General features: G+C 43.1%; 4 protein-coding genes and 1 pseudogene across 8 annotated transcripts; 4 read left to right on the forward strand and 1 right to left on the reverse strand.

The window, feature by feature from the left end:
• Positions 1-8,576: 8,576 nt before the first annotated feature.
• LOC133764185 (rRNA-processing protein FCF1 homolog) lies at positions 8,577-9,145 on the forward strand (annotated as a pseudogene).
• Positions 9,146-13,455: 4,310 nt separating this feature from the next.
• On the forward strand, positions 13,456-26,573 carry TCN1 (transcobalamin 1). 3 transcript variants are annotated; one of them, XM_062197862.1, is made up of 9 exons: positions 13,456-13,616; positions 16,230-16,409; positions 17,590-17,730; positions 19,363-19,515; positions 20,306-20,496; positions 22,710-22,899; positions 24,214-24,397; positions 25,763-25,881; positions 26,052-26,572. In XM_062197862.1, the coding sequence occupies exons 1-9, from the start codon at positions 13,538-13,540 to the stop codon at positions 26,111-26,113; spliced, it is 1,299 nt and encodes a 432-aa protein (XP_062053846.1). In that variant the 5' UTR covers positions 13,456-13,537; the 3' UTR covers positions 26,114-26,572. The 3 variants fall into 3 exon arrangements, with proteins under 3 accessions (XP_062053846.1, XP_062053845.1, XP_062053847.1); XM_062197861.1 differs by having other exon boundaries at positions 19,360-19,515; positions 26,052-26,571; XM_062197863.1 differs by lacking the exon at positions 25,763-25,881 and having other exon boundaries at positions 19,360-19,515; positions 26,052-26,573.
• A 9,394-nt stretch (positions 26,574-35,967) lies between these two features.
• On the forward strand, positions 35,968-52,041 carry CBLIF (cobalamin binding intrinsic factor). The gene is made up of 9 exons (XM_062197864.1): positions 35,968-36,046; positions 37,061-37,237; positions 37,854-37,967; positions 38,376-38,516; positions 40,163-40,344; positions 43,776-43,953; positions 46,338-46,539; positions 48,783-48,901; positions 51,980-52,041. Exons 1-9 carry the CDS (start codon positions 35,968-35,970, stop codon positions 52,039-52,041), a joined length of 1,254 nt encoding a protein of 417 aa, XP_062053848.1.
• Positions 52,042-60,685: 8,644 nt separating this feature from the next.
• MRPL16 (mitochondrial ribosomal protein L16) lies at positions 60,686-64,986 on the forward strand. Its single transcript, XM_062196076.1, has 4 exons — positions 60,686-60,831; positions 61,144-61,209; positions 63,127-63,275; positions 64,297-64,986. Exons 1-4 carry the CDS (start codon positions 60,777-60,779, stop codon positions 64,780-64,782), a joined length of 756 nt encoding a protein of 251 aa, XP_062052060.1. The 5' UTR covers positions 60,686-60,776; the 3' UTR covers positions 64,783-64,986.
• A 2,563-nt stretch (positions 64,987-67,549) lies between these two features.
• STX3 (syntaxin 3) lies at positions 67,550-113,172 on the reverse strand. Of its 3 annotated transcripts, none has more exons than XM_062196075.1 (11): positions 113,059-113,172; positions 94,713-94,796; positions 85,297-85,396; positions 83,361-83,435; positions 81,608-81,675; positions 80,465-80,573; positions 78,862-78,935; positions 78,558-78,692; positions 76,388-76,498; positions 74,803-74,916; positions 70,235-70,325 (listed from the first exon to the last, which is right to left on the reverse strand). In XM_062196075.1, the coding sequence occupies exons 1-10, from the start codon at positions 113,086-113,088 to the stop codon at positions 74,836-74,838; spliced, it is 867 nt and encodes a 288-aa protein (XP_062052059.1). In that variant the 5' UTR covers positions 113,089-113,172; the 3' UTR covers positions 70,235-70,325; positions 74,803-74,835. The 3 variants fall into 3 exon arrangements, with proteins under 3 accessions (XP_062052057.1, XP_062052059.1, XP_062052058.1); XM_062196074.1 differs by having other exon boundaries at positions 70,282-70,343; XM_062196073.1 differs by lacking the exon at positions 74,803-74,916 and having other exon boundaries at positions 67,550-70,325.
• Between the last annotated feature and the right edge of the window lie 12,613 nt (positions 113,173-125,785).

A 125,785-nucleotide genomic window follows, 5' to 3' on the forward strand; every position in this document is an offset into this window, starting at 1 on the left:
AAGGTAGCTCAAAGGAATTCAGGAATGTGTTAACAAAAAAAAAAAAAAAGAAGAAGAAGAAGATGAGGCATGAAACAGTCATAAACCGGAAAATGCACTATTTCCTAAGACATTTTTAAAATGAGTTAGCTAGTCAGGTTGAGATCCATTGGCCTTTGATAAGAGCAGGAGCTAGTCTTGTTGTAACCACCAGACTTAATCATTCAACCCACCAACAACCCGAGACTTCTTGCCTATCTGACAATAGCTCAGAACTGGTAAAAATCAAGGAAACAAGAGAAGCAGCCCTCTTCCCCACACAGAAACCTTCTGCTAAAGCTCATGGCAAAGACTGGCCAAGAAAGAGCAGGGGGCCGGCACCATGGCTCACTTGGTTAATCCTCTGCCTGCGGCACCGGCATCCCCTATGGGTGCCGAGTTCTAGTCCCAGTTGCTCCTCTTCCAGTCCAGCTCTCTGCTGTGGTCAGGGAAGGCAGTGGAGGATGGCCCAAGTGCTTGGGCGCCTGCACCTGCATGGGAGACCAGGAGGAAGCACCTGGCTCCTGGCTTCGGATTGGCGTAGCTCTGGCCGTGGCGGCCATTTGGGGGTGAACCAATGGAAGGAAGACCTTTCTCTCTGTCTCTCTCTCTCTCTCTCTCTCACTGTCTAACTCTATCTGTCAAATAAATTTAAAAAAAAAAAAAACTTAAAAAAAGAAAGAGCAGGAGTTGAAGGTTTGGGAAGCCTCACTGATGTGCGGCCAATGGCTGTGTTCATGTGTAAGCGACTTCACGCGGCAGCACACCTGAAGAAAACGTGCACCACTACCACTGAGCCTCCGGAAAACATCTTCATAACAACTCTGGAACCACAAAGTCCACGTGTCCCATACAATCAAAGAGCTGTTTTCAGTGTCCATGGACCCAAGTCTTCTTGGGGACCTTTAAAGTTCTGGAGGATAGCATTTACAGGTCACCAGACATGAAAAGGTCCCACCTACCAAAATGAGAAAGTATGTGAGTAAACCACACAGTTTAGATAAATTCCTGCAGATTGGACAACTGGGGAGAAAATCTTTTTTTTTTCCTCTCTCTCTTCAGAACTTTAATTCTCTTCAAGAATGAAGTTTCTTGGCTCTGGGACACTGACTGGGCCACCGCTGTCAGCCTTTATCAGCCCCTTGTTCCTGTTCCAGAGTTGATGAACCTTTAACAGAAGATATAAACAATAAGAAATAGTTTTGAATGAAAGTAAATTCAGGGGCAGGCATGGTGGTATAGTGGATACAACCACCACCTGCAGTGCCAGGATCCGGTATGGGTGCCAGTTCATGTCCCAGCTGCTCCACTTTCAATCCAGGTCCCTGCTAATGGCCTGGGAAGGCAGTAGAAGATGGCCCAAGGGTTTGGGCCCCTATACCCAGATAGGAGACCTGGAAAATGCTCTTGGCTCCTGCCCTTCTCCTCTCTCTACTGTTGGAGCCAGGAGCTTAATAATTAGCTATTTAAACCTTTTAGATTCTGCTAGCAGTAGACACTGGCAGAGATTGGAAGTCCTCTGTCTCACCCTGTTATGTAGAAATGATATGTGCATCCATCCAGATTCTCCCTGTTGACTAAAGTTTGCTAATATCAGTAGAGGCATAGAAATTCACATATAGGCTTGAGCTCTAAAGAAAATCCTTATACACATCTTCAGAATTATGCTGTTACTAACAGGACAGTGGTAATTGAAATAAAGTACTGGGGAAGAGATACTAAGATCCAATTGGTCCAGTTGCATCCCATATTGGGGTGCCTTGGTTTGTATCCTAGCTCTGCTTCCAGTTCTACCTTCCTAATAATGCACAACCTGAAAAGCACAGGTGATGGTTCAAGAAATTGGGTCCCAGGGCTGGTGCTGTGTTGCACCGGGTTAAAGCCCTTGCCTGAAGCACCAGCATCCCCTATGGGTGCCGGTTCTAGTCCCGGCTGCTCCTCTTCCTCCAGCTTTCTGCTATGGCCTGGGATAGCAGTAGAAGATGAAGATGGCCTACGTCCTTGGACTCCTGCACCCACATGCAAGACCTGGATGAAGCACCTGGCTCCTGGCTTCGGATCGGCGCAGCTCCAGCCATTGTGGCAATCTGGGGAGTGAACCAGTGGATGGAAGACCTTTCTCTGTGTCTCTACCTCTCTCTGTAATTCTGTCTGGCCCTGCCCAGACTATTGCAGGCATATGGGGAATGAAGAAATAGAAGGAACTTTCATTCTCTGTCTCTCAAATATATAAACATTTTAAAAGAAATAAATAAGTATGATCTACTTATACTTATGCCTCTCATAATCAGAAAAAATAATTGCTAATTTTATATCTGATAAGGAGTTTATATTCAGGGCCAGCACTGTGGCACAGTGGGTTAAAGCCCTGACCTGCAGCACCAGCGTCCCCTTTGGGTGCTGGTTTGAGTCCTAGCTGCTCCACTTCTGATCCAGCTCCCTGCTAATGTGTCTGGGAAATTAATGGAAGATGGCCCACGTCCTTGGACCCCTGTACCCACATGAAAGACCCAAAGGAAGCTCCTGGCTCCTGGCATCGGATCAGCTCAGCTCCACCATTGCGCCCATTTGGAGTATGAATGAACAGATGGAAGACCTGTCTCTCTCTCTCTCTCTCTCTCTCTCTCTCTCTCTCTCTCTGTCTCTACCTCTCCCTGTAACTCTTTTAAATAAATAAAAAACTTTAAAAAAGAAAAGACAAATAGCCTGAAACTGGAACCCTCAAACATTGCATGAAAAATTTAAAAATCACTTTAAGAATCTCTGGCAATTCTTCAAAATGTAATATTGAGTTAGCATGTGATCCAGAAATTTTACTTCTCAGTATTTATCCAAATACAATTAAAAGTACATGTTTACACAAAAACTTGTACACAAATGTTTGTAGCAGCACTATTCATATGCAAAAACTGAAAATAACCAAAATGTAGTATATTTATAGGATGAAATGCTATCTGGCCATAAAAACTTGGCCGTTGCAGCCAAGTAGGGAGTGAACCATCAGACAGAAGATACCTCTCTCTCTCTCACTCTGCCTCTCCTCTCTCTGTGTTACTCTGACTTTCAAATAAATAAATAAATCGGAAAAAAAAGGAAAGCCATCACAAAAGGCCCCATATTATATGAAACAATTTATATGAAACATCCAGAAAATGCAGATTTATAGAAAGAGAGATTAGTGTTTGCCAAGGACTAGGAGGAAAGGACATTGTGGAGAGATTGCTAGTGGGTTCAGAGTGGCTTTCTGGGGTAATTAAAATATCCTGGAATTAGTGGCAATGGTTATGCAACTTTGTAAATATCCTAGAAATCACTGCTTTGTACCTTTAAAAATGTTTAGATGAACTATGCTTCTCTATTCCATGGCTGTTAGATAATGGAGTGCTACAGGCTTGCCTTTTGTTTCAGTACTAGCTAAGGAAATTCTAGATCCTCCCCTTTAAAGTCTTCATAATAAATGTAAAAACTAATAAGGAAATAAAGCTACAAGGGAGCTATTCATTCTGTGACAAAAATCATTCAACAAATCTGATTTGATAAAGTGTAGAAGCAAAATACTGATAAGAATATCAGTGTTACTTTTTGTGTATTGTGGAAAATTGAGAATTTTTTAAACTGTCAACCAAACTATTCCATATACAACATGTCCTTGGAAGCATAATTTCCAAGGGATCTTGTAAGCCTTTATACTGTAATGTAAATTTAATATGGTATCTCAAAAACTAAAAAAAAAAAAAGAAAGAAAAGGAGAAGGAGGGTGGGAAGGTAGCAGGGAGAAGGTGAAGGATGGGAGGAAGAGAGGGGAGGAGGATGGGAGTAACTTGTCTTGGAAGTCAGAGTAACTTGTCTTGGAAGTCGGAGTAACTTGTCTTGGAAGATATCTCCTGAACCCCTTGGGAGGTCTTAGAGTCTAGCCTTGCTCTGCCACTAAGCCTTGAATGACTTTTCCAGACATCTAGGTGCTTGGGTAACTCCTCAATTTTCACCTTCAGTAAGTCAAGCAAATAACCAGAATTACATAACTCTTACTTATCAGCAGGGAGAGAGGTAAAACAAAAGAAATAAAGATATCTCAAAGTGGATCTGCTCGATTAAATAAAGAAATGTTGCATAGAGGACTATATTTTACCTAACACTTGGACCACCTTAACTCCAACTCCAGGTGCCTAAATCACCAATTCTCTCTCAGTCCTACACTTGATCTTAGCCAAAAGGCCGAGAAGCGATCCCTCTCAATCCTGATGGAAGCCACCTCAATCATTTATTCCTACATAAACAGCTATTATTTAGCTAATAAAATTATCTACCAATATGTATTATTCATTTATCATTTGGCTTAAGGATCTGAGGTTCCTTTCAGCAAATATTTGGCAACTCCTTATGTAGTAGGCATTTTGCATGGTGCAGAGAGGGACACAATAGTGAACAAGGGCTTACATTTGTCTTTGAGGAACTCAGTCTTGCAGTGAAATAAATATTAAACAAACAGTTAAGAAATGATTCTGCAAATAATTGCAATTCCCATATGTGCTACAAAGGAAAGTATAGATCATTAAGAAAGTGGCAAACACAGGGCCAGTGCTGTGATGTAGTAGGCTCCAGCCATTGTTGTAGGCTCTGGCCATTGCAGCCATCTAGGGAGTGAACCAGTGGGTGGAAGATATCTCATATCTCTCTATCTCTCATATATATATATATATATATACACACATATATATATAAACATATACACACATATACATGTATATATACATATATATACACCTATATATACACACATATATATAGACATATATACACACACACATACATATATATAAAACTCTGCCTTTCAAATAAATAAATAAATAAATCTTTTTTAAAAAAAAGTCATGAACAGTGTGTTTCAAACTGTGCTCCTTAAGAGGTTTTTGGTTTTTTGTTTTTGTTTTTTTTTTTTTTTTCAAAAATGATCTGCTTACTAACCAAATTTGGAGGATGCTATTTGATGAATTAGGTAGACAATGGCTAGGAGAAGGTATAACTGAATGCTAAGACAAAACTTTAGAAGTTATTTCAATAGTGCAGGAAATTCTGACAGTTTCATAAAGACAGTAGTGGCAGTTAAGGCATAGAGAAACAGAATGTTTCCACAAAGTAGAATATGTGAAATTGGTTATTGCTTATATAACAACCAGTCTTTAGGCAGATATAACTGAGTTGGTGGTTATTAGTGAAATAATAATAATAGCTATCAATTATATATTGCTCAGAAGTAAGCTTATAAAGAGCTCTGGCAGCTCTGCCAGCCAAGAGTTGGGTCACTGGAAACAAAACTGTCCTGGAGTCAGAGGACTCCAGGTCAGAGCCATAGGCCTTGTTCGTTCTAAGCTGAAAAACCCTTCATTCGGTCCAGCTTCCAAAGTAGCCAGTGCTGTTGAGGGGATGGCCAAACAGGGTCAGCAACATTGCAGGCAGAATTGTAACTTAACTAAAAATATTTTCCTTTTTTAGATGCCGCCTACCTTCTTTTCAAGCCAGCTCTCCTCCCACATTATCTGGGTAATGGAAGTCAACAGTATGCCTTCCCTAACAAGGTTCACACCTCCCTTATGATGTACCCCAGTGAAGAGATAGATAGGTCTGGGCCTTAAAACTGGCAAGGCCTTAAAGCCCACCTGATTTTTGTCAGGCCCCTTCTGTCAGTTCTATTTACCTCTCAATGGGGAAACTTGGTGGTGGTTTAAACAGCACCTTTCTTAGGTCCTTCCTGTCCTTTATTTTAGAAGCTGTGAGTTAAAACTGCTTATTAGATTTGTTTTCTCCAGACCTGAAACAGTGAAATTCTAGGTTTCTGCAAACTGGCACTGCCATCCTCTCAAGAACCGAGCGGTCACCTCCAGCTGGAACCCTGTCTTGACTCCCATTCTCAACGATGCCCTTTGTCAGCGTGAAGCAGCCACAGGCATCATCCCCGGTTCCCCTAACAGAAGTTAGGGTCCATTCTTGTTGAAGGGGAAATGTGAGGAATCAAATGGGTTAATAGACAGTCTGGAAATTGAGGGTGGAAAATGTTCCTCCATAAAAATGTATCTTTTGTGAGATCAAAAGTGTCAGTCCTGGCCGGCGCCGTGGCTTAACAGGCTAATCCTCCGCCTTGCGGCGCCGGCACACCGGGTTCTAGTCCCGGTCGGGGCACCGATCCTGTCCCGGTTGCCCCTCTTCCAGGCCAGCTCTCTGCTATGGCCTGGGAAGGCAGTGGAGGATGGCCCAAGTGCTTGGGCCCTGCACCCGCATGGGAGACCAGGAGAAGCACCTGGCTCCTGGCTTCAGATCAGCGAGATGCACCGGCCGCAGCGGCCATTGGAGGGTGAAGCAACGGCAAAAAGGAAGACCTTTCTCTCTGTCTCTCTCTCTATCCACTCTGCCTGTAAAAATAAATAAATAAATAAATAAATAAATAAACCTTAAAAAAAAAAAAGTGTCAGTCCTCCTTCCTTAGGAATCTCCAAATTTGCCATGAGAATAGCAAGGGAGTGGTGATCCCATCCTCCTGAGCTCCCAGTCCATTGTGAAAACAAGTTACCTATCCCACTTCTGGATGGTTTTTTGTTTTATCATGAGCAAGCAAGATAGGATAAAAGATTGTAAATCAGATCTTTCGATGGGTTTTGTCCCCACATTATAACTGAATGTCAATCAAAATTGTTCTTAAAAACTCTACTGCCATGGACCACTTTGGATTTTTTCCTCTCTTGGAAGCCCCCTTTCATGCCACTCTGGCTGGAGGTCTTTGACTCTAATAAATCTTGCTTTTAAATCTCAAAAAAAGTCATTTATTCTTTATTTGCACCGATTACTATTCTAAGCACCCTCCATATATCAACTCACTGAATCCCTATGAAAGCCTAGTAGATAAGAACAATTATTTTACTGATAAAAATACAGATTCCAGGAAACTGAAACTTGGAGAAGTTAAGTAGCTTACGTAAGGTCACATAGTTATTACAATGTCAAAGACATCAGCACTGACAACAAAAGAAGTCTTCAATAGAAACTAAAGATTTGGTTTTGGATATGCCAATTTTGAAACTGCTATGAGATATCCAGGTAGAAGTGCAGAAAAGAAATTTAGCCATAGGTTAGGACTCAAAGGGGTACCTAAAGTAGAAGTAAAATTTTGGAAATATTCACATATTTGAAGGCATGGACATAGAAGAGAAAATTTGGAGAGACTATATAGCATGAGAAATAATATCTAAGAAAATATCCCTGTTTCCCAAATATTTTCCAAACTTATATATGTGTATGTGTCTGTATTTACAGAATTTAAACAAAGAATCACATGACATTAGACAACTAAATTCACATTCTACAGTTTAAAAATGCAATGACTGAGTTTGAGTTCATTTGACCTCTGAAGCATAGGGAGAAGAAAGAAAGAATGAAACAGAACAGAGTATAGGAGACAGATGAGCCACCAATGTTTAAGTACAAACAATGGGAGTCCCAGAAATAGGGAGAGAGAGAATGAGGTAGAAGAAATAATTCAAGAGATAATGGTGGATTATGAGCTGAATAATCCCCACACCCTAAATTCATCTGTTGAAGTCTCCAGTACCTCAACATATGACTATCTTGGGAGACATAATCTTTTTTTTTTTTTATTTTTGAGATATAGTCTTCAAAGAAGTAATTAAGGGACTAGCGCTGCAGCGTAATAGGCTAAGCCTCCACTTGTGGTGCCAGCACCCCGTATGGGTGTCTGTTTATGTCCCGCCTACTCCTCTTCCAATCCAGCTCCCTGCTTATGGCCTGAGAATGCAGTAGAAGATGGCCCAAGTGCTTGGTCCCCTGCACTCTCATGGGAGACCTGGAGGAAGCTCCTGGCTCCTCCTGGTTTCAGATTGGCTCAGCTCTGGCAACTGTGGCCATTTGGGGATAAACCAGCAGATGGAAGACCTTTCTGTCTATAACTCTCTCTCAAATAAGTAAATAAAAGAAGTAATTAAGTTAAAATGAGATTCTTAATTTGGGCCCTAATACCAAAAGATTATTGTCTGTATAAAAAGAGAAAACTGGTACACAAACATATATAAAGGAAAATTCATCAGAAGACAAGAAAGAAGATAGCCATCTGCAAGCCAAGGAGAAAGACATCAGAAGAAACCAACATTGTCAAAACCTTTGTATGTAGCTTCTAGCTTCCAGACATTGTGAGGAAAACAAAATCTGTTATTTCAGGCACTCTGTCTGTGGTGCTTTGTTATGGCAGCCCTATGAAACTAATACACAATGAGAATAAGGCAAAGGTCAGGAGAGGACCTTCCCTTTGCATAACAGAAGGCAGAATAGAGCATACGGACATAGATTTCCATATAGTAGCGGTGAGATCTTATAAAAATATCTTTTCTCATTTGTTTCAGTCCTCTCAGAAAAATAGACAACAAGGGCATCAAATAAAAGAAAGGATGAGATAGCAGGCATTATTTGAGAAGAGAGTATATGGTACAATATCACTATATAAGTTAATAAGACTGGAGGAAACAAGAGTGCAGTGAAAGCATGGTTAGAAAAAGAAAGCAAAGAAGTATGTGACCATGAAAAGAATGCTTTGTCTAAGAGATAAGATGCTTAAAGGAAAGGATAGATTAAAACCCACAAAGAGGAAAAGAAAGATCCCAGTGCACTGAAGGACACAGAAGTCCCCAACACCCTTCCTGCTTATTCTTCCAATATAACACACAGCTGGGTATACTTACAACATCCTGGTTGACACCAACTTTCTCAACTTTTTCATTAATGCCAAACTGGACTTAGAACAATCAATGATGGACTTTCTGTATTCCAGGTGCGTCCCTTGTAATTGTGTAATGGCAGAAATTGAGAAACTGGGGCAGAAATATTGAGTGGCACTAGGAATGCCAGGAATCCAAGATTTGAATGATTACCATAAACATACAAAGAACCTATGCAGATGATAGCTTAGTACAGAGACTGACTCAGTATAAATCTTAAATCATGGTCACAGTTGATAACCACCTTAAAGAAGAATCCCAAGATCCCTAGGATTCCTATCATGTACATTTTTAACCATAGATGCAACAATGAGCAGATGCCAGGTGTTTATGGAGCTCTTTCATTCTAATTCTTCCAAGACAAAGTCTCCCTGACTTCTTCCAATAAACTTTATCTGTTGCCAATTCATTAAACATGCTATAATATGGGTTATCACTCTCTTCACACATTGACTCTATTTTGAATTCTGTATGATTAAATACACTCACTTTTGATGTTTATTTGAAAATTATATTCTGTCTTATTTAAGAGAAACAGACACTCCAATCATTGTTTACATTAAAGAAAAAAAATATAATAGGGGCTAGTGCTGTGGCAAAGTGGTTAAAGCTACTCCCTGCAGGGCTGGTGTCCCATATGGGTATACCAACTTGAGTCCAGTTGCTCCACTTCTGATCCAGCTACCTGTTGATGTGCCTGGGAAAGCAATGGAAGATGGCCCAAGACCTTGGGCCCCTGCACCCATGTGGGAGACCCAGAAGTTCCAGGCTGCTGGCTTTGGATAGGCCAAGCTCTGACCGATGTGGCCATTTGAGGAGTGGATAGAAGATCTCTCTCTCTCTCTCTCTCTCTCTCTCTTTCTCCCTCTCTCTCTTTCTCTCTCTCTCTCTTCCTCTCTCTCTCTGTCTCTCCCCCTCTCTCTTTGCCTCTGCATCTCTGTAAATATGTTTTTCAAATAAATAAATCAATATTTTTTAAAAAGATCATAGGAAAGTTAATTGTGTTGGGAATAGTTTAATTATCAGTCACCAGTTCAGGTCCAATAGAGCTTAGTAAATATTAATTGAGGAGAGTAAGCCAAATTAACACAATTGTTTATTTTTGTTTAGCTTATATCTTAGTCTGTTTGGGCTTCTGTAACAAAATACCGTAAATTACTTTGTGTGTCTGTGTGGGTGCCGTCTGTTGAAATCTTTCCTTAGTATATACTAAGTTGATCTTCTGTATATAAAGATAATTTAAAATGAATCTTAATGAAGAATGGGATGAGAGAGGTAGTAGAAGATGGGATGATTTGGGGGTTGGAGGGTGGTTATGGGGGGAAAAACCGCTATAATCCAAAAGTTGTACTTTATTCATATTTAGTAAATAAAAGTTTTCTAAAAAATACCATAAATTAGATAGCTTTTAAATAATAAACATTTATTGCTCACAGTTCTGGAGGCAGGGAAGTCCAAGATGAAGGTGCAAGCAGGTTTGGATCTGGTGAGGATCTGCTTCCTTATAGGTGAGGCTTTCTCACTGAGACCTCACATGGTAGAAGAGCAAAGGGTTTCACTAGAGCCATTTTTGTAAGGGCACTAAATCCATTCATGAGGGCTCCACTTCCATGACCCGATCAGCTCCCAAAGACCGCACTTCCTAATACTGTAGGGAACAAAGTTTTTGCAACAGCGTTCTCAGGTTAGGACACACTCTTCCTGAACAGAGGGTGTGGCCACAGGAACTGATTAGAAATAAGAAATGACCATTATCAAGAAGAGCATTGAGTTCTCATAGGAATGTTGGCTCCCATGAGGACATGCAGCTACTTTCCCAGACTTACTTATCCAGTAAACCAAGTCACACGGTGCCCATCAGTGTCTTGGCAATCATGTTCTGAAAATGATCATGCAATGTTACAAGTAATGTCAGAGCACGCACATGTGCTGTGCATGGCTGATGCAATCCCTGTCAATAAAAGAGGCGCTCTGGGGTGGCTCTATGCATCCCAGCAGCATTCTTCAGAGGAAGAGTTCCCGTGCCCTATCTCTCCATGCACTTGCAATAAACACCCACCAACAAATACCATCACAGTTGGGATTAGGATATCAACATGTGACTTTGAGGGTAAGAGGGGGACACAAACATTAAGACTATAGCAGCCTCAATTAATTATGTAGGTTCAGAGAGAATAGACGAGCTTGATTTAACCGGAGTTAGTCCAAAAAAGTATTTGAAAGAAAATAGAGACCAAGGAATTCAGAGTATATGTGAAGTAGCAATATAATGACAAATCCTGGAAAGTCATCTAAATATAGGCAACGTGAGGACATGAGTGGGACAAAAGTCAGTACAAAAGAGGTAATAGCATTGATTATACAGTTGCTGGGGGTTAACTTAGATTGATTAATTTTGATATGTATGAGATAGGCGCTGTGATGTAGTGGGTAAAGCCACCACCTGCAGTGCTGGCATCCCATATGAGCACAGGTTCAAGTCCTGGATGCTCTACTTCCATTCCAGCTCTCTGCTATGGCCTGGGAAATCAGTAGGAGATGGCCCAAGTCCTTAGGTGCCTGAACCCACGTAGGAGACCCAGAGGAAGCTCCTGGCTCCTGGCTTCAGCCTGGCCAAGCTTTGGCTGTTGTGGCCAATTGGGGAGTGAACCAACAGATAGAAGGCCTCTCTCTCTCTCTCTCTCTCTCTCTCTCTCTCTGTCTCTCCTTCTTTCTCTGTGTAATTCTGATTTTCAAATAAATAAATAAATCTTTAAAAAAAATTTTTGATATGTATGAGATTATTCCTACAAAAAACTACTTAAAGACTAAAAAAGTGGTTCCAAACTGAGTTTGGGGCAATTTTATTCACAGGGAACTTGTGGGACCACCTAGAGTTTTTTTATTGTTGTAACTATTAGAAGGGTAGTGGACAACAACATCGCTTAACAGCATATAATGCATAAGACACCTGCCCCTCCCCCATTCACACACACACACACACATCCTAAAATCTGCCACAACAAGGAGTTGTCTGGTTCAAAATATTAGTAGTGTCACTTTTAAGAAACCTAGACTGGGGCCCACTGTGCCAGCTCTGTGGTATAGCAGGTGAAACTGCAGCCTGCAGTGCCGGTGTCCTACAGAGGCGCCGATTTAAATCCAAGCTGCTTTGCTTCTGATCCAGCTCCCTGCTATTGTGCCTGGGAAGGCAGCAGAGGATGACCCAAACTCTTGGGCCCCTGCACCAATGACAAGGGGGACCTGGATTGGGCTCCTGCCTCCTGGCTTCAGCCTGGCCCAGGTCCAACCGTTGTGGCCATTTGGAGTGAATCAGCAGATGGAAGATTCTCTTTCTGCCTCTTCCTCGGCCTCTCCTTCTCTGTAACTCTTTGAAATAAATGAATCAATACATCTTTAAGAAAGAAAAAGAGAAGAAATAAAGGAAGGAAAGAAGGAAGGAAGGAAAGAAAGAAAGAGAAAGCCTTTACCTAGAACCTTCACTGAATTTATCCTATCTTAATATCCCCTGGCTTCTATTATGATACTCTATGTTGAATATGTATTTCCTAAATGCCTTCTATGGACTGGATAGGGTGCATGTAAGGAAGCTGTATTATGGTTCTCCAGAGAAACAGAATCAGAAACAGTGTGGGAGAGACCAAGAAAGACAGATTCAGAGCGAGACACGTAGTTTTATTATGAGTAATTGATCCATACAATTATGCAGGCTGTGAAGTTCCAGTCAGCTGTCTGCAAACCAGAAACATAGGTCAGTGGTGTGATTCAGTCTAAGTCTGAGGGCCTGAGAACCAGAGCAGCTGACTATTATATATACATGATCATTATTATCAATAATTATACATTATCATATACATAATATATAAATCCCAACCCAAGGGCTCAGGAATGAGATGCCCCAGCTCAAGCAAGCTGGCAGGAAGCAAAAAGAGGTGAATTCCTCAATCCTCTACCTTTTGTTCTATTCAGACCCCCAGTAGATTGGTTGGTGCTGGATTTACCTATTCAAATGTTAATCTCATCTGGGCACTTTATGGCCAGGCAAGCTGTCACCAAAAAGTAGCCATCACAGAGGTACAGTGCAGCACTAAGCCACGCTGAAGTCCTCAGCTAGGCTGCCAGGATTCTCTAACTGTTCTTGGAAGAAACATGATAGCAACACCTCACATGCAGCATATTCTGGCAAGGCAAAAATGTGTATCTCTCTGGTTTTCCTCCTGGTCTAAGAAACTTTCAGGGCATCTCAGGAGAAAGAGCCTCCCAAGTGCCAGGCTTCCCAACTGTGCCTGCTCCTTTTTCAGACTTAAAACTTCCCCCTCCCTTGTATATGTTGAATGCCTTTGTCCCATCAAATCTAACCTCTCATTAGACATAAATAAGACATATCCAAACTGGGATGAAAAAGAAGAAAACACCACCAAAAGCAGCCATTCAACTAATTTATGTCTATTGAACAGAAGGCAAATAATTAATATGAACTCTGAAGGTTTAGAACAGGAAACGAAGAAAACAGGTTTCCTCATTCTGCCTAATACCTTTCAAGTCTTCTTCCTGATTCATCATATTACTTGAACAAATACACTTGACCACACCTCCTGACATTACTCAATATTTACTTGAGTGAAAGAAGTTGCAGCAACCTGAAAGAGAAGCTCTCATTACCCACTTCCCATCATCCAAGTAAAACCCTCAACACTGTTGAAACTGCAAAGCCCTCAACACTCCAGGGCACTGTTGGAGAGATGAGACAATACCACCAGCTACCCTTAGTGGGGTTCCTATTGTTTTCTCTCATTCCAAGCCAACTTTGCAAGACTTGTGGTAAGTACACTTTGAACTAAAGTTACTTTAGTGTGAAAGTCCCTTGAAGGTTTCTGACAGGAGAATTACCTGGAAAAAAAAAATCTGATTTCAGCCCTCTCTGTGGTTGGATTGCATGAGTGATTGAAATAATGTCAGTAAATTGTGAGGAAGGTCCCACCGTGCGTATTGATTTAGAGTGGTCATAAATTCTCTGTTAACCTGCATAACTGTTCTTCCGCTGATCATATCCTCTCTACCACAGCAGCCTCCCTACCAATTATCTCTCCATTCATTCAGTTCCAATTTCAGAAAACTCATAACCCTAGAGACTTTTTAAGATAATGCAATTTTTTTTCCAAAATTCAACCCATGGTTCTTGGGTTAGCCTCTTGTAACCATATGGTGAGGCGGGGGTGATAATAATCCCTTCCAATTAATAAGACTGCTCTCTTGTCATTAAGTTTAGAAGTTTCAAGCTACATATTTCCCTACCTTCAACTCTTCCCCATAGGCTGTGGCTAAAAGTCCCAATGTCTCTCCTCTCCTCTGAGTGCTGGCTCCAGAGGTTGTGTGATCTGATTAAACAATACTAAAGTAAGAGAAAGAAAATCTAGGATTGGGTTCAGGTTTATTCCTGAGTAGCTGAAAGCCCAATGTTCCTGCATCCTTTATCCCCAACCAGGAATGGATGATCTGGAGGGGAGGATTTTGAAACAATTGATCTCCTGAAGTCTACTGTAGCTTTCAGCTGCATGATTTCTCTTTCGTGAGTCTATACCCTGGAACTGAGTTTCAAACCAGTTCAGCGATGATAATATGGTGCCTTCTGTGGATACATCTTCCTGGCACTCTGTAACCAAGAAGAGATCAAACCTACAAAAAGCAGACTTGCATTTTTAAAAAAGCTTAAAGCACAGACTCTGCCAATCCAAACATTTCTTCCTGGGTTGTCATTTCTCATTAGAGCCTAAGAATAGGTGACCTCTATGGGGTCTTGGAAGTTCATTTAATAGTACAAAATAATTGATTGACCAAGGAACTAAAAAGTCTGCTTCAGTGCCAGAAAATCTGATGAACCGGATGCCTCCACAACATCTCAGAGAAACAACTCACAATTGTCCTATTGTGCCTGTTCCAAACCACGACCTTTCTAGGACCACTGCTCTTTGATTTTCTTGACTCTTCCTTTTAACGTGAAGAAGAGTGGCAAGGGAAACCTTTCTTGGAATCTCTTAGTGACAGAAAGTTCATCTGGAAGCTATACTGTGTATAGAATTTTACAGTTAAGTGATTTATTGTCCAGTACCTGTGAGGTAGGTACTATTATCTATATTTTTAATGAGGAAACTGAGGGCCAGAAAGTTACATAATTTTTCCATGATTATAAGGTAAAGACAGTGAGTCCAGCCAAGGTCTGGCTTAGTCAGAGCTCATGTTCTTCTCATTCTCCCAATAACCCATGAATCCATGAATCATCTGGAGATGGGTAGGATTTGGGTGATTTCTCAAGATTATGGTCAAAGTATATGGAAAATTTTTCCTGTTTTATGTAGTTGCTGACTCTTTTTATTCACCTCTATTTCTTTGAAGGCTCTGAATTCGCTTTTTACTTCCACCATGTAATGTGACCTGGCTACATCCTCTGCTCTGGGATTTTAGAATGTTACAGGTTAAAGCTTGGTAGTTGGGGCTGGCACCGTGGTGTAGCAGGTAAAGCCGCCACCGCTAGTGCTGGCATCCCATATGGCCACTGGTTTGAGTCCCGGTTGCTCTACTTCTGATCCACCTCTCTGCTATGGCCTGGAAAAGCAGAAGAAGATGGTCCATGTCCTTGAGCCTCTGCACCCGCGTTGGAGACCCGGAAGAAACTCCTGGCTCCTGGCTTTGAATCAGCATAGCTCCGGCCATTGAGGCCAATTGGAGAGTGAACCAGTGGCTGGAAGACCTCTCTCTCTCTCTCTCTTTCTCTCTCTCTGCCTCTCCTTCTCTCTCTGTGTAATCTGACTTTCAAATAAATAAACGAATCTTAAAAAAAAAAAAAAGCTAGGGAGTTTCCAAGGGAAGGGGGATAATATTGCTTAAAAATGATCTTGATGCTTGACTAGTTGGACAATCAGATAATGTGGTTGAAGTGTTAATCACTACTGTAACATAGAATTTTGCCTGTATTTCCTCTGTATTGACCCAATTGATTTAGAAGAAGATGGATAAGGTAAGAATTGAATCCAGGAAGTAGAAAGGTCTATGAGAGAGTCAGAAGATGTGTGTTCTTGCTCTAAATAAGACCCAAATACTGATGTCTCTTGAAGGATATTATCTCTAGGTTTCACATACAAAATTACTGAATAACACTAGATATACCAGTCAACACTGATATTCTGACAGTACATGATGAAAAGACTATACCAGTTGTTCAAATATTGAAATGTTTCCATTGGTTATTAAAGGAGGAATAGATGGCATAAAGGGGACTCCAGACTCACATTTTTATTATTCCACCAGTGCAGCTGGTGGCTGCTATATTGGTCTAGGTCTGTGCTGTAGTGGTTACTAAATATTTTAATGTAACCCTTGATCCTCATCTTAGTATTTTCTGAGTGTGTGTTTCTTATTTCCTCCCTTTTGCCACAGAAGTAAGTGAAGAAAATGATGTCCATCTAAACTCTCTGTTGAGCACAATGACCACTTCAAAATACACAAGTGGAACCCAATCTGCCAACGTTCTGTTGTCCCTCAGACTTGTCGGGATCCAGAACCAAACCCTAAAACAAGAGCTGTCCCAACAAGTCAGATCCAGTGTGGAGACGAGAGGTGAGTGCCTGTGTTCTCTGGGAGGTTTAGCAAAACCTGTTATAAATGATGGCCTCCAACTAACTCTAACAATTGTGTGTCCAGAGTAGCCCTACTATATCTTAGCTGTGTGAAATTTAACTTCACAGAAAGGTGTCTTGAAATACCAAGCCTTGCCACTTGTTTCAGAGCTGGATCTTGTGTCTTTTAGTCCTGTAATACATTTTACTTCAAGGGGACACAAGAAAAAGCAAAAGAAAATGTAGGATCTTAACCATTAGTACTGATACATAATCTTGCTGTGCTCACAAACACATAAGGGTACAAACCACAACTATGAAACCTTAATCATATAACAATAATACTGTACTCAGTGTGAGTCAAGTTGACTTTGAGCCAGTCAGGTCAGTACTGAGCCCTAATTTTCTAATAGGTACAAGGGGACAATGAGGCCACCTTTACCTGTCTCCTAATATCATTGTAAGACTTATGAGGATGCCAGCACTGTGGCATGGTGGGATAAGCCTCCACCTGCAGCACTGGCATCCCATATGAGCACTTGTTCAAGTTCCAGCTGCTCCTCTTCTGATCCAGCTTTCTACTATGGCCTGGGAAAGCAGTGGAAGAGAGCCCAAGTCCTTGGGCCCCTACACCCAATGGGAGACCCAGAAAATGATCCTGGCTCCTAGCTTCAAATTGGCTTAACTCCAGCTATTGCGGCCATTTTGGGGGGTGAACCAACAGTTGGAAGACCTTATTCTCTGTCTCTTCCTCTCTCTGTCTGTAACTCTGTGTCTCAAATAAAATAAATTTTTTAAAAAATCTTTAAGACTTATGAGAAGTTGAGAATCTTGATAAACTATAAGGCAGAATATAAAAATCAAATACTACTGTCCTAGCAAACTGGCATCACAAAGAGAGAAAATCCCAAGGTTTGTTATTTATCTGTTTTTCTTCTTTTTTTTTTTTGTTTTTATAAGGATTTGTTATTGCTAAAAGATCTTATAATTTCATGAGAAAGACTAAAATTTGGCTTGCATTTATATCATACTACCATAATAAGCCCTAATTTGGGGATTAAAAAAAAGAGAACAAAATATTACTGTAGAGTGGCACAGAGGAATGAAATGATAAGCAACATGAGTCACAAGGAAGATAGGAAGTCACAAGCATGTACCTTGTTAAATATTTTTATTTTCAGAGTCAAATTTAAGCTCAGGACAGCTTGCCATGATAATACTTGCTTTGGGAGCATGCCATTCCCCTGATGAAACCTTTATATATGATCATCACCTCATCAGTCATCTAGAAAATAAATTCCAAGCAGAAATTGAAAATATGGGTAAGCATAAAACGATCAGACCCATGATAGCCTTGACCTCTCCTCTATTGTTTAAGAACTGTATGACGTTTCCCTGCACCCCTTCCTTCCATTTATCCTGTTCACCTCACCATATCTTTGTGGGTCACTTTTTCTTCTTTCCCCTTTTATTGTGCTTCCCGAACTTTATTTTTAAATGTGTTCAACTGAACATTGATCCTACATCAAGCACTATGTATGATGGCAGATTCATACAGACACATAAGACACAGATCTCTAATCCTCCAGGAACTTGGCTTTTAGAAAAAAGAAAATGCACACTGTATTCTTTATTATGCCTGTGTCATGAGTACTGAAGCGTCCAATGCTAGTGAAATAGCCAGAGAGGACCAAAGTACTTTAACACTGGGAAAAATGTGTCGACCATGTTGGCTGTTAGTGAGGTATATTATTTTTTATTCCAACTCCCATCCAATATTTACCTTATTGATTAATTTTTAATTTCAAAAGTTTTTATTAGCATTTAATGCATATGCATTTTTATGGGCTGGAGTTCAAGTTTTCAACACGTGTTTGTAGCATAAACTGATCAAATCAAGGAATTAGCTCTTCCACCTCCTTTTCTTTTCTTTGTGTTGGGGTCTAGTACCTCCTCTCTTCCAGTTCTTTATATGGTATATAATACATTATTGTGAACTATAGTCATCCCATTGTACTGTGCAACACTACAATGTAATACTTTCTCTCTAACTGTGTTTTGGTACCTGTCATGTAATCTCCCTCCATCCTACCCCTTTCCATCCTCCCCAGCCTCTAGCCATCACTATTCTAAGACCAGCTTTTATTTAACTTATACATATTAGAAAAAACACATAATATTCATCTTTCTGTATCTGGCTTATTTTGCTTATGTTCCTCCAATCCCACATCCGTTGAGATTGCCCCTAATGCATGATTCCGCTTAGTTTCCACCAATACCTTACTATTGAAAGTGCAAGAGACTTGAGCATGGGAAACCTACATTCTAGTCCTAGCCTTGTAACTCCCCAAATATCTGTATAGCATTTTAATAGCTTTAATTCTGGATCTCCTCAATAATAAAAGGAAAAAGATTCAATTGAATTTGGTAACCCTTAAGAGTTTTTAAATTTCTCAGGTTTGCGGGGCCGGTGCTGTGGCACGGTAGGTTAATCCTCCACCTGCGGTGCCAGCATCTCATATGGGCATGGGTTCTAGTCCCAGCTGCTCCTCTTCTGATCCAGCTCTCTGCTGTGGCCTGGGAAAGCAGTAGAAGATGGCCCAAGCACTTGGGCCCCTGCACCTGTGCAGGAGACCAGGAAGCTCCTGACTCCTGGCTTCAGATTGGCTCAGCTTTGTCCTTTGCAGCCAACTGGGGAGTGTGCCAGAGGATGGAAGACCTTTCTCTCTCTCCCTCTCACTGTCTGTAACTCTACCTCTCAGGTAAATAAATAAAATCTTTTAAAAATTTTTCTTAGGTTTACTAATCCATTAGACGATTTCCCCCCTTTTATTGTCTGTATCTTCTGTAAAAATAAAGAAAGGAGGATAAAGTACATTGGAATACATTGAAAATGTATTATCCCAGTATGAGCTCCATGAATAAGGCACTTCTTTTCTTCTCTCTGCCAGTAGCACATGATGGCAATCTACTGACTAATTACTACCAGGTCAGCCTGGATGTCTTGGTCTTGTGTCTATTTAATGGGAACTACTCAGTCACCAAAGTTGCTGACCTTTTCTCTCCTGAAAATAAAAACTATTATCTTCGTGGCCACTTCTCAGTAGGTAAGTCATTAGCCCCATTCCCTTGAAATAAGGGGCATTGGGACATGTAGGTCTTGCCCTTTGAGTTTTTCTGTCTTTTTTACCCTAATCCTCTCAAAAAAGAATGCTTTGTTTTTGGAAATAATGGATAATGGTTGGCATTTAATCCTATTTCTAGATGTCTGGTGTAAAAGAAAGACCTGGTTCCTACCTCAGTTCTTCTTTGAGTCATATAACTAATGTTCACTCTTGAACTTAATTTTGTCATCCATAAAATGAGGTTGGAGCATGAGAATATTTGTACAAAATGCTTTAGGAAGTACAATGTTAGAGAAAGAAAACACAATTTAATTCATTGATCTTATCATTGCCTCTTTCTCTAATTTATTGAAACAACTTAGATACCTGGGTTGACTTGAACAGCATAACCTTCTAGGAACAAGGTTCATTCAATATTTTGACAATAAAGTGTGCATTCATAATGGAGAAGGCTCTGCTAGACAGCTAGTATTGACACTCACCCCCTGTGGAGCCTGATACCTACTCTCATATTTCTTTAAGGACTTCAAAGCAAATTGTCCTTCAGTATTTCTGGAAAGTAAGGAGAATGTGCTAGCTCTATCCTATTTTTCCAATAAGAGAGGGAAGGCATCATACTAAAAGACACCCAAAAATGAAAGTTCTTATCCTTCCTTCTTCCAATCCCTTCCCTCATCTTCCACCTTAAGGGGAAGATGAAAGGTAAACATCTCAGTATAGGACAAACTAAGACAGTTGGTTGTCTTATCACCAATATTTTGTTTCCTGAAAGATACCGGAGCGATGGCAGTCTTGGCTCTGACCTGTATGAAGAGGAGTCTAATGAACGGAAATATCAAAGCAGGTGAAGAGGACTTAAAGGAGATCAATAATCACATAGCATCACTGGTAAAAAAAATTCTATCTCAGAAGAAAGAAAATGGTCTCATTGGAAACATATTTAGTACAGGAGAAGCTATGCAGGTAAGTCAGAAGCTAGAATAGGAGACAGGGAAGGGAGCTGTGGAGGAAAGAAGTATCATTATCCTTTCTTACTGATTTCCTAAGATCATATTATCTATTCTGCAGTTCCTATTCTAACTTTGATTTGGTTTATATGATTTCCCACCCCTGCTTTTTTCAACTTCAACTTTTAACTCCCTAGAACAAATAGTCCAATGAAGGTCTTCCTAACTACAATTTCTTTAAAGAATTTTAGAAATACTACAACCTATCTTGTTGTTCTGTCATGTGCAATTTCATACTTAATCATGTAACAATATTTTGTGCTTTCATTTTACCTCCCAAACTAAATTATTGCAATATAAGTAATAAGTGATAATGATAGTAACAAGAGCTAATATCTATTGAATACTATTAACTCATTAATGACCACAGCAACTCAGTGAGTAACTATTACCTCCATTGTTTAGGGTAAGTCATAAAGTTTAAGTCACTTACCTCATATTACAAAACCAGAAAATGGTGAAAAAAGACAAAACTCACACTCAGTACCTATAGTGTCATATATTTATTTTGAATTCTTCTACATTATCCTTGCATTAATTACTGATTTACTCAACTTGAAGGGGTAGATACAAGGAGATAGCAAGGAAAGTTCATATTAAAAATTTTCACTAAGGGGCCGGCTTTGCAGCATAGGGGTAAAGCCACAGCCTGTGATGCCGGCATCGTATGTGGGTGCCAGTTTGAGTCTCAGCTTCTCCACTTATGATTCAGCTCCCTGCTGATAGCCTGGGAAAGGGAGCAGAAGATTACCCAAGTGCCTGGGCTCCTGCCACCTACCTGGGAGGCCCAGACGAAGGTTCTTGCTACTGGCTCCTGGCTTCTGCCTGGCTCTGCCTTGGCTGTTGTAGCTATCTGGAAAGTGAACCAGGGGATGGGAGATTCTCTGTCTCCCTGTGTCTCTCCCTCCTCTCAGTAGCTCTGACTTTCAAATAAATAAATTGTTAAAAAAAATTTTTTTCAGTAAGTCAAGCTGCCTTGGAATGAGAGGATTCTCAAGGGAGAAAGGACAGAAAGGCAAAAACCCAAGGCATGAAAGACCATTAGGCATTTTAGGAAGACCAAGGTGTTCAGCATGACCAGTATAGGGCCCTGGGGAAACAGTACATACTAAAAACTGGTGCTATAAGCAAGAGTCCAGGGTTGACTTTATTGCTGGTGTTGTCTGTCTTGCTAAATGCCTTCCCATTTTGGCTATATTTTGAATCCCCTGAAAGAACTAACACTAACAACTAGACCCCACATTAGACAGTTAATACAGAAGTTTAGTATGAAACGAGGCTTTGGTCTTGTTTAAAATCACTGCATGTGATGTTAACACACAGCGATGGTTTTTAAGAGAAGACAGAGTTTAATTGGAACTCAACCACTTTCACTTTGATCTTAATATCCCACAACTGCTTGTTGATTACTTGATTAGCTTTGAGCGTGTCCCAAAAGAAAGATGATGAGGAGTGTAGTTTCCATGTAGTAGAACAACATCTTCAAGTCCAGGCCTCCTAACTTTTAATAATAACTCACAGTTCTGCTCCTTCAGCTGAGCTTACATTTTGCTGCTTGGATAGTTTCTGTTCAACAAACTACCAGACTTTCCATTGTCAATCAAAGTTTATCACATACCTCACCCTGCATTTCGTGTTCTTCCCTCTGAGCACAAATCTCCCCTTCTCATTTCACCTACCAAAAGGCCATCACGACACCAAAGCCTACTGTGAGTGCCCCTCTGTCCAGTGAAGTCTATCCTCACCCTCATAGACATCTGTGAGCTCGTTTCCTCTTTTGAAAGGCCATGCAACTGGGTGCTTCTCTTAGAACATTCACCTTAAGACCCCTTTCACATCAGTGTGTTTATTACAAATATTTATTGAGTGCTTTCTACATGCAGCAAGAATTTTTCTAGTGTTGGGATGCAGGAGTGAATTTCAGCAAAGAAAGTCTGTTTCATTGAAGGTGTTGTAGCTTGTGTTAAGCAATTCCTCACCTCTCCTGCTCAAACAAGTTTACAAGCATGTTGTTGGCATGAAAGATGTCTTATTTAACTAATATACCTCCTAAAAAGTCAATGTCTAATAAATACTCACTAAATTAGTTGTATGTAGGTTTCCCCCTTATTTGAAGTGTCTCTCATTCTCTCTCCATCTCCATCTCTCTCTCTCTCTCTCTCTCTCTAGGCACTTTTTGTCTCATCAGATTACTACAAAGAAAGTGAATGGAATTGCCAACAAACTCTGGACACAGTACTTACAGAAATTTCTCAGGGAGCATTCAATATTCCAATTGCTGCAGCCCAGATCTTACCTGCCCTGATGGGAAAGACGTACTTGAATGTTAGCAAAGATTCCTCTTGTGTCAGTGGTTCAGGTACAAGCACTAACGAATGTGAATATCTCACCTTTCAGAATAACAGTCAAACCATGTGAAATGTGGGGGTTCTCAGGAATCAAAAATGACCAGAGAAGTCCCTAAAGCTGCTAAATAGAATTCAGTTCCCATGACTTCATCAGGGACAACAGCCACCTAAGGACTTGTTCCTAATGGGTTGATAGAAATTGCTATTTATTGGTTCCAGTGTTGATATGCAAGGTAGACTTGATTAAATGAAATCTATCTCCAAAGGAATGTTTTCCAATTTTTTGATATAAGAAAGATCTGAAAATCACTCCTATCCTAAACAAAGTATAGAGAATCTGTATTGTGTCTCTGACTTTCCACTATCCACATTGAGTGATCCCTTAGGGAAATAAGACATTTGTTTGGAAGGAATATGGCAATGTTCTAAAAAAAATCATAGCATGAATTTATTTAAATAAATCATTTTGCAACAAAACAGAAATAAAGGAGACATTTCCTTCTACCTCTGTTAAGCCACTTACAGATTTAGAGGTTTTGAACATATTATTTAACCTCAAAATTTCAGTTTTCTAATGTAAAAATTGGGAATATTAAGAATATTGAACATAGGTTTTTGTAAGAATTGAATGAGAAAATTGATATAAATTAATTAATGTGGTGTCTAGCACTTAATGTATTTCTAGTAAATGTTAAGGAATAAGAGGAGAGGAGTGAAGACAAAAGTGATTAGATTCTATACCAAAAGGAAAAAAAATCAGGATCCGGAATTAGGGGCGAACATTGTGGTGGGTGTAGTGAGTAGATATACTATCTATGAAGCCAGCATCCCATATTGGTGCTGGTTTGAGTCCCAGTTGTTCCTCTTTTGATCTAGCTCTCTGCTAATGAGCTTAGGAGAGTAGTAGAAGATGGTTCAAGTCCTTGGGCCCCTGCCAACCATGTGGGAGACCTGTAAGAAGCTCCTAGCTTCAGCCTGGTCTGGCCCTGGCTGTTGCAGCCATTTGGGGAATGAACCAGCAGATGGAATATTTCTCTCTGCGTGTAACTCTACCCTTCAAATTAATAAATAAAATCTTTAAAGAATAAAAAAGAAATTGCTTAAGTGACTGGAAATTGAGTCAACTGCCAGCATTCACAAGCCAGTAAGTTTGTGGTTTTAGTTTCTGCTTTAGTTATATTCTAGATCTGCCCCTTGATTTCCTTGGAGCAAATCCACCTCTGCATTAAGAAAGTAGTCCTTGGATAAGGATGGGAGAGATGACCACATCCTAACATGATTTTAATTATCCTGAATCTTGCTGACTGCCTTTCTGTCTCTCCCAGGTAACTTCAACATTTCCAGTCATGTGCCTAAATCTGTGACAACTCCTAACCCACCCTCAACTATATCGGTCAATTACTCTGTGGTAATCACCAAAACATATTTCACCACCGTCACTGTGCCCAGTGGTTCTGTCTTCCTAGATGTGATGGAGGAAGCTCAGAAAATAAATAAGACTGTATTTGGGTATGTCTGTCCATAACCTAAGGTCAAAGTGCTCACTGTGATTTCAAAAGACTTAGTAAGGAGACATCTAGACCTGAATAAAAAACGCATTTAAATCCCTTCCAATCAGTACCTTTGCTCTCCACATACATTTCACAGTAGGTGTTAAGGTGAAATATTTCAACTTCCAGGTATTCTGGGTGTTAAATTAATGTTCATTTAATGAATAAGTGAATTCCAGATTCATTATCTCTCTCTTTTCAGGAAAACTTCAATAAATAAAATCTCTTGCTTCAGACATTTGGGGTCTAAAACAGTGGTTCTTAACTTTTTGAACCACTGATTCCTTTGAAAAATCAGATGAATGCAATAAACGTTCACTCCAGAAAATGAATATACAAAGTTTGACATTTACATTAGGAAATTTACAAATGCCTCTGAGATCAAATATTAAAATTAAGATATTGACTCTGCCTCTGAAAAGTATGACTTTTTTGTTTCCTTAAATCTAGTTTACAATTATTTATTGTGTCCAACAATATGATGTAGGATTCTATAGAAAAATCTGAATAATTTTACACATATACATATATATATAATTTATTATAAAAGCTTTCAAAGGTGCCAGAAAGGTAGAGAAATATGTGTAAGGAATGAGAAATAAACATTGACAATATTACTTTTATTTGTCCATTAGAGTTTTAAATCATTTTTAAAGAAAAATTTAACAAATAAATTAAAATTGTAATATTTATGGGATATCACCTGATATTTTAATACATATATCAAACCAATGTCTCTTCTTACCCCTATCCAGATATAATTCAGCACCTATTAAGTAACCTTTCTCCATTCCTTCCTCCCTTCCTCCCAGCCCAGATTCTGGTAACCACCACTAAACCTTTTTAACTTCAAAGAGATCGTCCTTTTTTAAGACTTCACTTTCTAATAAACACATCATGAAATACCAAATTATTCTCTCCTGTTACTCTTTCCTAAGAGAAAATCCACTAACTTACGATGCCTCCAGGACCCAAAGTTAACACTGTCCTCTTCTGACTCAGTTTCTTCAACAGTTACTTTCTTGGGTGAAAAGTTGAAGCTATTAACTTCCAAGTGTCCACTATGACAGGAGAGGATTCAGGCAGAAACCATGGGCATGGAGTGGGGAAAGCCTGCATCAGAAACATCTAGAATTAATAAAACATGCATATTCCTGGTCCCTAGCCCACACTTAAGAATCAAAGTATATAAGGCAAGGTCAAGGAAATCTGTATTCTTGCAGTATCGCCAAGTGGGTTTGAGGCATAGTAAAGTTTGAGAGATGCCTGTGTAGGGTTTCTCCTGAAAATCTAAGCTCTGTGACTTGTTCACCATCCCTTACAGTTTCACAGCGGAGAAGAGCTCATGGGGCCCCTACATCACCTCTGTTCAGGGCCTAAAGGCCAACAATAATGAGAGAACCTTTTGGGAAATTCTGAGTGGAGGCAAACCACTGAGCCAAGGTAAGGGAGCGATGTGCCCAAAAGACCCAGAGTGAAAATGCCCAAAGCATTCTCATGTGAGGATGTGAGCGTTCGTAGGAAATGAATGGACGTATTGGAAGAGGTGGTGTGGTATTCATTATTCAGTGATCAAATCATTTGACTCAATTCTCTTTCTTCTTCCTTTGCAGGAGTTGGTAATTATGTTGTCCACGATGGAGAAAGCTTAGAAATTCACTGGAGCAAATACTAACAAGTCCAAACTTGCTCAGCTGGATAGACTTAATGCAATGGGATTCCATGCAGAAAAATTGTCTTAATACTTTCCTTTTCATTTATTCCATTCCCAAGAGGAGATTCACTAACCTTCCCTTCTTTTATGCATTTTCAATAAAAGATTAATATAATAACCAGACCAAAAGTACATTTGAATCACTTTTAAAGGATCTTATAGTTCACAATAACCTATTATGAATTTTATGAGCAAATATAAGAAATATCTCCAAGGATGCAAAAACAAGGTAATGTCAAAGAAAGTGTCAGCTTGTTTACCTTCATTTGGTCAGTACACATTGTGTACATGTATTGTAATGTCACCATGTGCTCCATAAGTAGGTACAACTATTTTTAACTTTAAACTGTTTTAAGTTGTTAGAGGGGCGATCACCTTAGAAAGGAATGAAGTTCACTTTACGTTGCTATGTGGGCAAAATGTTGAAATCTTTACCTAATATATACTAAACTGATCTTCTGTATACAAAGAGAATTGAAAATGAATCTTTACATGAATGGAAGGGGAGAGGGAGTGGGAAAGGGGAGGGTTGCGGGTGGGAGGGAAGTTATGGGAGGGGGGAAGCCATTGTAACCCATAAGCTATACTTTGGAAATTTATATTCATTAAATAAAAGTTTAAAAAAAAAAAAGAAAGGAATGAAGTGAAAAGAGATTACACTACATTGCCTAATAAGCTAATTTCTACTCAAAGTGTCCACACCATTTGCATACCATGGGGTAACTTGGGAAAATGGACATTTAGCTCTAGATATAATTTTGCAGCAGTGGCTAAGGATATCAACAGAAATTTTGTAGGAAAACTAAGCTCTCTAAGGCTCAGGTGCAAAGAAGAAACTCAATGGCCATACAGACTTCATACAGATAGTGTAGGATAGAGGGGAAGATGTTGCTTAGAAAAAAGGAGAAGTGTGAAGCTTACACATTAAAATACTAGTCCACAGTTTAAGGAATACCATTCCCTCCTTGAGCTGTCTCCCTTGGGTCCCACTTGTTCTTATCCCACATTTATTTTTCATTTACTTCCCCATAAAATCACTCTGATATTCACATCATCAAAATATGCATGCAAAAAAATCACCATCATTATTCATTTCTGCAGAATTCACTTTGTAGAATGTTGAATCATGTCTAAGCAGCATAAGTTGGAATCCACTCCATACACTGGTAAGTCCCTGTGCTACAAGCAAATACAGTCAGGAATAGAAGTATTTTTAAGGTGCCAAAGAGCTAAATATGCCTCACTTAAAGCTTATAGTAACCCATTTAAAGTAGCCCCACTCCCCCCCCAAAAAAAAAAAAAAACACAATCAGGAGGAATTGTGCTTTCTTCATGATAAACTTAACTTTCTCCCCTCTGCCTGTAACCACACTTCATGGTCAGAAATTGATTCTTCTTTCTAATGCTTCTAATGTACTTCTTTCTAATGCTGATCCTTGATTCTCAAGTTCAGCTCATCCCAGGCTCTCATTAACTGGATGTGACAGATACTCTCATTTCTAGCCAGTGATGGGCTGTACCCTCTGAGGTCTTTGCTCATCTTCAAAGCTAAATTAGAGACATAGGGAAGCGTGTAAACTTTCTGGACCCCCAGGGTCCTGCTAGCACAGGGAAAAAGTTGGTAGATCTTTCAGTAAAAGATACAATTTATGTGAAATTGAAGATATTGAGTTGAGGTAATAAATACACAAAATAGTAAAACAGTTTTTACTGGCCCTTGTGAGCCGCGTGACCTCTCATCATCCAATCAGGACACTGTTAAGAATGATGTGAGGGTATGTGGTGTAGTGGGTAAAGCCGCCACCTGCAGTGCCGGTGACTCACATGGACCCCAGTTGGAGTCCCGGTTGCTCCACTTCTGATCCAGCTCTCTGCTATGGCCTGGGAAAGCAGTAGAAGATGGCCCAGGTCCTTGGGCCTCTGCACCCGCGTGGGAGACCCGGAAGAAACTCCTGGCTCCTGGCTTCGGATCTGCACAGCTCTAGCCGTTGCGGCCAACTGGGGAGTGAACCATCGAATGGAAGACCTCTCTCTCTCTCTCTCTCTACCTCTCCTTCTCTCTCTGTGTAACTCTTTCAAGTAAATAAATAAAACTTTTAAAAAATAATGTGAGCACTGTTAATAATTACGTGAACAATGGGTTGCTTTCATGCAGCTGACAATGTGGAATGATTAAATCAAGCTAGTTCGCATACTCTTCACTCATTTATATTTTTTTAATTTTTATTTAATAAATATAAATTTCCAAAGTACAGCTTTTGGATTACAGTGGCTTCCCCCCCCCAATAACTTCCCTCCCAACTGCAACCCTCCCATCTCCCTCTCCCTCTCCCATTCCATTCACATCAAGATCCATTTTCAATTATCTTTATATACAGAAAATCAATTTAGCATATATTAAGTAAAGTTTTCAACAGTTTGCACCCACATAGAAACACAGAGTGTAAAGTACTGTTTGAGTACTAGTTATAGCATTAATTCACATTGTACAACACATTAAAGACAGAGATCCTACATGGGGAGTGAGTGCACAGTGACTCCTGTTGTTGACTTAACAAATTGACACTCTTGTTTTTGGTGTCAGTAATCACCCTAGGCTCTTGTCATGAGTTGCCAAGGCTATGGAAGCCTTTTGAATTCGCCAACTCCAATCTTATTTAGATAAGGCCATAATCAAGTGGAAGTTCTCTCCTCCCTTCAGAGAAAGGTACCTCCTTCTTCGATGACCTGTTCTTTCCACTGGGATCTCACTGGCAGAGATCTTTCATTTCGGTTTTTGGGTTTTTTTGTTGTTGTTGTTTGTTGTTTGTTTGTTTGTTTTTGCCAGAGGGTCTTGGCTTTCCATGCATAAAATACTCTCATGGGCTCTTCAGCCAGATCCGAATGCTTTAAGGGCTGATCCTGAGGCCAGAGTGCTGTTTAGGACATCTGCCATTCTGTATCATTTATATTTTTGATAAATTTTTTTGCAGACACATAAAAATTTTTCATTTCTGCAGGATACCCATGATTCTTTGGTACATGAATACACAGTAAATGTGGAATAAAATTAAACATTTATATCTCCTCAAGCATGTATCATTTCTTTGTGGTGAAAATATCCAAAAACTCTTCTAGGTTTTTTGGAAAAATATATTATATCATCATCATCTGTAGTCATCTTACTGTTCTAGTGCACCAGAGCTTCTTACTTCTATCTAGCTATATCTCAGTACCCACTAAATACCCTTTCCTTATTCTTCCCTCTCCCCTACTCTCCCTAGCCTCTGACTACAACTGTTATACTCTAAACTTCTATGAGAGCACCTTTTTTCAATACCATGAGTGAAATCATACAGGACTTTTCTGTCTGTGCTGGGCTTATTCCATTTATCATAATAACCTTAAATTCCATCAATGTTAGTGAAAATGACAAAATTTCAGCATTTTTTTGCTGAATAGTATTTCACTGTGTTCTTTATTTATTCATCAGTGGATGGACACTTAAGCTGTCTCTATTTCTTGGCTATTGTGAATGGGGTTGCAACAAACACATGAGTGCAGATGTCTCTTCAACAGACTGATTGCAACTCCCTTGGATACATACGCCCAGGAGTGGGGATGCTGGATCATATAGTATTTGTAATTTTACTTTTTTTTTTTTGACAGGCAGAGTGGACAGTGAGAGAGAGAGACAGAGAGAAAGGTCTTCCTTTTCCATTGGTTCACCCCCCAATGGCCCCTGCGGCCAGTGCACCACGCTGATCCGAAGCCAGGAGCCAGGTGCTTCCTCCTGGTCTCCCATGGGGTACAGAGCCCAAGCACTTGGGCCATCCTCCATTGCACTCCCGGGCCACAGCAGAGAGCTGGACTGGAAGAGGAGCAACCAGGACAGAATCGGTTGCCCCAACCAGGACTAGAACCCGGTATGCTGGCGCCACAGGCGGAGGATTAGTCTATTGAGCCGTGGCGCCAGCCTGTAATTTTACTTTTTGAAGAATTTCTTATTTTTTGTGATGAGATATTAGAAATTTACTCTTAGCAATTTTGAAATTCACATTATTATTAACAGTCACCCCACTATGCAAATTATGTCATGAAGTCATTCCTCCTAACTGAAACTGTGTACACTTTGACCAAATCTCCCTATCCCCCTCACCAACACCACATTGTACCCCATAAATATATACATTTATTATCTGCAAATTAAAATAACAATAATTTAAAAAACACTTAAAACTTATACGATCCTTGGAAAACTAGTGCATATGACAGGTTTTAGCTGAAAGGGAAAATAGGTGGGTTGTTGTGGTGCAGCAGATTAAGCAGCCACTTGGGGCACCCACGTTCCATAGTGGAGTGCCTCCACTTTGAATTCAGCTTCCTGCTGGTGACCACTTCGGGAGGCAACAGGTGATGGCTCAAGTACTTGGGTCTCTGCCATCTACAAAGAGGACTCAGATGGATTTCCTGGCTCTCAGCTGTTGTGGGCATTTGTGAAATTAACTAGTAAATGAAAGATATATCTCTCTCTCTCTCCCTCCCTCCTGCCCTCCCTCCTCTCCTTCCATTCTCCCTCCCCTACTCCCTCCTTTTCAAATCAATAAAATGAATAAATATTAATTTCTTTTTTAAAATATGGAACCCAATGATAAATCATAAACACAAATAAATCCAAACAACAGAAATAACTGACCCTGCAAATGACCAATGATATTGAGTCTCAAAATTACACAGTTAGATAGGTTTCTTGAAGAGCTGTGACACTCTCAATGATTTTAGCTCACTTTTGATAACATTGATTAAACACCAGTAAAGAACTAAATTTGTTTTAGATCTATTTTCTCAAGTGTATCTGAGATATTATTCGAACTGGCATATGGACATGGAATAAAATAACATTAAATCACAACATTAAAAAATAATTTCCTCTGCAGTTATTATTTAATCTATCAATGTCAGTCTATCAATTATTAACAAACGTATCTCTCTAGCAAGGCCTTTGATAATAGGGGAAGCTGTGCACACGTGAGGACAATGCACATATGGAAAATCTCTGTACCCTACTCCCAATTTTGCTGTGAAGGTAAAACTGCTCTAACAAAAATAAAACCTTTTTTTAAAGTGATATGAAACAGGCCGGCATTGTGGAGTAGCAGGTAAAGCCACCTCCTGCAGTGCTGGCATCCCGTATGGGTACCAGTTCAAGTCAACTGCTCCACTTCTGATCCAGCTCTCTGCTATGGCCTGGAAAATCAGTAGTAAATGCCCAAGTTCTTGGGCCCCTGAACCTGCATGGAAGACTCGGAAGAAGCTCCTGGCTCCTGGCTTTGGATCTGCACAGCTCCAGCCATTGCAGCCAATTGGGGAGTGAACCAGCGGATGGAAGACCTCTCTCTCTCTCTGCCTCTCTGTGTAACTCTGACTTTCAAATAAATAAATAAATCTTTTTTTTTTAGAAAGTTACATGAGTTATCTGTACCCCTTGTTTATCAGCTCAATTCACAATAAATAAGATGGAATCAACCCAGGTGTCCATAAACTGAAGACTGGATAAGGAAATTGTGATATATACTCCATGGTATGGAATACTACTAAGAGCTGTAAAAAAAAAAAAAATAGGAATGAAATCCTGTCTTTTGCAATAAAATTATACTTAATGAAATAAGCTAGTCCCAAAAAGGCAAATACCATGTTTTTCCTGATCTGTGGTAACTAATAGATTACCAAAAAATGTAATGTATAGCAGTGAAATTGACATTTTTTGAGATTTGATGATTGTTTACAGACCTGTCTCTACTGTTGAATAACAGTGTTTTTTTTTTCTTCTTACTATTTGTTGAACTCTTTACTTACTGTAGGGTTAACCTTGTGAGTATAAAGTAAACTGAAAGTGTGTCATTGTAAAAATTAAGAGGGGGATTAAAAGAAGAAGCAGGAGGAAAGGTAGGGTGGGAAGTATCACTATGTTCCAAAATCTGTATTTATGAAAACATGAAATTTGTTTCTCTTAAAAATTTTTAAGTAAAAAAAAATGTAAAATAAATAAATAAATAAAATTTTTAAATAAATAAATTTTAAAGTGATTTTGTTTGATGTTCCCATTTAATTCTTCTGATTGGCTTCAACAACCACTCTCATTTTGCATGTTTTTTAATGCCTTCTAGCACTTCTAACCTCCTTTTTTTTTCCCCCTAACCTCCATTTTTAACTGAAACAACTGAGTTTCTTCCAGGCGGAAGTCTCTTGCTAGAACACAGAACACTGCAGGCTGACACAAACACCTTTTATATGAGAGATGTTGTGAAGATCAATGATATCACATTCCCTTAGCAACCCACCAACACTGGCTCGTGAAAACCTACTTCTGGCCACACCTTCCGAAAAGCTGCTAAGGCTTGAAACCAATACAGAACCTAGACCGAGTCCAAAGGGGAAAACTTCCATCTGCTACCACAGCAAAAATAGTCACCATAAATAAACTCTAGAGTTGTCCAGAGAGCATCAGGACAGTGAAATAAGAAAATAGGCACAGGATAAGTCAATGAATAGTTCATCAAATATTGTCAAAATGCATTACTTAAGAAAAGCATAGACTGTGTGGGTTTTGTTCTGGAGGTTACGTGCTAACTGCAACAACTGTGTCACAATCAGTCTTGCAGCAATTCTGGCTCTAAGTGATTTCTTAAAGGAAGGGCATGTGAAGGAGGTGGCCCACAAAGGGTGTGCAATCATCTCTGGATGGTCCTGAGTTGGCGCTGGAACCCAAGATCAGTACCTGCCGAGTTCCTAATCCATATTAGATTCTTTCTGTTGCTATAACAGGTTATCACAATTTAGTAAGCATGGGCCGGCGCCATGGCTTAACAGGCTAATCCTCCGCCTTGCGGCTCCGGCACACTGGGTTCTAGTCCCAGTCGGGGTGCCAGATTCTGTCCCGGTTGCCCCTCTTCCAGGCCAGCTCTCTGCACCCGCATGTGAGACCAGGAGAAGTGCCTGGCTCCTGGCTTCAGATCAGCAGAAATCGCCGGCCACAGTGGCCATTGGAGGATGAACCAACGGCAAAAAGGAAGACCTTTCTCTCTATCTCTCTCCCTCACTATCCACTCTGCCTGTCAAAAAAAAAAAATTAGTAAGCATGAATTTATTATATTACAATTCTGAGATTGGAAGTCCAAAATTGGTCTCACTGGGCTAAAACCAAGGAGTATAAAGGGTTGTGTTCTCTTCGGGTTCCAGGGGAGAGTCCACATCCTAACCTTTCCAGCTTCTGGAGGAGCCTCCAATCCGTGACTCATGGCCCTTTCCATGCTTAGACCCAGCAACTGTGTCAGCCTGACCTCTGCTTGTGTCCTCACATCTGCTTTTCTGACTCGGGCTCCTGCCTCCGTTTCCACTTATAAGGACCCTTGTGATTATACTGGTCCCACTCAGGTACTCCAAGCTAACATTTCCTTCTTTAGTTCAGCTCATTAGCAGCCTCAATTCTATGTGTGACTTTAATTCCCCTTTGCTATATAACCCAAATAACATGTGGCAGATCCAAGTAATTAGGAATTAGACACCTGGTAGGGGAGTCAAAGTGGTATTGCTCTGCCTACTACTTCATGTACCATCCAAGGCCCTCTGCTGCATAGACTTAAACTATCTTTCTGGTCTTCTCTCCTACCATAACCATTTATTGGATATATATTGCTGCATACCAGATTACCCCACAAATTAGCCCAAAATAAAACATCTCAAAGTTCAGCTGCGGAAGGAGCTGCTTTCCACCTTGCTCGTATGGTTGTTGTTAGGATCACTCTTTCCCTGGCTGCATGTTGGCTGAAGGGTACTCTCAGTTCTTTAGGACTTCTCCAGTAGGCAGCTCACACTTGGCAGCCAATTTCATCAAACCAAGGAGCAAAAATCATCAGAGGAGAAAAGCAAGCAAGAAGGGAGTCAGTCTTACTTCATCCCACCACTATTTTTTTATGGGAGCATGTTGTTCCAAGTGCCATATTTTTTAAAAGGTTTATTTATTTATTTAAAAGGAAGACTGATAAAGATAGAGAAGGAGACAGGGAGAGAGTGTGTGTGTTGTGTAAAGTGTGTGGAGGGTTAGAGAGAGAAAATCTTCTATCCACTGGCTTACTCCCCAAATGGTCACCACAGCTCCAGATCTGGACCACACTGAAGCCAGGAGCCAGGAACTCTATCCTGGTCTCCCACTCAGGTGGCAGAGGCCCAAGTACTTGGACCATCTTCTCAGGGAACTGGATGGGAAGCCATGTAGCCACTGATAGGGGATGCCAGCATTGGAAGCAGCAGCTTAACCCACTGTGCCACAATGCCAGCCCCCTATACCACTTTTGTTGCATTCTACTCATTAGAAGTGAGGTTGCTTCTAGGGGACTTGGTGGGGCCACCAAGAAAGAAAAGAATACCTTCTAATCCATGTCTTATATCTGTCTATTAATGCAGTCATTCAAAAAAATTATGAGAGACCTTCTGTGAGTTAGGCAATGTTCTAACTGCTGGGGATAGAGCGTGAGCAAAACAGAGTCTCTTTCTCCTTGGAGCAGACATTCCTGTGGGAAGAGAGACAAACAATAACCAACCACACACCTGGTATGACAGAAGATGACGGGTTGTTACAGGTAAGGGTCAGGGTCAGGATGGGTGTCAGTGGTGGGCAGACTCCCTTATATTATATGGTCCAGCAAGGTCTGTCTACGCACTTACCTCGGAGCAGGGATATGAAGGAAGTGAGGAGCCACTGTGAAGATCTATGGAAAAAGACTGCCCTGGGTCTCTTGACATAGAATGCAAAGGCGACTGACACACTCAAGGAACACCAAGCGGTCCTGTGTGGCTGGATCAGAGTGAGCAAGGGGAACACTGGTTGGAGGTGGGGTCAGAAAAGCCAAATCTTATAAAGCCTTGTCGGTCATTAAAAAGACTTGGACTTTCATTCCTAAATGGAAGCCATGGAAGGATTTCTTCCTGAAAAAGAACTGAAAATGCAGAAAAATAATCAGCCCTCTCTTCATAATTTCAGATATTATTTCTAGTTCTCTGCTATAGAGATGTATTTGGCTTTAGGGGATAGCTACGTTTTTGAAAAAAAAAATGTACTTAATATAAGTTGATGCCACATTTTCCAGTTACTTTAAAGATTTTATTATTTAAAAGTGCTGGGAGTTGGAAACTGCTTTTACCCCCAGATAAGGAAAGAAAAGTCAAAAAACAATTTTGGAGCCATGGGATCCATTTCTTACCTAAAGCCAAACAATTTCAAAAAGTGTAGGCTAGAACCCAGGTCCATGTCAGCTTCATTGATTGCATGAATTCCAACTACACCTGGAAGATCCCCACCTGAGACTTTAAAAGGGTGTATTGTAAAGTAGGTGAAATGAGCTGACACCTATGAATTGCCCAAACCTCAATGAAGTGGTTGCTAATAAAAAGCCAAGAGATTTTTCTGGCCAGCTATCCTGAGGCCTAGAAGAAGTCTTGTTTATATTTGCACATTAGCCAAACTTCCTGATGGAATGACCTAGGATTTTGGCAAAGGACAATTTCTTGTCACCGCATATCCAGCCCTAAGTTTTCCACATGACTGTGCTGCCTAAGAGTCACCTTTAGACACACTGGAGTGTCTATAGTAGGTAATCTTAGGTAAGCAAATGGAACTTAGGTATATAAGAAAAGGAGAGGTGAAGGTAGGTAGAAGTGGCTGGGTCAGGAACCGACCATTTTACAAAGAGAAGCGCATGTAAGAGAAAGTAGAGAAAGACTCTACTTGCAAATACTGGTATTTGACAGGAGTGCTGGTACAGGACGGAATGAGTAAGATGGCCTGGTTCTCCCTCCACCTCCTGAACCTTCTCTGGGCTTTGGCTGGGACCAGTACTCAGACCCAAAGTTCATGCTGTGAGTATGGTATTTTCTCTGGGGAAGTCAGGGAAGCAGTCACCCTAGGGAGAGGCAGAGACCTCAGATACTGAGCTCTCCTGGTGAGAAAGTGGTTGAAAATCATGATCACAGCTGGAGATCCAATAAGGGTAAGTCAGGTGTATGTGTTTTTCATCTTTCCTGACTTGATGGCACAAGCTCTTTGAAAGGCAAGTCTACACTTTGTGTTGCTATATGGGGCAAACTGTTGAAATCTTTACCTAATATATACTAAACTGATCTTCTGTATATAAAGAGAATTGAAAATGAATCTTTATGTGAATGGAAGGGAAGAGGGAGCGGGAAAGGGGAGGGTTGCGGGTGGGAGGAAAGTTATGGGAGGGGGGAAGCCATTGTAACCCATAAGCTGTACTTTGGAAATTTATATTCATTAAATAAAAGTTTAATAAATGAAAAAAAAAGAATGATCTGTAACCAAAAAAAAAAAAAAAAAAAAGAAAAGAAAGGTAAGTCTACTCATTTTTTAATTGAGAGGTTGAAGTACTTTTGTGTGATCAATGATTGATGATTCAAAGATAAATAATGGCAATGTTGACCAAGTCCTAGTGGGAAATGTTGATACCTGCTGAGAATAGGTCGTATCCAAAATACTTAATATTCTTCATGGAACAGTTGGGAAAAAGGGATGCAAAGAAATCACTGATTCCTAGGAGGTACTAGAAACCATGTGAAATGTGCATGTGCCATAGTCCTTGAAGTTATTCCATAAAAAACATATTTTCTATCTTAAAGATATGGATGGAGAAGTTGTAGGGACTAATAATTATCTTCCAAAGAAAAATCTCAATGTTTTTTCCATCTCTCCCAAGTCACTTAAAATACCAATGTTAATTGAGTCTTCTCCTAAAAGAAACAAAAGACACAGGAATCCTGCTTCTAAGGACAAAGCATAAGGGTTAGGGGTTTTCTCTTCCCAGCGGTTCCCGCCTCAGAGCAGTCACTGGTTAAGGGTTAGGGGTTTTCTCTTCCCAGCGGTTCCCGCCTCAGAGCAGTCACTGGTTAATGGCATCCAAGTGCTCATGGAGGATTCGGTGACCTCATCAGCCCTCCCAAACCCCAGCATCCTTATTGCCATGAACCTGGCTGGAGCCTATGGCTTGGAGGCCCAGAAGCTCCTGACTTATGAGCTCATGGCCAGCGACCCTGCAGGTAAGATCTCCACGCCCCTCTCATGCTCCCTGAATTTTGGATTAGTCCCATGAACACCTCTCTCTACCTGCTAAATACCTGGAGAGAAGTGTGTGTGAGCACTCATGGAAGAGGGCAGAAAAGCACAAAGAGCTCTAGATCAGGTGTTAAAAGATCCGGCTTCCAGGCTGGCTTTGCCTTTTATTAACTCTGGGACTTTGCACAGATCACTAATCCTACTCAGCCTCTCCCCAACTCTAATAACAATATCAATGATAATAACAGTAAAATCTCTGTTTGCTACCTCCCAAGAATTGCCTTGAGGCTCAAGTTAGATAAAAGTTTTAAATTATTTTGTAACTGTGAATTGTCCTATGGAAATTTTCTCTGTCGCTTTTCTAACCAGATACCAGGGATTCTTGATGGAGTTCTCAAGTCACACAGAAACCAATTAATTAAATTAATTGAGGAGATTAAATATATCATCAAGGTTTTTTTTCCATATTTCTTTCTTTATAAAGACAAAACCTATTACTCACATTATTAAAAAGTCAACATGGTCTGGGTCAGCCCTGGTTGCTAGTGGTCTCTTCCCTGAGAATATCTTTGTGTAACTGTTTTGTTCTCTCCTCTGCAGACCTAACCACTGGGCAGCTTGCCCTCACCGTTATGGCCCTCACCTCTTCCTGCCGAGACCCTGGGAATAAAGTATCCATTCTGCAAAGCCAGATGCAGAAGTGGGCACCTTCAAGTGAGACATCAATGGGAAAGATGGCAGAGGGAGGTGCGGGTCCTTCCTGGGCGTTTAAAACCCAAGGAGGTTACAGGTGGTGAAAATGGAAAATTAGGGAAGAGACGCTCTGATCCCTCTAATAATCCCACAAGTGAGAGATTCACTTCCAATCCATTACCTCCAGGAACACGGCCTTGTCAGTGCATCACCTGTCTGATGAAATCATCATTCATTTTATTCTATTCAAATGTCAGATGGCATTCCCATTCTAGGAACCATTGAAGCTATCCTTTGCCCATACTGTGTCTTTCTTTGGGGGCAGGTTTTCTAGCAATTCTTATTTAAAAGTTTTGATTTTTCATTCTGCACAAATTTCTCCATAATAGTGAATGTTCACCTAATAATGACTCTCTGTCCCCTTCTGAGGCCCCAACGCTGACGCATCAGCCTTCTACAGCCCCAGTCTGGCCATCTTGGCCCTGTGCCAGAAGAACTCAGAGGCAACCTTACCAATAGCTGTACGTTTTGCCAAGACCCTGCTGGCCAATTCTTCTCCCTTCAGTGTGGGTGAGTAGATCACCACTGTTTAAAACTGTGCTGAACTGGGAGCATTCCAGCTGAGGCACAGTGCACAGAATGGTAGAGCAGGAGAGGGGAATGAGAGAGGAGAGCTTTCCATAGGGAAAGAACCAAGGACGATGGAAAAGTGTGTCGATGGAAGATACTTAACAAAACTTGTTGAATATGTGAATTAGGCATAAACAAATAAAGGGGAAATAGTGAGACACAGAAACCAAGGTAATACTTCATATATTCTAACAGTTACAGAACCTCCACTGGGAACAATAAACATGTCACCTAGTCAGAAGTCGATCCTAAGTTAAATATTGAGGTCTTGTCTGCATCCAACCCTGTTCCCTCTCTCTAGTGAATATTGATGCTTCCATACTCTATTCTTCTCAATGATTATCATTGTTACATCCAAATAGTCTCTTTCAATTAAACAGCTACTACCTGAACCTTTAAACCAATGATTTCCTCATTCAAAGCAAAGCTGGGGCCATCTGATTCCTTTGTTCTGAAAACACGGTTGCTTACTAATGGCCTTCTTTTGGCCACCCTTTTGTGTTAATTATCCCATCTCTCTGGGAGCCACTGTCATATTGCATGGTCACTTTTGCCCTCTGTCATTCTCTAAATGCTATCTCAGGTTTTCACCTCCTTCCACATGCCTCATTAGCGACTTCTCATGTTTCTGTTTCTATCAGACAAGCTGGTACACATTTGCTCTAGTAGCCCGTAGGTGGGTCAAACAACAGACAGGTGTCCCTTTTCTATCCGGGACCTCTCACGTTGCTGAGATATCTCTGCCAGTTTTAGAGAGTTTGGACGTCTTTGCTCTGGGATTCAGTAACACAGTCACCCTCGGTGACATTATGCAACTCTCAGAGAATAGTGTGGAGAGCAAAGATCAGTGAAATAAAAGATGCTACCTGGCGAGCTTTTCATTTGGTCTGGTCTTTTCATCCCAGAACTGTTCATTCAGTCTACAAGTATCTCACTCACAAATAATGAAAAAGTCCCTGTGCTGGGTGCTATGGGAGGATGCAAAGTTCACACCATCCAAGCATTCACTGAGCACAATTAACAACAACACATGAGGACATTTCAAAAAGTTCATGGAAAACTGAATTAAAAGATACATGTATTTTAGTGAAAAAAAAAAAACTTTTAAGTCCATGCATAGTATTTTCACAATACACAATGTTTATGAACTTTTTGAAGACTCCTTGAATTTCAGAGAGTGTCAAAATTGAAAACAGGTATAAACAACAAATGCTAAAGGAGAGAGACTCTATCTGTTGGGCTGGGATGACCAAGAAGGCTTCATTGAGAGAACATGAAGACTGGCCTTCAAAACCTGGTGACATTTTGAAAGATACACATTAGAACAAGAGAAGTACGATTCAACATACTGCCAGTCTATATAAACACAAATCATGAGCCATTGAATGACACAGATCTGGGTTCAGGTCTGGTGTTTCTACTTACTGGTTGTGTGACCTAGGGAACTTGTACATGAAATAATTACAGATCCTAATTCACAGATTTCTCAGAGGATTACATGAGATCATGTAACTAGAAGTAGCGGACAACTAATGCGAGATGTTTATATTGTGGCGATGGTGATCTATCCCCCCTGTGATTCACAGACACGGGAGCAGTGGCGACCTTGGCTCTGACCTGTATGTACAACAAGATCCCCGTGGGGTCAGAAGAAAGTTACAGAGACCTGTTTGGTCAGGTACTAAAGAATATTGTAGAGAATATCAGTGCAAGGATCAAAGACAATGGCATCATAGGAGATATCTACAGTACTGGCCTTGCTATGCAGGTAAACACACCCTGGATACTTTTGACTGGGTCCATACCAATAAGATAAAATTGTAGGATCAAGAAACCAGGCCTCTGCTGACATCTCTGGGTAAATCCTACTGGTGTACCTTGAGGTATATTTTTTGTAGTGACTGCATTAGTTTATCCATTGGTACAATGCAGGCTAAGTGTTATTTGCTCCTTACCCCATAGGTAAAATGTGACAACAAACCTATATGAATCTGTTTACCTTCTTTGGAAAATGAAGCAAACTAAATAAATCCAAGAACTTTATTGGTTTCTTATTGAAAATAATCAGTTTATTAATAATAGTTACAGACTATTGAAAGTTTGATGTATAAATAATAAAGATTATAAGGTAGGTCCTCTAAATATATTAAATTTAAAAAAAAAAAACTTTATTTATCTGAGAGGTAGAGTTATGGACAGTGAGAGGGAGAGACAGAGAGAAAGGTCTTCCATCCGCTGGTTCACTCCCCAAATGGCTGTAACGGCTGGAGCTGGGCCAATCCAAAGCCAGAAGCCAGGAGCTTCTTGGTCTCCCACATGGGTGTAGGGGCCCAGGCACTTAGACCATCTTCCACTGCTTTCCCAGGCCATAGCAAAGAGCTGGATTGAAAGTGGAGCAGCCAGGACTAGAACCAGTGCATCTATAGGATGCCAGCACCACAGGCAGAGGCTTAGCCCACTACACCACAGCTCTGATCCAAAATATTAAATTTTAAGAATCAATCTTTTGAGCCAATTTTTTTTTTTGACAGGCAGAGTGGACAGTGAGAGACAGAGAGAAAGGTCTTCCTTCTGTTGGTTCACCCCCCAGTGGCCACTGCAGCCAGCGCACTGTGGCCGGCGCACCACGCTGATCTGAAGCTAGGAGCCAGGTGCTTCTCCTGGTCTCCCATGCAGGTGCAGGGCCCAAGGACTTGGGCCATCCTCCACTGCCTTCCCGGGCCATAGCAGAGAGCTGGCCTGGAAGAGGGGCAACCGGGATAGAATCTGGCGCCCCAACCGGGACTAGAACCCGGGGTGCCGGCGCCGCAGGCGAAGGATTAGCCTAGTGAGCCGCGGCGCCGGCCAATTGTTTTTTTCTAAGTCCTTTATCTTAATCTCAAAAAGGCAGATTTGTGTTCAAAATGATTAGCAAAAATCATCTAAAGTTGACTAAACTTTTCTAAAAGCCCCTGGTAGATGATAGAGCCAGATCTGCCTAGAACCAAGTCCATACTCAGTCCTATGCTTCCCTAGTGTAACGTTGAAGTTTGAAGTCCGTAAGATGCTTCTTATAGCTCCAAGTCCAACTTCCTGTCCTGATCCAGTTAACTAGTGCAGCATCCCACATAGAAAGCAGAGGCACCGATAATAGTGGAAAGATTTAACCAAACAGTCAGAAATTTAAGTCACTCGTGTCCAAATCCTCTAGTCCATACTAAGAAGTTTGTGCTCTACTTTCTCAAAATATCCCAGAGAATTAATAGAAAAACTGTACCAATGGCTCCCCACTCAGAAAGCCCAGGAAAAGGAGAATTAAAGAGTTACAAAGCCACCCCTCAAACTAATATAGCTGTGGACTACTGTTAGAAGGAAAGTATCTTCCGGGTCAGGTTGGAATAAAAGTCAGGAATGGTATTTCACACATTAAAGATTTTAACAGATGTCCAGAAATTATTTCATTTTTCAAAATTAAAATTTATTAACATATGGTTTTAAAATTTCATGCACTGAATATTAAGAAAGTACTAAACAGCTAGGAATTAGTTCATTTTAAGCAAGAGAATAAAAATAAAACCCCTGGAGCAGGCACTTGGTCTAGCAGTTGTAATGCTGATTAAGATGCCACATCCCATATCTGAGTGCCTGGGTTTGAGTCCTAATTCCTTTCCATATTCCAGCTTCCTGCTGATGGACACTTGTGGAAGTAGCAAATTATTTCTCAAATGTATGAGACCTGTGTTGAGTTCTCAGCTCTGGGCTCCAGCCTCAGGCCCAATCTTGGCCATTGCAGGCATCTGGGGAGTAGAGCAGCAGATGGGAGCATCACACTTCCTCCCTCCCTCCCTCTCTCCCTCCCTCCCTCTCTCTCTCTCTCTCTCTCTCTCTCTCTCTCTTTCTTTCTTTCTTTTTCTCTCTCTCCCTCTCCCTCTCTCCCTCTCCCTCTCCCTCTCCCTCTCTCCCTCCTTGCTCCCACTCAATCTCTTGCATAAAAAGTTCCCACTCTAACATACCATGCTTAAAAGTGATTAAATAAAAAAGATAGCTTGTATGTCACAGTCATTGACATCATTGACATTTTGTCATAGAACAAAAGCCTAGTTTTGATCCACATCTGGATCTAAAGAGTATTTTCAAGGGCCTACAAAGATTTGTAGAAGACAAAGAAAGTCTGTAACGGATTATAAGATAATTTGAGGAGTTGTGTGTGTGTGTGTACCTCACATAAAATAACCTTGCTTCAACTTAGTGCCCCACAGAGAAACATTTACTTTAACTGATTTGATTTGTGGATTCTATTTGAAATTTTATCACCTGCTGCATACACTCTGATAAGCTGTACCTGGGAATGAAAGCTTTTCCTATCAAGGGCAAGACCTCAGCCATATCCAGATGCCATAGCCCAGAGGGATTTCTTAGATTACTCAGGCAACCTGAAAACTGGAGTCACCAGGTCTCTAATATGTAAACTTTTCCATCTAAAATGTCCTTGCCTTGTCTCAGATCTGCCACCATCTCAAGCAAATATTGAATTTCTCTAGATTTCATCTCCCCCACAATAACAAGGCTGCTGTTAGGTTAAGTGAAATGTAGTCTGAAAAAAAAAAATTCACAGTTCCAGCATTGTTTGTGTTTTCTCCCAGCAGAACAGTAGTGCTTCTAACCCTTCTTTGCAGGCTTTGCTCAACCTCTTCCAGGAGGTCAGTGCCCTTCCAGTGGCCTGGGAGATGCATATCGCTTGCTAACAGCATTCATAAGGCATTTCCTCTGTCACAGAACTTCACCTCTTTCTTCCATCAATATTCTCAGATAGAAACTTACCTGGAAAATAGATCTAACACATGTCTTAATATGGAGTTAGTAATGACTTCTGACAGCTTAATGTGTTACTCTTCTCAAGACTGTTGGCAAGCAAAATTGTTGCCCTAGAAGTGTTCCCCAAATCTGATTGTAACACAGATATTTGTTCTGTGACTACTATGTGACAGACACCATGCTAAGTAATGACATCACATTAAAGAAGAAAGATGTAGTTTAAACCTTTGGTAGCTTAAGTTTTAGATTCTAGGTGATCAAAAAGATTAGTGATCAAGTCTATTCCTTACAGGAACCACTCCATATATGCTTAGTTCCTTACTCTCACTCTCTCTCCCCCATCTCTCCCTCCCTCTCTCTCTCTCTCTCTCTCTCTCTCTCACTCTCTCACCCTATCTCTCCCAGGCTCTCTCCGTCACACCTGAGAAACCGAGGAAGGAGTGGAACTGCGAGACGACCATGAACACGATATTTGATGAGATTAAGCAGGGGAAATTCCAGAACCCCATGTCCATTGCTCAAATCCTCCCTTCTCTAAGAGGCAAGACGTATCTAGATGTGCCCCACGTGACTTGTAGCCCTGGTAAGAACTCTTTTAACACCTAACTCTCAATTCTTACATCACACACAGAAACTTATGCCAGTAATGATGTGTCCATTACTCCCCTGTGGATGAAGCCCTGTCTGACTTTCAGTTCCCAAGAGTGTGTGCTACTGCATAAACACCTGCCCCCAAAATTCAGACCCGTGTTTACTTCCTTCAGCATGCATTCACTGAGCACCTGGTATGTACAAAACATTTTGTAGGAGGGAAAATTCCATAATTCCATGTAAAACAACTTCATTCATTCACTTGAAAATGTACTACCAAGCATTATGTATATCTTACGATGTCTGCTCTTCCAAAGTCATGAGACAGCTATGTAGACAAAAACTAGAATATTTGGAACACTAGAATAAGTATTAAATAGAAAGCCAAGACACTCTGTCAAAAAAAAATGACCTAAATGAAAGATCTCCACGAGTGAGATCCCAGTGGAAAGAACAGGTCATCGAAGAAGGAGGTACCTTTCTCTGAAGGGAGGAGAGAACCTCCACTTTGACTATGACCTTGTCTAAATATGATCAGAGTCGGTGAACTCAAAAGGCTTCCATAGCCTTGGCAACTCATGACAAGAGCCTAGGGTGATTACTGATGCCATAAACAAGAGTTTCAATGTATTAAGTCAACAACAGGAGTCATTGTGCACTTTCTCCTCATGTAGGATCTCTGTCCTTAATGTGCTGTACATTGTGATTTAATGCTATAACTAGTACTGAAACAATATTTTTCACTTTGTGTTTCTATGTGGGTGCAAACTGTTGAAATCTTTACTTAATATATACTGAACTTATATTCTGTATATAAAGATAATTGAAAAATGAATCTTGATGTGAATGGAAGGGGAGAGAGAGCAGGAAAGGGGAGGGTTGTGGGTGGGAGGGAAGTTATGGGGGGGGAGCCATTGTAATTCATAAGCTGTACATTGGAAATTTATATTCATTAAGTAAAAGTTAAAAAAAGGAGAAATTGAACCATATACAATGAAAATGCAAAAAAGAAGTAATGATTGATCCTTGATTTTGTTTAGGAGACTTAGGAGGAGAACAGAGTTGATATTTCAGTCAAGTTTTCAAAGTCCCAAATATGAAAGCTTGATGCTAACAGCACACTGAAGGAATGGGGTGAAAACCTGCAATGCTGCTTTTTAATTTGAAATATTCTTTACTTTATTCAATTACAAATATGATGCTGAGATACTTAAAATCCAAACATTGAGGAAATATGGATTTAAAAAGTAGAAATGTTTTGCAGAAATTTATCACCCCAGAACTAATCTTTGTTTGATATGGATTCTTCTAATTCTCTTTTTAATCAAATATTAATATAAAGTATTGTTCCATTTAAATTGCATGCACTTCATTTTTTAATTTTTTTAGATTTATTTTATTTATTTGAAAGATAGAGTTACACAGAAAGAGAGGGAGAGACAGAGAGACCTTCCATCTACTGGTTCACCCCCCACATGGCTGCAACAGTCAGGGCCAGGCCTTGCCAAAGCCAGGAGCTGGGAGCTTCATCCAAGTCTCCCACGTACTTGGGTCATTTTCCTCTGCTTTCCTAAGTGCATTAGCAGGAGCTGAATCAGAAGTGGAGCAGCCAGGACTCGAACTGGCACCTATATGTAATGCATTGCAGGCAGCAGCTTAACCCATTATGCGACAATGCCAGCATGCATGTATTTCCTAGAACAACAAGAGATCAGATTTCTTTGTCTCAAATGCAGATTCAGAGAACAAAATCAAGCAAGTTGCCGGCGCCGTGGCTCAACAGGCTAATCCTCCGCCTTGCGGTGCCGGCACACCGGGTTCTAGTCCCGGTCGGGGCACCGATCCTGTCCTGGTTGCCCCTCTTCCAGGCCAGCTCTCTGCTGTGGCCAGGGAGTGCAGTGGAGGATGGCCCAAGTGTTTGGGCTCTGCACCCCATGGGAGACCAGGATAAGCACCTGGCTCCTGCCATCGGAACAGCGCGGTGCGCCGGCCGCAGCGCGCTACCGCGGCGGCCATTAGAGGGTGAACCAACGGCAAAGGAAGACCTTTCTCTCTGTCTCTCTCTCTCTCTCTCACTGTCCACTCTGCCTGTCAAAAAAAAAAAAAAATCAAGCAAGTTGATCCCAGTTGTACCAAATACTGCCACGTTTACCTGACTCCTAAGACTCCTGCTTCCCAATGATTTTCCAAGTTTAACAAATTGTCTATGGGGTCCTTGCCAGGATTCTACACTTGCTATCCAAGCACTTTGTTAAACTCTGTGAAATGTATTACTTTTTTAAAATATTTTCTTGAATGAGTTGCTAGTGACAGATTTTGTACCTATAAAACAAATGCCAGAATCTTTGACAAATTTGGCCTCTTTGCTCTTCACAGGAGTTGAGGCACAACCAACTCTACCCAGCCAACTTATCCCTACCCCCACTTCAGCATCCAACATCACTGTCACATACACAATAAACAACCAGCTGAGGGGGGTGGATCTGCTCTTCAATGTGACCATCAACATCAGTGTGAAAAGTGGATCAGTACTACTCGTAGTCTTAGAAGAAGCAGAGCGCAAAAATCCTATGTTCAAGTAAGTGACATTTGCCATTCTCCCCAGGCCTAACCCGAATTCCTATCTCTCTCTCTCTCTCTCTCTCTCTCTCTCTCTCTCTCTCTCATTTTCTATTTCCTTCTGATAATTTATGGATTTTTAAATCTAATAACTCCATGAGGAGTTTGCAATGGAGTAATTAAGCAAGGATCTCATGAAAAATGAAATCCTACAGGTCAATACATCACAGAAATTTAAAAACAAGAATGCAGAGGAGAGAGAATCCATTGTGCATTAGAAAAGTCAAAGAAGGCTCTGTGGAATTGCAACAAGTAGAATAAATAATTTCTACTTAGGAAAATATGAGAAAGGGTCATTCTAGAGAGAAAGAATGTCTACAGCAAAACATCTTCAGTAGGTATGAGCAAGGAATGGGGGTAACTGAGTAGGCCCAGCTTGGCTAGAGAGAATAAGGACTGAACTGAGTGAAGTCTGAAATGATAGTTTGTGTGATATTGTAAAAAGCCTTAAATGCAAGGTTAAGGAGATTAGTCTTCATGTTTCAGAGAAGCATTGCAAATTTTTAAGAAAATCCGTGATGTGAATGTTCCTTGGGTTACAAGAGTAGGAGACAAGGGGAGAATGAGGCCATGACTTAATAATGAAGCTGTGACATGACAGAGATATCATCTAGCATAAAGGACTCACCCAAGCAAGACTCTCTGGGGCTCTGTGGATGATTAAATGTGAAGGTCAAGAGAAAGGATCTACAAAATTATTGACAAAAATGTCAAGAAGGAAGAATATCTCTCAGAGAAACTTAATTCCTTAGAATTGCTTAATTTGGGGTGTTCAAAATAGAAAATTCAGAAGTATTTTGAAGGTATATAGAGGGAGTCCTAGAAAAAAGAAGCCAATGGGCTGGCACCATGGCTCACTTGGTTAATCTTCCACCCTGCGGCGCCGGCATCCCATGTGGGCGCCAGGTTCTAGTCCTGGCTGCTCCTCTTCCAGCCCAGCTCTCTGATGTGGCCCAGGAGGGCAGTGGAGGATGGCCCAGGTGCTTTGGCCCTGCACCCACATGGGAGACCTGAAAGAAGCACCTGGCTCCTGGCTTTGGATTGGTGCAGCTCCAGCCATAGCGGCCATTGAGAGGGTAAACCAATGGAAAGATCTTTCTCTCTGTCTCTCCCTCTCACTGTCTATAACTCTACCTGTCAAATAAGAAATTAAAAATAAATAAATAAAAAAGAAAAGAAAAAAGATGCCAGCACAGGCAAAAAAAAAAAAAAAAAAAAAGGATAGTCATCTGATGGAGCTGATGACTGTGCAGTAGGTAGCATGTATGTGCACCCAACAAACTGTGAGACCCATTTACTTTTAATCCCATTTATAAGAACAAGGGTACTTCAAAATGTTCATGGAAATTGAATTCAAAGATCAGTTTATTTCAGAGCAAAAACATGTTGAACTCCATGCATACAAGGGGTCTTCACATTGTGAGGAATATGGACAAAGGTCAAGTAGTCAACAATTGAGTGAGACTGCATGGGGATCTATCCACAGGGTGATATTAAGCACATGATATCTATTGCCCACTGCATGGCTCCTCACTGCACTGACTTCTATAGGCAGGTTTCATGAGGAATATTTAATTTACAAACCCCCAGAATATACTTTCCTTCACTGAGATCTGCTTTTATTTTGCCTGATTTTTTCTTTTTCTGTTTGTAAATACAATAAATACATATAGTAAAAATTTTGAGAGAAAAAGCATAAAGAAGACAACAAATCGGCTCCATCCATCAAAAAAATGTATCCAGTATTACTATCGTTCATGATTCTGTAGGTGATTTTTCACATGCATATTACAAACAGTGTGATCCATCATTTACCTGGGGCAAATATTTTATGTAAAATTTGTATTCCACAATTTTAGTTAACATTTTTGCATAAGCATTTTCCCATGTTACTAAAACTTATTGAAAAATATAATTATTTTCACAACCTTCAATTTTAGGCATTCATTCCATCATTCACTGAATTATTCACCCTTTTTGGGGCATTCACATTTTTAAAAATTTTCTTATTTAAAGCTTTTTTTTGAAAATCCGCTCATTTTTATTTCATTTCAAGTGGGATAATTTCATATTAACCACTGCATTTCTCTTTGGGGCATGATTTTATCTGGTCCTTATGCATTTAGAATGTCTTTGTTACTTCTTTTCTTCATATTGCCTGATCTCAAATGAGGTCTTAATCATATACCATTTTATCCTTAGATTTGAAACCACAATGACATCTTGGGGTCCTATCGTCTCTTCTATCAACAATATTGCTGAAAATGTTAATCACAAGACATACTGGGAGTTCCTCAGTGGCAGTACACCTTTGAATCAAGGTGAGGAAAGAAAAGGAATGGGCACTTCTTCCATAATTTGAAGGCTACACTCCTTAATTATTTATTTAATTTTTTCCATATAATCAAAAAATGATTGTGAGGTCACATGTGTATATTCAATGATTATACATACATATGCATATATTGTTGTATACATACATTCAATAGAGATAGATGATAGATAGATAGTTCTTTAGTTATTTGTGACTCTCTCTACAGAGAAGAAAATTAAGTTTTAGAGACATTGAAGGTATTTCCACAAGACATGCCTCTAGCATGTGATAGAGTGAACAATCAAACTCAAATTTCCAAACTCTAGGGTGAATGCGCTTTTTTTCCATAGCTACATTCAAAACTTCATTCTTTGCCCTTTTTTTCTGTCATGGCTTTCTTTAAATCTCCAAACAAACGAATGTCTGTGCATGCATGTTTCTGTGGAGAAAGTGGGAAGAATAAGTCAGACTTTAGCAAAAACTTAGCATTCATTCAATGTTTTTCACAAATACTAAAATATCCTCCAATTGGGAGTCCACTGGTATATGGTTTTGACTAAAGATGATGTCACCTATTGAATCTGTTGTTAATTGTCTTCAGACAGAGATGTAAAGCCAAATGAACTCACAGCATTGCCAAAGAGGCTTCATTACCTCTATATATATTACATTATAATGGCAGTGATTTTTTTCTTAAAGTCTATCATGTATTTAACAAAATCTGGTTGTCAGAATGTGTGGCGTTGCAACAAAGCATGCAATAAAGACTGGAGACACACAGGCCTTTTTTTAATTTTTTTTTTTTTTACTTTCAAGTTAATTTTTTTTAAAAAAATATTTAATTTATTTGAAAGTCAGAGTTACACAGAGAGAGGAGAGGCAGAGAGAGAAGTCTTCCATCCGATGGTTCAATCCCCAATTGACTGCAACAGCCGTAACTGCGCCGATCCGAAGCCAGGAGCCATGAGCTTCTTCCAGGTCTCCCACATGGGAGCAGGGGCCCAAGTTCTTGGGCCATCTTCTACTGTTTTCCCAGACCGTAGCGGAGAGCTGGGTGGGAAGTGGAGCAGCCAGGTCTCGTTAACCCTCTGTGTCACAGCGCTGGGCCCCCCACACAGGCCTTGAATAGAAGTTCCTCTCTTAACTTACTTACATGGCTTCACTAAGCAAGTCACAGAGCTTTCATGAGACACAGTTTCCACAACAATAAAATGGTAGTAGCATTAACCTTTTCTTGGGTATTTTGAGGATTAACAATGATGTGTTTAAAATTATTACAAAGGGGGCCCGGCGCTGTGGCTCAATAGGCTAATCCTCTGCCTGTGGCGCGGGCACACAAAGTTCTAGTCCCGGTCGGGGCGCCAGGATTCTGTCCTGGTTTCTCCTCTTCCAGTCCAGCTCTCTGCTGTGGCCCGGGAGTGCAGTGGAGGACGGCCCAGGTCCTTGGGCCCTGCACCCGCATGGGAGACCAGGAGAAGCACCTGGATCCTAGCTTCGGATCAGTGCGATGCGTCCGCTGCAGTGGCCATTGGGGGGTGAACCAACGGAAAGGGAAGACCTTTCTCTCTGTCTCTCTCTCTCACTGTCCACTCTGCCTGTCAAAAAAATAAATAAATAAAATTAATTGATTAATTAAATAAATAAATGATTACAGAGGGGCAGACATCTTGCACAGTGGTGAAGATGTCACTTAAGATGCCCACACCCCATCCTGGAGTGCCTGAGATCCAGTCCCGAGTCTGCTCCTAATTCCAGCTTCCTGTCAACGCACACCCTGGAAAGCAGCAGGTGATAGCTCGAGTACTTGGGTATCTGCCACCCATGTGGGATACCCGGATTGAGTACCAGGCTCCAGGTATCAGCCTGGTGCAGTCTAGGCTTTTGAGGACATTTGGGGACTGAACCAGCAGATGGAAGATTTTTCTGTGTCTGTCTCTTTCCTTCTCTCTGTTTCAAATAAAATGAAAATAAATAATAAACAAAATTTTAAATAAAATTAAATAAATAAATAACTACAGGGCTTTCTGCATGGTCTGTAATCAAAAATGCTAATCATCGTCAATATCATTCCTTCTACCACCTTCATCTCGAGAAATTGCCCTGGGAACTTATAGCAGGCTTATTCGCATGTCTCCTAGTTACTATTCTTTTCTAGGAGAACTGATGGTCAAGAAAAACTCTCTGAGAACCAAAAAGGTTTGGGCCTGGAATTGCCATTCTTTTTGTTGCCTGATCACCTGAAAGATAACAGATATTGTCATTGTCTGTCTTTCCAGTCCCAAAAGACAAGAATTCGCAATCTGTTACTCTTGTTTATTTCATACAAAATTGTCAAAAATGAATATGAGATCCTCTCTAGAATACTTTAATCTTGGCCTAAATAACCTGTTTTAATAATAACCACCATTTATTCCACAATTATTGCATGTCAGGTACTGTATTTGGCACCCAGCAATTATTGTTTCTAATCCTAAAAATAGCTCTTTGCAGTAAACATTAACAAAATTTTCCACGAAGAAAAGAAGCTCCCAGTTCTAAACCACTTATTGGGGACTGGTGCTGTGGTACAATGGGTTAAGCTACCCCCCGCAACTCCAGCATCCCATATCAGAACACTGGTCCGGTTCAAATCCCAAGTGTTCCACTGCCAAGCCAGCTCCCTGCTACTGTGGCTAGGAACGCAGCAGAAGGGACCCAAGTACTTGGACCCCTGCACCCTCGTGAGAGACTTGGATGAAGCTCTGGCTCCTGACTTCAGCCTGGCGCCAGCCTGGCCCAACACCATCTGTTGTCACAATCTGGGAAGTTAACCAGCAGGTGGAAAAATCTCTGTGTGTCTGTCTCCTCCTCTCTATCTCTCTGTCACTCTGCCTTTCAAATAAATACAATAAACTTAAAACAAAAAAGGCAGAAGAAAAACAGCTTATGGTGAGTTGGAGACTGGAATCACAAACTCTGTTGTTTCTGCTGTAATAATCAGCTGTCCAGTTCTCTCCAGGATGATTTTACCTTGGTTTATGGCCTGATCCTTTGGGGTGGTTCCATGCACCATGGTGACCTCTTGCTGTTCTCTGCTTCTTTCCAGGGGTTGCTTACTATGTACCCTTCAACAAGGAGCACATCACAGCCAACTTCACACAGTACTAAGCAGGAGGTGGATTCAGCTTCTACTGAGCATCTACAAACTTGGGTGGAATAGGTTTTGCTTCATTTAAAATCAATACCAAAAAAATTAGATATCTATAATGCTAACATGTTCCTGGTAAAAACAGAAAGCTGCTATGTAAAACAGATAATTCAGAGCTCTCTGGAGTCTCAAAATCTATGACCTATGAAAATAAAATGTCCAGTTTCTCAGCACAATAGCTGTCATTCTTTACTTACAGCTACAGAGAGAGAACCCAGTTGGTATGTTGGGGTGACATAAAAAGATTTCAAAAAAAGATCATTTTGATCTTCTTTATTAATTAAACAATACACTCCTTATTTCTATAAACTAAATTATATTTTTGGTTTTTACAAAGTAGTCCTTTTTAAATCACCTAATGTAAACATATGTACATATGTCTGTACATATATATACATGAAATGACCAAAATCTTTTCTTACGAAATTCCCAGATGGTTCAGACTGAGAAAGTGACATAATATCATAACACTCTCCTTTTTTCCCTCAATATTTGTACTAGTTAAAATCAACTTTAGGGGCCAACACTGTGGCATAGTAGGTTAAACCTCTACCTGCGGTGCCGGCATGCTATATGGGCTCTGGTTCATGTCCCAGCTGCTCCTCTTCCAATCCAGCTCCCTGCTAATGTGCCTAGGAAAGCAGTGGAAGATGACGCAAGTGCTTGGGACCCTACATCTGCATTGGAGACCCAAAAGAAGCTCCTGACTCCTGGCTTTGAATCGGCCAGTTTCAGCTGTTGAGGCCATCTGCGGCGTGAACCAGAGGATGGGATCCTCTGTCTCTCCCTCTTTCTGTCTGTAACTCAACTGTCAAATAACTAAATAAAATCTTTTTAAAAATCAAATTTAAAACATATTTTATATACTGTATATATAAAAAAATCAACATAATCTATATTCAATATAGAATTTTATATATTTATATATGAGACAAATATAGATTTTTTAAAAATTTAAACTTTCAAAGAAATGTTTTTTCAATTTTTAAGAAAATTTTAAATAGTTTTTACAAATTTTTTAAAATACATACTTATTTATTTGAAACACAGAGTCACAGAGAAGGAGAGAGAGAGAATCTTCCATCCACTGCTTTACTCTCCAAATGGCTGCAATGGCCAGGGCTGGACCAGGCTGAAGCCAGGAGCCTCAAGCTTCTTCCAAGTCTCCTATGTGGGTGCAGGGGCCCAAACACTTGGGCCATCCTCTGCTGCTTTTCCAGGCACACTAGCAACGAGCTGGGTAGGAAGTGGAGCAGCCAGGACTTGAACCAGAATCCATATGGAATGCTGGCATCACAGGTGGCAACTTCACCGACTATGCCACAATGTCAGCCCCTACAAATGTTTCTAATTTAAGTTTTCATAACTTTTTGCCATTAGTGGGAGTCAACACTGGTGCAAACTTTCTAGAGGATAATATAAAAAATATGCAATAAAAGCCTTTTACCCCCAAAATATCTCAATTATGAAATTTATATAAAGGAAAGAATGGTCAGAGGACACAGATACACAAGAATCAAAATGTCAGCTGTGACTATCAGAGAACAGAGCTTAGGTGAACAGTATACTTCCTAACGCTGAGTCCCAGAATTACAGCAGCCTCCCATCCTAGCACCTCGGAGCAAGTGCCTGCTCTCTGATAACTCTGACTGCCGGAAGAAAAAGCTTTGAGCCACACAGGCCCCAGTTCTCATCCCAAACACACCTGTTAGGGGAGTCACTATGTCCCAGAAAAGCGGCAGGAATGCCACTGTAATGGAAGGAAACCTAGGAGTGAAGAATAAAATGCTCTCTCCTAACATATAATGTTTATGGCATGGAAAAAGTAGAAACAACATATTTATCCAACAATAGGGCAATGGAAAGACAAACTCACGCATCCAGGTGATGGGATAGTTAAAAGCGCCTAAACTTCATGTGGAAGACAAAAACTTGTATTCGTGAAGACATGTTCATGAGGGACAGCCAAGTGAATGAAGCAGCTTACACAGCGTTGTAATAGCACCTGTTCTGATGGAGTGTTTTAGGGGCTGTGTCTAGCACAGCACCTGGCATAAAATATACATTGAATTAATGAATTCCATTCAGAAAAGACTATATCCAGTTGGAAAACACAATTTACAAATACAGTGTGAGAAAAAAAAAAAGATTTTGGGTAGGGGTCGGTGTCATGGTGCAGCAGGTTAAGCTACAGCCTTAGATGTTGGTATCCCATATGAACACCAGTTTGAATCCTAGCTGCTCCGCTTCCAACCCAGCTCCTGTTAATGTGCCTGGGAAAGCAATGGAAGATGGTCCAAGTACTTGGGTCCCTGACACCCATGTGGGAGACCTGGATGAAGTCCTGGATCCTGGATTCAGGCTGGATCAGCCCTAGCCATTGCATTTAAGGAGTGAACCAGTAGATGGAAGATCTCGCTCGCTCTCGCTCTCTCTCTCTCAACTCTGCTTTTTAGATAAATAAAAAATAAATCTCTAAAAAATATTTTGGGTACTTATTCTGTATTTGTTCATAAGTTAGTTGAGTAACCCGAACAGGCAATCCTCCAGTTAACTCAAACATTAGTTTCCTCCTCTATAAATGAGGAGTTTGGCAGAGTCATCTCTAAAATTCTCTTCGATCTGGAAACGTCTTAAGAATTATATTCTTTGAGATTTGTACATTGCTTATGATCAGATGCCTCTTGTAATGTACTGACTGTGATGGAGAAGAATGAATTAAGATGCAACTGTTCCCAGCAATCATAACCAAATGTGTATGTTCCTTGTCACATGATACTCAACGCTTTTGGTTCAGATTGCAGTGACTAGCACTTTGGTGACCTCTAGTGGCCACAGATGGTAAAGCCTAAACTTTCTTTAGGAGAGTAGTCAATTACACATAACTTTTGCAGAAATGCAGGAGAAAAGGAAGGCAAATTGCTATCAAACACTTTTTTTCTCCATTTAAGAATTGTATGAAATTGTACTTGCCCTTGGAAGCTACATGACTGGCCCATAAGAAGACCCGCATGATTGTAGACAACACAGAACTGGAACTAAGTGGATGACACTTTCAGTTCCTTCCAACTATTTTTTAAAAGATTTATTTTTATTTATTTGAAAGAGTTACAAAGAGAGGTAGAGACAGACAGAGAGAAAGGTCTTCCAACTGCTGGTTCACTCCCCAAATGGCAGCAAAGAAGAGCTGATCTGAAGCCAGGAACCAGGAGCGTCTTCCAGGTCTCCCACTTGGGTGCAGGGGCCCAGGGACTGAGCCATCCTCTGCTGTTTCCCAGGCATATTAGTAGGGATCTGGATGGGAAGTAGAGCAACCGTAGAACAGGGGCCCATAGGGGATGCTGGTGCTGCAGGCTGGGGCTTTAATCCACTACTCCACAGCACCAGTCCCTCAGCAAACACTTTAAAATAGCAAAGGCCTCAACTCTCACTCAGACGTATGAATGGCTCTGAGATTAAAACAAAAGATAAGAAGAATTGTATCCAAGAAAACAAAAATAGAGAATAGGAACTTAACAAAACAGTTCTAAATTTTATCTCAAAGATCAAATATACAGACCATAGCCAGGCTGGGGGCATTGTTGGAGCAGTGGGTTAAGCACTGCTCAGGATGCCTGCATCCCATATCAGAGTGCCAGCTGAATCCCAGCTCCTCCTCACCTGACTCAGCTTCCTGCTAGTGTATCCCGAGAGGCAGCAGATAACCATTCGAGTACTTGGGAATATGGGAGACCTGAATGGCACAGCTCCTGGCTCATAGCTTCAGCTTGGCTCAGCCCCGACCATTACAGCCATTAGGGGAATTGAGGAATGAATCAGAAAATGGAAGATCTCTCTCTCTCTCTCTCTCTCTCTCTAAGAAGAGGAATATGAATATTTTAAAATTACTTAGCATTTTGTTTGAAAAGTGGAGTGTAAAAATGATGAACTTGACCAAATGGTTGTAAAAATGTGTAATAAAGTGACAAAAATTAAAAATTGGGAGCACTGGTATTAGAAAATAAGAATGGAATAAAATATCACAGGGAATCAAAAAAGTCGTGATAATTTTGTACATCATAAAGTCACATACTAAATCAGAAATTTTTAGATTTATTTACATATTTGAAAGACAGAATTATGTTAGATTTCTACCTCTGACCCTAATAAGCTTATTATAAGTCAAAATTGTTACACAAACATGGCAAGCAATTTTGGATGGATATGAAAGAATTTAATAGTACATTGAAAATACACAGAAAAGATATACAAGCAAGCAAAGCACACATCTAGAAAACAGATGAACAAAAATATCTAAAATCATAGAGATGAGAAAAAGTTCAATGTTACTCATCACTAAAGAAATGCAAACTAACCATAATTTGTATGTAAGAGCTTTTACACATTTTCTCATTACTCTTGATTTTAAAAAATTCGAAGTTGTATTATCACTTCTAGTGACCAAAAGCATTCTGATTTCAGTACCTAAAATGCCCAGTGCTAAGAATTAGTCACAACTCTGAGTTCTGTTTAAAAGTTTTAAAGCTACTCATCTCCTGCAGCTTAGTCCCCCTCCAGGTAGAAAACGAGTAGTGAAAACAAAATGCGGGAGAGACACAAGATGTGCCTCTGTTTACTCACTTTCATTTTTTCCAATCGATTAAGATCTTCCCTGCCCCTGATCTCTCACCACTCCTGAACCTCCCTGGGATAGCACCTGTTGAGGATTGAACTGGGTCTCACCAATGATTCATGTTTCAGTCCTAACCCCTGCTCAGAATAAGACCCTATTTGGAATTAGGGTCTCTATAAAGGTAATCAGGTTCAAATGAAGTCATTATGGTGGGCCCTAATCAAATATGGCTGGGGTCTTTTTAGAAAGGGGGACTTTTCACCCACAGAAATAGATGGGCATAGAGGGCAGAGAATGAAAAAAGACAGAGAGAGAAGATGGCCATCTACAAGCCGAAGAGTGAGCCCTCAAGCAGATCCTCCAGCCCAACCCTCAGAAGGAACCAAGCTTGCAGAAGGAACAGGCTTGCAGGTTTGTGCCCCCCAGGGTGGTGAGGCAATAAACTTCTGTGGTTTAAGCTGCCAGTTTGTAGTACTTTGTGGTGGAAGTTCTAGCAAACTAACACAGCACCCAAGAGTAGTTTCCATAGACTTGGGCATAAGTTAAAATAAAGTCTTTCTCAGCACCGACGCTGCAGTGTAGCAGGTAAAACCGCCGCTTGCAGTGCCAGCATCCCATGTGGACCCGGTTAGAGTCCCCGCTGCTCCTCTTCCTATCCAGCTCTCTGCTATGGCCTGGGAAAACAGTAGAGGATGGCCCAAGTACTTGAGCCACCTGCACCCATGTGGGAGACCCAGAAAAAAGCTCCTGGCTTAAGATCAGCTCGGTTCCCGCCGTTGTAGCCATCTGAGGAGTGAACCAGCAGATGGAAGATCTCTGTCTCTCTTTCTCTACCTCTGCCTCTCTGTAGCTCTGCCTTTCAAATAAATAAATTATATATATATATATATATAGTTGTTCTCTTATGAATTTTTTTAAATTTATTTTTGACAGGTAGAGTGGACAGTGAGAGAGAGACAGAGAGAAAGGTCTTCCTTTTCCGTTGGTTTACCCCCACAATGGCTATTGCGGACAGCACGCTGCGGCCAGTGCACACACAGCACTGATCCGAAGCCAGGAGCCAGGTGTTTCTCCTGGTCTCCCATATGGGTGCAGGGCCCAAGCACTTGGGCCATCCTCCACTGCACTCCCGGGCCACAGCAGAGAGCTGGACTGGAAGAGGGGCAACCGGGACAGAACCGGTGCCCCGACCAGGACTAGAACCCGATGTGCCGGCGCCGCAAGGCGGAGGATTAGCCTGTTAAGTCACGGCGCCAGCCAACTTTATATTATCTTTTATTTCATTATCTTTTATTTACAAAGCTAATTATATACATTTGTGGGTACAATGTAATGTTTTGATATGTGTATTCAACACAGAATAATTAAATCAAGCTAACATATCCATTACCTCTGTTATCTAACATTTTTGAGACCTTTGACATTTATTTAGCTATTTTGAAAAATACATTATTATTGATTATAGTCAATAGTAGATCTCTTGTCTATCTGAAATCATGTACCCTTTGACAAACAACTCCCCATTCCTTTCCCCCACCACCCCTACTCCTACCACTACCCTGCCTCTGGCAACCATCTTCCAACTCTCTGCTTTTATGAGCACAATTTTCTTACACTATGCAGACTTATTTCACTTAACTTAATGTCCTTGAGATTCATCCATGTTGCCTCAAATGACAAGATTCCTCTGTCTCTTTAAAGCTTAGTAGTTGGGGCTGGTACTGGGGCATAGTGGGCTAAACCTCAGTATGACATCCCTTATGAGTGCCGATTCATATCCTGGCTCCTCTTCCTCCTCTTCCAATCCGGCTCTCTGCTATGGCCTAGGAAAGCAGTGGAGAATGGCCCAGAGAAAGCTCCTGGCTCCTGGCTTCTGGCTTCCTATTGGCTCAGCTCTGGCAGTTATAGCCATTTGGGGAGTGAACCAGTGGATGGAGGACCTTTCTCTCTGTTTCTCCCTCTCTGTAACTCTCTCTCTCAAACAAATAATAGAAAGCTTTAAAAATAAACTTAATAGTATTAAATTTTTAAATAAAGCTTAATAATATTCCATTTTGTGTATACAAAGGAGAATCAAAAAGTTTATGAAAAATGTTCACTCCGCAAATTCCCAAAACAGACAGAGCTGGGTCAGGCTGAAGCCAGAAGCCAGGAACTCTGTCCAGGTCTCCAACATGGGTGGTAGGAACCAATATACTTGAGCCATCTTTTACTGCCTCCCAGGATGCACACTAGCAGGAAGTGGATCAGAAGCAGTGTAGACTGAATTCAAACCAAGCACTTCTATATGGGATGTAGGAATCTCAAGCAGTGACTTAAGCACTGCACCAAATATCTGCCCCTCCTTGTGGTTTTAATTTACATTTCCCTAACGATTGGCAGTGCTGAGCATTTTTTTCATGTACCTGTTGACTACTTATGTCTTCTTTTGGGAAATGGTTATTTCATTTCTTTGCCTACTTTTTAACTGGCTATTTGTTTTCTCGCTACTGAGTTGTTTGAATTCTTCATATATTTTGACTAGTAATACTTTATCAGATGTTATGATTTGCAAATATTTTCTCCTATCCTGTGGATTGTCTATTCGCTTTGTTAACTGTTTCCTTTGTTAGGCAGAAGCTCTTTCTTTTTTAAGATTTATTTTATATATTTGAAAGGCAGAGTTACAGAGTGAGAGGGAGAGATACAGAGAGATCTTCCACTTGCTGGTTCATTCCCAGATGGCTACAACTGCCTGTGCTTGGGCCACTGCCACTCACGTGGGAGACTCAGATGGAATTTTAGACTTCTGGCTTCAACCTGGCCCAGACTTGGCTGTAATGGCCATTTGGGAAATGAATCAGTGGATGGAACATCTTTTTCTATGTTTCTCCATCTCTCTGTGTCATTCTGCCTTTCAAATAAATAACTCTTTTTAAAGAAATAAAAATAAACAATGAAATGGAAACTTTAGGGCACCAAAAGACTCAGAAACCAAAGAATGATTTTGCTACCACTCTATTTTTCACCCAAAACATTTCTAGATGCCTGAGCACATTTAGAGGATAATATAGGAGGTGCCTGGAATCTTAGACTAGCCCTAGGGGAAGGTCAGGGTTGTGGAGATTTATCATTTGGCCTTTTAAGAACTCCTCTTGGGGCACAAACGATTGGCTATAATAAAGTCCAGTCATCCTTTTGAAGTAGATTCAGTGTGCAAATTAAACAGTGCATACAATTGTGGTCAGAGTTCTCCAGGCAGCTTTGTAAGCATTACAGGTTTCATTTGTTGACGTTTGTGAAGTTAATTGTGGGGGAAATTCATACAGAGATTTGGTATAATTTAACTACAACAGACATTAGCCTCAATTTGCTAATCCCATTTGTGTCCTAGAAGCTTGGGGGGGGGGTCACAATTATAAGAAGCTTGAGGTTCATAAAAATGGCTTTTTCAATATTCTACCAGAATAATTATACATCATTTCAACTTAATAGCAACTTATGCTATTGTCCATTCACTGGAGTGTGAGAGTATGTGCCCAAATTCTGACTGCACTGTTTTGCTATTCTGTGACACTGAGAAAGTCAATCCTTTGACCCTCAGGATGGAATCTGCAACAGATAACTTACAATGACTTAACGTTCAAGAGGGATTTGTTCAAAGGGCTACAACGGGGTATTCAACGTCTGATATACGGCAAGTGCTCAGTAAACGTTCACAAGTCAGAGACATTTTGCAAATCTGAGAGGGTCCCGCAGAAAAGGGCGGTAATGCATTTGCCCGGAATGTCAAATATCAGCTTGCGCTGACGGCGGGACGGAGGAACCTCCCCGCCCTGCTTCCCTGCTTTGGGGAAAAATATTGGATACGGTTGACAGCCTCCAGGAGCGCCCGTAGGAGCGCCCGTGCTTTGTCGACTAGCAGACATCAGCCCCGGAACCCAAACTGCGAGCCTCGGATGTTTTCCGCTTCCGTCGGAATTCTCGGCGGGGTGGACCAGTGTGCACACAACTTCCGGCTCGGCTGAGCTGCGTCCTGATCCGACTCCAGCGTGGTTGTCCAGCACAGCTACAAAGCGGGGTGGCGGCCGCTCGCGTGCGACCATGTGGAGGCTGCTGGCCCGCGCCAGTGCGCCGCTCCTGCGGGTGCCCTTGTCAGGTCAGAAGTCCCTGCTGATCCCGGAAGAAGGCGTTCCCGGTGCCCTCCCCCCGTTTCCCATGCTGTCTCCCATGCCCAGAGGCTCCGCATGTACTTGGTGCAGCACTGGTTAGGGGCTCCGCCTTCCCGCCGCCGCCTCCACCCTGGGGATTTGCGCAGCAAGGTCACAGCCGAGTCTGGGAACCGCTCCCCAGAGACCCCATCCGGCTTCTTTGAGCCCACGTAATGGACCTCGCGTCCCATGCCTCCGTACACCCCCGTCGGGAGTTCAGTACCTTTGGCCAACGTTGTACGTGTAATTTGTCGTTTTAGATTCTTGGGCAGCCCCACCTGCCGGTGCTGGCCTGAAGACGCTGCTCCCGGTGCCATCGTTAGGAGGTGAGCACCTGTCCGTCGTTTCCTGTGTGTCCGTCTTTGATGGGAGGGAACCCAGGAGAGGCAAGCAGACGTAGGAGAGGTCTGGTGTTTCCTGTGCTCCCTCACCGAGTATGTGAGGCATTTGTATCGCCACACATGTTCCAGGCACCAGAGATGAGCTGAAGGATAAAAGCCCCAAATGTTCCTGTACTTAAGGAGCACATGTCCAACGTGCTAGCTGCTCTGCACCCTCCTCCGGCGTGGGCCACTCAGCCAGGGCTAACTGGCCTCAACTGTGGTCACATATATGCAGTCACTTAATATCATCACAGGAAAAGCACCAGTTTGTTACATGTAAACACTGAGGTAAGACACAGTCTTGTAAATCAACTTTTTGTTTTTCCCAATGTACTAGGAATTTCAAAAAAAATCACAGGGGACATGTGAGGGTCTTACCTTCTACAAACAATTACTAAACCGCTGTGCACTCTAGAAATACTGACTTGTGGCCGGCGCCGTGGCTTAACAGGCTAATCCTCCACCTTGCGGCGCCGGCACACCAGGTTCTAGTCCCGGTTGGGGTGCCGGATTCTATCCCGGTTGCCCCTCTTCCAGGCCAGCTCTCTGCTATGGCCCGGGAAGGCAGTGGAGGATGGCCCAAGTGCTTGGGCCCTGCACCCGCATGGGAGACCAGGAGAAGCACCTGGCTCCTGGCTTCGGATCAGCAAGATGCGCCGGCCGCAGCGGCCATTGGAGGGTGAACCAACGGCAAAGGAAGACCTTTCTCTCTGTCTCTCTCTCTCACTATCCACTCTGCCTGTCAAAAAAAAAAAAAAAAAAAAAAAATTAAAAAAAACAGAAATACTGACTTGTAGCAAGAGAAAACATTGCTAAATTGCTCTGTAGTTGCACATAATGTTGGGAGGGAGGGGCAGTTCCTCTAACTCTGAATAGTAATAACGTGCCAGTTCCCTTAAGTCTGTGTGATACAAGCCTCCATGCTTGACTGACTACAGAAAAAGATTAGATGAATTATAAGGTTTTTTTTTTTTTTTCCAAATTTGAGTAAGATGATAGCTGTCACATGTCTGGCCTACTGTTGTGTTCACCTGGCCACAGCCAGCACAGGATTGTACACTGAAGGAACTGCAGCATAGAAAGCCTCTGTATATGCGTTTTAAAGAGTCATGCATGGCTGGCGCCACGGCTCACTAGGCTAATCCTCCGCCTGTGGCGCCGGCACCACGGGTTCTAGTCCCGGTCGGAGTGCCGGGATTCTGTCCCAGTTGCCCCTCTTCCAGGCCAGCTCTCTGCTGTGGCCAGGGAGTGCAGTGGAGGGTGGCCCAAGTGCTTGGGCCCTGCACCCCATGGGAGACCAGGAGAAGCACCTGGCTCCTGGCTTTGGATCAGCGCGGTGCGCCGGCCGCAGCAGCCATTGGAGGGTGAACCAACAGTAAAGGAAGACCTTTCTCTCTCTCTCTCACTGTCCACTCTGCCTGTCAAAAAAAATAAAATAAAAATGTCATGCTTCCCAGCTTAGCTGTTTTAACTAGCTGGCCTAGACCAAATTAAAAAATTTCGCTAGGCCTCAAGTTCCTTTTCTATCAAATTGAGATTAAAAACACTACCTAGTGTTGTTTCTTTACCTGGGTGATAGTGGTGTGTGTGTGTGTGTGTGTTCATGTATTAACTTACCTGGTAATTCCCTTAGCTGTGTATTTTTTAATTTGGCCCTTTTATGTGTGTGAAACTTTGAAAAGTTAAGTTTAAAAAAGGAAACTCTAAAAGCATCCACAAGAAGATAATGATATACCTTTGAAATTACTGTTCAGTGGTAACCTTTAGATTTTGACGTAATTGTTATAAATCTGACTAGGAAAAACAGAGGATCCTGTAAGATATGTAGCTTTACTTATTCTTGGTTGTGTGTGCTTTCAGATGTTTCCATTCCTGAAAAGCCCAAACTGAGATTTGTTGAAAGGGTACCGCTTGTGCCAAAAGTCAGAAGAGAACCTAAAAACTTGAGTGACATACGCGGACCTTCCACTGAAGCTACTGAATTCACAGAAGGCAATTTTGCAATCTTGGTGAGTGAGTTCAGCATCAGCCAACTATAGGATGGAAGTCAGTAACATCTCACATACTCTTTAATCTCTTCCATCACAGATTTTATGAGAACTGCCACCAGTTGCTCTTTAATATGTGTAGAGGCTACTGGGTACCAAGTAAACATCTGAGTTATAGTTTTTTTTAATGTAAAATGAAAATAATGTAAAGGTGGGAGAAAGAAGTGGCTCCCTAATTTGCCCCATAATCAGACCATAAGATCTTTCCAAGCCTCTGGTAAAAATAGAAGTGTGACGCAGGATGCGGGATGGTGTTTCTTTTCTTGTTGAGTAGTTCTTACTTATGTCAGTCCCTACACCATGGGCGTGCACCAGGATTTATTGTCCATCTGGCAGCCAGACAACCCGAGTGTCCACTCTCCCCCTTCCTCACTCCACTCCAGACACACTGGCTTCTACCTAAACGCGCCCCTTGCAGGGTTAGGTCCTTTACATAAGCCATTCTTCTGACTGCAGCACTCCTCTCTTCCTTCAGCTATTTTCATTCTGGCCTCAACTTTAAATGTCACTTCCTGGGGTGGGCCTTGTGGTTAAGCTACTGCTTAGGATGCCCACATCCTATATAAGAGTAATTTGAGTCCCAACTACTCTACCTCTGATCCAGCTTCCCGCTAATGCACCTGGGAGGCAGCTGTTGATGACCCAAGCACTTGGGAACCAGCCATCCACATGGGAGACCTGGATGGAGTTCCTGGATCCTGGCTTCAACTTGGCCTAGCCCTGGCAGTTGTAGCCTTTTAGGGAATGAACCTGCAGATGGAAGAGATTGAGGTCTGTCTCTCCCTCTCCCCCTGTGTATGATTCACTTTGCCTTTTCTCCTTTATTACTGTACTGTACCCAAGGTTTGGATTCCATGGCACTTAGAGAACGCATATTTTAACTTTTGTTTCTATCATTGAATCCATGCTTATAAAAGAAGAGACATAATAATGGAGTCTATCTAAGTCCTCTTGTGTTTCTAATTCTGCCATTCATTTTTAGGCACTGGGTGGAGGTTACCTCCACTGGGGACATTTTGAAATGATGCGCCTAACAATCAACCGCTCTATGGACCCCAAGAACATGTTTGCCATCTGGCGGGTACCAGCCCCTTTCAAGCCCATCACCCGCAAGGGTATCGGGCAGCGCATGGGGGGTGGCAAAGGTGCCATTGATCACTATGTGACCCCTGTGAAGGCTGGCCGCCTCGTGGTAGAGATGGGTGGACGGTGTGAATTCAAAGAGGTAGAAGGTTTCCTGAACCAGGCTGCCCACAAGTTGCCCTTCCCAGCGAAGGCAGTGAGCCGTGAAACCCTAGAGAAGATGCGGAAAGATCAAGAGGAAAGAGAACAAAACAATCAAAACCCCTGGACCTTTGAACGCATAGCCACTGCCAACATGCTGGGGATACGCAAATACCTGAGTCCTTATGACTTGACCCAGAAAGGGCGCTACTGGGGCAAGTTCTACCTGCCTGATCGTGTGTAATAAGAGCAAGAATAAATGTACATAAGCTACTAAGAGAAAGAAGCTATATTTTTATTCCCCTCGGCCTTCCCTTAAAGTCTTTGGGTAGCTCTTCTGTCATAACTAAGTAGTGGCATGTAAACAGATGACTTCTGAAAAAGTTACCGTTTTTTAAAGTACATTCTATTAAATAAAGTTTGAGCATCACCTCAATTCTCACTGGAATCTCTTAATCCCTTAAAAGATTAAGATATAGCCGGCACCGCGGCTCACTAGGCTAATCCTCCGCCTTGCGGCGCCGGCACACCGGGTTCTAGTCCTGGTTGGGGCACCGATCCTGTCCCGGTTGCCCCTCTTCCAGGCCAGCTCTCTGCTGTGGCCAGGGAGTGCAGTGGAGGATGGCCCAAGTGCTTGGGCCCTGCACCCCATGGGAGACCAGGATAAGTACCTGGCTCCTGCCATTGGATCAGCGCGGTGCGCCGGCCGCAGCGCGCTGACCGCGGCGGCCATTGGAGAGTGAACCAACGGCAAAAGGAAGACCTTTCTCTCTGTCTCTCTCTCTCTCACTGTCCACTCTGCCTCTCAAAAAAAAAAAAAAAAAAAAAAAGATTAAGATATAGGTCTGACTGGCTGGTTCCATCTCCACTCCCTCTTTGCCTTTAACAAGATTAATCTTTTTCACAGCTAGCCAGCAGCAGTCTTCTCTCCCCTCTTCAGACTAAAGAGCTCTTGGGTCTCCTGAACTGTAAGATGAGTGTCATCAGGACTCCAGCAAATGCTTGCGTCCCACAGCTCTGATGCAATGCTGACTTGGTATCTGTGCTGCCTTTTGTGTGCACATGCTTCAGGAAGAGCTGGGTTCTTTCACATTTTCCTAGTTACAAATATAAACCTTTTTGGAGTAACAAAAAAATGACAGTACATCAATGAACTGATTGAACAGGTATTTATTGATGCCAAGGTACCCATCTTCTCTCAGCCTTGGAAAAAGAGGGATGTTGACAATATGACAAGGATAATACCTTTTAGCGAAAGGAACTGATAACAAAAGTTGAAACTGGGTGGTGCTTGTTAGGTCTGAAATTCTCCACGAGGGAAAGTGTTTGGCTCTATCTTTGTGCCCCTGCAAGATCTAGAACAGTGCCATCCAGCACACAATTGCTCACTTCTGGATAAATGGGGATGCCCTGTGATTCAGATCCCCATGGTACCAGCTCCCTGTGTTTAACAAGATTAATCTTTTTCAGATGCAGCCAGCAGCAGTCTTCTGTACCCTACTCAAACTAAACCTAAACTGATAGAAATAGTAAAACCAGTTTCTTTTCAAAGTAGGTAGGAAATGGCACACTGAGGAAACATGTAATTATTTAATCCTACTTAAAAAAGAGATCTCCAGCAAAGAAAATAAGAATTTAATTTACTTTGAAAAACATTTATCTAAAAATTTGGGTGGTCCTCAAGAATTGTATATTATAATTTTTAATGTATTTTTAGTGACCCTCATTTAATTACTAAGTAATTTATGTTCAGAGTTGTATTCACAGAGCTGGTTTAAAGCTGAATACAGTTGAACCTTGAATTGGGACAGTGTTTGGAACAGTTTCTTGCACATACATCACTGGCCAACAGTTTCAGCTGACAACACAAATCAGGTGAGAAGTGAAGTGATAGCCGCATTTCACCTTTCTCACATGACATCTGCACCTCTCCTTTGCTGTGGTTCACAGAGTGTGATGGCTGCTGGGAGTTCAATCATGGTGTAGTATAAACCAGTTTCTTCTGAGTGGTGTCTGTATTTAGTTACTGAATGCAGTTCTGGGGCTGGCCCTCTCTACAGGATGAGCAGCTGTTAATAGAACCCCTCCATCATCACACACCCACAGTGTATGCTATGGAAAAGGGGGAGCCTGTTGTAGCATGTTTGCATGAATGGCTCAGCCCGTTCCCAGGCAGCTTCACACAGCCTCTGGTAGTAGCAAACTGTATGCCCTTAAAGGACTTGTCCGTGAATGAAACCAGAGCTTACTTACAGGTAATTAAATCAGACATTTGAGCACCTCTGAGTGGCAGGCACTGTGCTAAGCAGTGGGCAATACAGGTGCAGTGCCCATCCTTAGATTACCTTTGCATTTAAGACTACTTTTGGGCCTGGGAGAGGGAAGCGTGTGGACTGGTCAAAGAACCTCAAGAGCAGAAATAAGAAACACCCCGATCTTCTCAAACAACTCACAGCAGTTCAAATAAGAGCCTGTTGAACATGGTGTGCTACAGTAGCTTCCTCTTCTCCGCCAGATGGTGATGCAGGCTGTAAGTTCTGTTTACAAACAAGTACCCATTATGCTTTGCTCTCTACCCTGCAGTCCCTCTATCTGCCTAACAGCTGTATGTTGCTATGCTCCCTGTTCCTTCAACCCTTCCCCCCACCCAATTCCAGTTTTCATGTTCTCCTTTTGCACAACTTTTAATAAGTAGTTGAGTGGTGCCCTGTGTCACAAGAAGTCTCGTAATGGAAGGAGGAGTAGTGGGTGAGGAGTCTGCGGTGGAGAAGTCATGGCACCACCAAGGTGGAGGGATTAGAAATGGCCAGCCAGGGGTCCAGCTGTGAGGGCTGAAGGAGATAAGAATGGAGGAAGAAAATCATAGATTACATAACACAGTGTTCATGGTCAGGATCACCAAGTTTCTCTCCCACCAGGGGTAAGGGACTACGCACAAGGCTGCATTAACTTGTCCTAACCTTGGGAGGGAAGAAATATTCTGAATTTAGGTTTATGTGTGGCCCTCTTCCAGAGCTCAGGTACATCTCATACAAAAACTGAATCCTTTCACCATTCCCAACACCAAGGCTCAAATTTTGCCACAGGAATCAACATCTTTAATGTATGCGAAGCACTCTGTGGGTCAGACTTCTGCCTTCCATCTCCTTTACTCCTCCCCCCACATCCCACTACCTGCTACCAACTCATTCTTCACTCATTTTCCTATGAGATGTACACCTTTTTTTTTTTTAGTTTTCTAAGGTCCTAACCTGTGTCAGTCCTACCACCTGGTGACAAAAAAATGCATGCTCCCAGACACAAGAGTTCAAGGAACGGCAGGCCTGACCCTCCCTCCAGATGGCTCACCTTGTTCAGGCAAATATGCCCCCAATGGTAGAAGCTAAGATGATCGCAAGGATAATACAGCAGATCATGATCATGATCTTCTTCTGCTCATCCCAACAAGGAAAGAAAAAGCACATGAGAACCATTCCTGTGTAAGCACTGAGTTCTGGGAAGGGAGTCCAGGACGTGGACTAGGGTATGAAGGGAAAGGGAGTACCAGAGGAGGGAGGTGATGGATCTGGCTTCTTGAACCCAGAATGTGAACAGAAATGTTATTTCCTGGTGAAACATCCAAGCCTCGATCAGAGGATGTTTAGTGTAAGGTGGTTCTGCCTTTTAGATAATATAGGAGAGATCTCCCCCACTTCCCCCTAAAGCTAGATGCTCTCAATAAAGAACGTGATTCTTTTGGAGGCAGCACTTTAAGTCTGAAGCTCAGATACAGTCACATCACATGCTTTGGGAGTTAAATCTTTTGCAAAAATCTGATCTTTTGAAACAGTGTGATTGAATAAAAAGATTTTAGCCCCATTCCAAAACCTGGACAAAAATCTACCACATGGTGGCACCAAGTCACCTTGTCTTGCAGGAAGGTAGAGCCAGACTATTTCACAATCAATACAAAGTCATTTATTTTTAAGTTAGCAATAAAATAATCATTTACATTTTTAAAAATTATAAACCAAAAAAAAAAAAAAAAAACCACCTTCACATGCTGTATCCCAGTCTGTGAGCCCGAGGCCTCACTCTCAGTGGTCAGTAAAGGCCTATGATTAAAGTCTGTTCCCCTGTTGCTGGAGTCAGTCCACTATTTGACATCATAACCACGGGCAAAGGGGCAATCCGTTGGTTCTGTCTGATTGCTAGGTGATGACTAGGAGTGAGTAGCCTTTGCAAAGCAAGCTAATGAGCAGCATCTGGATTAGGGTGCCGCTCACCCTACCCTGAAAAGCTTTAACGTCAAAGCTGAAATATAGCCGGTACCCCAAATCAGGGAGACTGGCCAAGACCAGCAGGGAATCTGAGGCACTTGCCACTGAGTTAACACAGACATTAGAAGATATCCTAGCTGTTGCTTCCTGCATATTAAGAATTAGGGGACACAAGCAGTCTAGTTCATTAACCCAACAGGAAGATCTACTCTGTAGTCGCTGGTCTCTCCCAACTGACTCAGTCCTGGAGACACAATATCCCATAGGTCATGTGATAACATCAAGTTGCTGTGGGATATTCTTGGGATGAGCCTATCATAGGCAGCAGATAGGGAAGATGTCAAAACACTACACTTCTCTGCTATGCAGAAAAACTGAGTAGGGATCAACTAGATAGATCTTCACTCCAAAAATCTCATTTGATCATTGGATTCTCCCATTCCTCGACTAGAAAACAAGTTTCTTGTTGACATGGGAAGATCATATTCCTATAGTGATTCATTTGCAAGTAGGCAAGTGTCTGCAATTTTTAGCCTAACCTTTTTTTTTTTTTTGAGGTCATTCACTTCTAGTTTCTTACTTCTTGAGACACACACACATACATGCACATACATCTCACACACACAGTTATAAATATATTTATATAAATATATATATAAAATTTATATAAATATATTTATATCTGGAACACATGTGTGACCAAATACTCAAACTGATATAATACCAGTCTCAAATATTTCTGGAGTCTGAGACTCTAGCACCTTGTCCCTGGCCCAGTTTGAAATCCCTGGTTATTTTTGACCTCAAAGCAATGGCTTCACAAAGAATCACTCTCTAATAGCAAAGTTTCCAAACCTCAGACATGGGAACAAATATGCAATACTCCCAGCCTTTGCAAATGATAGCCTCAGATGACCATATCATCCTGGTCCCTCCTTAGTAAACATGAGAGAATACGACATAGATAAAGAGTAAATTGGCCCCAAGCTGAACATATGAAATTAAGAATTTCAAACAAGTCAGCCTCTCAGACCAAAATGGCATCTGCCAGTCTGTGTGTTTTTAGAACATGGGGACAACAAACCGAGCATTGGCATCAGGTAGAAGACTCAGATCCAAGCCTTATTGTTGCCAAACTAAGAATCCCTCTGCTTTGTTAAAGATACTCTCCTAAAAAAGTACACTGAAGTTGCCAGGAGAATACCCCATGAGGTAGAACATACAGCACCTTTGGGAGGGTCTCACGTGGGCTCTCCAAGGTACAAGGCATAATTTGGCACACCCCAGGAGGAAAAAGAAGCCCACTGGTTCCTATGGTCCAGGAGAATGGTACGTCAGCTGGTGGGGCAGCAGGTGGTTCTGAGAACTCAGGGTTGCTTCAGGTAGATTAGATTCCTCCAGGGGTAGACTGTTTGCTGAGTCAGGTCCAAGGATGGTTCACAAGGAAACAAAGGAACAGGTCCCACGCACTCTCAGGAAGGCCATTCAAACTCCGTTCCCATCTGCAGACAAGGGTGGCCACGCCAGGCTGGAATGAAATCAGGTTCTAAGAGAGGCGGGGAAGGGAGTTGCTGATGGGTGTAGAGGATGATGATGAAGAGCAACAGGAGGAATCAGCCTCAAGCCCAGGAGGTGGAGAGGAAAGATCAGAAATAACTGCAAATAGAGAACAATGGAGCAGGCAGTACAACCTGAAAATCCAACAAACCCAAGACAGGAGCTGTAACTAAATATTCCACTGCACAAAGAACAAAAAGCCCTATTATGAAGTTTAAAAAAAAAAAACCAGAAAAATCTCTAGACCGTTTATAAGCCTTCCCACAGGCTGTCAGGCTGTCCCCCTCCCCTGGAAGGACTTTCAGGGGAAGCACAATCACTGGTTGGAAGTGCCTGTCTTCTGCGGCTTCAGAAGCTTTCTGGTGCGCGAGTCTCTTCCATGAGCGCCCAGAACTCCTTCTTTTAGAGGCAGAAGGACACAAAAGAATACTGCGGCCACCCCAACTCAGAAGGCATATAGATAGGCTTGGGCAAGTTTCTTAACTTCAGAGATTCAAAGAGCTTCCTAGTCTGTAAACTCAGGATAATGATTAAGGAATTTTAGCTTCCAGATGTGAGGGAGAACGTGTGGGTTTTGTCTTTGTGCCTAGTTTATTTTACTTAACATAATGTCTGCCAGTTCCATGTATTGAAGTGTCACACTGTAACCCATCAGTATGTACAATTTTTAATAATAATTTCTTAGGGGTGCTGTGGCGTAGTGGGTAAAATCGCCTCCTACAGCACTGGCATCCCATATGGATGTTGATTCAAGTCCTAGCTGCTCCACTTCTGATCCAGCTCCCTGCTAATGCTCCTGGGAAAGCAGCAGAGGATGGCCCAAGTCTATGGGCCCCTGCACCCATGAAGGAGACCAGAGGAAGCTCCTGGCTCCTGGCTTTGGACCAGACCATTTCTGGCCATTGTGGCCGTTTGAGGAGTGAACTAGCAGATGGAAGATCTCAAGATCTCTGGATCTCGATATCTCTCTCTCTCTCTCCCTCCCTCCCTACTTCTTTTTCTCTCTTTCAAATAAATTTTTAAAAGTCAATAATAATAATTTTTTAAAGTAGAGATAATGATACTATCCTAAAGCGTAGCCACATACAACTGAGGAGTGTAAACACCGGTTGCCTGCCTTCCCTCCTGCTCAGAGACCACTCTCTCCCTAAGGTACACAGAGAGAGGGTTGTCTGGACCTAGGTGACAAACAGTCTTGACTTTATTAGGGATTTGTAATATATCATGATGAGCATCTTAGTCACTCAGGAACTTTACTTCCTCAGAAATCATTAATTTACATCCTGAATTCTTGAAACTAGGAATGGTAAAGGACACCATGAATTTCCGAGACATCTTTCACGCGAGAGTATGGAAAGATAACTTACTGTATCTTTTTAAAATGTTAATATCCTGTGTCAGAACAAGACTGAAATTTTACAAACAAGAATCCAAATGCCAGAAAAAAAGGGAACTAATTAACTGCCTAAAAGGGTCACCTCATTGCCACTTATCTCTGAAGATTAAGCTGAATGCTTAATACTAAAATATCCTGATTTTCAGACCCTCTGTCATGTGGAAGGAAGAAGAAACACTAAATCAGATTAAATGAAGGGTCAGCTCTGGATATCCACATGGTAGTATGCATCAGGTATTTAAAATATGCATATCTTTTACCTCAGTAATTCAACTTCTAGTTTCTCTTATAATGACAAGAAAATTAACATGGAAAATATGTAAGATTAGACACAGAGCAAAATAAAAACAGACACCTTCAACAATAGGGAACTATTAAGTACTTGAGAGTATATCCACAATCTCATGTTGAAAATTAGTTTTACATGGGGCCAGCGTTGTGCACAACAAGTTAAGCCACCAACTGTGACACTGGCATCCCATATTGGAGCACAGGTTCGAGTTCTGGATGCTTCACTTCCCATCCAGCTCCCTGCTAATATGCATGGAAAAGCAGTTGTCTATACTCTTAAGGAACAGTGGTTTTTGTACTTACTACTTGTTGAATTCTTATTTAGTGGAGGGTCAAGCTTGTGATTATAAAATAAACTGAAAGTATGTCACTGTAAAAATTAAAATTAAAAAAAAAAAGAAATGAAGGAAGGGGGGAGGAGGGATGGAGAGTATCATTATGCCCTTTTACCTATATATATGAAATTGATTCACCCTATTAAGTAATTTAAAAAAGAAAGAAAAGCAGTAAAAGATAGCCCAAGTACTTGGACTCCTGCCACTCATGCGGCAAATCTGGATGGAGTTCCTGGCTTTGGCCTGGTCCAGACCTGGCCATTGCGGCTATCTGAGGAGTGAGCCAGCAGTTGGTAGCTCACTCACTCTCTCCACCCCTACCCCTAGACCACCTTTCAAATAAATAAACAACCTTTAAAAACGTGAAAATTAATTTTACAAGGAGCTTAATGACACAGGCAGATGTTTATGATTTTGTACCTGGATACAAAATCATGAATATAGTCTGTACCATGTAAAACTATGAGTATGTAACATGTCACAGGGTTATCGGCAATGATATTAAGTTAATTTTCAGGGGCCATGTGGCATACTGGGTAAAACCGCTGCCTGCAGTGCCGGCATCCAACATGGGTGCCCGTTCGTGTCGCGGCTGTTGTACTTCCAATCCAGCTCTCTGCTATGGCTGGGAAAGCAGCAGAAAATGACCCAAGTCCTTGGGCCACTGCACCTGCATAGGAGACCCAGAAGAAGCTCCTGGCTCCTGGCTTTGGATCAGCGCAGCTTCAGCCGCTGCGGCCAACTGGGGAGTGAACCAGCGGATGGGAGATCGCTCTTTCTCTCTCTCTCTGCCTCTCCTTCTTTCTCTGTGTAACTCTGACTTTCAAATAAATAAATAAATCTTTTAAAAAACGTTAATTTTCATTCTTGCTGTATGTTTTTTATTAATAATACATGCTATATTACATTAATAAAAGTATTTTCAAAAATCACAAGTCACTCTTGTCATACTAACTGCTATTTAACTTGATTCAGCAGACCTATCCTTTTAAACAAAGTTTTAAAAAGACAATCAGTAGCCTAACTTTTAAAGCCACTATTCTCTAAGACTGTCTGCACTTTGTAGACAATGATAAATGGCTACTTTGTTTAACGAACAGAAGCTAAGATGCAGTAAAAACCCTCCTGGATCTACTATCAGCTGAGTGAACTTGTCCCTGTTACTTCTCTTTAAGACTGAATTTCTGGCCGGCGCCGCGGCTCACTAGGCTAATCCTCCGCCTGTGGCGCCGGCACACCGGGTTCTAGTCCCAGTCGGGGTGCCGGATTCTGTCCCGGTTGCCCCTCTTCCAGGCCAGCTCTCTGCTGTGGCCCGGGAGTGCAGAGGAGGTTGGACCACCTGCATGGGAGACCAGGAGAAGCACCTGGCTCCTGGCTTTGGATCAGCCGGCCGCAGTGGCCATTGGAGGGTGAACCAACGGTAAAGGAAGACCTTTCTCTCTGTCTCTCTCTCTTTCACTGTCCACTCTGCCTGTCAAAAAAAAAAAAAAAAAAAAAAGATTGAATTTCTTTATCCATAAAGTGTATAATACTACTACTTATCACATAAGGCTGTTGTAAGGATTCAATAACAAGTGTATAACGTGTTTAATACACTGTTTGGCACAACTCAGCACTCAGAATGTTCCCTATTACATCATTCAGGATCCAGCCAGCCATAAACAAAACTATACTCCCAAATCCCTATTCAAAGCTTCATTTACATTGAAAAGGATACAGAAAGCAAAGCTCAACACCCATGACAGCCAGTAAGAATCCAAAAGACAGACCACATTGAAACATAGATTGTACCTAATTATCTACCCATACTTCCTGACTAAGTGCACTTAAAATGGGTGCTCAGGTATGCTAGGAGAGGTGGTAAAAATACAGGCCATGGCAGCAAGGACAGATTTTAAATAGGAAGAAACAACAGACACAGTACTGCAGCCAGAGTCAAGAACAGAATTTTGGGGCTTAGCACTGTGGAAGAGCAGGTTAAGATGCCATCTGCAACACTGGTGTCTTTTTGGGTGCCATTCATGTTGGCTGCTCCAATTCCAATTCAGCTCCCTGTTAATGCTCCTGGGAAAGCGGTGGAAGATGCCCCAAGTCCTTGAGCCCCTGTTACCCACAAGGGAGATCCCAGTGGAGCTCCAGGGTCCCAGCTTCAGCCTGACTGAGCCGCAGCCGTTGCAGCCATTTAGGGAATGAACCAGCAGATGAAAGATTCTCTCTCTCTGCTTTTCAAATAAATAAATCTTTCAAAAAAATAAAAAGAACAGAATGTTAAGGAGATGAAAGAATCTACAAGCTACTGAAAGTTTTGAAAAAGTTTAGCATGTCCAAAGACAATCGTAAGTGGAAAGAAACAGAATTTGAAATACGAGGCTAATTTCCTCCAAAAGGTGACCCAGAGTCCCCGAGAGAATCATTCATTTACTTACATTTCACTGCAGCCGCCTTTTGGGGCACTCTTATTACAGTGCAACAGAAAGTCCAATAATCAATGCTAAAATGCCCAGCAACACAACTACTATCACAATGATAATTATCAATTTCTGGAGAGAAGAACAAAACAAACAAAACCATATCATTAGTATCAAAAACAACACATCCAAAACTCAACCTCTCCCAGCTCTACTAGAAAGCATCTTTTAGATCCAAATAAGCCTAACATCTCTCCATAAAGACATTCTTTTAGGACATTTTACATTTCTTAAGTTACTTCTTGGCTAGCAATGCCAGCAGATACAAATATGGAGCTTCCACACACTGTACTCTTGCGTATACCACTGAAACAGTAAGAGCCACTATTATGGCACCTCTAAGCAGCAACAGGCCAAGATAAAGTAACTAACTTTCCCTTTTCAAAAGGAAAAGTTAAAGACATTTTTATATAGTCCTAATTTCCAGCTTCTGTCCATCTGTCTCCTAAAGTACATTTCTGTCTTTCAGATCCTGTATACTGAATATCAGAAAGTTATGATCCAGCCTAGATTCCTAATATACAACAACTTTCCAGCTCCCTAAATCCCTGCATAAGCCATAAGTAAAGTTGGAAAAGAAAGAAAAAAGAAACAAAGAACTGAAGAACAAAAATATCACAGCCCAAGAGAAACAATCAAAGAAGAGCAATTTAAAAAGCAGAAGCCTCTAGAGCTGGATATCCAGAGACCACTGGCAAAGAAGCTTAGAAGTCCTCAAGCAACAGGAGCTCCAAGAAGGGCGGGCAAATGCAACAGTGTAACAGAAAGAGCATGACTGGGATCTGATTTAGAATCTCAGCTCCTCTACTTACTGGATGCCTTGAACTCAGTTACTTAACCTTTGACCCTCAATTGTATCATTTATAAGACAGAAAAAAATAGGTGCTCCATAAATATGAGCTAATGTTTACACAGCAGTTAGCACAGTGCTGGGTTACGAGGTGGAGAAAAAGAGAGGTGGAGGGAGGGCTTGGGCTACTGCAGTGAAAAACCATGACGTAAAGGTGTTTGATGAAGAGTCTAGTGTAATATCTGAAAGCTCCATTAGCTACATCCTGAAGATGAGCAGCAACACTTGGGCCATGCAACCATCCTACAGAACTGCCTTTCAAGTGTGGGTTCTCGGGTGAAGTACACATGAGCCAGATCCATGCAAGGCACACCTAGGAAGGAAGAGTAGGCAGCTAGTCTCTAGGAAAGACTAGGTAGAGGGTTGGAGAAGGCCAGGACAGAGAGAGAGGATATGGGCTCAAGGACACAGGTAGGAATGACCACAGAGAGGAGAAACAAGACCAGGCTGAGAGGAAAGGGCTCACCCTCCGGGCTTCACTCTGATACTTGACAGCCTTTTTGGTATCTGCCACGGCCCGCTCCACAAAGCCCACTGATTGGTCCATGTTGTTCTCAATTCGGTCAATCATGGCTCCCTTTCCCAGGATGCAAGAAGCAGCAGTGCGAACAGAGATAGCGAAAGGGAAGAGAAACAGCAAGAGACGGCAAACCAAATGGACTCTCTTCCCTGGAAGCAGCAGGTGTATCTCACCTTCCGGGCCTGACTCTGGTATTTCACAGCTTTTTTAGTCTCATCTCGTGCCTTCTCCACATGGTCCACTGTGTGCATGACATTCAGCTCTATGTTATCTAACATCTCACCCTGCAAAGAACCAACATTAGTCACATTCAATAAACCCACCCAGAATACAGACCTACCTCCTGTGGGGAAGGGTACTCCTATAATCTTCAGTGCTAACAGGAGCTAACCATGAGGCACAGCCTCCTGCAGGGCACATTTCAAATTTCCCATGTGATTATCTGTGGCTTCCTAGTCCTTCGAGGTGGTCATTCATCCAAGAAACATTTACTGAATTACTTCTCTGTGAAGTACTGTGCAGGGACCAGGCACATACTACAGATGCTTGGTAAGTACACACACACACACACACACGGAACCCCTCCCACTTTTTTTTTTTTTTTTTAACTTAAGCACATGGAGAGGAGCTCAAATAAGAATATCTCATGTTCTTAGGATATAATCAGCATGCTGGCCTCTTCTGGTCACCGGGAACTAAATCAAGCTTATGCAGGCTGAACTGAGTTTGTTTACTACTGAAAGCTAATACCTTGCATGCAGTGGGTGCTCTATAAATATATGAGGTTGGTAACTACTTCCTCTAAGAGATATTCCCAGCCTCCTTAAGTGGTAGTCACTGGGTTCACCCAAGCTCCTGGGTTTTATCTGCCCCTCCAGACAGCGGTCTCAGAATAAGATGCCCACCCACTCCTAGTTGTTACTTCCTGACAGGGAAATTTGGTCCCTCCACTTAGTTCCTGGGCATCTTAGGACAGAAACTGCTCCCACCTACCCATACCTTCCCAACCAACCCCATGGCTTTGTAGCAATCTGTAAAGAGAGCAAGGCACTTACCAGCACTTGAATCTCAAACCAGTTCCTCGGCAAGGCAGTGTGGGGGGAAAAAGAAGAGTGGGGACCAAGGGACTTTAGGAGTGGGTTCAAAGGCCTTAAGGGGGATGGGGGGAGGCACTCAGGCTCTGTACTGATAACAAACCAGTAGAGCAATGTGTAGATTTCAACTAGGTTTTTACAACCTGTTTGCTAAGGAGAGTCCTCAATCCCAGGCAGAACGCACAGTGCTGAAGTTAATAGTGATCATCACACAGCACTATGACCCTGTGACCTAATAACTGGAAGCCATCTGACTGTGTGAAACTAAACCCCCCACACAGGCAATGAGAATTCCATCCCTGAGCAAGCATGCCTGGGACAAAGCAAGCTGTCGAACTATGCACCATGAGTGTTTCAAGTATTTCTGTCAATATTTCACTATTCCTCCACTTATGTTGTTGACTGCTCTTGTTCCTTAGCAAAAAGTGCCAAAATTCTTAGAGAAACACATATAAGTGAAAAATATAAAAACAGAAAACAGATAAAATCTGTTAGGTGGGGCCGGTGCTGTGGCATAGCAGGCTAAGCCTCCGCCTGTGGTACCGGCAACCCATATGGGCACCAGCTGCTCCTCTTCTAATCCAGCTCTTTGCTATGGCGTGGGAAAGCAGTAGAAGATGCCCAACTGCTTGGGCCCCTGCATCCACATAGGAGACCTGGAAAAAGCTCTTGGCTCCTGGCTTCAGATCAACCCAGCTCCAGGGGTTGCAGCCACTAGGGGAGTGAACCAGTGGATGGAAGACCTTTCTCTCTGTCTGTCCTTCTCTCTTTCTGTAACTCTACCTCTCAAATAAAAAAAATAAAAAATATTTTTAAAAAACCTGTTAGGTGTTCACAGTGAACTGGAGAAAAGATCCCAGGTTCTCAGTGTCATCAGTGAAACAGGTCATATCAAGAGACTGCTTTAAGGCATCTTTATTAAGGACCTGTATCTCAAAGTTTAAAAAAAAAGGATCCCAAGTCTGGGGCAACTAGGTACTTGGCAGAGCACATTAAACCCCGTACTGCCTAGACATGACTGAGGCCAAAGCAACAGACAAGAAAGACGAGGCTGAGAGCCCCTGAAGGTGAGCATTTGATAAGCATTCCCTCACCTCCCCGGAATACTGGAATTCTATTACTCCGTTACACAAATCCCCAGAGAGTCTCCTCCCACACCTCACCAGCTTCCAGCATGCCCTTCCTCGCTGTTCTCAGGAGGGCCTGAGCTCTCCTCTCTGCCCTCCCACACTGGCCTCACTGCGGTTACCTGATTCTCCACCAGCATGGCGATGTCCATAAACATGTCGTGAAGCTCCTTGATGCTGCTCTCCAGCCTCACGATGTCCTTGTGCCGACCCTCGATCTCACTGAGCGCTTGTTTGGAAATCTGGGAGTCGATGATCTGCAACAGGCCACACACACCCCCACAACACACACTTCAGATGAGCCTCTCACCTCCCCTAGCTGCCTGCAGCTGCCACTCACCCTTAACCTGCTAGACTGCGTGAAGCTCCACAGAGGCCGCTCAGGTCACAAGAAGGGTGTGCCATCCCCATACCCAAGGCACTCACCCCAGAGGTGAAGATGGCTGGGTTGCCACTCTCTAACATCTCCTCCAGTTCCTCATCTGTTGTCTTTTTGCCAGCTTTATAACAAAAGAGGTAGAGCATCAAATATAAGATTGAAGCACTGAATACCATTTGTAAAGTTCCCTGAAGACTAGGCACGTGAGGACTTCCCTGTAAAGACCACGGCCTCTACAACCCTCCCCCCAATAGTATCTCAATGCACTTTGCTTCTGATTTGTTCCCTAACCCATCCACCCTTGACATTATCAGCAGTTAACTTCCTAAAGCGCATATCTGATCACATGATGCTCCAGCTTAGACCATTGACAGCTCCATTCACTACACCACGGTGTCCAAGGCCCTCACGACCGAGCTGGTGCAAGGGGAAGCCCTCCTTCAATCATCTTAATCATTCATCACCACACCTGCTTCCCAGACCCTGGACAGTGTGTAATTCTAAGCATACTTGCTTTTTCTTGATTACATCTTTATTCATACACTCCCTCCCACTTGGAGCACGTTCCACCCCACAGAGCCCTGCTTTCCACATTACAGAAGGGCATGGCTTTTGTCGTTTCTTTATTCCTCAAAGCAACCAGCACCATACCATGTACTCCATAATTGTGCTTTGTTGTCAAATAGACAGGAAAAAGGAGGTACTGAAAGAAAATAATCATTTAGGGCCGGCGCCGTGGCTTAACAGGCTAGTCCTCCACCTCGCGGCGCCGGCACACTGGGTTCTAGTCCCGGTTGGGGCGCCAGATTCTATCCCGGTTGCCCTTCTTCCAGGCCAGCTCTCTGCTATGGCCCGGAAAGGCAGTGGAGGATGGCCCAAGTCCTTGGGCCCTGCACCCACATGGGAGACCAGGAGAAGCACCTGGTTCCTGGCTTCGGATCAGCGAGATGTGCCGGCCGCAGCGGCCATTAGAGGGTGAACCAACGGCAAAAAGGAAGACCTTTCTCTCTGTCTCTCTCTCTCACTATCCACTCTGCCTGTCAAAAAAAAAAGGAAATAATCATTTAGAAAAATTACTCATTGGTGCCGGCGCTGTGGCGTAGGGGGGTAAAACCACTACCTGCAGTGTCGGCATCCCATATGGTGCCAGTTCGAGACCTGGCTGCTCCACTTCCAATCCAGCTCTCTGCTATGGCCTGGGAAAGCAGTAGAAGATGCCCCAAGTCCTTGGGCCCCTGCACCCACGTGGGAGACCTGGAAGAAGCTCCTGGCTCCTGGCTTCAGATCAGTGCAGCTCAGCCATTGCGGCCATTTGGGGAGTGAACCATCAGATGGAAGACCTCTTTCTCTTTCTCTGCCTCTCCTCTCTCTGTAAATCTCTGACTTTCAAATAAATAAATAAATATTAAAAAAAAAAAAAAGAAAAATTACTCAGGCCTGATAAGCACTGTGCCTACCACCTTTCCACCTAAGATGCAGGATTCAGGACATAGCAGAGCTACAACCTCTATGCTCGTCCTGGGTAAAAAATAAGGACACAGAAGCCCCAAGGAGAGTTGCTGCCTGGTCTCCCAAGATCTCACAAATGGAGATGGAAAACCATGGAGCAGGAAAAGGTGGAGGAGCACAAACCAAACTTCAAATACACACTGATTTCAAGCTGCCGCTGGATTCTCCCTTTGCTGCGTTCACGGAAGTCCACCTGAGCTTCGTTGTATTTGGTCATCACCTCCACAAACTTCCGGGAGAGGACAGAGTGCTGCAGGAGCAACGTTAAGACAGAGTAAGCCCCCAGGAGGTGGGGGAGGGGAGGAGTCTATCACTATTGGAGAGCTCCCCCCAACACACACACAGAGCATAGTCCACAGCAGCATGGACCTGGAATCAAAAGACCAGGAATATGAGCCAGCTTTTTGTTTCCTAGTTCTGTGCCATTGGTAGAGTCTACTGCCTTTTCCAAAGCATGGTTTCAGCACCACAGGGTAATGGTGTGACCAAAGGAGATAATCTCTAGAATACTCGAAGCCTTTCAGCCACTTGTCTTGCCTTCCAAAGCTGCCACTCTTCCTTCCCATACGGAACACTTATAAAGACCCTTGAGTTCTTACCCTAGTCGATCTCAACTTTCCTTGCTTATAAGTGGATGCATCAACTCAACAGCTCTGGATGCCTAAGCACAAACCTTCATAATTTTTATATCCTTTGCCCATGTTTCAGCATTTAGCCCTACTAGTTTCTTCTCTGCAAAATCAAACAGATTTTTATGCTTTTTTAAAAATCTAGTACTGCCATGGAAATTCAGATCAAAATCATGGCAAAAAAAAAAAAAAAAAAAAAAAAACCTAACTGGGGCTGACGCTGTGACATAGCAGGTAAGGCCACCACCTGCAGTGCCAGCATCCCAGCACCAGTTCGAGTCCTGGCTGCTCCACTTCTAATCCAGCTCCCTGCTATGGCCTGGGAAAGCAGTGGAAGATGGCCCAAGTCCTTGGGCCCTGCACCCACGTGGGAGACCCAGAAGAAGCTCCTGGCTCCTGGCTTCAAATCGGCACAGCTCCAGCCATTGCAGTCAACGGGGGAGTGAGGGGAGTGAGCCAGCAGATGGAAGACCTCTCTCCCTCTCTTTCTACCTCTCCGCCTTTATACCTCTGCTCTCTGTAACTCTGCCTTTCAAATACATAAATAAATCTTTAAAAAATAAAATGAAACAAACAAAAAACCCCTAACTGCTAGCCTCTCACTTCTTCCGCACAATACTGGACTAGATGACTGCCAGACCCAGAGAGACCTCACCTGAGATTTCCTAATCCGAAGGTCTGCAGATGACCGGACCTCATCTTCTTCAATGTGCCTCTCCATGCCTGGCAAGGAAAGGACAGTTATTCCAGCAACACATCTGCTCTTCCTTCCAAGAAACACTCTTTTCGATGTAAACCTCCTGGGTCACTCTCACATATGCAGGTGTAAAAATTGACAGAAGTCGTCTCAATGAGTCAGCTCAAATGTGAGCCCCAGCAGTTGGAGTCTGCACCCTTTACTATTACCAGGTCTCACCATAATGGTTAACAGCATAGATCTTGGTCACCAATAGGGTCAGGCTCATACATGCTGCCACTTACTAGCTGCATGGCTATAAGAAAACCACATAACCTCTCTTAATGTTCCTGTCCCCTCACCTGAGAAACAGAATAAATGGCAGTATCTTCCTCCAGATCTGATGTGAACATTAAATGAGTTGAACATAGAGTGCTTAATAATGGCAGGCAGCTGGCGCCATGGCTCACTTGGCTAATCCTCCACGTGCGGCGCCGGCACCCCAGGTTCTAGTCCCGGTTGGGGCGCCGGATTCTGTCCCCAGTTGCTCCTCTTCCAGTCCAGCTCTCTGCTGTGGCCCAGGTGCAGTGGAGGATGGCCCAAGTGCTTGGGCACTGCACCCACATGGGAGACCAGGAGGAGGCTCCTGGCTCCTGGCTTCAGATTGGCACAGCGTGCAGGCAGTAGTGGCCATTTAGGGGGTGAACCAACGGAAAAGGAAGACCTTTCTCTCTGTCTCTCTCTCTCTGTCTAACTCTGCCTGTCAACAAAAATAAATAAATAACGGCAGGCACACGATCATTATTATTATAAGTTGCAATGGCACCCCCACCCCAATGAAAACAGTTTTGGGGGCTGGCGTGACTTAGCAGGTAAAGCTGCCGCCTACATTGCCAGCATCCCATATGGGAGCCAGTTTGAGACCCAGAAGCTCTACTTCCAATCCAGCTCTCTGCCATGGCCTGAGAGAGCAGTAGAAGATGGCTCAAGTGCTTGGGCCCCTGCACCTGCATGGGAGACTTGGAAGAAACCTCTAGCTCCTAGCTTCAGATCAGCCCAATTCTGGCCATTGTGGCCATTTGGGGAGTGAACCAGTGGATGGAAGACCTCTCTCTCTCTCTCTCTCTCCATCTCCCTCTCCCTCTCCCTCTCCCTCTCCCTCTCTCTGCCTTTCAAATAAATAAATAAATATTTTTAAAAATAGTTTGGGAGAATAAATGGTAAGTTGTGTTCCAACAGTATACATTAACAAATATATTGGGCAAGAATGAAGACTACAACCATGGAATGGAACTATGTAAACTTTTGGGCCCCTGGGAAAAGTGAATTCATGAACTATGCTCTAATGTGGTGGGAGTGGCAATAGGAGGACAATACCTTTAGAGACACTACTGCTCCAACTTATGTAGGCCCTGGGAAGTACAGACAGTAAAGAAAGGTTGAGGGACTAAACTAGAGGACCAGGATGCACAACTACTCAGTAGCTGAGAGCGCATTTTTATTCTCATTGACTAACTTCAATTCTGGACTCTTAACTAAAGTCAAGATTCAAGAAGCAGTAAATTTCTGGGGCTACAATATGTCACTGCAGGGACAGAGCCCAACCCATAAGCAAAGATGGACAAGTGGTGTCCTTCCCACCAAGAGGAGTTTCAGTTCAGCAGAGCTGGACTCTGGGGAGCGGAGACAGATGGTGGTAGGGGCTGGCTGGTTCCTCTTTCCCCCTGCTTACTCTTCAGCTTGTTCCGGACATTGTTGGCTCTTTTCTTGATCTCAGTTGTGAGCTGCTCTAGGTCATCCTTGGTTTCTAGGTACAAAGGCAGGCAGAATCAGTTAGTAAGGAAAGGACTAACTGCTTTGTGAGGCACATTGATCAGCAGAGGCTGTGGGGCAGTTTGATGGGCACTTGTTACCCACAGCAGAACTGATCCCAGTACGCTCCCCAAGATTTGTCATTAGAATCACAGAGAGCTTATTTTTAAAAGGCATTTCCTAGGCACTCTGTCCTAGACCTGCAGAATAAAAACACACCAGGTAGGGGGCCTAGAATCTTCCTTCTAAACAAACTTTCCCAAAAAATTCGCCAGCACACAAAAGCCTGAGAATCTTGCTTTTACAGAAAATAATTTGGCTTACCATGAAGACTATCTTAGAAGGTGTGAGACAGCTTTATGAGAATTCTAGGGAAGAGATTTCACCAAGTCTCATCAACTTAGAATGAACCAAATACTTATGATATATCTAATACATGCCCCCAACTGCCCTTTGATGGTACCAACTAAGAGCACTGATTTAAAAACCATCTTTCAGGGGTAGGCAATTGGCATAGTGGTGAAGACTCTGCTTAGGAGGCCCACATTCCTTACCTGAGTGTCTAGGTTTGACCACCAGCTCCACTTCCAATTCCAGATTCCTGCCACTGCATACCTTCAGAGGCAGCAGACTGTGGTTTAAGTGGTTGGGTCCCAAATACTCAGAAGGGAGATCCAGAGTTCCCAGCTACTGACTTCAGCCTGGCCCTCCCCTAGCTATCACAGGCATTTGGGGAGGAAATGAGCAGATGGAAGACATCTCTCTCTCTCTCTCTACCTCCCTGCCTTTCAAATAAATGTATTTTCAAAATCCTTAAGTACCTACTACAAGCTTGAAACATATCCAGAAGATTCAGAACCTGCCTACAAGGTGCTCAGAGTCCAGTAGAGAACAATGGAGAAATAAGTCAGCAATCCTAACATGTGCTGTGGAGTAGAGTGTGATTTCTGGTCAAGGTGTACACAGGGTAGTAGGAAGGGCTCTTTAGCATGGCTTCCACGGGCTGGGAAAACTTCTAAAGGTAGAGAGAGTAGGGCTGCCCTCAATGGAGGACAGAGAGTTAACTATGTGGAGAAGGAAACTCAAAGTGGGAATGTGAAGGAGAAGGAATAATACATAAAAGAGGGGAAAAGAAGCATTTGGGAAGCAGTCAGAGCTTAGTCTGACTAAAATGCAAGAATCATGAGGGAGAGGTGGCAGAGGTGAAGGGTGGAGAGGAAGCCACGACATGACCAGGACAGACTGGATATGCTCTGCTGAAACACTTCAACTTTAATATCCAGGTTCCAGAGAGCCACTTAGAAAAAGGGAAAGTGTGAATTCCCATTAAGGAACCAAAAATATAACCCTAAACCCTACTGCAAAAACATTTAACAACCAGGGGGAGAGAGATGTTGTCCTCAACGGTGGTAACAAACAGGAGTTCAGGGATGAGAAGGATTCTTGTGAACGTGAACCATGCTGGAATACCTCATGAGGAAAGAATACACTTGACCTGGCAGGACTGAGAAAGGGAGCTGGGAATGTATCTCAAGCAGGAGAAATAGTGCAAGCCAAGGTGCAGAGGTGAGACAGAGCATGGGCATGTGAGAAGCAGTGACATCATTGCTAGTCACATGAGGGACTAGCTGAGACGAGAGGAAGATCTGCCTTAGTGTGGCCATGAAAAGAGCTGACTGCAGCTGGATCCTGGAAGCCCAGAGAAGCTAAAGGAAACAGAGGGATGATGTGTACACTGGTGCAGTGTGATGTGTACATCCCCAGCTGTTCACAGAAAGAGAGGAGGGAAACAAGCCTGGCTCTAACCCAACACAAAGGGCCACTTGTAGGTGACTGGGCGTTGAGTAAACACTCACTTGGCTCCGGAATTGGTGCAGAAAGAATGATACTGTAGAGTTTCTTGGCCTCCTCCACGTGCTCTGAGATCTTGTCAATGTTGAGCCGAGTTTCTTCAATCTATAACCAGAAGAAGAATGAGCTTCATCATCAGAGGAAGAATATGTCCACGGCAGAGATAAACACTTAGCAAAGCTCCCTGCTGAAAGCCAGGCACCTTCTGGCTTGAGGAAGGAGAGGAATCCTGAAAGGCTCCAGCTGCCCACTGAGTGCCTGTTCCATAATCAGATAAACTAATCCCAACAGAGCAGAGGAATACCCCACCCACCTTGGAAGGCAGGATTCAGGCCAGAGCCAAGAAGAGCCAGGAAAACCCAGGAAGACTAGCCAGAGGGAGGGCCAGAAAACCTCATCAGGCTGTTCCTACAGGCGCGAAAAGTGACACCGGAAGAGAGAGAGGCTAGAGAGGGGAGGAACAAGAAAGGAGGGAAAGAAGTGAGAATAAACCTAAAGAGTGGAAAACAAAGAAGAGAGAGAGAAACAAAGACGACAGAGATGGAGAGATCAAGCAGTGACCATGTGAAGAGGCAGCCCCAGCCTCCCCTGGACATACACCTTGGTGGAAGGGCTCGCGCTAGCTGATTCCCACAGGAATTAGGAGGCAGAGGCCTGAGTCATGGTACATTTCTACACATTCCTGATTCCTGATTGTACAAGGTGGGTATCATAAAATATTTCCAGAAGCCCTTTCTGTCCATACAGGCAACACCACAAGACGTTGCTCCATGAGCATCAAAAGCAACCTTCACTCCCCCTTCAAAGGCACCATGGCTCCTTCTGCCGTGAAAGCAAACATACAGGGAGCAGCAAAGGAAAAGAGACCTCAGTACCAGCAGCGACTCCCTCACTGCCCAAACCAGGTCATGTCAGCACTGCCACAATTAACCAACAGAAATCTTGCAAAACACCTCTCAATGGGATCTTATCTGAAATGCAACAGAAATTCAACTCCATGTACGTGTTTCCTTCCAGGGCATGATTCATCACTTCTTAAAAACCGGATTGTAGTTCTCCAAATTGCACAGAAAATAGGAGAAATAAAACTTGAGCTCTCGGAGGAAGGGAATCTCATTATGTTCTTAGACCTATATGTCATACTCAATGTTAAAAATTAATTAAAATTAAAATGAAGAAAAAAAAAAAACACCTTGAGCTCCCTAACCCTCAAATCTGTACTTCCGTCACTGGAATAAGGGATGTTCCCCTCTACATATACACTGGCTTAGATGTGCCACAGTTTGAGAGTACAATCACTTATTTAAAGATGGAGAATACAACTGGGAATACTGTTTCCATTAGAGCTAATTTTTTTTCTTTAATTCTCCATGCTGTTTCTCTTTCAGCAGAATCCCAAGACCATCCAACTATAAAAACGCCTGCGTCAGCACTGTGGCACAGCGGGTTAAAGCCCTGGCCTCAAGCACCAGCATCCCATATGGGCGCCGGTTCTAGTCCCGGCTGCTCCTCTTCCGATCCAGCTCTATGCTATATTCTGGGATAGCAGCAGAAGATGGCCCAAGTCCTTGGGCCCCTGCACCCACATGGGAGACCCAGAAGAAGCTCCTGGCTCCTGGCTCCGGATCAGCACAGCTCCAGCTGTGTGGCCATTTGGGGAGTGAACCAGCAGATGGAAGACCTTTGTCTCTGTCTCTTTCTCTGTAACTCTTTCAAATAAAATAGTAAATCTTAAAAAAAAAAAAAAAGGGAGGGAGGGAGGGAGGGAGAAAGGTCCTCATCCATTGGCCCACTTCCTAGACAGCTGCAATGGCCGTGCTGATCTGGAGCCAGGAGCTTCTTATGGGTCTCCCATGTGGGTGCAGGGGCTCAAGAACCCGGACCACCCCCTGCTGCCCTCCTAGGCCACAGCAGAGAGCCAGAATGGAGGCAGAACAACCGGGACCCGAACCAGCACCCACACAGGACGCCAGCACTGCAGGCGGTGGCCCCAACCACTAAGCCACAGCACTGGCCCTCATCTGGTATTAAGAAGAGTTGGGTGCTAGATATTTAGGAATTCAGGATGAGCAACTGCCTTTTTCTTTTTGAACTTCGTATCTTTTATTTTTTCTTGGAAGTGTTGGTTTTCCTCAAAGGTTACTTTCTGAGTATCTCATGGTGGCAGCTACATGTGATTTCCTTGTGTGAATTTGCCAGATGAGCGAAAATTCATGTGGGGCGAAGGTACAAGGAATCTAGTAGAAAAATGACAAAGGCCCAACCTCAAAGGTCAAGCTATTTGTATGAGTCTGTGGTTAAGCACACTGACATTACCCTATACTATCATATATTTAAGAACTGATATTGATTCAACATATATCTCTACCAGAAACAAGGCTAGGCCCCTCACAGAACTTTTGAGAGGTTCCCATCATTTTTTTCTTTTTACACATGAGAACACTAAGGCTCAAAAAGTAGAGGAACTTAATCCAGACCATACTGCAGACAGGGGCAAAGCTTGAGGTTTGAACCCAGGCATCTGTCTCCTGAGTCAGGGAAACATGGAAGAACCACCCACTCTGTCTTCTCTCCAAAGCTCACGTGTGTCCAGCCTAAACCAGGTTCATATTCAGCATAGTGTTTTGTAAGCCTGCTTCAGTCCTGTTTCACAGAGATCATGAACCTCATTTCATTATCCTCTAGCCACGTCTCTCAGTAGAGGGCTTTTTTACACAATAAGCACCCAAGAAATACTGCTGACTGAGGGAACCAATACAAACTCACTTTTTAAAAAAGCACTAGCCAAAATCTGCAACAAATACATCTCTATTACTAAATGTTGCTTTTTAAAATGCAATTTAATAATGTGCCAATAATATAGGGATCAAGAAAATAAGGACTTAAGAAGGTACATTAGGATCAACCAGGGTTCAGGTTTGGCTCCACTACTTAAGTTTTATGGCCTTGAAAAAGCCACTTATCCTTCCTAACTTCCAGTTTTCACATCTGTGAAATGAGGATTATCACCATTTCTACTTCATAGGTGTTGTGAGGATTAAAGCAGATCATACATATCAAATGCTTGACACAAACATGTGCTCAATAAATATGAGATGATGACAATCTTGAATACAATTGCCAGCAGTGGGGCAGGCGCTCAGCCTCGTGGTTAAGATTCCTGTCCCGTGTCAGAGAACCTGGATTCCATGTCCAGCTATAGCTCCTGACTCCAGCTTCCTGTCAATGTGGCCCTTGTGAGGCACCAGTGATGGCTCATGTGACTGAATTCTTGTCGGCCATATGGGAAACCTGGATTGTGTTCCCAGCTCCCAGCTGAAGCCAGACTCAGTCCCACTCACTGTGGACACTGGGAGAGTAAACCATACCAGGAATAAACTCACTCTCAGGCTTGCTTGCTCACTCTCTTCCTATTTCTCAATTAAAAAAAAAAAAAAAAAAAAAAAACAGCAATTTCTGTATATTTATTACATGCTAGGCATCATGCCGTGCCTTTACAAGGACATCTCATTTAATCCTTCAGCAGTGCTAATGGTGACAACACACTCTGATGTCACTGGTAGCCACTTAAGGAAATCTAAGAACAGCAAGTCAGCCACTCCTTATGCTGAGTTTTGCCATTTACAGTTATATTATACTAACCACCATCATCTAACTTTAAGGAGGTAGTTAAAGCCATTTCCCTCTGATCTAACAGCCAGCAGAATTTAATTAGATGATAGAAAGCACTATTTTGGAAAACTGACAGGTTGTCATAAGGTAAGGTGTGAGGCTAAGCAAAAAGCTTTGTTCAATCTCCGTAAGAATTAGTTTCAGCCTCTCTTAAACTCTCATGTGCCTTGTGCCTCAAGCTGGTTATTAATTCCAGTGTTTACTGAAAACTTATTACATGCCATCCTTCCTGTTTTAAATTTTTATTTATTATTTATTTGAAAGGCAGAGAGATGAACAGAGAGACAAGAGACTTCCACCAGTGAGACACACAAAGAGCTCCTAGCTGCTGGTTCATTCCTTAAATGACCATAATGGCCAGGGCTAGACTAGGCCAAAGCCAGGAGCCAGGTACCCAACACAGGTATTTCATGTGGGTGGCAGGGACCCAACCCCTTCAGTCATTACTGCTGCCTCCCAGAGGGCACAACAGCAGGAAACTGGAATCCGTGGCTGCTGAAGCTGGGCATGGAACGCGGGCACTCTAATGCAGAACATGGGTGTCTTTCTACCCCATGTGTCACCCTTCTAAGGTACAAAACTAATGTGGTTCTAAGAGTCAAATAAATTATTCCTCTTTTTCAAAATTCATACACTTTTACCTCCCCCCACCAAAAAAATGGCATAATCTAAATCAGACCCTAAACTAGAGCTTTTCAGTCCAGACATTTTTGACTTGTGTGCTTCTTTGCTTTAGAAAACAATGACGAGATCGGAGGGAAGGAGGAGGCATCTCAGTCAACCAAGCAAAAACTCCTAAGGGCTTTTGTCAAGACTAGGGTTTCAACTCTCCTTTTATAAATGAAAGCAAAATAATGATCTAGTTATGCTACCCAGAAAAAACAAATATTCTCAGAAAATGATCCCAAATCAATGTATTTGGGCTCCTCATCACACAAAATTTAGTCTAGAAGACAAAAAAAAAAAACTATCCAGTTATATTAGTCAAAGTAACAAATAGAAGAAATTGTCTACAAATAGGAATGGGGGGCTGTGGAGTCAGGGGATGGTGAAGCACTCAAAATTAGCAACACAGAGTAGGCATTTGGTCTAGTGATCTGCAGCCAGTATGAGAGTGCTTGTGTTCAAGTCCTGTCCCTGGCTCCTAACTTTAGCTTCCTGCTAATGCAAACCCTGAAGGAGGCAGGTGACGGCTCAATACTTGGGTCTCTGCCATCCACACAGAAGACTTGGATTTAGTTCCTGGCTCTTGGCTTCAGCCTGGTCCAGCCGTGGCTGTTATGGGCATTTTGAGAGTGAACTAGCAGATGGAAGAGCTCCCTGTGTCTGTCTATATATGTCTGTCTCCCTCCCTCTCAAATAAAAATAATAATAAAATAAATTAGCAACAGTAGGCTGGAAGGAAAAAGAAAGAAGATAGGGTAGCCAGGGCCCACTGTGAGAGTCAGCCCATGCTGGAGCTGACCAGCAGAATTCCATGGGACCATGAGGGCAGAATTCCATGGGACCATGAGGGCAGGGTCTATGGAGGCCATGGAACAGTCAAGTCTGAGGAACAGAGGCAGAGAAGGATAACCAAGGCCTCTTCCCGTGCCCGAGTCACGTGCCAGTACCTCTTTGTCTTAGTCTGTTTTAGGCTCCTATAATAAAAACACCATGGACTGACTAAGTGACGTAAAAATAAGCCTGTATTTTAACAGCTCTAGATGCCGGGAAGCCCAACATCTACAATGGGCTCCAACACATAAATTTAGGGGAGGATACAAACATGCAGTTCATAGCACTCCCCTTGGTCAAACATACAGAATCCAGTCGGCAAGGGAACCCAGGAAATGTTACCTGTAATACAGGGCAGAACACAGGCAGGGCAAGAAGTGGCCCTAACAGCAAACAGGAAAACGACTGGCAAGGGCTTCCTGCCTTCGCAATTGAAAGAACCCAGAAATTCACAATCTACCAGTTTGCCTAGCAGGTCCCTGTCACTGAAATATCCCGCTTAAAAAATTGTAAAAAGTCTTTACTGTCAGATTTGGCTTAATGCCTACATTTCCAAATGACACTAACTTTGAGGTTCTAATCCTAACCAAAAGGAAGCCTACCTGGCAAGTCCCTATGCTTTAAGACTGCTACCTTTCAGTTCCTCTAACCAGGCACTGTTCTACCTCCCACCACATCTACAACCCCACCCACTCTACCCAGGCCACACAGAACTGCGCTCACAATCCTTCCACTCGCATTTCTCCCGGTCCTGGGGCCGTGTGTTGGTGTCCATGACTGTGTCAAGTACATGAGACCACTCATTAGACAACTGTTCAATGAATCAATGAAAACAAGTAACTTTAAGAGACAAGTATGCTTCATTCGCCACCGCAAAATGGTCTCAGACTTTTTTTTAAGTGTGCCTGTTATGAACTGAATTTTTTTTGTCCCCTAAAATTTTGCACGTGTGATACGAGGCCATTGGGCAGTAGACTGAGTTGCACATAAAACATTGCATCCCCAGCACCTTACACACTGGAAGACAGTAAGCACTCACATATTTTGATGAATAGATGTCCTATCAAATTAAACCCCTAAAGTTTCTGCCTCCAAAGACAGTACGCTCTGAAACACTGTTCTGTCAGCTGAGCAAACAGATCAAGGGAAAGACAGACAATCACAAATTAGACAAAAGTCTGTGGTTTATCATTTACCAGGTTCTGGAGTAATCAGCCAAGATGGCCTGGAAACCCAAGGGCCAATTCTTTAACAGCTGAGAAACTGGAGAAGACATTCAAATCACATCTGAAAACATCCTGGCCCTGTGACTTCATCTGTACCTTGCAAATGCCCTGTGACCAAGCTGTGATTCACATTATCAGCTCTCAGCAAATAACCAATGGTGACCTACTGGAACCAGTCCAAAAAGCAAGTTTCATCATAAGAGTCCTTTTCCAAGAAATCTACTTAGTTACATTTTGCAAGATGTGCTAAGCGTGTTTCCCAGTCACATAGACAAGGAAAAACTCTCCTTTCTCCAATACTGAAATGTACATTATGCCAATTTCAAGGATGTTTACAGATCACACTCTATTAAAAATAAAAATTTCTGGTCTACTTACACACAAGAACATTGGAAGACAGAATGGTGATGTGAACTAAAATCTATTGCATCTAGATTTACCATATGTCAGGCACTGTGTTAGATGCATCCATATAGTTTCTCATTAAATATTCATAATAACTGGAAGGTGATAGTACCATTCCTATTTGAGAGGAAATGCGTTTGGGATTTAAATAGCTTTTTCCAAGTTATACCACTGATAATGGACAGGGCTGAGATTTAGGTCAGGGTCTGTGAGCCAGAGCCTGAGGATTTCTTCCCATGATCTCTGTCTCTGTCCTCTCCCCCATGTCTATCCCTCTATTCTATCAGTTGAGGAAAGAGGAAAGTAACATTGCCTAACCCCATGCTAAATACTTTGTTAGCTCTCCTTAATTCCCAAGAAATCTGTGAGGTGAGTATTTTTCTTCCCATTACATCAATAAATCCACTGAGAAATGAAGTTAAGGATGCAACCAAAATCACACATTTTGTAAAAGATAAAAAATTTACTTTCAAAGACCATACTCATTCTACATTACTTAGCTGTCCCCAATTCCATCCTAAATATAAAAGGATTTTTTTGTGTGTGGGGTTCTACCTAAATGACAGAAAACCATTTAGCAGAGATAAACCAATAGAAGCAAAGTAGCTGGAAGGTCTTGTTCAGTCTCCAAAGGAACTCTTCAAAAATAGCAATCACCCATCTCATGCTATTTTGTCTAGAAAACACTTTCCAGATACATGATCCCATGTGATTGTCACAAGAGCCTTGAAAGATAAGTACTAACATCACTGATTTCCAGAACAAGAAATTAAAGTTCAAATAGGATAATTAAGGCCGGCGCCACGGCTCACTAGGCTAATCCTCTGCCTTGCGGCACCAGCACACCGGGTTCTAGTCCCGGTCAAGTGCCGGATTCTGTCCCGGTTGCCCCTCTTCCAGGCCAGCTCTCTGCTGTGGCCAGGGAGTGCAGTGGAGGATGGCCCAAGTGCTTGGGCCCTGCACCCCATGGGAGACCAGGAGAAGCACCTGGCTCCTGCCATCGGATCAGCGCGGTGCGCTGGCCGCAGCACACCAACCGCGGCACACCAACCGCAGCGGCTATTGGAGGGTGAACCAACGGCAAAGGAAGACCTTTCTCTCTGTCTCTCTCTCACTGTCCACTCTGCCTGTCAAAAAATTAAAAAGAAATAAAAAAATAAAAAAATAGGATAATTAACTTATAACCACACTGTTATGAAATTCTTAAGGCTGAACCCAAAATATTGGTGGCCCAACTCCACCATCTTCCCCTCTCACAAGGAATATTTCTTCTCAGGGACCCTCTTAACTGGAGTTACTGGACAGTTACTGGAAAAGATCCCTTATCTTACGGAAGATGTTCTTCAATGTATGTGGGTCTCCAGGGCAAGACTGTAGGGATAAGCTCTAATGACTTCAATCATCTCCATTAAGTCCACCCCAACCAGTGAACAGAAGAACATCTTCCTTCCACAATGCACACTGGGAATAAAACTGGGATCACAAAATCCAAGTATTCTTTGCTCTCACTATGACTCCTCAACAAAGAGGAGGAGGGTGGGGCACCGTGGAACATGCACAGCCAATCTCCCAGTCTTCATCTGTTCTTCAAACCCTTTGCTGCTCTAATGGATAAAAAGGTATGAACCGTCATGTTCCTCTCCACTCCACTCCATTTAGAGGAGCTGCAGGGCTACTTCTCCCCCCACCATATCTGCAATATGCAGGATGGAAGCACTCACGATCTCCCTGTAAAAAGATTACGATGCCTCTTGTATTCCTACAAAGGAAATAAACCACAGTATGGTGCCAAGAACCTCAGTGATAACATGCTTTTGGGGTTTTCTGTTTTTTAAAAAAATCATTCATTGAACAAATACATACCTAATGCCACACTGAATGTTTTATAAGCATTATCCCATTTAATCTTTATAATAATCCCATGGGGAACTATATTATCGATCCCAATTTACAGATTAGGAAACCATGACTCACCATGTTAAGGAACATTCACAAAATCAACAGCTGGTCAGAGTGGAGCTGAGCTTTATACCCAAGCTCCCCTGGCTCCAAAGCCTATATTTCTGATTCCACAAGCTTCCCACCACTTCCTATCTACTGCAGCACCAGCCCAACAAAGACCTCTGAGATTCAGGATTATGTGAGAATCTCCAAGCAGCTCATTTGCCCTGTAGTTTCTTAGTTCCTCAGTTACCACCAGAGTAATTCAAAGGGACTATAAAAATTTTGGATTCAACAAATTTGATCTAACTGGTAACAGGCTTTAAGATACAATGCTTTTTCACATGACCATTTGGGGGATGCTATATTTAAATTATGGACTTGAGGCAAGAAAGGATGTCATTGAAATGTTGTTATATAACATAAGAATGAATCCAAAGGCATCTTTTCAATTACAATTTACCCTCTGCTGACTTTCTTAATAAGATTAAAATCCAGATCCTCCCAAAGAAGTACTGAAAAGACCATCTCCTGCTAACTTCTTCATGTAGGCACCCCACCCAGCAGAAGCCTGCTGACCTCCTGCTGCTGCCCACGAAAGACGGGGGATTTTGTATTCTTACTATGGAAGCTGTGTTTTCTTATGGATGTTCAGAGTAAAACACGGGAAGGTCGCCTACCTCTGAAAAGAACTCATCCATGAAAGCTGTGTTGTCAATAGCGATCTCGACCTCATCAGTGTCATCGTCCTGTGTCAGCTGCTCCTGTAAGACACGAAAAACAGAAGAGGGGGGAATTAAAAAGCACAACGAATAGTCAACATTACTGAAGGCTCACTAAGTACTAGAAGCTGGGCCCGGCGCTGTGGTGCAGCGGGTTAACACCCTGGCCTGCGGTGCCAGCATTCCATATGGGCACCGGTTCGAGACCCGGCTGCTCCACTTCTGATCCAGCTCTAAGCTATGGCCTGGGAAAGTATTAGAAGATGGCCCAAGTCCTTGGGCCGCTGCACCCACGTGGGAGACCTGGAAGAAACTCCTGGCTCTTGGCTTCAGATCAGCACAGCTTCAGCCATTGTGGACAATTGGGGAGTAAACCAGCAGATGGAAGACCTCTCTCTCTCTGCCTCTCCTCTCTCTGTGTAACTCTTTCAAAATAAATAAATGAATCTTTAAAAAAAAAAAAGTACTGGAAGCTATTCTAAGCTTTTTGTACATGAATTGCTTAAAAACTCATAATATCTCTATGACTTATCAAACTGGGGGGGGGGGGGGGGGGGGAGGCAGGTTACACTGCCTGAAATTAAATCCTTGCTCTATCACTTGGTAATTTTTTGCTATGGGTAAAAGCAGATAAAGGGAGGGAGGTGCAAGTGACCAATCAATCTTGCTGCCTCTAGTTTAAATGCCAATACAAGTAAGAGTACTACCCACTTCACAGGGTTGTTGAAGCAATTAACAAGATCATGTATATAAAATACTTTAGCACAGTATTTGGCACACTGAAGTACTCAATAAATGCTATTTATTGGTAGTGGCAGTCATGGTGGTAGTGGTGGTATTTCTGTAGGAGGTAGCTTCAAAAAATTCATGGAAAATAGAACTAAAACATAAATTTACTTTGGTGCAAATTATTTGAAACCCATACATACAAAGGAAAAGATGGAAAATACATATTATGGAAAAAAAAACTATACATGGATCCCAAAACATTTTTACAACAAGATAAACTTATCTTTCAATTCTAAGTAACCCCCTTGTCCCCACACTCACACAGTTGAGTTTACTAGCTTAAGGTTAAAAAACTCGTCTAAAATCACACAGCTAAAACTTGGGACAGGCAAATTCTATCCTATCTACTGAATCTGGGACCATTCTCAATTCTGTTCAAACAGGTCCAAGACACAATTCCTCTAAGGCATGAGCTTTAAATACTCTCAGCAGGAGTACAGACTTTCCTGTCTCCAGAACCACCTATTGTCAAAGAGTTCATGTTTATAAGGAAAAGGAAGTTCTCTCCCATCGCCCAGCAACCTCTGGGGACCCAAGCTTTCTCATTCAACTTCCTCTGGAAGATCTTCAAAAGGGAGGCATTCCACTCCCTTCCCAGCTCAGGCGGCTCAGCTGTTTCTTCTTGAGTGCTCTCCCCAGACTGCTGCTGTACTACACACTGCCAGTTTCTAAGCACACAGTGGGTACTGCTTGCTGAGGGAGGAAGCTGGGGAGAACTTCCCAGTCCTTGCTTCTTCAGTGGCCTGTGAGGCCCCAGACGTCCACAGGCAATGAAAATCACCAGGGACCTCTTTTCTTCCCTTGCCACCATTCCCTGAATCTGCAGAAGGAGCTGTTACTGGGAATTCTCATAGATATCTGGAGCTCTCCAACCATCTGGGAGGTGTCTTGATTGCCTCTCCCAGTGTTTCATTCTCTGGATGGTTTAGAGCACCCCACAATTTACAGCCACAATCAAGGGAGTCAAATTTGAGGTCCCTGCTACAGCCTCCATGATCATGTCCCTAAAACTAAGAACTGATCATGTCCTTTTACCACCTAAAATCACTCAAAGACCACTCAACTTCTAGGAAAAGTTTAATGTCTAACTCAGTTCACTGGCCCTTTAAGACCCATCCCCAGCCACATCTCTCCCACTATGATGCACCCTCTAAACCAAGCACTTGGAACTCCTTGCATTTCCTGGACACACCATTGTTTCATTATCACTGATGTCACATAAGGCCTTCTTCCTGAAAGGCACTTGTCCAACTGGCAAATTTTTACCTAGCCTTTAAAACCTGGCTCAGCCAACGCTCATGGAATGACACATGCCTAACACATGCCTCCCCCCATGCAAATATAAAACCTCCCTAAACTCCCAGTGCACTTAATTTGTACAAACTTTCCATAGCAACTATCACAGCCTTCTACTATTTATCCCTTAAATACCTATTTTTCCCCACAGGCTATAGACTCTGAGGCTCAGAGTTGACTCATGTATACGTTAGAGTAAATTTGTGTGTGTGTTGGTGTTCCCAGAATACCTTCCTTTGCAGAGTTGTTCATCATGCTCCCCATCTATTCCTGGAGAGGCTATAAATCCAGCTCCCTGAGAAATCTGACTTACGAAAGGAGTCTAAACCAAGTGGAGCTGAGTCAACCAATGGTAGCATCCAAAAAATGTTCATGAAATTCCCAGGGCTGCCTTTGTTCTTATCCTTCCTGAGGCCCCCATGGCTATGGACAGGTTCTACAGATCTTCTCAAGTATCCTTTGGATGAGCTTAACAGTATCCTAATAACATATTATTTTGCCAGAATCAGCTTTTGTCACTTGCAATTAAGCCTCAGCACTGCTTTTTGTCATTAATTCATTATACCTGACTGAATAACTCTTATCTGAAATGCTTGAAACTAGAAGTGTCTCAGAATTTGGATTTTTTTGGAATATTTGCATATATGTGATAAGACATCTTGGCAATGAAACCCGGGTCAAAACACAAAATTCATTCATTTAATATACACACAGCAAAGGTAATTTTAGACAATATTTTTGGTGTATTTTTGACTGACTCACCACACAAGGTCAACTATAGAATTTTTCATTTATGGTATCATATTGGCAGCATTCAAAAAAATTTCAGATTTGGGGTACATTTCAAATTTTGGATCTTCAGACTAGGAATACTCAACCTGTACTTAGTAATATACACACACATTCACACACGATTAATTCAGGCCTCAACCACACATGCTGACTGGGAAGAGGGATGGACTAAGAGAAGTTTCCAGAGGCTGGGAACAATGGTGTCCGTGGTGATACAAGCTGTTGAGAACCCTGAAATTTTTACAAGGAATCTTACAAGATGGCCATCTCTCGGCTTTGCGCAGGCTGCAGGTGGGCAGCCTTGTCCACTGACAGTCAGAGAATGCATGAACTGAGGACAGAGAAGCCATTGGTAAGCGCAACACAGGTCCAAAATAAGCTATCACCAAATACTGGCTGCAAGATCTCAGTCAAACCATAATCTGAGTCTGCTACATGTGGATGTTAACACCACACACCTTATGAGGACTGGAAGACATCACGTATGGAAAGCTTCTAGCGCAATAGAAAGTACACACAAATGCCTAATAAATGTCAGTTTCCCTATCACCAAGCTTAAAGGTGTGGGTTTAAAGAACAGAACCTGGCACTAGCATTGTGGCACAGAGGGTAATGCCAACGCTGACATCCCATATAGGCGCCGATTCATAGCCCCAGCTGTTCCACTTCCGGTCAGCTCTCTGCTAATGGCTTGGGGAAAGCAGAAGATGACCCAAGTACTTGGGTCCCTTCCACCCACATGGAAGACCAGGAGGAAGCTCCTGGCTCCTGGCTTCGGCTTGGACCAGACCTGGTCATTGCATCATTTGAGGAGTGAACCAGCAGTTTGAAGATTCTCTCTCTCTCTCCCTCCCCCCTCCCACACTTTCAAATAAAAATATAAATATATTAAAAAGAAAAGAAAAATAACAGAATCCTGTATGAGAAGGAGAAGGGGGGGAGGGTGAGAAAAGCAGAAGGGAGAGGGGGTGGGGGCAAAAAAGGGGAGGAGTGGGAGAAGGAGGGCAAACTTCAGAACTTCCTCCACAGGAAATTCTCACACTAAAGGCAAAGTAGGCAAGAGTGGTTCCACAGCATCATGATGACCAGGTTCTGTATCTGCCTCCAGCACATGCTCGTCAGTGTGCATTAAACAGATGGTCCAACATCTCCAAGCCTTGATAGCCTCATCTGCAACCCAGGAATAACTGTGTTGCTGGACCCTGCTTCAGAGGCAAGCTCTGTACCACTGCAATCGCCCACAACCTACTTGATGATCTCTCTGTTCCAATCCCATCACTCCTCCCATTTCCCAGCATACACTTGCTCCCTATCACCTACTGTGCGAAGTCAAAGTCCTCAGCCTGTGTTTCAAGACCCTCTGCCAGTTGGTCATATGTACCCTTAACTGCTCATATTTCCCACTGCTCTCTGCCAGGCACTGACTCTCAACTTCATTTCCTCACTATCTTTTGCAGCCATCACATTTATTCCTGCCCCTGGACTTTCTATTAGCACTGTGCACCCTTATTCCCTAGCACCACCTACATACATGGTTGTCCCTTGGCATCTGGGGGGGTGGTTCCAGAACACTCTGGGGACACTGAAACACTTGGATGTGCAACTCCCTTATAGAAAATGGCACAGTATTTTCATTAACTTACACACATCCTCCTGCATACTTTAATTTTTTAAAATATTTTATTTATTCATTTGAGAGGTACAGTTACAGACAGAGAGAAAAAGAGAGAAACAAACGTCTTCCATCTGCTGGTTCATTCCCCACATGGTTGCTACAGCTGGAGCTGGACTGATCCGAAGCCAGAAACCAGAAGCTTCTTCCCAGTTTCCCATGTGGGTGCAGGGGCCCAACCACTTGGGCCATCTTCTAATGCTTTCTCAGGCCATAGTAGAGAGATGGATTGGAAGATGAGCAGCCAGGACACAAACTGGCACATATATGGGATGCCAGCACCACAGGCAGAGGCTTAGCCTACTATACCACAACACCAGCTCCCCACCTGCATAATTTAAATCATCTCTAGTTATAATACTTAACACAATGTAAATGCTCTGTAAAAAATTGTTCTGTTGTATTGTTTCAGGACTGATGACAAGAAAAAAGAAGTCTCCACACATTCAGTACAGAGCAAAAGTTTTTCCCAATATTTTCAATCTACAGTTGTTTGAATCTGTCGGTGCAGAGCCCACAGATACTACAGAGGTCCAACAGTAACTAGAATGCCTTCCACCTTCCTCTGCTTTCTGGACTCAACCTTCATGGCCTAGCTCTGGTCCCACTCCCCCCACCCACTTCATTTTTATCTAATTATTTTGAGTTGCAACCACAAATTTCCAAGCTCGATTATAAGCCACTTGAAGTCAGGAATAGTGTCTCCTAAGTCTTAGTTGCTCTGGAGCACCCTGGGACAGAGCGGAGCAAATGAAAAGTAAGCAGGAATCAACTGGCTGAACTCGCTTACAAAGTGGCTGCATGCCAACATTCACTCCCAGACTGTACAGCAACAGACAGTAACCCTGCAAAAATCTACTCCCCGCCTTGCCTCCTTCCATATGTTATACACATTATAGTATTATATTATATATTATACACACACACATGAGAGGTCTTCAAAAAGTTAATGGAAGGGGCCAGCATTGTGGCACAGCAGGTTAACTTGCCATTTGCAATGCCAGCATCCCACATTGGGTTGAGTCCTGGCTGCTCTGCTTCTAATTCAGCTCTCTGCCAATACACCTGTGAAAGCGGCACAAGATGTCCCAAGTGCTTGGATTCCTGCCTCCCACTTAGGAGACCAGGACGGAGTTCAAGCTTCGGCCTGGCGCAGACCCAAAGACTGTGGCCATCTGGGGAGTAAACCAGTGTATCTCTGGCTTTCAAACAAACATTAAAAAAAAAAAAAAAAAAAGTTAATGGGAACTAATAGTATACCTAAAACACAATGTATTGGAGTGAAATAGACATTTTAAAATTCAAGGATTATTTACAGCCCTTGTCTCTTCCATTGAGGAACAGTGTTGTTGTTGTTTTTTTTCTCTTCATACTATTTGTTGAACTCTTTTATTCAGTATAGGGTTATATGATCATCAAATAAACTAAGAATAGATCTTTGTAAAAATTAAGAATGGGGCTGTGAGAGGAGGAGCAAGGGTTGGGGCATGGGCAGGAGGGAGGGTAGGGGGAGAAGTATCACTATGTTTCTAAATCTGTATATGTGAAATACATGAAACTGGTATAACTTAAATAACATTTTTTTAAAAGTTAATGGGAAATAGTACTATGAAAAAAATTACATGGATTTAAAAATGTTTTTGTACCAAGTTTAATTTCATTTTTCCACATTTGTATATCTTCACACACCCACATAGAAGTAAAACATGTGTGTATTTATATATGTATTTGTATATACATAGAGAGATGGGTGGGGAGAATAGCAGGGTGGTTGCAAGGATTAAAAACCATTTGTAAATATCCTTTTGCAATGAATAGCACATAGTAAAAACTCAATAAAGTAACCATATCTAGCCAAGTCAACTTCTCTATAGACTTATCTGGATCTAACTAAACATAAAGAGAAAAGGGCAAGGAAAAAAATAGGACTGGCCGGCGCCATGGCTCAACAGGCTAATCCTCCGCCTTGCGGCGCCGGCACACCGGGTTCTAGTCCCTGTCGGGGCACCGATCCTGTCCCGGTTGCCCCTCTTCCGGGCCAGCTCTCTGCTGTGGCCAGGGAGTGCAGTGGAGGATGGCCCAAGTCCTTGGGCCCTGCACCCCATGGGAGACCAGGATAAGCACCTGGCTCCTGCCATCGGAACAGCGTGGTGCGCCGGCCGCAGCGCGCTACCACGGCGGCCATTGGAGGGTGAACCAACGGCAAGGGGAAGACCTTTCTCTCTGTCTCTCTCTCACTGTCCACTCTGCCTGTCAAAAATAAAAAATAAAAAAATAAATAAAAAAAAAATAGGACTTTCAAAATTGAACTAACTTTAATGATTTCACGATCATCTCCCCACACCTATGATGGGGAAACCAAGGCTCAAGAGTTAACTCAAATAATGAGTTACTGTCACAGACAGGGACAGAAACAGGTTTCTCGATTTTCATCTTTCCATGCAGTTCTTACCACTGTAGCACACCCCTCCCAAAAATATGAAACAACAACAACAAAGTCAAGTCCACATCAGGAAATTCAAGGGAGGCCATCACAGACCTTATCTGGAGTTGGGTAGAAACGGACTGACCACCAGGCTGCCTTACATAGTGGTCTCCAGCTGACCCCAGGGCAAGGGCTCCTCCCTGCTCACCCAGGCGTACTCCTACAGAACAAAGGACGTCAGGGTCCCCAAGGGGAAGGAGAGCACATGATGCCCCTTATCTTCAGCCCACATTACTGTGTGCGGTCAGGAAGAGAGCTTGAGCATCTTTATCAGAGAATCAAGGCATGTGGCAATAGGAACGTTCCAGTGGCTGCAGTATCAGCCACAGTCAGACAAGCGCGAGCCCAGCCACCCACTGCCTTCCCTCCCCAGCCTCCTGATGCCTCTCGTGCCAGGAGATGGGAGATACCAGTGAGTGAAGCAGGCAACACTGACTTACAACCTGAGATCTCTCTGCCCCCAGACCCCACCCTCCAAACATGCCCTGAAACTGAGAGGACACCAGGGCTAGGACTTCCTCTCCCGATGCAGCAGCCATTCAGGGTCCTGCATTCAACCTCAAACAACTTCACCTGCAATTCCTCCCGCTCCGGGCTCACTGCCTGTTTCTCAAATTGTTTCTCTATTGTTCCAAGACTTTTGGGCCCTCTTTGTTAGCTCATCTAATGAATAAAAACATTTGTCTCTGAGAGAGCTCCTGCTAGGTGCTAGGTGACCACAGTCCTGTAGCTGCTTTATGCACACCATGCCAAAGAACCCCATCTACATATTCTCGTGGAGAACCTGCAAGTCAGGGAAGTTAGTACTCAAGGTGTCCTCGCTGCTGAAGAGCAGAGCAGGGCTCAGGCGTAGCTCATCTATCCTAAACCCTTCTTACTGCTCTGCACCCTGTTCAAAGCAGCATGTGACTGACAGCAGCCAGGGGCCCAGGAGAGCAGCAGCCCAGTCATGCAGAAAGCACTCTTGGCAGGACACCTGTCTTGTGAAGCCATGCTTTTCTCACTAAGTAAGGGGCTCATCTTTCCAGTGTGGCTTTGAGGAAGCCCAGGACACCTGCAAGGTGCCTGAAAATTCAGCCCACAGCTGGGGCTCCCGGGCCTTTCCTCTCTCTAATCTGCATGACTTCACATTTACCTGGCTTTACACACTGGGACTGAATATAGCATGCTATTGTTTTAAAAAAAAAAAAAAAAAGTCTTGTCAAAAAAGGAGGAAAGCAAGCTGGAAAACCAGCCAAGTAGGTAATGCGTGCCTTCTAAGAAGAAAGGGGACACAACGAAGGAAGTCCCTTTAGCCTAAGTTAAAGCCCAGCTGCAACAGAAATGTCAATCATCAGCATTTCCTTAAGGATTTTTACAAATCAGAATTGTGAGACAGGAACAGAGAAAGAAAAAGGAAGTCATCTCAAATAAGGAGCACACTGTTCACCAGCTCGCTCGCTCGCTCTCTAACCTGCCAGACCCCAGGGAGATGGGAAGGTCTCAGGACAAGACGGGAGGCCCAGGAGCTTCCAGGAAAGAGCTTCTGGGTGAAACAAAGGAGAAAGGACCCTAAGGTTTCACAGCAAGGTATTAAAGGATTGTGGCCTGGCCAGGTGAGGACAAAGTGCTCTCAAGGCATAGTCTACTCTTTGTAAACCCAGATCATGCTCCAATAAATTTGATTCAAAGAGATAATCACAGCTCACTTTTCTTTTGTAAGATTTATTTATTTATTTGAAAGGCAGAGTTAGAGAAACTTCCCTCTGCTGGTTCACTCTCCAAATGACCGCAACAGCCAGGGCTGGGCCAGGCCAAAACCAGGAGCTTCTCCCGGGTCTCCCACATGGGTGGCAGGGGCCCAAGGACTTGGGCCATCCTCCACCACTTTCCCAGGCACAGTAGCAGGGAGCTGGATCAGAAGTGGAGCAGCCAGGACTTGAAGTGGTGCCCTTATGGGATGCCAGCTCTGCAGGCTGCAGCTTTAACCTGCCGAGCCACAGCGCAACCCTGACACATCTGGCTTGTCTTGTCCCTGCTTTGCTTCTCTCCTACCTTTCTCCTTCTAGGATGAGTGTCTGTGGGTTCCCAAAGACGAACACCACCACTTACAAGAGTTCCAAACAGGCACAGACACACTCTCATGCATATGCTGCCCAACATCTGGTTTTTCCAGTCCTTCTGAAAGAGCCAGAAATGCTGCCCAAGTGTGTCAGCTCTCAATAAACTCTCCCCAGCACTCGGTGCTCTCCGTTCCCCAATTAGGCAGTCAGATGACCCTTCTTCTCAGCCAGCTCTCCCTATTATGCATCGTTTCCTCTTCCAGTGAAACTCTCCCTGAGGGTTCCCCTTCTTGCTGAATAACACCTTCCCCTTGTTGGATGAATCAGAGGAGCCCGTTGGACAAAGACACCCTGTGTGAGTCCCTCATGCTTCTACTTTCGTGATGATCGGACTGAAGCCAGAATGTGCCCCATTTGAAAGATGAAGCCACTGAGAAATACACTCATTATCAGACTGGCCCATGGCCCACAGTCAGTGGACCACTGGATCAGAGCCAAAGACCCCAAGGACCGCACTCCATGCATTCTGCCAAACAATAACAAGAGAAGGCAAGGATGTATGCCTGCATTTTGTCACAGGCACTCTCGTGGCTTCAAATATGTTATTAAATTCTCACAGCACACCTTGAGGGGTAAGTATTACTGTCCCCACTTACAGATGCGGCAACTGCTTAATTAGACTTAATTCACCCAACATGATTCAGCTAACAACTGGCAACTTTAGGACTCAAAGCAGGTCTGTGGAAGCCCAAGGCCCCTGCTCTTACCCTCTCCGTGCTACCTGAAGGCATTCTTCCCACCCTGCCCCATAACACACCCTTGCTTCTTTCAGGGGATGCTGCAACACCCATAACTCAATTGGGTGAATCAATACCCATGAATGACAAGGATACGAGAGCATATAATCCTATGAATATGCACATACGTGGAGACAGAGATACATCCTACTGCCTGAGTTGCAGACCTGGCTCTGCCACACAGTAGCTGTGGAATCTTTACAGGTTATAAACTTCTCTGTGCCACAGTTTCCTTGTTTGAAAGATGACCAGAATAACCTGATCCTAGAACTACTGGATGGATTAAATCAGTTACTGCACGTGAAATATTTAGAGCAATGCTGAGCACATATTAAATGCTCACCACCACAGCATCTGTGGCAGAGAATTGGGTCTTATTTCTTCTGATTAGAGTTTCTGCTGGAGATGCAATGATAATGCCAGTTCCTAGAAAATGACAACAGGTGTCTCAAGAACAGAGAATTTCATGCCATTACTGGAACTTCCTTCTGTCACTTTCCTACTCCATGCATTTTGAGAAAGAGGGCTCCCTCTGCATTCTGCTTCAGTGACATCCTCACAAATTGCTATTGACCACTCTTCTCACCATTCGTTTCTACATAGTTTGCCATTTCTGCTTTGATTTTAAGCCAAGAATTCTTTAGAAAAGTGTTTTAAAATTTCCAAAGCGGGTAAGTCTGGGGACAACTATTATTGGCATGTTTGTTCCTCATTATATCATTGTCAAAGGACATGGCCCTGAAATATTTTGTGGAATATCACTTTTTGTTTCTTAATAAAGGATCAATATTTCCTACAACCATCTATATGTGTCTCAAAAGAATAGGCATACTGTTTGTTGCAAACATTACTGAATTCCTTTCCCATGTGCCATGTTAATTCCTGCCTGCTTACACTGCTTGGGGCCTGAGCCAGGTCCAGAGTAGAGGCCAGGAAGTCTCAAGAAGGGAAACAGAAACAACAAAAACAAACAAATAAAAAGCCCTCTGGGAAGACGTTATCCATACAGACAAAGAATCTGTTCTTAGGAATGTCAATTCATCCAAAGCCACCCAGCTAATAAGGAACAAAGCCAAGACTAGAACCTGCCTAACGCAATCCAATGTTCAGGGCTACATTAACTTAGAGAGGGGTGCTGGGGTTTCACAACCAGCCACCACACCCATAATATTCTCTGCCTCACTACAAGATCCCACGCAGAGTCATGGATTCATTTCCCATTCATTCACTCAACAGTATTTACGGAACACTTAACATCTGCCAAGTAACAGTGCAGATGCGGGAGAGACAGCCAGGACCACCCTGTCTCAGACCCACAGACAGATCATTACAACACCATGTGATGAGCGATAACGGGAATTATACACTTGGAGAAGACAGGCTGCCCAACCTCACCTAAATACAAGGTAGAGTCTGGGGAAGATGGAAGTCTGTTATAGAAGGTTTGCAGAGGTGACTTTTTGGGGAACTTTCAAAGATCAAGTGGATTTACCCAGAGGAAATATAGAGGAAGGCCATTTGGGTGAGGAAAGCTGTATTTTCCCCTGCTTTATCTCTTATCCCAGGAGATTTTGTTCAAAGATATTCAAAGAATGCCACCTTCTTCCTCCTGGAGAGTACAGGTCCCCTTTAGGTCCTCCTTCCTCTACCCTGAGCTTCTCTCTATCTCCCTCTCCCCTCCCACCCTGGCTCCTCAACACCACACCATTCAGTTCTCAAGGCCACAAAGAGGAAGCAGGAAGAAACTAACAATGTTTCAATCCCTCACCAGCCCTCACCTCCACTCCTCCTTACAGCCTCGGTCCCACAACCCTCCTCCCCACGATGGTCCTTCCAGAATACGGAAACCACGGTCGTAACAGGTGAAACTCACTGAATACCTGGCAAGTGCTGAGGATTCATCTAAGACATGTGCCTTATTTACGCACCACGGCATGGAACCCCTGCAACAATCTTCTGCAGACACTCCTGAGCCTACAGCCGAGAAAACTCATGCATAAAAATGCTAAGTAACCTGCCCAAGGTGGTGTAGACAGGAAAGCCGGAGCTAAGAGCAAAGCCTGCACAAGTGGCTATGGAGCCTTTGTTCTCACCCATCATGGAATGAGACCTCTTAACATACCCACCCCAACTCCAGCTGTGGCACGCAGCACCAGCCACAGGAAGGGCACTATAAAACAGATGGCACACCGACGAGGTCATGAAAACAAGGAAAGACTGAGAGACAGTCACAGGCGGGAGAAAACAAAAGAGACAGGACAAAGAAATGGATACGGTGTCCTGGATTGGATCCTAAAGCAGGAAAAAAACAGTAGTGACATGCAAATAAAGTCTACAGTTTAGTGAACAGTAATGCACCAATATCAGTTTCATAGTTTTGATAAGTGCACACTGTAATGTAAGCTGTTAACAATAGGGGAACCGGATGAGGGGTAGACAGGAACTTTATACTATCTTTGTAGCTTTTCTGTAAATCTAAAAGTAGTCTAAAATAAATGTTTGTTTAAAGAAAAAAAAAAAAAAAAACTGACAGCTGCCCTAACCCAGACAGTTGAACATAACCAGACAGCATATGCTCCACTAATCCCTTTAGGAGGGGGTTGAACTTCAGTCACTTTCCGCACAGAGTGGGGGGGATGTTGCCATGGAAATGGCCCCATGCCAGACAGCAGGCTGACCTTGGGGGCAAGGGGAGGCAGTGCAGGAGGGCCACATATAAAACTGGCTGGAGATAAGGCTCCTCAGGGAATACAGAAGCCTCAGGTAAATACATTTATAGAAGAGCCCCATTCATCCACTGAATGGCTTCATTTACAGCTTTTGGGCATCAGGATGGTAATGACGCTACAGGAGAGAATGAGGCATGCATGGTGTGTGCTTTCTCCCAAGGCAGATAGCTTCTGAAACCCTCACATCAATTTTGGCTGTTTTTATGTGCCAACAAAAATAAAGTATGTGTGAGAGTCCCCAGGAAAGGCCTGGTCAATGCCATCAGCCTGGGTCACCTTGCTGCAGCAATGTGACACTGTAACTGAGCCTGTCAGAGTGAGTAGGATGATGTGGGGGGCGGGGGGAGCAGCCAGATACCCTCTACCATGTCTTGGGCTGCAGAGGGTTGGGTGTAGCTGGGAGCCTTGGAATTCATGTGTCTCTGGGCATGGACCAGTGACCTCTGGCTTCATTAGCAAACTTAGGGATTCCCTGAGTTCCTGTCCCACTTCAGGCAGGTCAAGTTTCACCAACCCACAGGGAATGGAGCCAAGAACGGTAAGTCACAGTAATGAATATGGGGTGTTCAAGGATGTGTAAGGGCCAAGTTGTTAACTGGCCAACAGATCAATGCTTAATACAGGTCTACCTTTGGAGTGGGCACTGTGGCACAGCAGATGAAAGTCACAGCCTGTAGCACTGGCATCCCACATGGGTGTTGGTTCAGGTCCTGGCTGTTTCACTTCTGATCTAGCTCCCTGCTAATGCGCATGGGAAGGCAGAGGAGGATGGTCCAAGTCCTTGGGCCCCTGCACCCATGTGGGAGACCCAAAAGAAGCTCCTGGCTCCACTCTGGCCCAGCCTGGTCCAGTTGTTGTGGCCATTTGGGGAGTGAACCAGTGGACAGAAGATCTCTGTCTCTCCTTCTTTCAGTAAATCTGCCTTTCAAATAAATAAGTCTTTAAAAACAAAAATACAGGTATACAATGCAGCATGCTAGGCAGTGGGCCCCAAAGGAATATCATATTTGCCAACGCATCAAGGAATATACAGTGTAGTTGGGGAGATGACCAAATCAAGTGCAGGGTGGTAAGATGAGGTAAGACAGACATGGTTAACTCTCGACCCCACCAGAGATTCTCAATCCCCTTCCCTGTAAAATGGGAATAAAATATAACAGCACCTTGCTGGGAGGATTAGAAACCAAGTATATGAGGCAACTAACACAGGTCTGGTCCAATAGCAAGAAACTGCTCAACAATGTTATTGTAGTTGATATGGTGACAATAACATTGTATTAGAACCACTGAACTTCAACACAATAGGACAGAAGACAAAGAGTCCAACTTAAAATGAACAAATAGAAGGTGCCTTCAAATCCACTCCAGGGTAACAAACAACCCCACTGACTTCACAGAAGAAAAGTAGTTGATTGCAAAGCAACCTACGGCCAACACAGGCTGTAGGAATGAAGGCCGAATATTCTAGGCTCAATGAAGGAGTAATTACCTATAAAGAATGAGCACAGGAAGAGGGGTAGGAATTTTGACAAGACAGGGAGAAAGCACTCAAAAAGGGGACAACATGAACGAGCTTCTCTCACTTAGCTCCTGCCTGTCCCCAGCCACCCCCACACCCACAGGAATAAAAATAAAAATAATCCCCTTCTCTCATCCAAGCATTTCTCTCTGGCCTCTGGCTGATGGGTCTCTCTAATCCCTGCTCAATCCCCATTACTCTCATCTCAGCTCTGCTTCCCGTCTGCTCACAGCAAAACATCTCTCCCACAGAATGAATCCTTCTAGGCACAGAGGGTGGGGAAGGAAGGAATTCTGAGCTTAAAGGAATCATACTAAAGAAGGTTGGGATCTAATGAAGGGGCAAGTTGTTATGTGAAGATTTAGTTATGACCCAAAGCACCTGGCACATGGTAGAGGCTCCATCAGTGTTTATTGAATGATTTAAGCTTTAAAGGGGGGAAGCACAGCTATTTATTTCTGATGGGATTACAGTACAGTGCCATCCTGAGGGACTCTCATTCCACAGAGATCCCAGAACTTCCACAGTGTAGGAGGTCAAGGACAGGTCTTTAGGAAGCAACATGACACAAAATAGAACAGAGAGAGGAAAAAGCTGGCCCTTGGAGCTCGGTGGTTGATTTTGTTAGTGTGCTATTTTTACTGGCCTTGGAGAGGCCACTATCTCCAAGTCAGTTCTCATCTTCTGTAGATCAGTCTTCAGGGAGTCAAAGTCCTTGACCTCTATTCCACACATCACTGGCTTCTCCATTACCGTCACCTACCTTTGATAGGACTATTTATTCTCTAACGATCTTGCTTGCCTTTCTTAAGAAATTCTACATGCATCCAAAGGAACTCAATTAAAATGAGACCTGAGCTCAGGTATTACTTGTTCTAGGAACCCCCCCATTCCCTGCCCATCTCCCAGAGGGTGTTCCTGTGGTCACTGAGATCACAAAGATGGTATCACCATGTTTATTTCTTGTATGTCTCCCTGATTGTGAACTTCCTGACAGCCAGGAAGATGGGTTAATCACCACTACACCCCAGCACCTATAGCAGAAACTGACACCCAGTAGGTTCTCGGTAAATGTTTGCAGAATGGAAAGAAAGCCAGAGGAAAAAAAGACCCCAGTCCAGAAGTTGTCCAGACTCAGCAGATTCAAAGTTTAGCTGATGAGACATCTGTAAGAACCATCTTCTGAGATGGGCTGGATGTAGGCACCACACATTCCTAGGCAAATCTTTCCTATGTCACTGAAGAACAGGAGAGCACCCTGAACCTGTCAGGGGAGGGTGAAGGGAACAGTCCAGGGAGAAGGTGAGTCAGGTCTTGGGATCAGAAAGGTATGCCTCTCAGTGAGAACACTGCTCGCAGCAGTTTGGAGAACTCTCATTGTCTGTGGTGGGTGAGTCTCTCGGACTGCCTTGTTTCATCCTCACAACATTTCCCACGCTATGGGAAAAGGATGATGACCCAATTCACAGGTGCAACTCTGAGGCCTCAGTCTTCATGGACTGCAAAGCCTTAGGACAGGCTCACAAACAAAGCATCTCACAGAGCCAGACAGTCTCAGGACTGAAGGAGGCCCTAAATCAGCCAGCTCACCTTCCCTCCCTCAGAGAGGTGCCCCAATTCCTAGAGCCTTCAACACCTCAGCAAGCTGCCTGCCTGCCTGCCTCCCTCCCTCCGGTGCTGGAGGGCTCACTGCCTCCCCAACCAGGCTACCCCATCCCTGAGCAGCTCCAACAACCAGAAGTGCTTCCTTACAGACTCCCAATTTCCACCGTCATCCCCACATCTTCTAACATCTACACAGAGCAAAGCCAATCTCACCCACAAGACCGCCCTCCAGCTATCCATCATCACCTCCCCTACCCCAGAGTTTAGAAAGACCTCTAGAGAAACAGACAGCACAGGCTGTTCCACCAGAACTGTCTACTGCAGGTTAACAAACACGCTCGGCTGATAACAGGAATCAGCGAGAGAGCATGGCACATCTGGTTGCAGGGATGGGATCTTCAGGGAGGGAGGGGGTACGGGAGGTAGAATCAACACCAAAAACCCACATAACTCTTAAAGGTCTTCATAGAAACCAGCAACAATGTCAGAAAGGGGTTCTGAGATCAACCAAACCCCGGTTTTGCAAAAGAGGAGGGCGTAAAGGAACGCAGCTACTAAGTGGCAATACCACAATTAGAAAGAAGCCTTTGAACTCGCAACCCTGTGCTCCTTACCCTGCACCCCCACACTTCTCCAAAACGCTACAGTAACCACCCTGTGATTCCAGAACAATGCACCCATAATAACAGCACCGTCTATAGTCTCACTTTCGTTGCATCCCCAAGAGGTAGAGAGGAAGCGTATCATTAGCTTTGTTTTACAGACGGTAGCCATGGGAGAAAGGACTTGCTTGGGTGCCTCCGCAAGTTGACTTTATTCTTGGAATCTAAAGCTCAGTTAAGGCACTGTTGCTCTTTGTTGACAATGGGTTATTGAAGGGGGCTCTGGAGTATCCTCCTCTGGAAACACATTTCCTAACTAAAGGAAGAAAGCAGCCTCTGTCTGTGGTTCAGTTTTGCACTGTTTTGTGCTTGCTGGGTGTGCTCACACAGGAAGATCTTCGAAATTATGCTCTTCTTCTTCTTCTTCTTCTTTTTTTTTTTTTTTCCCTGCCTCCCCCAGCGGTGTAACAGGAGGGAAAGGACATGGAGGAGATCGTCAGGAGCTTGTCTTCTGCTGAAGGCTGTGCCCTGACCAGTTTGTGATGGGACAACCGTCCTGCCTAGGGCAAGCTCCAGGATCTCTGTCTATAAAACAGGGGCAATAAATTCTGCCCTTTGGGTCACCAGTATGACGCCAGGCTCCAGTGACAAAGAGCAAGTGTGGGGCAAGAGGGCTCCCTCCCACGATAAGCAACTGTCCCTTTGCTTCTTTCACATCCTCAGCTCCTTTGCCACTCTGCAGCCCTATAACCCAGAGCAGGTGGAAGAGCCACAAAAGAATCACCTAAGAATCGCAGCCTCATCCCAATGGTCCCCAACATGAATTTCCAAAGAGCATTTAGCTATTAGCATAACTTTGCCACTTACTTAGTCTTACATGCTGTGCACCAAAGGATTCTTTTGCATGCTTTCCTACTTTTAAGTTCTCACAGCTACCCATATTACAGACGACAAAACAGAGCTGGAGTGTAAGGGAGAGCCAGTAAGCTGGTTCTGGTGTCTGAGTCCATGGTTCTACATTGGGGGGGGGGGGGGGAGTTGAGGGTAACTTGCTACACTTCTGACAACCTCCCAAGTAGAAAGACCACACTGTGAGTGGCAAGGGCCAGATTCTACCTTCTGTTACGGTACAGCCTGTGTTACCAGGATCGCCGAGGGTTAGCACTGGGTCTGCCTCAAGGAAGGCATTCGATAACTATTTATTGTCTCTGTCAATAAATATCTGGCTCAAAAATCCAGGCTTTTTACACTTGTCTATATCAAGTCTCATTATGTCACGTCATCCTTGGGGCAAACCTCTCAAGCGGGTATAATCATTCTCACTTGACAGATACCCAGGCACAAGCCCCACAGAGTAAGTAGCTTAAGGTGTTCCGGCTTCTGTGCCACAGGGCTGGAGGTGGTCCACCTTCCCGTCCTTTTGCCCTGACCACTCCCATCTCAAGGCAAGGGTTGGAGTTGATAACAGACCACTGAATGGCCACACCTCGTGACCAGCTCACAGCTGGAGAAGTCACCTGGGAATTCAGCTGCTCCGGGGGCGGGGTGGGGGGGCTGCTGGACCCCCACGCAGTCCAGAAGGGAAACAGGAAGAGGGGTGGAGGAGGCCGATTCTGGACAGAGCGTCCGGCAGCAGCGGGCAGCAGGTGGTTAGGTGACCCCTTGAGCCCCCGTAAGCCCCGCTGGGCACAAGGGCGCACGCACACCCCTGAACCCGAGTCCTGCTTGCGGGGTGGGGGGAGGAAATGGGAGCGCCGGAGGCGGTCAGGGAAGCCACGGCCCGGCGGTGAATCATGGGCACATGACCCCGCAGGGAGGGGAGGGTGCGGCACCCTCGCGGGATGCCACGGACAGGCCTAGCGCGCAGCCTCGATTTGGGGAGAAAAGGCGAAGCCCCTGTCCCCGGCGCTGCACCGCCCGGCGGCTGCCGGCAGTCCCGCCCCGCCCGCCGGGGCCCCGGGAGCAGCTGGACTCACGGCCTTCAGCTGCTCCAGCCGGTCCTTCATCCTGCCGCCGGGGCGCCCGAGGCCGGGAGCGCGCCCCAGGTGAGCGCGCCCCAGGTGAGCGCCCGGAAGTGGCGAGGGAGCTAGGAGCGCAGGCGGAGGCGGGCGGCGGCCGCTCGCGAGCAGGTGCGTCCCACACCGCGGAGGCCCCGCCGCACCGCCCCTCCGGCCCCCGCGGCCGCCGCGCGCTCCAAATCCGCCTCCCGGGCGGGCGCCGGCGCGCAGCGCTCATCCGCAGCCGGCCCGCCCCTTACCTGGGCCGCGCCCCGCGCTCCTCCTTAAAGGGCCCGCGCCCGGCCGCGCTCGCTCCACCTCCAGGGCACTCGAAGGGCCGGAGTGGAGGAGCTGGCGAAGACGTCGTTTCGGCCTCGGGCCGCCTTTCCTATTGGGATTCGCCGTCGGTGCCCTTGGCCGACTCACGGCCAGGCGGGGAGACAATTCCCCCCACCCCGAAACAGACGCATCAGGTGTGCGTGGGGAAGGGGGAATAAGGTCGCTCCGGGAGACGGGATCTGCGCACGCGGGGCCGGACCTGAAGGGGGTCGTGGTGGGGGTGGGAGGGGGCGGCGGCCCGGGATGAGGACTTTGATGCTTTTGGCCATCGGGACCCTGCAGAGAGAGAGAGAGATGGAGAGGGAGAGGGAGAGGGGGAGATTGAGAGGGGGGGGGGAGATAGAGAGAGAGAGAGAGAAGCCTCTCCATGTCGAGATCTTTTGTGCAACTTTGGGAAAACGCACTTTCTCAGGAGGTAGCACCTGCTTGGGCGTTTGCTGTGAAACCCACGTGATTGACTCGTAACCCACGGATCGGGGTTTAAGGTTAAAAAGTGTCTCGGAAAGCCGAATCCTTCATTTCCTCTGCGGTGTGCAGATCCCAGCGGGGGGCAGCTCAGTAACGGGCCGGGAGAGACTTCTCCGGAGAATTTGCTCTTCAGCCTTCGGTTGACCGGCTGTGAGTGGTTTTGCGGTCGCACAGGACTTTGCCCTCTTCTGCGGCCCTGCCGCGTGCTGACTTCGGCTGCCATAAAGATACGGTCGGTAGAGCCGAGGCCTGGCTTCTGGACCTGGCCCTGCTTTTCTGCGCGCTAATCCCCTCTGACGTCCTGTGCGCTCGGCTGGGTGGCGCGTCTGTAGCAGCGCCCCCTGCAGGTCATAAATGGAAAAACTGAGTACATCGGGAATACTATTGGACCTGTTGACCTCCACAATCTTTGATGGTCAGGATAGGTACTTGGTGAGGATAGGTACTTGCCCGCCCTGAGGGAAATAGGGCTGAGAACATCTCTTTACGTTTGAAGGTCTAAAAGGATCATAGCAATCAGGAGTCCTTTCAATTCTAGGAACCAGCAAGTGACGGTTCGTACTCTGAATACATGTCAAAAATTCGCTATTTTCAAAGGTTAAAATCATGATTCTCATACAAATATAAAGTGAATATGAATCACAGGTCTTATTTGATTCCTCAATTAATGAAGGAACCGGTAGGAAGCTAAAGCTATCCAGAGAAGAATCCAAACAGCAGGAGAGGGTGCTACAGGTAACAGAAATGCTGAATGCTGGAAAGAATATGCTAAGAAATGCAAAACTCTTGAGGTGGTGGGAGAGCAATTGCACTTCCATGGGACAAAATTCATTCATATGTCTCTAGACAAGAATCATTTGCATCAATATTAATTTTCTACAACTTACAGTCTTGGAAAACAGCAACAAAATCATAAAAAAGGCATAGACCACCCTAAAACCAGATAACCCACATGCTAGAGTGGGGAATGTCTGGGCCATATAAGACCTGTGAGATTATGTAGTCTGGCCCTGCCAAAGCAACAAGAGGTAGGACTCGAAATTTGATAAATCTGTAATAGGCTAATTGTTAAGCTGATAATTTTGTATGGGCCACCAATGCTGTTTTAAATATCCAAATAGCCCTGGGTGGAAAATAGGTTCCCACCGGGCGGACGCTGTGCCCCAGTTGGTTAAAGCCCTGGCCTGATGCTCCAGCATCCCATATGGGCGCCAGTTCTAGTCCAGGCTGCTCCTCATTCAATCCAGCTCTGTGTTACAGCCTGGGAAAGCAGTAGAGGATGGCCCAGGTCCTTGGGCCCCTGCACCCACTTGGGAGACCTGGAAGAAGCTCCTGGCTCCTGGCTTCAGATTGGGGCAGCTCCAGCCATTGCGGCCAATTGGAGAATGAACCAGTGAGTGGATGGAAGGCCTCTCTCTCTCTCTCTCTCTCTCTCTCTCTCTCTCTCTCTTTCAAATAAATAAAATAATTTTTAAAAAAAAATAGGTTCCCCACCCCTGTACCCTCCAGGAGTGAGTTAAGTGCTCCTTGAATGTGCTTCTGTGATACCCTAGACTTGTCCTTCTACCTTACCATGTCACATAATCACATGACCATGTCTGGTTCCTGTACCTTCTGTAAGCTCTGTGGGGGCAGTAGCTTTGCCACTCCTCACCAAAGCATAGGGCCAAAAACTACTAGGCTCTCAGGACATGCTTACTAACTTTATTAATGCATTTTCTAGTATTATGGCTCAATGCATCTTTATTCTGATTAAAACCCATCAGTGGCTTCTCTTCACAAACAGTAGGGAATCCAGACCCTTCTTAGAATAACATTCAAAGAAGGGGCCATCAAAGAAGGAGGTACCTTTCTCTAAAGGGAGAAGAGAACTTCCACTTCAATTATAGCCCTGTCTAAATGATGTCAGAGTTGTGGACTCAAGAGGCTTGCATAGCCTTGGCAGCTCATGACAAGAGCCTCAGGTGATCACTAACGTCATAAATAAGAGTGTCAATTGTTTTAACAATTTGACACTCCTGTTCATGGCGTCAGTAATCTCCCTAGGCTCTAGTCATGAGTTGCCAGGGCTATGGAAGCCTTTAGAGTTCGCTGACTTTGATCTTATTCCGATAGGGTCATAGTCAAAGTGGAAGTTCTCTCCTCCCTTCGGAGAAGGGTACCTCCTTCTTTGATGGCCCCGTTCTTTCCACTGGGATCTCACTCACAGAGATCATTCATTTAGGTCTTTTTTTTTTTTTCCATGATATCTTGGCTTTCCATACCTGCTATACTCTCATGGGCTCTTCCGCCAGATCCGAATGCCTTGAGGGCTGATTCTGAGGCCAGAGTGTTGTTTAGGACATCTGCCATTCTATGAGTCTGCTGTGTATCCCGCTTCCCATGTTGGATCTTTCTCTCCCTTTTTGATTCTATCAGTTAGTATTAGCAGATACTTGTCTTGTTTGTGTGATCTCTTTGACTCTTAGACCTATCAGAGCTATCAATTGTGAGCTGAAATTGATCACTTGGACTAGTGCGATGGCATTGGTACATGCCATCTTGATGGGATTGTGTTGGAATCCCCTGGCACATTTCTAACTCCACCATTTGCGGCCAGTCCGATTGAGCATGTTCCAAATTGTTCATCTCCTCCCTCTCTTTTTCCACTCTTAGATTTAACAGGGATCACTTTTCAGTTAAAATTTAAACACCTAAGAATAATTGTGTGTTAATTACTGAGTTCAACCAATAGTACTAGAACAACAACAACAACAACAAATACTAAAAAGGATAAAGTATTACATTGTACATCTAAAGTCAGGACAGGAGCTGATCAGTTCATTGTTGCTTATAGTGTCCATTTCACTTAACAGGTTTCCCCTTTGTTAAATCAGCAATAGGAGTCACTGTGTACTTACACCCCATGTGGGATCTGTCCCTAATGTGTCGTCTAAAGCCAAGTGATGCTATAACTAGTACTGAAACAGTATTTTTATACTTTGCGTTTCTGTGTGGGCACAAACTGATGAGGTCTTTACTAATTATATACTGAATTGATCTTCTGTATAGAAAGAGAATTGGAAATGAAAAAAAAAAAAACAACCTGGTGTTAAAATGGAAATGGCATAGAAAATTAATTAATTTGAAAAAAAATTATGTAGGTTCTCTGTCTTTAATGTGCTGTACATTGCTATTTAATGCTATAATTAGTAATCCAATGGTAGTTTTTTCACTTTATGTTGCTATATGGGCAAAATGTTGAAATCTTTACCTAATATATACTAAACTGATCTTCTGTATACAAAGAGAATTGAAAATGAATCTTTACATGAATGGAAGGGGAAAGGGAGCGGGAAAGGGGAGGGTTGCGGGCGGGAGGGAAGTTATGGGAGGGGGGAAGCCATTGTAACCCATAAGCTGTACTTTGGAAATTTATATTCATTAAATAAAAGTTTAATTCAAAAAAAAAAAGAGTGTCAATTGTTAAATCAATAACAGGAGTCACTGTGCACTTGCTCCCCATGTAGGACCTCCGTCTTTAATGAGTTGTACTATGAGAATTAATAGTAAAACTTGTCTTCAAACAGTACTTTAAATTTTCTGTGTCTATGTGGGTACAAACTCTTGAAATATTTACTTAGTATACAGTTGACATTCTGTATATAAAGATAATTAAAAATGAATCTTAATGAAGAATGGGATAGGAGAGGGAGTAGGAGGTAGGACAGTTTGGGGGGTGGAAGGGCAGGTATGGGGGGAAGAACCACTATAATCCAAAAGTTGCACCTATGAAATTTATATTTATTAAATAAAATATTTCTATAAAAAATAACATTCAAGGCCTTGCCCAATTTTGCCCCCCTCTCACCTACCATCACTACCTGATTCACAATGCTCCTCCACCAACCTCATGAAACCACCCCTTTCCCAAACCTCACTCATCCTTTTGTGATCTCTCACCTCTGTCCACCTGGTTTGTGCTTCCTCCACGTCGTGTCTGGAAAATTTCTACACCTCCTTCAAGATTCATATTCATATTCACTCAGGTGGTCTCCAGTTAATTTCTCTGCACCTCCTCCAATGGTACTTGCTCATATCTCTTTCTAAAGCACATCCTATGTTTTGTACCTAGTTGTTTACACAACTTTCGCCCTGGCTTGAGAGTAACAAGTATTATTCACCTCTGTGGCTACCATGAAGTAGATATGCTGCAAATATTTGGACAATAAGTCAAATAATAAAGGTGGCTGTTGTGCCACAGTGAGTTAAGATGCCGCTTCGGACACCTGCAGCCCATATCAGAATGCCTGGTACAAGTCCCTCCTATTCTGCACTTCTGATCCAGCTTCCTACTAATGCAAGTGAGAGGCAATGGACAATGGTCCAAGAGATTGGGTTCCTGGCATCCACATGGGAGACAGAGATGGAGTTCTTGGCTCCTGGCTTCTGACTTTGGCTTGGCCTAGCCCCAGCTGTTGTGGTTTTTTTGGAGAATTAACCAGAAGATAGAATATCTCTTCTAGTTCTGGCTCTAGCTCTAACTCTGTAACTCTGCCTTTCAATGAATAAATAAATGTTTTTTAAAAATAAAAGAATAGGGTCCGGTGCTGTGTCTTAGTGGGTAAAGCCACCGCCTGCAGTTCCAGCGTCCATATGGGCACTGGTTCCAGTCCCGGCTGCTCCACTTCCAATCCAGCTCTCTGCTATGATCTGGGAAAGCAGTGGAAGATGGCACAAGTCCTTGGGCCCCTGAACCCATGGGGGAGAAAAGAAGCTCCTGGCTCCTGCCTTTCAGTCAGCACAGCTCCAGCCATTGTGGCCAGTTGGGGAGTGAACCAGTGGATGGAAGACCTCTCTGTCTCTCTGCTTCTCCTTCTCCCTGTGTAACTCTGATTTTCAAATAAATAAATAAATCTTTAAAAAATAAATAAAAGAATAGTTGGGGCCAGTGCTGTGATGTAGCAGGTAAAGCTGCCACCAGTAGTGCTGACATCCCAGATGGGTGCCGGTTTAAGTCCTGGCTGATCCACTTCCGATCCAGCTCTCTGCTGTGTTCTGGGAAAGCTGTAGAGGATGGCCCAAGTCCTTGGGCCCCTGCCCCCACATGGGAGACCAGGAAGAAGCTCCTGGCTCCTGACTTCATATTGGTGCAGCTCTGACCATTGCGACCAATTGGGGAGTGAACCAGCGGATGGAAAAACCTCTCTTTGTGCCTCCCCTTCTCTCTCTGTGTAACTCTTTCAAATAAATAAATAATCTTAAAAAAAAAAAAAAAGAATAGTTGGCTATCCACACACACATAAACTCACAAACTCTGGGGATCCTTCTCTCCTCTCCGAAAGGAGGAAAGAAGATCCTTCCTGGATCCTGAAACTTAAAACCAATTGCAATGGCAACTGACACAGCTTGAAGGATGAATGTTATGTCCCTGAGTACTGTATTTTAAAGAATTTGTTTTACTGATAAAGATGTTTTATTTCAAGTTGTTCAGAGCTTTCCTTAATAATCTCCACATCCCTATGCTTGTGACTTAACAAGGTAAATTATTTGCACCATAAGTTATTTTGTATTTTGATAGAATCTCCTCAACCTCTGGAGCCATCAGCATGCAGCGCTACTGCTGTGAAGAGGCTGGTGGGGACAATGGCAAATCTCAGTGGGGAAGCTGCTTACACAGAAGCCTGTTGTGATTCTTGAGGCACAGACGATGTGATGTTTCTTATAGCTCCTTTGTAGAAATGTCAAGAGTAACAGGCTAATCATAATGGAGCAGGTGCAATGCAATTGACTAAGTATGGATTTAAATGGTTTGTACTAAAAAAGCCATCTAGTGACCTGGCATGTGGTGCAACAGGTTATGCTGTCATTTGCAATGCCATCATTCCATATTTGAGCTCCACTTCAAGCCCCAGCCTCTCCACTTCCTTTGCAACTTCTTGCTAATGCACCTGGGAAGGCAGAGGAGGCTGGCCCATGTGCTTGGGCCACTGCCATCCATGTAGAAGATGGAGTTCCTGGATGTTGTGGCTATCTGGGGAGTTAACCAGTGGATGTAAGATCTCTCTCTCTCTCCCTCCTCCCCCTCTCTCTTTCTCTCCTCCCCCCCCAACCTTTTCTGCTTTTCAAATAAATCTTTTTTTCAAAAAAGCTATCTAGGGGCTGGCGCTATGACACAGTAGGTTAAAGCCCTGGCCTGAAGCACCGGCATCCCATATGGGTGCCGATTCTAGTCCCGGCTGCTCCTCTTTCGATCCAGCTCTCTGCTATGGCCTGGGAAAGCAGTAGAAGATGGCCCAAGTCCTTGAGCCCCTGCACCCATGTGGGAGACCCAGAAGAAGCTCCTGGTTCCTGGCTTCAGATCAGCTCAGCTCTGGCTGATGTGGCCACCTGGGGAGTGAACCAGTGGATGAAAGACCTCTCTCTCTGTCTCTACCTCTCTCTGTAACTCTGTCTTTCAAATAAATAAAATAAATATTTTTTAAAAAACTATCTAGTATTTCTCCATTTGGATGTTTGGATAATCATGCTGAATTATTTATTGTACTTTTATATTTTTCTTGAGCTTTGTTTTGCATTGCCATCTCATAATAACAGGGAGAGAGTTCCATATTACATATTATTGAGTAGATATTATTAGATGCTAAATATTATATTATTAGATAAGATATTATTGTCCCTATCTTATTATAAATTAAGTAGAAAGGAGAAATAAGGAGATTTGCCCAAGCTCACATGGAAAGGTATTAGTTACATCTCCAGGTTGTGGAACCAAAAAGCCTAGGTCAAATCTCAGTTGTATCATTATTTATTATGTGGTCTTGGGCAATTTATTTAATTGATTTAATCTACCTATGCCTCAGTTTAAGTAAAGATAATGATACCCATCTCATGGACTGTTGTGAAGACAAATGAGATAACCTGTGAAGATCATTAATTCTCTTATGCTATCACCTGAAAAGAAGAATCCCTGCTATGATTTGGATAAAATTTTGTCCCCAAACTCAGGCAGGATATTAAACTCCAAAGTCATAAGTTAATAGTACTAATTGGAAACCTAATCCAATTATGGTGTTTAGGAGGTGGAACCTATACATCACCTCCTAGGGATGGGAGGTCTCTAGGTCACTCGGGCATGCCCTTGGAAACTAGTTCTTAGCAGGGTTCTTGTAGAAGACTGAGTTTGGGGGCAGGCATGGTAGTATAGCATGTTAAGCCATCACCTGCAACACTGGCATATGTGCACCAGTTTGTGCGGCAGCTGCTCCACTTCCAATTCAATTGCCTGCTATTGTGCCTGGGAAAGCAGCAGATGATGGCACAAGTGCTTGGGCCCCTAACACCCTGACTTTTTGGCCACCAAGCTGTTGCAACCATCTGGGGAAGTGAATCAATGGATGGAAGATATCCCTCTCTCTGTCTTTCCCTCTCTCTGTGTAAATCTACCTTTCAAGTAAATAAATAAATCTTTAAAAAAAAAAAAAAAGATTGAGTTCGGGCCCAGCCTCTCTCTCTCTGCTCACCATGTGATCCTTTCTCTGAATGTACATACCCAGCCACCTGCCATGGACCCCTCACTAGAACCAGAGTTTACATCATGCCACTTTAAATGTCCAAAACTATGAGCTAAGTAAATCTTTACTCAGCTACTTTCAATGTAGTAACAAAACAGCTGACTATTGAATTGATCTCGATTTTAATCATTACATAGTGTCATTCTTTGTCTTTTTAAACTGTTTTTGTGTCAAAGTCTATTTTGTCTGATATTAGGATGGCTACACCTGATCACTTTTGCTTTCCATTAGCATGGAATATCTTTTCCCGTCATTTCACTTTCAGTCTGCATATATCTTTGTTGGTGAGGTGCGTTTCTTGTAGGCAACAAATAGGTAGGTCTGGTTTTTTTAATACATTAAGCCAGTCTGTATTTATTTTAAAGATTTATTTAGTTTATTTGAAAAGCAAGTTAGAATGGCCAGTACTATTGTGTAGGGGGTTAAGCCTCTGCCGAAGGTGTGAGAATCCCATGTGGGCACCAGTTCAAGTCCCAGCTACTCTACTTCTGATCCAGTTCCATACTGGTGGCCCAGGAGGGCAACCTAGGATGGTGCTTGGGCCTCTTCAACCACTCTCTGTGTCTCTACCTTTCAAATAAATGAATAAGTAAACCTTTTAAAAAAGAAAGAGAGAGGAGGAGAGACAGAGAGAGAAATCTTCCATCCACTGGTTCACTCCCTAGAAGACCACAACAGCCAGTGCTGGACTGGTATGAAACCAGGAGACACGAGTTTCATTTGGATCTCCCACATCAGTACAGGGGCCCAAGCACTTGGGCTATCCTCCACTTCTCTCCCAGGCACATTACTAGGAGCTGGATCAGAAGTGGAGGAGCCAGGAATCCAATTGGTGCCCATGGGGGATGCCAGCACCACAGGCAGCAGCTTTACCCACTGGAGAATTTAAGCCACTTGCATTCAAGGTTATTATTGATAAGTCTTGACTTGGTACTGCCATTTTTCCATAAATATTCCTATTGTTTGTTTTGGATTTCATTTGTAGATTTACTAGGAGATTTTCTTCCTTCACATTCTTTCACGATGCTTACTATCTTTCTCTGTTTGTAGGTGTAGCACATCCATAAGTATCATTTGTATGGCTGAATGAGTGGTGATAAATTCTTTAAATTTCTATCTTTGGGGGAAGGTCTTTATTTCACTTTCAGTTGTAAATGAGAGCTTCAATATCTCTGTCTCCCAACAGAATTTCTCATCTATGTTTTCTGTGGATTTCTTTAACTCATGTATTTGCTTCTCTTTTGAGTAATCTTATGATCACTCTTTTTTCCCAAAGAAAGCTTTTATTTAAGGAATAAAAATTTCATAAGTACAATTTTAGGAATATAGTGATTCTTCCCACCATACCCACCTCCCACAAAGACTCCTATACCTACTCTTCCTCCCTCTCCCATTCCTAGTCCCATTCTCCATTAAGATTCATTTTCAATAAACTTTATACACAGAAGACCAACTTACACTAGATAAAGATTTCAATAATTTGCATGCTCATACACACAAAAAAAACCTGTTTGAGAACAAGTTTTACAGTTAACTTTCATAATAAAACTCATTGAGGACAGAGGTACTGCATGGGAAGTTAGTGCACAGTGACTCCTGTTGTTAATTTAACAACACTTTTATGTATGATGTCAGTGATCACCCAAGGATCTTGACATGGGCTGCCTAGGCTATGGAAGCCTTTTGAATCCACAAACTCTGTCAGTATTTAGGCAAGGCCATAAGCAAAGTGGAAGTTCTCTCCTCCCTTTAGAGAAGAGTACGTCCTTCTTTGATGGCCACTTCTTTCCAGTGGGGTCTCACTCACAGAGATCTTTCATATAGAACATTTTTTGCCACAGTGTCTTGACTTTCCATGCCTAAAACGCTCTTGTGGGCTTTTCAGCTCGACCAGGATGACTTAAGGGATAATTCTGAGGTCAGAGTGTTAATTAAAGTGATTGTCATTCTGAGTCTGCTGTGTGAACTGCTTCCTATGTTGGAACATTCTCTCCTTTTTAGTTCTATCTATTATTATTATCAGACACTTGATCCTATTTGTATGATCACTTTATAACTTAATCCTATCTATATGTTCATGTTAACACTTAATATGATCACTTAAACACTTAAGATGGCATTTTTACCACCCAGTTTAATAGGATTTGTGGTTCTATGGCAAATTTTTAAACTATACTCTTAGAAGTAAGTCTGTAGGAACTGTATGCAGAACTGTACAGCTTTACAGTAACAAACTTGCTCCTCCTTCTCTTATTCCCATTCTTATTTTTTAACTGAGATCTGTTTTCAATTGACTTTATATGCATATGATTAAATCTATGTTAAGTAAAGAGTTCAACACATATGAAGAAAAAATGAAAAAAAAAAAAAAAGAAACTGTTCCTCGACACTCAAGAAGATAAGGGAAGTTCAAGTCATTGCTTCTTGAAGTGTCAATTTCACTTCTACAGATTTCCTTTTAGGTGCTCTATTAGGTCTCGCAGATCCTGGAGAACATATGGTATTTGTCCATTTGGGACTGGCTTATTTCACTAAGTATTATGTTTTCCAGATTCATCCATTTTGTTGCAAATGATTGGATTTCATTTTTTTAATTGCTATGTAGTATTCCATAGTGTACATATCCCATAATTTACTTATTTATTTACTGATTTCATTTCCCTTGGGTAAATTCCCAGGAGTGGGATGGCTGAGTCATATGGTAGGTCTATATTCAGATTTCTGAGTTATCTCCATACTGTCTTCCAAGTGGCTTTACCACTTTACATCCCCACCAACAGTGGATTAGGGTACCTTTTCTCCACATTCTCGCCAGCATTTGTCGTTTGTTGATTTCTGTATGAAAGCCATTCTAACTGGGGTGAGGTGAAACCTCATTATGGTTTTGATTTGCATTTTCCTGACAGCTAGAGATCCTGAGCATTTTTTCATGTGTCTGTTGGCCATTTGGATTTCCTCTTTTGAAAAATGCCTTTTTAAGTCCTATGCCCATTTCTTCACTGGGTTGTTTGTTTTGTTATTGTGGGATTTCTTCATGTCTTTATTTATTCTGGTTATTATTCCTTTATCAGTTACATAGTTTGCAAATAATTTCTCCCATTCTGTCCTCTTCATTTTCCTGTTTCTTTTGCAGAACAGAAGCTTCTCAATTTGAGGTAATCCCATGATTTAATTTTGACTTTTATTGTTTGTGCCTCTGGAGTCTTTTCCAAGAACTCTTTGCCTGTGCCAATGTCTTGCAGGGTTTCCTCAATGTTCTCTAATAATTTGATGGTGTTGGCTCATAGGTTTAGGTCTTTAATCCATTTTCAGTGGATTTTTGTGTAAGGTGTAAGGTATGCATGGATCACAGCATCTCTACTTGCCTTATTAAGATGGTGCTTCCATGGCTGGCACTGTGGTGTAGTAGGTAAAGCCACTGCCTACAGTGCCAGCATCTCATATGGATGCCAGTTCAAGTCCCAGCTGCTCCACTTTCAATCCAACTCTCTGCTATGGCCTGGAAAAGCAGTGGAAGATGGCTCAAATGAGTGGGCCCCTACACCCACGTGGGAGACCTGGAAGAAGCTCCTAGCTCCTGGCTCCTGGATCCTGGCTCCTGGCTTCAGATCAGTACAGTTCTGGCCATTGCAGCCATAGGGAGTGAACCAGCAGATGGAAGACTTCTCTCTCTGCCTCTCCTTCTCTCTGTGTGTGTAACTCTTACTTTCAAACAAATAAATAAATCTTAAAAAAAGGAAAAGTGGCACTTCTTCCCTGCTAGTCACTCTTGTTGGAGAGGATGGGAAGAAAGCAATGTTCTCTCCCTTCACTTGGTTAGGTGGGCACTCTGCCCCCTGCTAGAGCTCCAGGCCAGACTCGAAGTCAGTAGAGTCCACAAGATTCTCCCTCAGGCAACATCAACAGTGACACAGACAGCTGCAGGTTCCTCTACCTCACCCCAAGAAGATGGCATCTCCAGCAGGAGTCACTGGTGGTGTGCAACTCACTATTGTGTTATTGTACTGTCCCCACTGCTCCAGTGTCTCTCTTCTTTCTTTTTTTTTTTTATAAGATTTACTTATTTATTTGAAAGTTAGAGTTACACAAAGAGAGGATAGCCAGAGAGAGAGAGGTCTTCCATCTTCTGGTTCACTCCCCAGTTGGCCGCAATGGCCAGTTGCACTGATCTGAAGCCAGGAGCCAGGAGCTTCTTCCGTGTCTCCCACATGGGTACAAGAGTCCAAGGAGTTGGGTAATCCTCTACTGCTTTCCCAGGCCATAGAAGAGAGCTGGATTGGAAATGGAGCAGCCGGGACTTGAACCAGCACATATATATGGGATGTGGCACTGCAGGTGGCAGCTTT

Source organism: Lepus europaeus, chromosome 7 (assembly GCF_033115175.1).
Source record: "Lepus europaeus isolate LE1 chromosome 7, mLepTim1.pri, whole genome shotgun sequence".
In the NCBI taxonomy this organism is placed as follows: domain Eukaryota; kingdom Metazoa; phylum Chordata; class Mammalia; order Lagomorpha; family Leporidae; genus Lepus; species Lepus europaeus.

Coding starts and splice junctions, on each gene's coding strand:
- TCN1 (XM_062197861.1), top strand. CDS start 13,538: ATGAGACAATACCACCAGCTACCCTTAGTGGGGTTCCTATTGTTTTCT. Junction 19,516..20,305: donor TCGTGGCCACTTCTCAGTAG/GTAAGTCATTAG, acceptor GTTTCCTGAAAG/ATACCGGAGCGATGGCAGTC. Junction 22,900..24,213: donor CTCTTGTGTCAGTGGTTCAG/GTACAAGCACTA, acceptor TGTCTCTCCCAG/GTAACTTCAACATTTCCAGT.
- CBLIF (XM_062197864.1), top strand. CDS start 35,968: ATGGCCTGGTTCTCCCTCCACCTCCTGAACCTTCTCTGGGCTTTGGCT. Junction 37,238..37,853: donor CATGGCCAGCGACCCTGCAG/GTAAGATCTCCA, acceptor TCTCCTCTGCAG/ACCTAACCACTGGGCAGCTT. Junction 40,345..43,775: donor GTACTGGCCTTGCTATGCAG/GTAAACACACCC, acceptor TATCTCTCCCAG/GCTCTCTCCGTCACACCTGA.
- MRPL16 (XM_062196076.1), top strand. CDS start 60,777: ATGTGGAGGCTGCTGGCCCGCGCCAGTGCGCCGCTCCTGCGGGTGCCC. Junction 61,210..63,126: donor CCCGGTGCCATCGTTAGGAG/GTGAGCACCTGT, acceptor GTGTGCTTTCAG/ATGTTTCCATTCCTGAAAAG. Junction 63,276..64,296: donor AAGGCAATTTTGCAATCTTG/GTGAGTGAGTTC, acceptor ATTCATTTTTAG/GCACTGGGTGGAGGTTACCT.
- STX3 (XM_062196073.1), bottom strand. CDS start 113,088: ATGAAGGACCGGCTGGAGCAGCTGAAGGCC. Junction 85,397..94,712: donor TGGATGAGTTCTTTTCAGAG/GTAGGCGACCTT, acceptor TTCTGGTTATAG/ATTGAAGAAACTCGGCTCAA. Junction 78,936..80,464: donor CCAGCGGCAGCTTGAAATCA/GTGTGTATTTGA, acceptor TTTGTTATAAAG/CTGGCAAAAAGACAACAGAT.